This window comes from Oncorhynchus mykiss, chromosome 5 (genome assembly GCF_057628025.1).
Source record: "Oncorhynchus mykiss isolate SJ-2025 chromosome 5, ASM5762802v1, whole genome shotgun sequence".
Classification (NCBI taxonomy): Eukaryota; Metazoa; Chordata; class Actinopteri; order Salmoniformes; family Salmonidae; genus Oncorhynchus; species Oncorhynchus mykiss.
In genome coordinates this window covers 90,258,035-90,393,254 of record NC_143026.1, presented here as the reverse complement: position 1 = coordinate 90,393,254, position 135,220 = coordinate 90,258,035, and the positions used below count along the sequence as shown (strand labels likewise).

Sequence of the window (135,220 nt, the reverse complement as noted above, 5' to 3'; positions counted from 1 at the left end):
TGGTAAGTAGACATTCACTTTGGTCTTCTTCGTTCTGCCGTTAAACTGCTATGTAGGCCTACCACATACGGCCACTTGACATGATCGTCACACAATGAAAATAAAACTGTACAGTTGAACGCAATGCACTGCTCACGGGTGTGATCTGTAATCCATCTACTTACTATTCCCGGATCAATCGAGCACATATTAATCAATCAGGAAGCAGTCACACAAACGTAGCAAAATAGCGTGGAAGAATAACGGATTATTCGTATGATGTCTAGATGATTAAAGAATAATGGAAGTGACAGTACGACACAGGGAAACGTACTGTAGGCCTGATTGAGCATGCTCCCAACACATATGACTGAACTTTACACGATGCGTTTACATGAGGAAGCATTGTAGCAAATTTTCACGAGGAAACATTTTAGCGAATTTTTCAGGAGGAAACATTTTAGCGAATTTTTCACGACGAAACATTTTAGCGAATTTTCACATGAGGAAAAATGTTAACAAATGTTCACATGAGGAAACGTAGCAAATTGTATTTTGTGTGATAAAGGAGTAGTAAGCTATGCAACCATCACCTCTCAATGGTCACCTGTTGTTTGTTTACATGGCTGTGTGGTTTCAAGACAACCAGGGCCGGTCCCAGGGATAAGTGACATAAGCGGTTGCTTAGGGCCTCCGGAGAATTGGAGAATACACCAGGTGCAGTTTCTAAATTTGGACATTTAGAAAGTTAATAGATGCGACAATTGTCTGCTATGGTGCGTTTCCATTTAATTATCTTGTGGCGATTAAAACGGGTAGACGTAATGACATCACACCTACAAAATAAATTAAAAACTGCAGTGTATAATACGAATTTCTATTTGTATTTCTAATGGATCCCCAGTAGTTCCTGCCAAGGCAGCAGCTACTCTTCCTGGGGTTTATTATGGATCCCCATTAGTTCCTGCCAAGGCAGCAGCTACTCTTCCTGGGGTTTATTATGGATCCCCATTAGTTCCTGCCAAGGCAGCAGCTACTCTTCCTGGGGTTTATTATGGATCCCCATTAGTTCCTGCCAAGGCAGCAGCTACTCTTCCTGGGGTTTATTATGGATCCCCATTGGTTCCTGCCAAGGCAGCAGCTTCTCTTCCTGGGGTTTATTATGGATCCCCATTAGTTCCTGCCAAGGCAGCAGCTTCTCTTCCTGGGGTTTATTATGGATCCCCATTAGTTCCTGCCAAGGCAGCAGCTTCTCTTCCTGGGGTTTATTATGGATCCCCAGTAGTTCCTGCCAAGGCAGCAGCTACTCTTCCTGGGGTTTATTAGGGATCCCCATTAGTTCATGCCAAGGCAGCAGCTACTCTTCCTGGGGTTTATTATGGATCCCCATTAGTTCCTGCCAAGGCAGCAGCTACTCTTCCTGGGGTTTATTATGGATCCCCATTAGTTCCTGCCAAGGCAACAGCTACTCTTCCTGGGGTTTATTATGGATCCCCATAAGTTCCTGCCAAGGCAACAGCTATTCTTCCTGGGCTTTATTATGGATCCCCATTATTTCCTGACAAGGCAGCAGCTACTCTTCCTGGGGTTTATTATGGGTCCCCATTAGTTCCTGCCAAGGCAACAATTACTCTTCCTGGGGTTTATTATGGATCCCCATTAGTTCCTGCCAAGGCAACAGCTACTCTTCCTGGGGTTTATTATGGATCCCCATTAGTTCCTGCCAAGGCAACAGCTATTCTTCCTGGGGTTTATTATGGATCCCCATTAGTTCCTGCCAAGGCAGCAGCTATTCTTCCTGGGGTTTATTATGGATCCCCATTAGTTCCTGCCAAGGCAACAGCTATTCTTCCTGGGGTTTATTATGGATCCCCATTAGTTCCTGCCAAGGCAGCAGCTATTCTTCCTGGGGTTTATTATGGATCCCCATTAGTTCCTGCCAAGGCAATAGCTATTCTTCCTGGGGTTTATTATGGATCCCCATTAGTTCCTGCCAAGGCAGCAGCTATTCTTCCTGGGGTTTATTATGGATCCCCATTAGTTCCTGTCAAGGCAGCAGCTACTCTTCCTGGGGTTTATAATGGATCCTCATTAGTTCCTGCCAAGGCAGCAGCTATTCTTCCTGGGGTTTATTATGGATCCCCATTAGTTCCTGTCAAGGCAGCAGCTACTCTTCCTGGGGTTTATTATGGATCCTCATTAGTTCCTGCCAAGGCAGCAGCTATTCTTCCTGGGGTTTATTATGGATCCCCATTAGTTCCTGCCAAGGCAACAGCTACTCTTCCAGGGGTTTATTATGGATCACCATTAGTTCCTGCCAAGGCAGCAGCTTCTCTTCCTGGGGTCCATCAACATGAAGGCAGTTTATACAATTTTAAAAACATAACAATACATTCACAGATTTCACAACACACTGTGTGCCCTCGGGCCCCTACTCCACCACTAACATATATCTACAGTACAAAATGTGTGTGCATAGTGCATATGCTATCGTGTGTGTGTATTCATGTGTCTGTGCCTATGTTTGTGTTGCTTCACAGTCCCCGCTGTTCCATAAGGTGTTTTTGAATCTGTTTATTAAACCCGATTTTACTGATTGCATCAGTTACTTGATGTGGAGTAGATTTCCACGTAGTCATGACTCTCTGTAGTACTGTGGAATAGAGTTCCACGTAGTCATGACTCTCTGTAGTACTGTGGAATAGAGTTCCACGTAGTCATGACTCTCTGTAGTACTGTGGAATAGAGTTCCATGTAGTCATGGCTCTCTGTAGTACTGTGGAATAGAGTTCCATGTAGTCATGGCTCTCTGTAGTACTGTGGAATAGAGTTCCATGTAGTCATGGCTCTCTGTAGTACTGTGGAATAGAGTTCCATGTAGTCATGGCTCTCTGTAGTACTGTGGAATAGAGTTCCATGTAGTCATGGCTCTCTGTAGTACTGTGGAATAGAGTTCCATGTAGTCATGGCTCTCTGTAGTACTGTGCGCCTTCCATAGTCTGTTCTGGACTTGGGGACTGTGAAGAGACCTCTGGTGGCATGTCTTGTGTGGTATGCAGGGGTGTCCGAGCTGTGCGCCAGTAGTTCAAACAGACAGCTCTGTGCATTCAACATGTCAATACCTCTCATTAAAACAAGTAGTGATGAAGTCAATCTCTCCTCCACTTTCAGCCATGAGAGATTGACATGCATATTATTAATGTTAGCTCTCTGTGTACATCCAAACTGCAACTCTTTGTTAAGTGTTGCAGTCATTTCAGTTGCTGTAGTAGCTGACATGTATAGTTTTGCAGTCATTTCAGTTGCTGTAGTAGCTGGCATGAATAGGGAAAGGAAAAGGAAAGGGAGATACCTAGTCAGTTGTACAACTGAATGCATTCAACTGAAATGTGTCTTCCGCATTCAACCCAACCCCTCTGAATCAGAGAGGTGCGTGGGGCTGCCTTAATCGACATTCATGTCTTCGGCATAGAGTTGAGTCATCCGCTTACATAGAAACTCTGGCCTGGGGAATTCCTGATTCTACCTGGATTATGTAGGAGAGGCTTCCATTAAAGAACACCCTCTGTGTTATGTTAGACAAGTAACTCTTAATCCACAATATAGCAGGGGAGAGTAAAGCCATAACACATTAGAGCAAGGCGAAACAATTCAGCCATTTTTGAAAGAAACATAATTTTTTACAGTTGAAAAGGTAGATTTTGTAAGCAGTTAAGCGTTTAGAATTAAATGTGTTTTATGGTGATGACATCACGTATGTTCAAAATTATTCCAAAAACTATTTTTCGATCATCAAATTTTGTAGCAATAAAGAAAGTTTGACAAGAGACAAATCCGACGCTGTTGAACTAATAAAAATGTGGTCGATCTTTAGAAAATGTCTCTTATCTCTGCCGTTTCCATTAAATATGTTGCAATCATTTTTTGTTGTTGCGACATTGCTTTTGTGGAATTAACCTGGGTTAAAGGAGTACTACCTACTGACAGTCACTCAATTCACACTGTAAGCTAAAAACTTTTATCTTGGTATTTAGTCTAGTGAGCTATCTAAACTTGTAGTAATCATGGCCGAATACTGACTGGGCACGCAGGGTATTTACCCAGAGTCCCTGACCTCCAGTGGGGCCCCCATTGATTTTGTTAGTCATTCACACTCAGATATCATACTAACATGGCAGAAGTCATTATGAAATGTGTAGAATTGCAGGACATTAGCTGTAAACCTGCAAAAAAAAGATCTCTTCCCAAAAAAATATCTCTGCCCCATCTCTGCCCCAAAAATATCTCTGCCCCCATGGCAATATTTGTAGAATTGCATGACATTTGTTCATAAAATTACAGTATCCTCTCCGCCACATGGCAAAATGCGTAGAATTGTAGGAAATACAATTTAAAAATGTACATTTTTCTCTCCACATCGGTCTGGGTGAGTTTTTAGCTCTGGTCCAAGTCGTTAGTGCGCGTTGCGTGTTTCTAGACCAGAGCTAGGGAAGTGTGAGCCACTGACATTGGTGCAGGGTTGGGTGGGTTACTTTCTAAATGTAATCCGTTACAGTTACTAGTTACCTGTCCAAACATTGTAATCAGTAACGTAACTTTTGTAATCCATTACTCACCAACCCTGGCTGTAGGCATATGAGGAAGTTATTCTCTTAATTTGACCACTTGTTTTACATGTTGTTCGATGTTTGCACATAACTTAAATAACACTTAAATCACAATTTTATGCTTTAAAAGTTGATCGAATCTGAGACGTGTCCAGGCTGGACCTGACGTTGTATTGTAGTATCCTCACAGAAATCCCGAAGAGGAGACGGAATGCTGTCGATGCTGCCATGGCTGTAGCCGCGCCCTGGTCGTGACACAACCACACAGCAGCAGTATCGGTGGGGACAGCTTCTGTCTCTTCTGTGGCACAAGCACCGGACTGGAGGGCTGCTAAAGTCTCGTTCCTCCCCAGGCAGACATGTTGGCTCCCACATAGATACCCTAGACAGACATGTTGGCTCCGACATAGATACCCCAGGCAGACATGTTGGCTCCCACATAGATGCCCTAGGCAGACATGTTGGCTCCCACATAGATGCCCTAGGCAGACATGTTGGCTCCCACATAGATACCCTAGGCAGACATGTTAGCTCCCACATAGATACCCTAGGCAGACATGTTAGCTCCCACATAGATACCCTAGACAGACATGTTGGCTCCCATATAGATACCCTAGGCAGACATGTTATCTCCCACATAGATACCCTAGACAGACATGTTGGCTCCCACATAGTCAGACAAATGTTGGCTCCCTACAGTCTGACAAATATATGTGGTAACAGCCTTTTTATACAAGTGTTATTGTATCATGAAGGGTCAGGCTGGTGACACGCTCTAATGTAATCTCTGTGTTTGTTTTTGTTTGTTGTGAAAATAGCCAGTGTTCTGTATCGTGTACAATGACACTCTATTGACAATGGCAGTTTCCTGAATGACATCAGTCCTACGAATTCTAGGCAGCATAAACTGACACCCATTTTAACCAGTGGAGAAATGATTTTGCGTGTTTTACATTGTGTCATGTTTCATACGTCATGAAGCTTATTTTCCCTATTTGAACCAACCTCTAAACCCTTCCTTGATTTAGCCTGATTTAGCTAGTTTTGTAAACAAACTATAAACAGAGAAATAAAATAATCTCCAACAAATCAGTCAGCCAGCAATTAATACCTGCTGTTTCTTTATGAGTGCTATGGCCAGGTAACGGGTCAGTGGTTTAAGTATGTGTGTGTCTGTGTTGATTCAGTAATAAGCAGTGTTGTTCTTGGCTTTGTGTTTTATCAAGCCACTATTACCTTAAGCTTCCTGTTTAAGCCCAATGTGTTATACTTGACCACAGAGGAGTGAGTGGTTGCTTACTGGTTCCAGTCAATCTTACAGTAGGTTTCTTGATTTGTCCAAATCGCAAAACCCATTTGTGCGTGTTGTGTTAATAACCAGTGTGGCTTGCCATTGGATCCTCAAGGCCTCTGTTTTTTTTTTATTTTTACTTTATTTAACTAGGCAAGTCAGTTAAGAACAAATTTATTTACAATGACGGCCTAGGAACTGTGGATTAACTGCCTGTTCAGGGGCAGAGTGACAGATTTTTTACCTTGTCTGCTCTGGGATTCGATCTAGCAACCTTTTGGTTACTAGTCCAACGCTCTAACCACTAGGCTTCTGTCTGTCTGTCTTTCTCTCTCTCTGTCTCTCTCTCTCTCTGTCTGTCTGTCTGTCTGTCTGTCTGTGTCCTGTCCCAGTGACACCCCCCCCCCCCCCCCCCCCCCCAGAACACAGTCAGCGGATCTCCTGGAGGGGCGTCTAAGCCAATCCCATCCTTCCACGCCCTGAACGCCACCGTGCCGGGGGCCGTGACCTGCTGGTGTGACACTGTCCGCCTGTTTGGCAGTCAGAAGGTCATGTATAAAGTATAATGTATGGTTACATTATATTCTATTCTACTTTATTATTTTCTGTTCTACTCTATTCTATTGTACTCTATTCTATTCTATTCTACTCTATTCTGTTATTTTCTATTCTATTCTACTCTACTCTATTCTACTCTATTCTGTGAGGCCGTGTATTCATAGTGTACATTCATCTTAAAAAAGGCCTTGCACCTGAAACATCAAAAACATCTCCTTTCTAACCCTTTGTTTTTCCGTAGCTTGTCTGTAGCAACAACTGAACGAATCCTAACTCTCGCCGTCGTTTTCTGTGTAGTGATAGCGTTAAAAACATGGCCCCCACCCTCACACACTGCCTTCCTGTTATTTGTAGATCTCATTGGTTCGTTCCAGCCCTGTGTTTGGCCTGGGTCCAGCAGGTTCTTGAGCAGGCTCCTCTACTATGTTACCAGGCCTTCTTCAGAGGAGCTGTTGCTGTGATGGTCTGTATAGGACAGTGTTCTATTCAGACTTCATAGTCAGTCTGTTGCTGTGATGGTCTGTATAGGACAGTTTTATAGTAATACTTCATAGTCAGTCTGTTGCTGTGATGTTCTGTATAGGACAGTGTTATAGTAAGACTTCATAGTCAGTCTGTTGCTGTGAGGATCCGTATAGTTGTGTTCTATTCAGACTTCATAGTCAGTCTGTTGCTGTGAGGATCCGTATAGTTGTGTTCTATTCAGACTTCATAGTCACTCTGTTGCTGTGAGGATCCGTGTAGTACAGCGTCATATTAAGACTTCATAGTCACTCTCTCTCTCCATGGCAACCTTCTGCTTCCACTGTTATGACATCTGATATGTAAACATTAATAACCCAGAAATATTAACCAGATGTATTAACATCCCTCCCTACACCATTAATAATAGCATTTCCCTAAACAAGATCTGTTAACTAATTTAAAGTGGTAGCATTTCCCTAAACAAGATCTGTTAACTAATTTAAAGTGGTAGCACCTCTAAACAAGATCTGTTAACTAATTTAAAGTGGTAGCACCTCTAAACAAGATCTGTTAACTAATTTAAAGTGGTAGCACCTCTAAACATGATCTGTTAACTAATTTAAAGTGGTAGCACCTCTAAACAAGATCTGTTAACTTCTTTAAAGTGGTAGCACCTCAAAACATGATCTGTTAACTTCTTTAAAGTGGTAGTACCTCAAAACATGATCTGTTAACTTCTTGAAAGTGGTAGCACCTCTAAACATGATCTGTTAACTCATTTAAAGTGGTAGCACCTCTAAACAAGATCTGTTAACTTCTTTAAAGTGGTAGCACCTCTAAACAAGATCTGTTAACTTCTTTAAAGTGGTAGCACCTCTAAACAAGATCTGTTAACTTCTTTAAAGTGGTAGCACCTCTAAACAAGATCTGTTAACTTCTTTAAAGTGGTAGCACCTCTAAACATGATCTGTTAACTCATTTAAAGTGGTAGCACCTCTAAACAAGATCTGTTAACTTCTTTAAAGTGGTAGCACCTCTAAACAAGATCTGTTAACTTCTTTAAAGTGGTAGCACCTAGGGCTGTGGTGTTCATGACATTTTATCAGCCGGTGATTGTCATGCAAATAGCATGGTAATCGGCCGTTAATGAACATAAACACCTTTAGCATCGCCTAGCTTCCACGCATAGACTACAAGAACATCTACATTTAAAAAAAGTTTAATAAATCAATTTAATATAGCCTACACCCCTCAGACTCAACTCTGGACCTTGAAGCCAGCCCCACTGCATTTTGTCATTGTTCTCCTGTAATCAGGGACTGGTTGCAGGTTGCACACACATCATCAGTCTCTCATTCACAATTTGACAACCCCTTGATAATATTCTCACCCATCAGACTATTCTTCATTTAATCTGGTCTTTACATATAGTCTACTAATATATGTGGGTAATTATTTTTTTTAATTTAGAATGGCCCACACAAAGAAAACGGAATCCGTAGCCGGAGGTTCCGTTACGGAGGTTCCGGAGGTTCCGTTACGGAGGTTCCGTTACGGAGGTTCCGTTCCGTTTTTAATAACATGCAAGCATAGGTAGTGCGTCCACAAGGATTGGGTAAACTTTCCCTGAAGTAAATGGATTTAAATTGCCAAAATTATATCCTAATTAGCCTACTCCTGTCTATACAGAAATAAATAAAACCATTCAAAACAGTCTACTAAAGCATGATTTGGCCTCAGAGGATTGTTAAGCTTCTTTACAAAAAATTAATTGTGGATTGTTTTAAATGACATTGCCTGCAGTTAGAAGGAAAGGCAGCGCGCGCAATTTGAGCAGATTATTGTTGATTTGTAACTGTCTGTGAAAAAGCAACGAGTCCAAGGCATATCACAATATTTCAACATACAATCGCAGGAATACATCGTTTGGAAAGCAAATGACTTTTGCTGTAAAGTTTGTTATCAAAATTGAGTGAACAACAGTATAGCCTACCTAATTGGCACCCGCAGAGATCATTGGTAATATCCTTGGTGGGCGTGCACTGCGCCTATTCATTATCATTGGGTCAGTGCTACTTAAATTTGCTTTTGGACAATAATTGCCTCCTCCAGTTTAATTGGACATCAAATTCTATTTCTGTCTCCCCTTCTTGTAGGTCTATTATATGGGCAATTTCGTTTGTATTGACCTGTTAGTCAGTGACAGCGGAGAAGCTGTAAAGGATGTGAAACGGCTAGCTTAGTTAGCGGTGCGCGCTAAATAGCGTTTCAATCGGTGACGTCACTTGCTCTGAGACCTTGAAGTAGTAGTTCCCCTTGCTCTGCAAGGACCGCGGCTTTTGTGGAGCGATGGGTAATGATGCTTCATGGGTGACTGTTGTTGATGTGTGCAGAGGGTAACTGACTCGCGCCCGGGTATGGGCGAGGGAACGGTCTAAAGTTATACTGTTATACTGTTACATAGGCTATCATGTTATATTCTGCTAATGTCTCCAACTCCAGTCATATAAAGTGTAGTAGAATAGCATGACATGTGTTTATGAAAGGCCACATGTTTCCCATGCAAAGAAAGAAGAAACAGAGCCTATAGGCTACTCTATGCCATACTCTCTCAGCCATGCCTTGAAAGCTATTTTTTGGCCAACAGTGATTGAGTTATATTATTAGCCTAAATTATGACAATCCAATCTACTCATCACATTACGAATAGTAGGCTGTCTTTACATAACTCTGCAAATGCAATTATGTGTGGATGCTTTATTATAAAGGTGCATTTTTATGGTGAAAATTAGCTACCCACAAACTTGAAACTCACGCATCGTCTATGTATGTCAGGTTGGTTACACTAGTTGGAAAAGAGGATGAATGTAATTCATTGTAGGACACATCTTTCAGCCAGCGCTGGCTCTGAAGACAGATATATTGGTCCTCTAATACAGCACTATTAAAGGTCACCACAGGCACCACTTTTGTGAAAAAAATATTTTATTACATTTTTTTAATTCCGATTTTTCAGGGGGTGGTGCAACAACCTCAGCACCCCTACTTCCCGCAGCCATGATCATACACACTTAAATAGGAAATGGAGGACACTTTTCCGTGGCTCATTTTCATGTCAGCCAGGTAGGCTACTCCTATTGCAATGTGCTTCATATTAGGAAAGTTAAGAAATAAGTATAGTAGGCCTAGCATATAGAAAGCTGATGGGATCCTCCTCTTTTTAAGAGGACATACAAATGTTGCGCAACGTGAGCTCATAGTGTCTCATGAGCTCATTTTGTAGGGACAATAGAGTGCTGAGTACCCAGGCCATTAGCAAGTTTGGTAGGCTACTGTATCTCAGAGCTTCCATATCTTCATCCTGGGAGTAGTCAGTGGGGCAGTTGTGTGTGTGAATTTCCAGTACACTCTTAGAAAGAAATGTGCTATCTAAAGAACCTAAAATGGTTCTTCGGCTGTCCCCATAGATAGGAGAACCCTTTGGAGAACTCTTTTTGGTTCCATGTTTTGAGTTCCTTTTGAGTTCCATGTAGAACCCTTTCCACAGAGGAAACCTTTTCCCTTTCCATCTGGAACCAAAAAGGGTTCTCCTAAAGGGTTCTCTAAAACTGCCCTTAGGTAATGACTCTCTGTGTTTCCCGCTGAAGATGGTGGTGTGACTCTATGTTTCCTGTTAACTTCCCGTTACCGCTGACAAACTGAAACGTGCGTTTCCTGTTCCTCTGTGTCTGCAGATCTCCATCCAGGACATCCTGAGGCCCTCCTTTAGACCTTCCCTGTTGTTTCCGCCCACCACTGGGTCAAGTGGGTCCATAGCAGGTGGGATGCTGGGAGGGAGATGGAAAGAGACTTCCTGATTAAGAACGAGGGGCACAAACATGGACAGATGTTTTCCGAACCCCATCTGGCCCAAACCTTCCAGGTAACCCTGCCCTGGGCCTTGACTGAGCGAACCATCAGAGATGTCCAACATTACTCAGAGAGGAGTGTCTGTGTGTGCATTTCTCACTCCTGGGGCACGGGGCTCAACTCTATTGTGTACAGAATGGATCTCTAATGCCATGTCTAACAGACTTGGTCCTTTAACCTGTGAGTCCCTGAGTCACCAGTCTGGTTTTGTATAAGTAAATCCTATAGAAAACCCATGATGATGTATTGGTTAACCTTGCTAACTATAGCTAGGCTACTCATGATGATGTATTGGTTAACCTTGCTAACTATAGCTAGGCCACTCATGATGATGTATTGGTTAACCTTGCTAACTATAGCTAGGCTACTCATGATGATGTATTGGTTAACCTTGCTAACTATGATGTATTGGTTAACCTTGCTAACTATAGCTCGGCTACTCATGATGATGTATTGGTTAACCTTCTAACTATAGCTAGGCTACTCATGATGATGTATTGGTTAACCAGGCTAACTATAGCTAGGCTAGTAATGATGATATATTGGTTAACCTAGCTCGCTATAGCTAGGCTAGTAATGATGATATATTGGTTGACCTAGCTAGCTATAGCTAGGCTAGTAATGACAATATATTGGTTGACCTAGATAGCTATAGCTAGGCTAGTAATGACGATATATTGGTTGACCTAGATAGCTATAGCTAGGCTAGTAATGACGATATATTGGTTAACCTAGATAGCTATAGCTAGGCTAGTAATGACGATATATTGGTTAACCTAGATAGCTATAGCTAGGCTAGTAATGACGATATATTGGTTAACCTAGATAGCTATAGCTAGTAATGATGATATATTGGTTAACCTAGATAGCTATAGCTAGTAATGACGATATATTGGTTAACCTAGATAGCTATAGCTAGTAATGATGATATATTGGTTAACCTAGCTCGCTATAGCTAGGCTAGTAATGACGATATATTGGTTAACCTAGATAGCTATAGCTAGGCTAGTAATGACGATATATTGGTTAACCTAGATAGCTATAGCTAGGCTAGTAATGACGATATATTGGTTAACCTAGATAGCTATAGCTAGGCTAGTAATGACGATATATTGGTTAACCTAGATAGCTATAGCTAGGCTAGTAATGACGATATATTGGTTAACCTAGATAGCTATAGCTAGGCTAGTAAGGACGATATATTGGTTAACCTAGATAGCTATAGCTAGTAATGATGATATATTGGTTGACCTAGATATCTATAGCTAGGCTAGTAATGATGATATATTGGTTAACCTAGATAGCTATAGCTAGTAATGATGATATATTGGTTGACCTAGATAGCTATAGCTAGTAATGATGATATATTGGTTGACCTAGATATCTATAGCTAGGCTAGTAATGATGATATATTGGTTAACCTAGATAGCTATAGCTAGTAATGATGATATATTGGTTGACGTAGATAGCTATAGCTAGTAATGATGATATATTGGTTGACCTAGATATCTATAGCTAGGCTAGTAATGATGATATATTGGTTAACCTAGATAGCTATAGCTAGTAATGATGATATATTGGTTGACCTAGATAGCTATAGCTAGTAATGATGATATATTGGTTGACGTAGATAGCTATAGCTAGTAATGATGATATATTGGTTGACCTAGATAGCTATAGCTAGGCTAGTAATGATGATATATTGGTTAACCTAGATAGCTATAGCTAGTAATGATGATATATTGGTTAACCTAGATAGCTATAGCTAGTAATGATGATATATTGGTTGACCTAGATATCTATAGCTAGGCTAGTAATGATGATATATTGGTTAACCTAGATAGCTATAGCTAGTAATGATGATATATTGGTTAACCTAGATAGCTATAGCTAGTAATGATGATATATTGGTTAACCTAGATAGCTATAGCTAGTAATGATGATATATTGGTTGACCTAGATATCTATAGCTAGGCTAGTAATGATGATATATTGGTTAACCTAGATAGCTATAGCTAGTAATGATGATATATTGGTTAACCTAGATATCTATAGCTAGGCTAGTAATGATGATATATTGGTTAACCTAGATAGCTATAGCTAGTAATGATGATATATTGGTTAACCTAGATAGCTATAGCTAGGCTACTCATGACGATGGATGTATTGGTTATTTGTTTTTTGCTTTGGAAGTGCTTTCAGATTTCTTTATTTTATGAAAAGTGCTATAGAAGTTTAATAAATTATCATTATTATCCATTACTGAGTGCTGCCATGGATAGCATCATCCATCCACCATAACAGCCAGTTGATTATTATTTTCAGTTCGTTGATAAAGAAGACATCTCATTGTGCTTTTGTAGCTAATTTATGCCATTTAGCAGACGCTTTTATCCAAATCATACAGTTATGCGTGCAAACATTTATACGTATGGGTGGTCCCGGGAACCAAACCCACTATCATACCGATGCCAGCACCATGCTCTACCAACTGAGCTACAGAGGACCACATAGTTTCCATAGCATCTGCTGGTCCCAGTGGGCTGAGACAGAGATGCCTGGTCCCAGTGGGCTGACATAGAGATCCCTGGTCCCAGTGGGCTGAGACAGAGATGCCTGGTCCCAGTGGGCTGACATAGAGATCCCTGGTCCCAGTGGGCTGACATAGAGATCCCTGGTCCCAGTGGGCTGACATAGAGATCCCTTGTCCCAGCAGGCTGACATAGAGATGCCTGGTCCCAGTGGGCTGACAGAAAGATTGTTGGTCCCAGTGGGCTGAGACACTAAGATCGTTGGTCCCAGTGGGCTGAGACACTAAGATCGTTGGTCCCAGTGGGCTGAGACACTAAGATCGTTGGTCCCAGTGGGCTGAAACACTAAGATCGTTGGTCCCAGTGGGCTGAGACACTAAGATCGTTGGTCCCAGTGGGCTGAGACACTAAGATCGTTGGTCCCAGCGGGCTGACAGAAAGATCGTTGGTCCCAGTGGGCTGACAGAAAGATTGTTGGTCCCAGTGGGCTGAGACACTAAGATCGTTGGTCCCAGTGGGCTGAGACACTAAGATCGTTGGTCCCAGTGGGCTGAGACACTAAGATCCCTGGTCCCAGCGGGCTGAGACACTAAGATCGTTGGTCCCAGCGGGCTGAGACACTAAGATCGTTGGTCCCAGCGGGCTGAGACACTAAGATCGTTGGTCCCAGTGGGCTGAGACACTAAGATCGTTGGTCCCAGCGGGCTGAGACACTAAGATCGTTGGTCCCAGCGGGCTGAGACACTAAGATCGTTGGTCCCAGCGGGCTGACATGTCATGTGTACACAGAAACTGATCTCTGACTCATATTTCACTGGTGTCTACGTTCGGAGAATGTCAGTTGAATGAAATGAATGATTGACTGAATAGCTGGTGAATTGTTTTATTATGCTGTGTCACTCCTATATATTGATAGATAAAATATTTCCCAACTCAATGATTGATTCAGGTATTTTTTTTTAATGTAATAAATAAATAAATTAGGGGGTAGACCAGCTTTAATAGTGCAGATAGATTGTAGCTTCCATCAATGTAATAGTCTGTATCATTTCCAATCCCTCATATATTGTTTTGTAAATATATATACAGTTCCAGTCAAAAGTTTGGACACACCTACTGTACTCATTCCAGGTTTTTTCTGCATTGTAAAATAATAGTGAAGACATCAAAACTATGAAATAACACATATGGAATCATGTAGTAACCAAAAAAGCGTTAAACAAATCAAAATCTATTTTAGATATTACATTCTTCAAAGTAGCCACTCTTTGCCTTGATGACAGCTTTGCACTCTTGGCGCTCTCTCAACCAGCTTCATGAGGTAGTCACCTGGAATGCATTTCAAATCTTTTGTTTTTAATCCCATCCTTCAGCTACCATCAACCCCTCCCATCTACCATTCAGAACAGAGGCGTGATGAGTCTGAAGGATCTATGTGACCATGACAACGAGGAGTTCAAACAAATCCACACTGACTACAGGGTATGTTCAAGGACACACAACACAACCAACGAAGGAGGAGTTTGATGTGATGGATCACAGTGACACAATGTTCATGTTACTATCAGTCCCACTGTGGAGACTCTCTCTCTCTCTCCTCCCTCTGTTCTCTCTCCCACTCTCACTTTCCTGCTCGTCTCTCTCTTTCCCGCTCTTCTCTCTGTTTCTCTCTCTCCTCCTCTCTCTCTTTTTCATTCTCTCTCTCTTTTTCCCTCTCTCTATCAGGGGGTGAAGCTATGGAAAATCTCTCATGGCAGGACTCATGGCCCTCAATATACTGGAGAACTTTCCCATCAAAGGTACACTCCTCACCTTAGCTATGGCTCAACAATAAAGGACAACCCCAGCTATGTATTGATTTGTGGAGAAGAGCATGGCTACATTAAACTCCATTGAGAGAATGTGTTAATTACTTACAGCTTGATTGTTCCATTGTTGCTTTGATAGGAATCAAAAAAAATTACCACATAAGGCCACCTGTTACTCTCAGTGAGGATCTTGGGTTGAGCCGTCTCGGCGTTCCACAACAAACAGCCAACCCTGGGTCTGTTCCAGAACCGGTGGTGAGAAACACTGGCCTGTTCAATGCAACCCAAGAAGGTGCTACCTAGAACCATAAAGGGTTTTTCAATTGTCCCCCATAGGAGATCCTTCAGAAAATAACTATTTTTGGTTCCAAGTGGAACCCTTCCACTAATGCAAGGTTCTAAATGGAACCCTTTCGCTACTAAAGAGGTTCTGAGTAGAATAATGGAGACCACCAAAGGGTTCTATCTGTGGTATAAAAGATTTTACTCAGTTTCTTATCCTTTTGAGACAAACAAATAAAAAGTGTCTCTCTGTGTATCTGTGCTCTGGTTCATAACAGTGGAGTTATCTCTGTGTGGTGGCTGAGGCCCTGAGCCTGGCTGATACAGTCCATTACTGTGCCGACCCAGACCATGTTAAAATCCCTCTGGAGCAGTGAAGGCTCCTTGGAGGAGGAAGGGGAGGACCATCTTCCTCAGTGAATTTTATAAAAAAAATAAAAATAGTGAAATATTTTAAAAAGTTAAAACTTTACGAAATATATTCACGTCACCAAACAATTGATGAAAACACACTCTGTATAGTAGCAACATGGTGTATCCGGAGGCAGAGTATGTGAGTGGAGTGGAGCAAGGAGTGAAGCTGGAGCAAGTGGTTGAGCGAGGGGTGGAGCTGGAGCGGAGCGAGGGGTGGAGCTGGAGCGGAGCGAGGGGTGGAGCTGGAGCGGAGCAGGGACTGGAGAGGAGCAGGGACTGGAGAGGAGCAGGGACTGGAGAGGAGCAGGGACTGGAGAGGAGCAGGGACTGGAGCTGGAGCGGAGCAGGGACTGGAGCTGGAGCTGAGCGAGGAGTGGAGCTGGAGTGGAGCAGGGACTGGAGCTGGAGAGGAGCAGGGAATGGAGCTGGAGCGGAGCGAGGAGTGGAGCTGGAGTGGAGCAGGGACTGGAGCTGGAGCGGAGCTGGAGTGGAGCAGGGACTGGAGCAGGGACTGGAGAGGAGCAGGGACTGGAGCTGGAGCGGAGCGAGGAGTGGAGCTGGAGTGGAGCAGGGACTGGAGCTGGAGAGGAGCGAGGAGTGGAGCTGGAGCTGGAGCGAGGAGTGGAGTTGGAGCGGAGCGAGTTTCCAGAGGCTGGAGCATCGTCCTTCTCACCACTCCAGTTGAACTCTTCTGTAGCGCTCACTTCACGAGCTCAGGGCCCAGCATGCATTTATAGGCTACTTGTGTGCTGCTATAGCCCTTACTTTAGCTCATGTCATGGAGTTCTCTAAATATTTAAATTAATAAACAGATAAAACACATAGGTATCCTGAATGCTTGACGATGTACTTACTACGTGCACAAACTAAGTGTGTCACTGTAGCAAAGTATTTATAAATAAAAAATCTGATCTCTTAAACGTTTCATTAATTTTCCTTTGGCAAGAGTGGTCAGAAGGGTGTTTATGATCCCCAGTGGTTCTGAGAGGCTATTCTCCGCTGTTGGCCTGCTCTACAGGCACCATCGCAACAGCCTGAAGCCACAGACTGGCCAAACTCATGTTTCTAAAAATGAATTCAAAATTCAAGAAGGCCCTCATTTTTCATTTAATTTGTATTTAATTGTAAGTAAGTCACAGCCTATAATGATGATTATAATTATTAATTATTATTAATAATAATAATTATTAATTAATTATTATTATTATATTATTATTATAATTATAATTATAACTAATGATTTAATACAACAAAATGTTGTTTCAATTCTGAGCACTTAAATGTCCCTGCCAACCTATTGTGTTGCACTCGCAAATGCTTCACAATGTATTTCTTTGTAGGCTATAGCCTTGAAATAATTCATTTTCCTTCTTAGACTCCCTGTCTGGCTCCTGACCTATTTACAGTGTTTATATGCTGTTTAATATGACATGTAGCCTATTTGAAATGATAAGCACTTCCTACAGTCACCTTTTCATGTTGTTTATTATAATACTTTTCATTACAATCATATGGTTTGGTTTCAATACTTCAAAACCAAATGGTAGGTCCCAGTAGTCACAACAATAGATGGGTGTTGGTTAAATGGTAGGTCCCGGTAGTCACAACAATAGATGGGTGTTGGTTAAATGGTAGGTCCCGGTAGTCCACAACAATAGATGGGTGTTGGTTAAATGGTAGGTCCCAGTAGTCACAACAATAGATGGGTGTTGGTTAAATGGTAGGTCCCGGTAGTCACAACAATAGATGGGTGTTGGTTAAATGGTAGGTCCCGGTAGTCACAACAATAGATGGGTGTTGGTTAAATGGTAGGTCCCGGTAGTCACAACAATAGATGGGTGTTGGTTAAATGGTAGGTCCCGGTAGTCACAACAATAGATGGGTGTTGGTTAAATGGTAGGTCCCGGTAGTCACAACAATAGATGGGTGTTGGTTAAATGGTAGGTCCCGGTAGTCACAACAATAGATGGGTGTTGGTTAAATGGTAGGTCCCGGTAGTCACAACAATAGATGGGTGTTGGTTAAATGGTAGGTCCCGGTAGTCACAACAATAGATGGGTGTTGGTTAAATGGTAGGTCCCGGTAGTCACAACAATAGATGGGTGTTGGTTAAATGGTAGGTCCCGGTAGTCACAACAATAGATGGGTGTTGGTTAAGTGGTAGGTCCCGGTAGTCACAACAATAGATGGGTGTTGGTTAAATGGTAGGTCCCGGTAGTCACAACAATAGATGGGTGTTGGTTAAATGGTAGGTCCCGGTAGTCACAACAATAGATGGGTGTTGGTTAAATGGTAGGTCCCGGTAGTCACAACAATAGATGGGTGTTGGTTAAATGGTAGGTCCTGGTAGTCACAACAATAGATGGGTGTTGGTTAAATGGTAGGTCCCAGTAGTCACAACAATAGATGGGTGTTGGTTAAATGGTAGGTCCCGGTAGTCACAACAATAGATGGATGTTGGTTAAATGGTAGGTCCCAGTAGTCACAACAATAGATGGGTGTTGGTTAAATGGTAGGTCCCGGTAGTCACAACAATAGATGGGTGTTGGTTAAATGGTAGGTCCCGGTAGTCACAACAATAGATGGGTGTTGGTTAAATGGTAGGTCCCGGTAGTCACAACAATAGATGGGTGTTGGTTAAATGGTAGGTCCCGGTAGTCACAACAATAGATGGGTGTTGGTTAAATGGTAGGTCCCGGTAGTCACAACAATAGATGGGTGTTGGTTAAATTGTGATTTTAATAAATGAAGTGAATTTGGAGCACCCTTTTTTCTTACTGTGAGTGAGAAGCAGTTTTTAGCAGAATGGTTGGAAAGGACTTGGAGCATGGAGCGGTGCGCAAGACCAACCAACTCCGCGTGGAGGACAGCTAGCTTCTGTCCTCCTCTAGGTACATTGACTTCAATACAAAACCTAGGAGGCTCATGGTTCCCACCCCCTTCCATAGACTTACACAGTAATTACGACAACTTCCGGAGAACGTCCTCCAACCGATCAGAGCTCTTTCAGCATGAACTGACATGTTGTCCAGCTAGTTAGCACTGCAGTGCATAAAATGTGGTGAGTAGTTGACTCAAAGAGAGAGAAAAACAATAGTTTTGAACACATTTATTTATTCCAAAATGAAGGAGGCAAGAGAGAACGAGAACTAGAAGGAGAGAACTAGAGAGAGCTACCTAGCTATATTTCGTAATATATATATATACTGACTGCCACTGCTCTGGAGACTCTAGCATCGACTACAGCCTGTAACAGTCCCACACAACATACACAGGTCAGACCACACAGGTGTGTGTTATGAAAAAGTGTGTGAGTGAGTGAGTGAGTGAGTGAGTGAGTGAGTGAGTGAGTGAGTGAGTGAGTGAGAGAGAGAACGTCTGTATCCATGACAGGATCAGGGGTTTGAGGTGACACCACCCTTTCTATTTCCAGTTCAGTGGAGGCTGCTGAGGGGAGAACGGCTCATAATAATGGCTGGAACGAAGCAAATGGAATGGCTTCAAACACATGGAAACCATATGTTTTTGATACCGTTCTACTGATTCCAATCCATCCATTACCACGAGCCCGTCCTCCCCAATTAAGGTGCCACCAACCTCCTGTGTTACAGTTAGTGCATTCATCTGAAGGGAGTTAGGTGAGACAACCACATAGCTTAGTCATAGTAAGTAAAACAATTCCTCAATAAAGCTAGTTATCAGCAAAGCTGCCTCCTCCCTGTAAATAGTACCTGTATCTGCCAGGTACACTCTGCGTGCTGTAGATATTGCATGGCGACAGCACCGATCGATCGATCCTACCAGACTTTGATCTCTTGATTCACTAGATGAAAGACAAACAAAACAGGCCGGTTTCCCTGTCTGACACCGCTGCATAAATAACCCTTCAACAACCATCTGTCTGTCTTGTGGTGGACACTTCTAAATATTCAAATATGACCCACGTTCTCTCTCTCTCTCTCTCATGTTTACTAAACTATTGTAATACTTTCAGAATCAAATCAAATTAACGTGTGCACACATTTTGTTCGTTAATACAAGTGGAAGTGTGTGAAAATTCTATATTTTTTTTAATTCTTATCGCAAAGTGTATATTCCGATAAGCATCCCAAAATTGTTTCTCCTATAAAGGGTTTTGTTGTTTGCCCTGCCTAGCCTTGACGACATCCCTTTGGAATGAACAGCAGAGCGATGTGTCATGGCCGTTGAATTCTATTGAGTGAAAGGAAAAGGGCGATGGGGGGCACATCCTGGCTGAGTCACAGCCCTCCAAGCCCCTCTTTGTTTCTGCTTCTGTGAGAGGGAGGTTAGTGGGAAAGACCAGCCCAGCCCTAAAGCTTGAACTGAGCCACTAGGAAAATCAACTGAACACTCCTGATCCAAACAGAGAGTTGTGTTCAAACTGCACGATTCCCCCTGAACAAAACCCATATGGGACTTCACAGGGACTGCATCTCTCTCTCTCTCTCTCTCTCTCTCTCTCTCTCTCTCTCTCTCTCTCTCTCTCTCTCTCTCTCTCTCTCTCTCTCTCTCTCTCTCTCTCTCTCTCTCTCTCTCTCTCTCTCTCTCTCTCTCTCTCTCTCTCTCTCTCTCTCTCTCTCTCTCTCTCTCTCTCTCTCTCTCTCTCTCTCTCTCTCTCTCTCTCTCTCTCTCTCTCTCTCTCTCTCTCTCTCTCTCTCTCTCTCTCTCTCTCTCTCTCTCTCTCTCTCTCTCTCTCTCTCTCTCTCTCATTAATTAGATGGATTTTCTATTCTCTTCCTGATTTGTTTGAATAGAAAATGTCAGTCACCCTATAACCCTGTGAGAGACTTCTATTTTTATTTGTAGAGACCGGGGAAAATCCCCCAACTGCGGAAAAGAGGAACAAAGGCCGTCCTGGGGTTATGTGTGAATGTAATTATTGTCATTATTGTGTAGGTACAAGACCAGTTTGGTCTTCTTGTATTAATCCATACATGAGCTATAAATCTACCCACAAATCAAATCAAATCAAATGTATTTATAAAGCCCTTCGTACATCAGCTGATATCTCAAAGTGCTGTACAGAAACCCAGCCTAAAACCCCAAACAGCAAGCAATGCAGGTGTAGGATTAATACAGGGTGATATTACTAAACTACATTACACTTGATCCCATTCTTTCCATTTGAGTCATTTAGCAGACGTTCTTACCCTGAGCGACTTACGAGTGCATTCAATTTGATACTACACGGGACAAGTGTAGTATTGTATAGCCCCAGAGTGTACTTAGCTATTAAACACGTAAACGTGGTTAACTAAGTTGCTGTCCCAAATGAAGTACCCATTGACCTTCATATATTGTGTTGGGGGGGTTACTGTGATGAGGTTGTTGTGACTGAATAAAAGAACTGACTGGTGTCCCAGATAGAATGTGTCACTATAGGTCTGTCGGGATAGGTTGGTGTCGTCTTGTCTCATCTGTTTGGCCTATGTTTATTCTTCTCATGCCATCTCCTGTTGGTGGAGAGAATGACTGGCTCAGTTAGAGGGCTGTTCGCAGCCACCTGTCCTGTCAATAAACTCAAGGTCATATAACCTGATACCACAGAATTTCTGCCATGCCATGGGTTTACTTTGGATGAATAGTTCAGCTGTTTGTCTAAAACATTGCTGCATCTGTCTAGGGTTAGAAATAAACATATACATGTGTATTTGTACACTGAAGCTAAAACTTTTAATTTGGCTCTATATACGCCCACATTTTGGATTTGAGACAACAAAACAAAAAAAATTCATATGAGTCGACAGTACAGAAGTATATGTATATGCCTTATGATTAACGAGTCGTGGTGTGATCATAACAACATACAGGAACTCAAGTCCTTTTGTTCACCTGACCTAAAATTCCTTACAATCAAATGCCGACCGCATTAACTACCAGGAGAATTCTCTTTGATTATAATTTCATCCGTGTATATCCCCCCCAAGCAGACACCTTGACGGCCCTGAAAGAACTTCATTGGACTCTATATAAACTGGAAACCACATGTCCGTAGGCTGCATTTATTGTAGCTGGGGATTTAAACAAGGCTAATCTGAAAACAAGACTCCCTAAATTTGATAAAGCATATCGAATGCGCCACACGGGCTGGAAAAAATTCTGGATCATTATTACTCTAACTTCCCCGACGCATACAAAGCTATCCCTCGCCCTCCTTTCGGCAAATCTGACCACGACTACATTTTGTTGCTCCCAGCCTATAGACAGAAACTAAAACAGGAAACGCCCGTGCTCAGGTCTGTTCAATGCTGATCCGACCAATCTCATTCCACGCTTCAAGATTGGTTCGATCACGTGGAGTGGGATATGTCCCGGTTAGCGTCGAACAACAACATTGATGTATACGCTGATTCAGTGAGCGAGTTTATTAGCAAGTGCATCGGTAATGTTGTACCCACGGCGACTACTGAAACCTTCTTCAATCAGAAACCGTGGATTGATGGCAGCATTCGCGCAAAACTGAAAGCACGGACCACTGCTTTTAATCAGGGCAAGGCGACCGGAAACATGACCGAATACAAACAGTGTAGCTATTCCCTCCACAAGGCAATCAAACAAGCTAAGCTTCAGAATAGAGACAAAGTAGAGTCACAATTCAACGGCTCAGACACGAGAGGTATGTGGCAGGGTCTACTGTCGATCACGGACTACAAAAAGAAAACCAGCCCTGTCGCAGACCCCAATGTCTTGCTCCCAGGCAAACTAAACGACTTCTTTGCTCGCTACAACTGACTAGGTATACCCCTTTCCCTTTACTCAGTACTTTCTTGAAGCATCTTTGGCAGTGATTACAGCCTCGAGTCTTCTTGGGTATGACGCTACAAGCTTGGCACACCAGTACTTGAGGAGTTTCTCCCATTCTTCTCCGCAGATTCTCTCAAGTTCTGTCAGGTTGGACGGGGAGTGTTGCTGCACTGCCAATTTTGCATTGTCTTGGCTGTGTGCTTAGGGTTGTTGTCTGTTGAAAGGTGAACCTTCACCCCAGTCTGAGGTCCTGAGCGCTCTGGAGCAGGTTTTCATCAAGGATCTCTCTGTACTTTGCTCCGTTCATCTTTCCCTCGATCCTGACTAGTCTCCCAGTCCCTGCCGCTGAAAAACATCCCCACAGCATGATGCTGCCACCACCATGCTTCACGGTAGGGATGGTGCCAGGTTTCCTCCAGACGTGACACTTGGCATTCAGGCAAAATAGTTCAAACTTGGTTTCATCAGACCAGAGAATTTTGTTTCTCATGGTCTGAGAGTCTTTAGGTGCCTTTTGGCAAACTCTAAGCAGGCTGAGGAGGCTGAGGAGTGGCTTCCATCTGGCCACTCTACCATAAAGGCCTGATTGGTGCTGTTCTGCCGAGATGGTTGTCCTTCTGGAAGGTTCTCCCATCTCCACAGCTCTGTCAGAGTGACCATCGGGTTCTTGGTCACCTCCCCGACCAAGGCCCTTCTTCCCCGATTGCTCAGTTTGGCAGGGTGGCCAGCTCTAGGAAGAGTCTTGGTGGTTCCAAATTTCTTCCATTTAAGAATGATAGAGGCCACTTCAATGCTGCAGAAATGTTTTGGTACCCTTCCCCAGATCTGTGCCTCGACACAATCCTGTCGCCGAGCTCTACGTACAATTCCTTCACCCTCATAGCTTGGTTTTTGTTCTGACAAATCAAAATCATGTCCAATCAATTGAATTTACCACAGGTGAACTCCAATCAACTTGTAGAAACATCTCATGGATGATCAATGGAAACAGGATGCACCTGAGCTTATTATGAGTCTCATAGCAAAGGGTACTTTTTTAAACTTATGTAAATAAGGTATGTTTTTTCAAACATTTGCATAAATATTTAAAAAAAAACTGTTTTTGCTTTGTCATTATGGGATATTGTGTGTAGATTGGCGAGGATTATTAAAAAAGTCCATTTTAGAAAAAGGCTGTAATGTAACAAAATGTGGAACAAGTCAAGAGGTCTGAATACTTTCCAAATGCACTGTAGAATGGTAGAGGTTCTTGATGATCTTGGTCTTGGTCTCTCTGTGACACCAGGTGCTGTAGATGTCCTGGAGGGCAGCCATTGTTTTAGCTTCACTGTTCAAATAAATACGTAAAAGGGATTGTATCTGCTTTTACAAACCAAAATACTCTACTGTTCATACTGTATATTCTTTGTAGTGGTCTGTTGACCCGTTGGTTAACTTTGTCAGGGCGTTCACAGTTCACCGCCCCCTGGAGTATTGTGGAGTAGTGGAGGAGGTTCCATAAATATGAGTCAATTGTAATGTATTTTTAGTCATGTGTCAGACCCCAGTAAGACTAGCTGTCAATGGGGAATCACATCAAAACACATACTCCCTCTTTATCGCTCTCTGTCTCTCTTTTTCTCTCCCTCTGTCACTTTCTTTCTTACTCTCTGCCCCCCCCCTCGCTCGCTCTCTGAATTCCTAAGGGATTTTTCATAGTTTTTCGGACAGAATGCTTTCCGGCCCTGAGGGATTGGTCAGGGCTCAAGACTCTCACCCTTCTCTCTTCCTGTGGCGTCCGTTCCACTCAGCCCCTCGCCTTAAAATGGAGCTGGTTGCGTCATCAACCTCAGACTCTCAGGAGGTGGAGGGTTCAGTTAAAACCCATCCACACCAGGGAAACCATTCAGTTTCCTTCCTGGATTACAGCTGTGAACAGACCCCAGACCTTCCTCTCTCTCTCTCCATTCCTCTCTTCACGGATCCTCTAACCCTCTCTCTGCATTTCTCCACTCCTCTCTCCACTCGCTGGTCTCCTTGGTGATCCCCGCTCCACTCCTCCTCTCCATTCCTCTCCTCCTCGTCCTCCTGTGTGGTAGGGGCAATGTGCTCTACGGGTTTTGTGCGGTCGCTGGGCTTTGCCCTCCTGCCCCTGGCGGTGTGCTGTATTGTGGCTAACGTTCTGCTGTTCTTCCCCGGAGGAACGACCCAATACTTGCAAGAGGGGAAACTGTCCAGGCTGGTCTGGTTCATGATGGGCATCGGAGGGGGAGGCGCATTGGTGAGTAGTTTTCAACTCTCTAGAGACAGCAGGAGCGGTAGAGATACTCTTAATGATCAGCCAACTGACATTTACTCCTGAGGTGCTGACTTGCTGCACCCTCGACGACTACTGTGATTATTGTTATTTGACCATGCTGGTCATCTATGAACATTTGAACACCTTGGCCATGTTCTGTTATAATCTCCACCCGGCACAGCCTGAAGAGGAATGGCCACCCCTCATAGCCTGGTTCCTCTCTAGGTTTCTTCCTAGGTTTTGGCCTTTCTAGGGAGTTTTTCCTAGCCACCGTGCTTCTACACCTGCATTGCTTGCTGTTTGGGGTTTTAGGCTGTGTTTCTGTACAGCACTTTGAGATATCAGCTGATGTAAGAAGGGCTATATAAATAAATTAGATTTGATTTGAGTAGCTACAGTATATGTCATCTTGTTGTTACTACACCGGCTACAGTTGTAGTACTGTTGAGTTGACGGTTTATGGGTCAGGTTAACAAGCGGTCCAGGGAACAGAAGGTAAAATAAAAGATCAAGATAATTAGGAGAACTTTAGGGAAGTTATAATAGTTTCATATTTTGGTCTTGTATTTCCTTTCAGATAAAAGCACATGCTAATATGAAACAGGTATTAATCTGACAGGTGCTAATCTGACAGGTGCTAATCTGACAGGTGCTAATCTGACACGGGTATTCATCTGACACAGGTGCTAATCTGACAGGTGCTAATCTGACACGGGTATTCATCTGACACAGGTGCTAATCTGACAGGTGCTAATCTGACACGGGTATTCATCTGACACAGGTGCTAATCTGACAGGTGCTAATCTGACACGGGTATTCATCTGACACAGGTGCTAATCTGACACAGGTATTAATCTGACACAGGTGCTAATCTGACACGGGTATTAATCTGACACGGGTATTAATCTGACACAGGTGCTAATCTGATTTTAGTAAATCGATGTGTGTAAGGAATTGATCTTTTGCCTTTTTTTGTAAGAGTGGGGTTGAGGCTACATGGCTGTATCCTGGATGTTTTGACCTTCCCTCAGCTGTTTTCCTAACTGTGTAGATACAATAGGAGACAAAGGAAATGGTTGTCAGCTCTTCCTCCAACAAACCCTAGGAGTTTTATTTTACCAGACACCTACAATAGAGTGGGGAAATAGAACAGGTCCAATAAAAGGTGGCTAATGGAGCATATTTTTGTTGTTGTTGTGATTAGCGACAGTTGTACAGTACAGTTCAGTACAATACAGTACTACAACAACATAGCTCTTGAGGATACTGTCTATAGATGATGAATTGATGCGCTGAAATAATATACCGAGGCAGAACCTGAGATTTTCCCCCATTGTGTGTGTGTCTCTGTAGATGTTCCTGAGATTTTCCCCCGTTGTGTGAGTGTCTCGGTAGATGTTCCTGAGATTTTCCCCCGTTGTGTGTGTGTCTCTGTAGATGTTCCTGAGATTTTCCCCCGTTGTGTGAGTGTCTGTAGATGTTCCTGAGATTTCCCCCGTTGTGTGTGTGTCTGTAGATGTTCCTGAGATTTTCCCCCGTTGTGTGTGTGTCTGTAGATGTTCCTGAGATTTTCCCCCGTTGTGTGTGTCTCTGTAGATGTTCCTGAGATTTTCCCCCGTTGTGTATCTCTGTAGATGTTCCTGAGATTTTCCCCCGTTGTGTGTGTGTCTGTAGATGTTCCTGACATTTTCCCCCGTTGTGTGTGTGTCTCTGTAGATGTTCCTGAGATTTTCCCCCGTTGTGTGAGTGTCTGTAGATGTTCCTGAGATTTTCCCCCGTTGTGTGTGTGTCTCTGTAGATGTTCCTGAGATTTTCCCCCGTTGTGTGTGTGTCTCTGTAGATGTTCCTGAGATTTTCCCCCGTTGTGTGTGTGTCTCTGTAGATGTTCCTGAGATTTTCCCCCGTTGTGTGTGTGTCTCTGTAGATGTTCCTGAGATTTTCCCCCGTTGTGTGAGTGTCTGTAGATGTTCCTGAGATTTCCACCGTTGTGTGTGTGTCTGTAGATGTTCCTGAGATTTTCCCCCGTTGTGTGTGTCTCTGTAGATGTTCCTGAGATTTTCCCCCGTTGTGTGTCTCTGTAGATGTTCCTGAGATTTTCCCCCTGTTGTGTGTGTGTGTGTGTGTCTGTAGATGTTCCTGAGATTTTCCCCCGTTGTGTGTGTGTCTCTGTAGATGTTCCTGAGATTTTCCCCCGTTGTGTGAGTGTCTGTAGATGTTCCTGAGATTTCCCCCGTTGTGTGTGTGTCTGTAGATGTTCCTGAGATTTTCCCCCGTTGTGTGTGTCTCTGTAGATGTTCCTGAGATTTTCCCCCGTTGTGTGTCTCTGTAGATGTTCCTGAGATTTTCCCCCGTTGTGTGTGTGTCTGTAGATGTTCCTGAGATTTTCCCCCGTTGTGTGTGTCTCTGTAGATGTTCCTGACATTTTCCCCCGTTGTGTGTGTGTCTGTAGATGTTCCTGAGATTTTCCCCTGTTGTGTGTGTGTCTCTGTAGATGTTCCTGAGATTTTCCCCCGTTGTGTGTGTGTCTCTGTAGATGTTCCTGAGATTTTCCCCCATTGTGTGAGTGTCTCTGTAGATGTTCCTGAGATTTTCCCCCGTTGTGTGTGTGTGTGTCTCTGTAGATGTTCCTGAGATTTTCCCCCTGTTGTGTGTGTGTGTGTGTCTCTGTAGATGTTCCTGAGATTTTCCCCCGTTGTGTGTGTGTCTCTGTAGATGTTCCTGAGATTTTCCCCCGTTGTGTGTGTGTGTCTCTGTAGATGTTCCTGAGATTTTCCCCCGTTGTGTGTGTGTCTCTGTAGATGTTCCTGAGATTTTCCCCCATTGTGTGAGTGTCTGTAGATGTTCCTGAGATTTCCCCCGTTGTGTGTGTGTCTGTAGATGTTCCTGAGATTTTCCCCCGTTGTGTGAGTGTCTCTGTAGATGTTCCTGAGATTTCCCCCGTTGTGTGTGTGTCTGTAGATGTTCCTGAGATTTTCCCCCGTTGTGTGTGTCTCTGTAGATGTTCCTGAGATTTTCCCCCGTTGTGTGTCTCTGTAGATGTTCCTGAGATTTTCCCCCGTTGTGTGTGTGTCTGTAGATGTTCCTGACATTTTCCCCCGTTGTGTGTGTGTCTGTAGATGTTCCTGAGATTTTCCCCCGTTGTGTGTGTGTCTCTGTAGATGTTCCTGAGATTTTCCCCCGTTGTGTGTGTGTCTCTGTAGATGTTCCTGAGATTTCCCCCGTTGTGTGTGTGTCTCTGTAGATGTTCCTGAGATTTTCCCCCATTGTGTGAGTGTCTCTGTAGATGTTCCTGAGATTTTCCCCCGTTGTGTGTGTGTCTCTGTAGATGTTCCTGAGATTTTCCCCCATTGTGTGAGTGTCTCTGTAGATGTTCCTGAGATTTTCCCCCGTTGTGTGAGTGTCTGTAGATGTTCCTGAGATTTCCCCCGTTGTGTGTGTGTCTGTAGATGTTCCTGAGATTTTCCCCCGTTGTGTGTGTGTCTCTGTAGATGTTCCTGAGATTTTCCCCCGTTGTGTGTGTGTCTCTGTAGATGTTCCTGAGATTTTCCCCCGTTGTGTGTGTGTCTCTGTAGATGTTCCTGAGATTTTCCCCCGTTGTGTGTGTCTCTGTAGATGTTCCTGAGATTTTCCCCCGTTGTGTGTGTGTCTCTGTAGATGCTCCTGAGATTTTCCCCCGTTGTGTGTGTGTCTCTGTAGATGTTCCTGAGATTTTCCCCCGTTGTGTGTGTCTCTGTAGATGTTCCTGAGATTTTCCCCCGTTGTGTGTGTGTCTCTGTAGATGTTCCTGAGATTTTCCCCCGTTGTGTGTGTCTCTGTAGATGTTCCTGAGATTTTCCCCCGTTGTGTGTGTGTCTCTGTAGATGTTCCTGAGATTTTCCCCCGTTGTGTGTGTGTCTCTGTAGGTGTTCCTGAGATTTTCCCCCCGTTGTGTATGTGTGTGTCTCTGTAGATGTTCCTGAGATTTTCCCCCGTTGTGTGTGTGTCTCTGTAGATGTTCCTGAGATTTTCCCCCGTTGTGTGTGTGTGTCTCTGTAGATGTTCCTGAGATTTTCCCCCGTTGTGTGTGTGTGTCTCTGTAGATGTTCCTGAGATTTTCCCCCGTTGTGTGTGTGTCTGTAGATGTTCCTGCCTGCTGGTGTGTTCATCAGCCTCGGGAAATGTGCAGGCTGCTGTTGGAATGAAAGCCTCGTGGTGAGTACTGATGCTTTGGTTACGTCCCGTCATTAAGGGGCCTTGTGTATTGTGAGGTCATGTGACGTGGTCATGTGACGTGGTCATGTGACGTGCCTGGATTTTAAACTGTATTTCAAGCTTTTTCCATCAAACTGTCCATTTTTATTTTCTTTTATAGCTTTGATCCTATTAATATAAAATCACTGATATTACAAAAAGGTCAATTTTAACACTTGTGCTAAGCTAATGCAAAAACTAGGTAGGCTATGCTTAGCTAATTATACATAGGGCCATTGTAACACTATTAGCGGGTACACTAATGATATGAGGAGGAGACTTCACCATCAGGGAGTACAAAGCATCTGGGCCGGGAAGAGGAGCTGAACCTTATCTGTGTACAAGATGTTTTGTAACAGCCAACATTTCTCCTCACACACCCACACACTCCTCTCATGGGGATTGTTATGCAGCTGTTCTGGGTGTAGCAGGCAGGCCTGACCGCGTGCGTGTGTGAAAGACAGAGAAAGACTATATATATACTACCGTTCAAAAGTTTGGGGTCACTTAGAAATTTCCGTGTTTTCCATGAAAACTTACATGAAATTAATTGCAAAATTAATAGAAAATAGGGCCATTGTGGCCTCCCGGGTGGCACAGTGGTCTAGGGCACTGCATCGCAGTGCTAGCTGTGCCACCAGAGACTCTGGGATCGAGCCCAGGCTCTGTCGCAGCCGGCCGTGACCGGGAGGTCCATGGGGCGACGCACAATTGGCCCAGCGTCCTCCGGGTTAGGGAGGGTTTGGCCGGTAGGGATATCCTTGTCTCATCGCGCACTAGCGACTCCTGTGGCGGGCCGGGCGCAGTGCACGCTGACCAGGTTGCCAGGTGCACAGTGTTTCCTCTGACACATTGGTGCGGCTGGCTTCCGGGTTGGAAGCGCGCTGTGTTAAGAAGCAGTGCGGCTTGGTTGGGATGTGTTTCGGAGGACGCATGACTCTTCGTCTCTCCTGAGCCCGTACCGGAGTTGTAACGATGAGACAAGATAGTAACTACTAACAATTGGATACCACGAAATTGGGGAGAAAAGGGGGTAAAATTCCAATAAATAAATAAAAATGAGGGCCATTGTAACACTATTAGCGGGTACACTAATATGAGGAGGAGACTTCACCATCAGGGAGTACAAAGCATCTGGGCCGGGAAGAGGAGCTGAACCTTATCTGTGTACAAGATGTTTTGTAACAGCCAACATTTCTCCTCACACACCCACACACTCCTCTCATGGGGATTGTTATGCAGCTGTTCTGGGTGTAGCAGGCAGGCCTGACCGCGTGCGTGTGTGTGTGTGTGAGAAAGAGAGATATATATATATACAGTGCCTTGCGAAAGTATTCGGCCCCCTTGAACTTTGCGACCTTTTGCTACATTTCAGGCTTCAAACATAAAGATATAAAACTGTATTTTTTTGTGAAGAATCAACAACAAGTGGGACACAATCATGAAGTGGAACGACATTTATTGGATATTTCAAACTTTTTTAACAAATCAAAAACTGAAAAATTGGGCGTGCAAAATTATTCAGCCCCTTTACTTTCAGTGCAGCAAACTCTCTCCAGAAGTTCAGTGAGGATCTCTGAATGATCCAATGTTGACCTAAATGACTAATGATGATAAATACAATCCACCTGTGTGTAATCAAGTCTCCGTATAAATGCACCTGCACTGTGATAGTCTCAGAGGTCCGTCAAAAGCGCAGAGAGCATCATGAAGAACAAGGAACACACCAGGCAGGTCCGAGATACTGTTGTGAAGAAGTTTAAAGCCGGATTTGGATACAAAAACATTTCCCAAGCTTTAAACATCCCAAGGAGCACTGTGCAAGCGATTAATATTGAAATGGAAGGAGTATCAGACCACTGCAAATCTACCAAGACCTGGCCGTCCCTCTAAACTTTCAGCTCATACAAGGAGAAGACTGATCAGAGATGCAGCCAAGAGGCCCATGATCACTCTGGATGAACTGCAGAGATCTACAGCTGAGGTGGGAGACTCTGTCCATAGGACAACAATCAGTCGTATATTGCACAAATCTGGCCTTTATGGAAGAGTGGCAAGAAGAAAGCCATTTCTTAAAGATATCCATAAAAAGTGTTGTTTAAAGTTTGCCACAAGCCACCTGGGAGACACACCAAACATGTGGAAGAAGGTGCTCTGGTCAGATGAAACCAAAATTTAACTTTTTGGCAACAATGCAAAACGTTATGTTTGGTGTAAAAGCAACACAGCTCATCACCCTGAACACACCATCCCCACTGTCAAACATGGTGGTGGCAGCATCATGGTTTGGGCCTGCTTTTCTTCAGCAGGGACAGGGAAGATGGTTCAAATTGATGGGAAGATGGATGGGGCCAAATACAGGACCATTCTGGAAGAAAACCTGATGGAGTCTGCAAAAGACCTGAGACTGGGACGGAGATTTGTCTTCCAACAAGACAATGATCCAAAACATAAAGCAAAATCTACAATGGAATGGTTCAAAAATAAACATATCCAGGTGTTAGAATGGCCAAGTCAAAGTCCAGACCTGAATCCAATCGAGAATCTGTGGAAAGAACTGAAAACTGCTGTTCACAAATGCTCTCCATCCAACCTCACTGAGCTCGAGCTGTTTTACAAGGAGGAATGGGAAAAAATTTCAGTCTCTCGATGTGCAAAACTGATAGAGACATACCCCAAGCGACTTACAGCTGTAATCGCAGCAAAAGGTGGCGCTACAAAGTATTAACTTAAGGGGGCTGAATAATTTTGCACGCCCAATTTTTCAGTTTTTGATTTGTTAAAAATGTTTGAAATATCCAATAAATGTCGTTCCACTTCATGATTGTGTCCCACTTGTTGTTGATTCTTCACAAAAAAATACAGTTTTATATCTTTATGTTTGAAGCCTGAAATGTGGCAAAAGGTCGCAAAGTTCAAGGGGGCCGAATACTTTCGCAAGGCACTGTATATACACTACCGTTCGAAAGTTTGGGGTCACTTAGAAATGTCTGTGTTTTCCATGAAAACATACATGAAATTAATTGCAAAATGAATAGAAAATATAATGAAAACGTTGACAAGGTTATAAATAATGATTTTTAATTGAAATGATAATTGGGTCCTTCAAACTTTGCTCTCGTCAAAGAATCCTCCATTTGTAGCAATTACAGCCTTGCAGACCTTTGGCATTCTATTTGTCAATTTGTTGAGGTAATCTGAAGAGATTTCACCACATACTTCCTGAAGCACCTCCCACAAGTTGGATTGGCTTGATGGGCACTTCCTACATACCATACGGTCAAGCTCCTCCCACAACAGCTCAATAGGGTTGAGATCCAGTGACTGTGCTGGTCACTCCATTATAGACACAATACCAGCTGACTGCTTCTTCCCTAAATAGTTCTTGCATAGTTTGGAGCTGTACTTTGGATCATTGTCATGTTGTAGGAGGAAATTGGCTCTAATTAAGCGCCGTCCAGAGGGTATGGCATGGCGTTGCAAAATGGAGTGATAGCCTTCCTTCTTCAAGGTCCCTTTTACCCTGTACAAACTTGACCACCACCAAAGCACTCCCAGACCATCACATTGCCTCCACCATGCTTGACAGATTTTTCGGCGTCTCACAAATGTTATTTTTTGTGATCCGATCACCTCAAACTTATATTAGTCTGTCCAAATCTCTTTTTTCCAATCTTCCTCTGTCCGGTGTCTGTGTTCTTCTGCCCATCTTAATCTTTTCTTTTTATTGGCCAGTCTGAGATATGGCTTTTTCTTTTCAACTCTGCCTAGACGGCCAGCATCCCGGAGTCGCCTCTTCACTGTTGACGTTGAGACTGGTGTTTTGCAGGTACTATTTAATGAAGCTGTGAGTTGAGGACTTGTGAGGCGTCTGTTTCTCAAACTAGACACTAATGTACTTGTCCTCTTGCTCTTTTGTGCACCGTGGCCTCCCACTCCTCTTTCTATTCTGGTTAGAGCCAGTTTGCGCTGTTCTGTGAAGGGAGTAGTACACAGCGTTGTACGAAATCTTAAGTTTCTTGGCAATCTTGGCCTTCATTACTCAGAATAAGAATAGACCGACGAGTTTCAGAAGAAAGTACTTTGTTTCTGGCCATTTTGAGCCTGTAATTGAACCCACAAATGCTGATGCTCCAGATACTCAACTAGCCTAAAGAGGGACAGTTGTATTGCTTCTTTAATCAGCACAACAGTTTTCAGCTGTGCTAACATAATTGCAAAAGGGTTTTCTAATGATCAATTAACCTTTTAAAATTAACTTTGATTAGCTAACACAACGTGCCATTGGAACACAGGAGTGATGGTTGCTGAAATTGGACCTCTGTACGCCTATGTAGATTATTCCATAACAAATCAGCCGTTTCCAGCTACAATAGTCATTTACAACATTAACCATGTCTACACAGTTTTCTGATCAATTTGATGTTATTTTAATGGACAAAAAAAAAAAATGTTTTTCTTTAAAAAAACAAGGACATTCCCAAGTGACCCCAAACTTTTGAACGGTAGTGTATGTGTGTACAGTATATACTAATGTATTATATATATATATATATATATATATATATATATATGTGTATTATAGATGTGTATTACATATGTTTATTATACGTGTGTATTATATGTGTGTATATATATATATGTGTATTATATAAGTGTGTATATTATGATGTGTATTACATGTGTGTTTTACAAGTATGCGTGTATTATAGATGTATATAATACACATATATAATACATGTGTATTATATACATGTATATTATATGTGTATTATAATGTGTATTATAGATGTGTATTATATATGTGTATTATATATGTGCATTATATATATATATATAAATATGTGTGTGTATATTATAGATGTGTGTGTGTATTATAGATGTGTGTGTGTGTATTATAGATGTGTGTATTATAGATGTGTGTGTGTGTATTAAAGATGTGTGTGTGTGTATTATAGATGTGTGTGTGTATTATAGATGTGTGTGTGTGTATTATAGATGTGTGTGTGTATTATAGATGTGTGTGTGTATTATAGATGTGTGTGTGTGTGTGTGTGTATTATAGATGTGTGTGTGTGTGTGTATTATAGATGTGTGTGTGTGTGTGTGTGTGTGTATTATAGATGTGTGTGTGTGTGTGTATTATAGATGTGTGTGTGTATTATAGATGTGTGTGTGTGTGTGTATTAAAGATGTGTGTGTGTGTGTATTAAAGATGTGTGTGTGTGTGTATTATAGATGTGTGTGTGTGTATTAAAGATGTGTGTGTGTGTGTATTAAAGATGTGTGTGTGTGTGAATTAAAGATGTGTGTGTGTGTGTGTATTATAGATGTGTGTGTGTGTGTGTATTATAGATGTGTGTGTGTGTGTATTATAGATGTGTGTGTGTGTGTATTATAGATGTGTGTGTGTGTGTGTGTGTGTGTGTGTGTGTGTGTGTGTGTGTATTATAGATGTTTGTGTGTGTGTATTATAGATGTGTGTGTGTGTATTATAGATGTGTGTGTGTGTGTATTATAGATGTGTGTGTGTGTATTATAGATGTGTGTGTATTATAGATGTGTGTGTGTATTATAGATGTGTGTATTATAGATGTGTGTGTGTATTATAGATGTGTGTGTGTGTATTATAGATGTGTGTGTGTGTATTATAGATGTGTGTGTGTATTATAGATGTGTGTGTGTATTATAGATGTGTGTGTGTGTATTATAGATGTGTGTGTGTGTATTATAGATGTGTGTGTGTATTATAGATGTGTGTGTGTATTACAGATGTGTGTGTGTGTGTTTATTCCAGATGTGTGGATCAGTCACGGCAGCGTTAGTTGGGTTGGCCGGGTCGGGGTACTGTTTTGTCATCTCTGCCATGGCCATGTTGGAGGGACCTCAGTGTGACACCGGTCTGGGATGGTCCTATCCCTTCGCCAACAAGGGAGGAAGGTTAGGCCTAATATATAATAATATATAACAATATATAATAATGTATAATAATATATAATAATTTATAATAATATATAATAATTCATTCTGGAAATATTCTAGATATTAAAGCTTCGTTTAGTTTCTGAATTAGAAACAAATGTCTGTTTTTCTGTTGTGTTTGGATCGAATCCCCGAGCAAGGTAAGAATCTGTTCTTCTGCCCCTGAGCAAGGTAGTTAACCCACAGTTCCCCGGGCGTGGAAGACGTGGATGTTGATTAAGGCAGCCCCCCCCCCCCCCCCATCTGATTCAGAGGGGTTGGGTTAAATGCGGAAGACGCATTTCAGTTGAATAAATTCAGTTGGAATTTAGGTACTAGGTATCACCTTTCCTCCAATGAGGGTGGGTCCAGGGTGTCTACGAGTAACAATAACTTGACTACAGTGCGTTTAGAAAGTATTCAGACCCCTTGACTTTTTACACATTTTGTTACGTCACAGACATATTATAAAATGGATGAAATTAATAAAAAAAAATCCTCATCAATCTACACACAATAGCCCATAATGACAAAGCGAAAACAGGTTTTTATACATAAATACCTTATTTACAAAAGGTATTTCAGACCCTCGGCTTTGAGACTCGAAATTGAGATCAGGTGCGTCCTGTTTCCATTGATCCTCCTTGAGATGTTTCTACAACTTGAATTGAGTCCACTTGTGGACTCGGTACTGGTACTTGTGTATACAGTGCATTCGGAAATTGCTCACTTGGCATTTAGGCCAAAGAGTTCAATTTGGTTTCATCAGACCAGAAAATCTTATTTCTCATGGCCTGAGATTCTTTAGGTACCTTTTTGGCAAACTCCAAGTGGGCTGTCGTGTGCTTTTTACTGAGGAGTAGCTTGCGTCAGGCCACTCTACCATAAAGGCCTGATTGGTGGAATGCTGCAGGGATGGTTGTTCTTCTGGAAGGTTCTTCCATCTCCACAGAAGAACTCTGGAGCTCTGTCAGAGTGACCAAGGCCCTTCTCCCCCGATTGCTCAGTTTGGCCGGGCAGCCAACTCTAGGAAGAGTCTTGGTGGTTCCAAACTTCTTCCACTTAAGAATGATGGAGGCCACTGTGTTCTTGGGGACCTTCAATCCTGCAGACATTGGAACCCGTCCCCATATCTGTGCCTCGACACGATCTTGTCTTGGAGCTCTACAGACAATTCCTTCGACCTCATGGCTTGGTTTTTGCTCTCACATGCACTGTCAACTGTTGGACCTTATATAGACTGGTTTCAGAAACATCTCAAGGATGATCAATGGAAACAGAATGCACCCGACCTCAATTTTGAGTCTCGTAGCAAATGGCCTACTTATGTAAATTGAGTATTTCTGTTTTTATTTTTTAAACGTATACATTTGCAAAAATGCCTAAAAACCTGTTTTTGCTTTGTCTTCATGTGGTATTTTGTGTAGATCGATGAGGAACAAAAAGTCAATGGGTCTGAATACTTTCCGAATGCCCTGTGTAGTGTATTTTACGATCTGTATGGCACAGCTGTCAATTTTTTTTATCCTTAAATGAAACTGGTATACTTTTTTTATTTATCACAATTTTCTTTAACCAATTTTGGTCTTTAATTCAGGGTCAACAGACAAGTTCCTAATTTTCTCCCCATACCACTTGTCTCTTCCATTTTTGCGGTAATGCTGCAATTAGTTGGTTGTAATTTCGGATAGAGCAGATATTTCCATATACAGGTGTCCTGGCTAAATTCCCAATCTGGCCCTCAAACCATCACGGTCACCTAATAACCCCCAGTTTACAATTGGCTCATTCATCCCCCTCCTCTCCCCTGTAACTATTCCCCAGGTCGTTGCTGCAAATGAGAATGTGTTCTCAGTCAATTTACCTGCTAAAATAAATACATGATCAACAAATACAGTGGGGAGAACAAGTATTTGATACACTGCCGATTTTGCAGGTTTTCCTACTTACAAAGCATGTAGAGGTCTGTCATTTTTTTTAGGTACACTTCAACTGTGAGAGACAGAATCTAAAACCAAAATCCAGAAAATCACATTGTATGCTGTTGACTTGTCAGCTCAGGGATTCGATCCAGCAACCTTTTGGTTACTGGTCCAACGCTCTAACCACTATGCTACCTGCCACCCCTCAATCAATTAGTATATTAGTCAATCAATTAGTATATTAATCAATCAATTAGTATATTAATCAATCAATTAGTATATTCGAGTTTAACCGTAATATTTGTTTGGTCTTTTCTGGTGGATTAAAATGCAATTGCAACCAACTTTCTATGGCTTGTTTTAAAAATAGTGACATTTTGGAGATTATTTAATTTTCAAATAACTGAAAGTGAGAGGTTGTAATCTGAATAAAGGGGAAAAGGCCATTCTTACTAATCTGTTAGAGAACGAGTTCAGATTTAAGCGTATATTTTGTATGACTGAAGCCTTTAGTGAGCGGTCTAATGATATTAATATTAAATCATTTCTGCCCTTCAAATGTATATTCATTATATAAATAGGCATGTTTCATTTTGTCTGGCTTGCCATTCCCCCAAAAAATGGAATAAAAACATCACTTTAGTAAATACTATCCACACAAAAAAAGCACTCTAGTAAATACTACAGTATTATCCACAAAAAAAAGCGGTACTTAATTTACATGTACCCTGTCCATTCACCTCCCACATATCGTAATTTGTGGCAACCATAAGTGAAAAACCTACATGCCAAGTATAGACCATATATCGTGTTCCCTGCAGGATGTAGAAAAGAACAGGATCTCTGAACTACCTGTTCAGATCCCAGTCCTAACTCCCTGCAGGTGGTAGAAAATGTGTTATTTTAGTATTTCTCCAGTAGGTCTCCTGAAGGACAAAGACTTCTATTTCAAATATAATAAAACACAAACACTTTAGTAAATACTACAGTAATGTCTGTAAAAACACTACAGCAAATACACCATTATACTACAATCCACAAAAAAACAAACATTAATTACTATAGTTTATACTACAGTTCTCTTTTACTACAGTATTTATATTATAGTTAACTTGAAATACTACAATATACTACTAGTAACTACTACAGTATCCACTGTAGTGTCTCTACAGAATTTAGTCCACAAAAACACAACAGGAAATACTACAGTAAAGTCTGCAACAACACTACAGAAAATAGTATAGTATTTCTACCATATTATACTATAGTATTTTTCATGTGGGTATTGTCTTTTCTTTTTTGCAAAAAAAAAAAGTAGTGTGTAGTGCCAATAGTTAGCTACAATGCTACAATGGCAGGAAAGTATTTCACTACCGAAAACACTACGTAGGTTTAAATGTAGTTTAAGTAGCAGCAAAGCTACTGCAAAATGGTGTTAAATGTTTAACTACGCGTAGTTTAGTACTCCAACACTGGTATGAAAATAACAGCCTGTTCTTAACACCTCGCAACGTCTAAACTTAATATCAACAATACTACCCAATAGTATAGAATATATACACAACACTACAATACTACCCAATATGTATAGAATATATACACAACACTACAGAATATATACACAACACTACAATACTACCCAATACTACCCAATATGTATAGAATATATACACAACACTACAATACTACCCAATACTACCCAATATGTATAGAATATATACACAACACTACAATACTACCCAATACTACCCAATATGTATAGAATATATACACACCACTACAATACTACCCAATAGTATAGAATATATACACACCACTACAATACTACCCAATAGTATAGAATATATACACACCACTACAGAATATATACACAACACTACAATACTACCCAATACTACCCAATATGTATAGAATATATACACAACACTACAATACTACCCAATACTACCCAATACTACCCAATAGTATAGAATATATACACACCACTACAATACTACCCAATATGTATAGAATATATACACAACACTACAGAATATATACACAACACTACAATACTACCCAATATGTATAGAATATATACACAACACTACAGAATATATACACAACACTACAATACTACCCAATATGTATAGAATATATACACAACACTACAATACTACCCAATACTACCCAATATGTATAGAATATATACACAACACTACAGAATATATACACAACATTACAACTTTCCCCCTGTGTTTGTCTACAGGTACCTGTTTGAGCAGGAGACGTGGTCTAACTGTTCATATCCTGTCAGCATTGTGGAGTGGAACGTGACTCTGCTGTCCATCCTGCTGGGTCTCAGTGGGTTGGAGTTTATCATCTGTTTCCTACAGGTCATCAACGGGCTGGTGACAGCCGTCTGCAGACCCTGCTGCTACAAACAGGACTATACCCTCAACGCCTGAACACACACACACACACCACACACACAAAAATACGACACACACACACACACAAATGTGACACACACACAAATGTGACACACACACACACAAATGTGACACACACACACAAATGTGACACACACACACACACACACACACACAAATGTGACACACACACACACACACACACACACGTGTACATGATACATACACACGCATGCATATAACAACATAAGATCCAGTGGCATACCCATGAAATGACACATAAAACAGGAGAGTGTACATTACCAGCCGGGGGAACATTGCTTTCCTAGACACTCGTTATTATCTCCTTATTGGTTTATAAATCAGGAAGTGTGATTCAGGAAGTGTGATTTTTTCCAAGCGAATGCTGCCTCATCTCTGTATGAGGGAGAGATACCTGTTTGAATGTTCAGTTAATTTATGGTATTCATTACAAAACACTGTATAATAAAAACACCGGATGAAAGTTTGTAGACCGCAACAATAGCCTTTTTTCATGTCTGTATTTTTTTTATATCATGTTTAACACACTGGGCACAGATGTCAGTTCAACGTCTAGTTTTGATTTACGTTTGGTTGAGTTGTCAACTAATGGTGAATTTTACATGAAATCAACAAAAAGTCTTAATGGGTCATAATTAATAAACACTATTTTTTTTAAACTGCAAAAAAAAATAAAAAATTGGGTGTTTCTCTGTCAAACAGTTTTGTTATATTTTAGTCTTCTGTGATATATCTAAAGTGTAGTATTGGGATGCAAACTCAAAATGTAATACATTTAAACTCTATATCTGACATGGTACATGTGTCGTCTTAAACCCATAACCATGCGTTTGAGGTGTATACTTTTGTTTCAAAGTAGATTTGTTTAAGACTACCAAGAAACGCCAACCTTGTGACCTTGATTTAGCCCACTGCAGTAAAATGTTTTAAGTTTGGTGGATAAAAATATTTTTGCGAATCCAAATCAGTTTTTCACGTAGATTTTTTGTTGTTGAAATGATGTCAATGGAGAGTTTTGTCTTTTGTATTAATGTTTTCATTTTAAGTGTATTGTAAATGATTGTCTCACAGATTCTAGATGTTAAGATAAATCAATTTGATATATTTAGTGCATTTGTAATATTTTTATAACGTTTGTGCTGCCTCAAATAAAAGTATTTTCCATTTCAATTGTTCTGATTATTCCTATTTTGTTTTATAGTAAACATGCTATATTTGTCAAAGTTGTATACTTTGATACCTATTTACCAATGGACAGCTATTAAAGTCATAGGCGTAATCTCAAATCAACCCCTAAATCCTTCACTCAACTTCTAATCAATATGTTGAAACTTCCACCTAGCCTATCAGAAGGAAAGGTGGAGCTGTTACAATATGCTATCCTCTCATATCTCCACAAGTGCATAGGGCATAGGGTTTAGGGGTCGATTTGGTATAGGACCATACTGTCACATCATTCCATAGACTTCCATAGTTCTGATGTTATACTCCCACTATCTGGCTCAAATGTAGAACTACAATATTTTAACACCACCTTGGAATACGCTGGGCTACAACCATTGGTCAAGAGCAAAAAGTAGATTTGGTTATTGTCATTGACTAGTTAGATTGGGCCGGACCCATTTTAGACTGGGGAAGTGGTTAGTCATTGACTAATATGGATGATTTTTTTTGCATGACCTTAGATTACTGAGAGGGGGCATTGTTGTCCCCTCACGTCACTGGTTGACCCTCAGTAGCCCATGGTGAGGACATGTTGGATTTCCCGTAGGGGAGATGTGGGGTAAGTTGAGCCAAAAGGGTAAGTTGAGCCACCATTGTTCTAGGAAACACAAAATTAATCAGGTGACCAAATATTTAGGAAGAGGTCATCATTTCATGGCGTCTGTGAAGGAAGAAGCCACATTGGAAAAAGTAGCAAGCAAGTTAGGTCCAGAAAACACATTTTCAACAAGTCAAATTAATTGATTGTGTTCGAGGTTTCATGATGCTTGTATCCAAACCAAAGTAGATCAATTTAAGATTGTTCTATACATCAGTTGGGGTCTCTATAACCTTCAATATGAGCTCCTAAACCTAGCATGAAAGTGCTTCCTTGTTCCTGTGTTGGCAAATATAGTCAAATTGTTTGCCTTGGGGTAAGCTGAGCCAATGGCCTTGGGGTAAGCTGAGCCAATGGCCTTGGGGTAAGCTGAGCCAATGGCCTTGGGGTAAGCTGAGCCAATGGCTGAGCCAATGGCAAGTTAAGCAAATTGAAGTGTTTTCTTCCCAGGCATAACGCAAATCATTATTGCTGTGAAATCAGGGCCTATGTTAAAAGTGTTTAAAAAGTACATAGTGTTTGTTAGGTGTTAAGCCCGTGTTAAAAGATGCTTCAAATTATTAAAAGACAAAAACAGCGATTGTGATTGTGTTGAACTGTGTTTGAGAAATAAAGATAGACATGTTTTAAAAAGGAAGTGGTCAAATTAAATTTAGTACAGAAATTTGTAGGCGGCTTAACTCATCCTGTCCTCTGGCGTAACTCAGCCCATACCTGGGGTAAATTGTGCTAAGAGACAAGCTATGTTAAAAAAAAATATATTTCCAGAGTTACCCAACATCCTAAAATATATGTAGATATCTTTGTTAGAAAGAATACTACATTTCCCTTGACTATTCCCGTCAAACCATGTTGATTTTCGCTCAGAGTTAGGAAACCACATCGTCATGCTCTGTGTTCTTTTGGGCCTTATGTAAATAGTGTCTGTTTACCGGTGATTGACTGAAGCAACTCATTGTCCTACGATGTGATTGGCCATTGTTGTCAGAAATAAAGCTCTCTTTGTGGATTTGGTAGACAAAGTAACAATGGGTAGAATCATGTACACAGTGGCCAGTGTTTGTTGTCTAACTTTACTATCCTTTAAAGTTCCAAAAGTCCTCACAAGGATAGTAAAACAAGAAAAAACACAGAAATTAGGACATTTTGCCTGACCCCAAAAGGAAAAAATTATATTTTAGGCTCAGGAGTTAGGTTTAGGGTTAGTATTAGGGGTTCAGTTTAGGGTTAGGGGTTTAGGGTTAGTATTAGGGGTTCAGTTTAGGGTTAGGGGTTTTAGGGTTAGTATTAGGGGTTCAGTTTAGGGTTAGGTTTAGGGTTAGTATTAGGGGTTCAGTTTAGGGTTAGGGGTTAGTATTAGGGGTTCAGTTTAGGGTTAGGTTTAGGGTTAGTATTAGGGGTTCAGTTTAGGGTTAGGGGTTTGGGGTTAAGGTTCAGTTAGTGAAAATAGGATTTTGAATGAGAATACGTTTATTTGGTTAGGTTTAGGGTTAGTATTAGGGGTTCAGTTTAGGGTTAGGGGTTTGGGGTTAAGGTTCAGTTAGTGAAAATAGGATTTTGAATGAGAATATGTTTATTTGGTCTCCACTTGGAGAGTAAAACCAATGTTAGTGTGTGTAGGTGAAAATAAGTGATGGTCTTCTCCAGGTCAAAGGTCTGGAAATGCTGCATCTGTGTGTGTTTGTGTGAGGTCACATTGCCTGTTTGTGATTGGCCGTGTGGACCCATCACCCCAGTATCTATAAAAGGCTGTGAGTTCTGTAACAAAAAAAAGTCATCTGACGGTCTGGAGCCAAAATGGGGAGTTCTACAGCGATCCTGTTCCTTCTGCTGGGCTGCTTCACCACTGTGTTCTGTATCACACGGGAATATTTTATCGGGATTCAGGAGATTCAGTGGGATTACGCTCCCGCTGGGAAAAACATAATCCTCAACAAACTGCTGAAGGAAGATGAGTGAGTAATTCAGTACAACTGTCATGAAGAAGTAATAAAATATAATATAATATATTTAGGGCCTACTATATATACACACACACACACACACAGACTGTATATGTAGAAGTTTAGGGAAGTTATGATAGGAGTGTTTTAGGAATTCGTTGAACACAGTATTTCCTGTATAATATACTACAGTGAAATCTACATTATACAGAGTCTTCAGTAAGTATTCACACCTCTTGACTAGTTCAACATTTTGTTGTGTGACAAAGTGAGATTAAAACTGATTTAATTGTAAAAAAAAAAAATTGTCGTCGATCTACACAAAATCCTGTCAAAAGTGGAAGAATATTTAGATTATTATATATATATATATATATATATATATTTTAAAAGTAATATAGATTGTAAACTATGTATACTTTTTTTTTTGCGATGAATCCATTCAATAGTCCCTTGCGTGTGTATAAATGTTAATTATGTCTCATCTAACCCCACTCTCTCTCCACGACAGACACGCTGCTACGTTCCTGGAGCGCGGGCCCCAGAGAATCGGCAGTGTGTACAAGAAAGCAGTTTACCTGCAGTACACGGACGCCACCTACACAAAGGAGATAACCAAGCCCAAGTGGCTGGGCTTCCTGGGCCCTGTGATGTCGGCTGAGGAAGGGGACGTGATCAAGGTCCACCTGAAGAACATGGCCACTAGGGCCTACTCCATCCACTCCCATGGAATCATGTACAACAAGACCAGTGAGGGTGAGTGGATGTGGATAGGTGTCTAGAATAGTAGAATAGAGGAAAGAATATCCTATTTAATTATCAACGCAAAACCTCCAAGACAAAATGGACATTTGCCATAACTGCAGGCAACAGAGATGATGGATTGTGTTGCCCTATTAATTATGGAGTGGAGAGCCGTCTGTAGATCATGGAATGTGAATCTTATGAATGTAGTGAGTGAAGTGACACCCTCTAATGTGAATCCTGTAGTGAGTGGGGGTGACACCCTCTAATGTGAATCCTGTAGTGAGTAGGAGTGACACCCTCTAATGTGAATCCTGTAGTGAGTGGGGGTGACACCCTCTAATGTGAATCCTGTAGTGAGTGGGAGTGACACCCTCTAATGTGAATCCTGTAGTGAGTGAAGTGACACCCTCTAATGTGAATCCTGTAGTGAGTGGGGGTGACACCCTCTAATGTGAATCCTGTAGTGAGTGGGGGTGACACCCTCTAATGTGAATCCTGTAGTGAGTGGGAGTGACACCCTCTAATGTGAAACCTGTAGTGAGTGGGGTGGGGTGGGTAATACTCCTGGCACAAGTCACATGATGGGGACCGGGATTCAATCCCTGCGTCCACCTTTCCCACCTGCCTGTATCCCCATCGTATTTACATACTATCTCAATAAAGTGTCAAAATACACCACCCCCCCCCCCCCTCCCCCCCCCAAGACATATTGAAGTCAGTCACTGATCCAGATAACTCCCATATTGAAGTCAGTCACTGATCCAGATAACTCCCAAATTGAAGTCAGTCACTGATCCAGATAACTCCTATATTGCCAGGTGCTTTGTACCCGGACGAGACGACGGATGCGGAGAAACATGACGACCGGGTGGATCCTGGGAAGAGCTACACTTACGTGTGGGTCCTGAGCGACACCCACGCCCCCACCAAGGATGACACCAACTGCCTGGCACGCGCCTATCACTCCCACCTCCACGCACCTCAAGACATCGCCTCAGGACTTGTTGGACCCCTCATCATCTGTAAAAAAGGTACAGGCTTCTTATCAGGCACCTAAACGCTGGTTGTGTACAGTAGGAGGTCTGATCTGGTTTTGAACAACAACATGTTGCACCACTGGAGCCCCCGAGTGGCACAGCGATCTATGGGACTGTATCTCAGTGCTTGAGGCGTCACTACAGACACCCTGGTTAGATTCAAGGCTGTATCACAACCGGCCGTGATTAAAAGTCCCATAGGCCCAGCGTCGTCCAGGTTTGGCCGGCGTAGGCCGTCATTGTAAATAAGAATTTGTTCTTAACTGACTTGCCTAGTTAAATAAAGGTTAAATAAAAATACAAAATTTTTTAAAAAAAATTAAAAAAACTATTTGAGTTTTATGTATAGTGTTATTAGCCCATTGTGTCGACAGTGATCCTGAGATTACAGAAGAGAGAACACACACCATCTCCCTGTGTCATAAAGGCCATAGTATGTAATCATGTACATGGATGTTTATTTCTGAGATGCGCAGGTACCCTGGATGTCTATGGTGACAAGGCAGCAGACTACTCGTACGTCCTGATGTTCACTGTGTCGGACGAGAACATGAGCTGGTACCTGGACGACAACATCAAGACCTACTGCACTCAGCCATCAACAGCAGCCAACAGCCCACAACAGCCATCAACAGCAGCCAACAGCCCACAACAGCCATCAACAGCAGCCAACAGCCCACAACAGCCATCAACAGCAGCCAACAGCCCACAACAACCCACAACTAAAGTAGACAAAGATGATGAAGCCTTCCAGGAGAGCAACCTGATGCACTGTGAGATTATTAACGTAAATAACACTTACACACACACACACACACACACACACACACACACACACACACACAAACGCTAAACAACGCACAAAGCCTATGAGATCATAGGCCACTAACACAGTGTGTCCACTGTTTTGCAGCGATCAATGGCTTTGTCTACGGCAACCTGCCTGACCTGAGCATGTGTGTCGGAAACAAGATCCACTGGCACCTGATTGGCATGGGCAATGAGGTGGACATCCATTCAGTGTTCTTTCATGGCCAGATCCTGACCAACCTTGGTCACCACACTGACGCGGTCAGCTTGTTCCCAGCCACATTCACCAATGTGGAGATGACCGCTGACAACCCTGGTCACTGGCTGCTGAGCTGCCAGGTCAACGACCACCTAATGGGTATGTATGTATTTCACAAGCCAGGGACTGTATCCAATAAGCATCTCAGAGAATAGGCTTCTGATCCATTGTAGGACCAGGTGTTCCCTTGCCATATGCTATTAATAATAAAGATCTAGAAGGTTAAAATGAATCACCTACTCCGAGATTCTTAGGGCCCAGATAGACAGCCAATCAGAGGGTAGTACAACAACTCCCCAACAAGTTACAAGACATGCCACAGAGTGAACATTCCGAGTCCGAGTTAATGTAACATCCCGCTGGACACAAACCGGTTGAATCAACGCCGTTTCCACATGACTTCAAACAAACAATTCAATGCAATGACGTTGAATCAACGAGGAAAACGGATTGGATTTGCAAAACGTTCCTCAGTGTAAAGGAATATCCTTTCTTCGCCCAACTCTGAACCGAAATCCAATGACATGGTGACATTTTTGGTTGATTTCACGTTAGTTGACAATTCAGTCAAATGTAAATCAAAAACTAGACGTTAAACTGACGTCTGTGTCCAATAGGATAAAGTGATTGTCTTCCTCTGATTTTCCTCCACCTCAGCGGGCATGCAGGCCCTCTTCGAGGTCAAGAAGTGTTTCCCCGCCGTCCACAAGCCGCGGCCCAACGGGGAGGTGAGGGAGTACTTCATCGCTGCCGAGGAGGTGCTGTGGGACTATGCCCCCTCACAGGTCAACCACGGCACAGGGAAACCTCTGAACACAGACGGGTCAGTAACACCACTGTCGTCTGTGGTTCGGGCGCATTTGGTTTGAGTTGAAAAGGGATTTTTGAGTGCGTAACTATTGCCCATTACCAATTTAAACCTGGTCCCCAAAAAATATAGAAATGGACAGAAGGTTTTGTTTTCTGGTCTTGTATTGGTGCTGATCTGACTGGTACCATGTTCTTTGTCCCTCCTGAATGTCCTCAGTGATTCAGAGACGTTTTTCCAGAGGGGTAACGATCGTATTGGCGGGAAATATAAGAAGGTCCAGTACAAGGAGTACACAGACAACACCTTCACCGTGCAAAAGGAGAGAACACCTGAGGAGTTGCACCTAGGGATTCTGGGTAATGTACTACACACCCCTTGCACTGTCTTCACATTATGCTGCCTTGAAATTAAATCTAAAAAGGGATTACATTTTTAAAAATTCCTATCGATCTACACAACCTACTCCACATTTACAAAGTGAAAGAAAAATTATATAAAACTGTCCAAATGAATAAAAAAACAAAATAGGATGTATTGATTGATTGATCATTCAAATCGACGGGCTCTAGTGGAGCGGGTCGAGAGCTTCAAGTTCCTCAGTGTTGAAATCACTAAGGATCTATCATGGTTGACACACACCAACACAGTCGTGAAGAAGGCACGGCAATGCCTCTTTCCCCTCAGGACGCTGAAAAGATTGAGAATGGGTCCTCAGATCCTCAAAAAGTTATACAGCTGCACCATTGAGAGCATCTTGACTGGCTGCATCACCGCCTGGTATGGTGGCTACTTGGCAAGGCGCTACAGAGGGTAGTGCGTACGGCCCAGTACATCACTGGGGCAGAGCTCCCTGCCATCCAGGATCTATATACCAGGCGGTGTAAAAATGGTCAAATACTCCTGCCACCCACAAGTCGTAGTCTGTTCTCTCTGCAACCGCACGGCAAGTGGTACCAATGCAGGACCAACAGGACCCTGAACAGCTTCAAACCCCAAGCCATAAGCCTGCTAAACAGTTAGTTAAATAGCTAACCAGACGATCTGCATTGACCGTTTTTGCACTAACTTTTTTAAAACTCATCACATCTGCTGCTGCTACTGTTTATCATCTGTCATTATACTCCTAGTTATATGTACATACAGTATTACTCCTAGTTATATGTACATACAGTATTACTCCTAGTTATATGTGTGTATACAGTATTACTCCTAGTTATATGTGTATACAGTATTACTCCTAGTTATATGTACATACAGTATTACTCCTAGTTATATATGTGCATACAGTATTACTCCTAGTTATATGTGCATACAGTATTACTCCTAGTTATATGTGTGCATACAGTATTACTCCTAGTTATATATGTGCATACAGTATTACTCCTAGTTATATGTGCATACAGTATTACTCCTAGTTATATATGTGCATACAGTATTACTCCTAGTTATATATGTGTATACAGTATTACTCCTAGTTATATGTGTGCATACAGTATTACTCCTAGTTATATGTGTGTATACAGTATTACTCCTAGTTATATGTGTGCATACAGTATTACTCCTAGTTATATATGTGCATACAGTATTACTCCTAGTTATATATGTGCATACAGTATTACTCCTAGTTATATATGTGCATACAGTATTACTCCTAGTTATATATGTGCATACAGTATTACTCCTAGTTATATATGTGTATACAGTATTACTCCTAGTTATATATGTGCATACAGTATTACTCCTAGTTATATATGTGCATACAGTATTACTCCTAGTTATATATGTGTATACAGTATTACTCCTAGTTATATGTGTGCATACAGTATTACTCCTAGTTATATATGTGCATACAGTATTACTCCTAGTTATATATGTGCATACAGTATTACTCCTAGTTATATATGTGCATACAGTATTACTCCTAGTTATATATGTACATACAGTATTACTCCTAGTTATATATGTGTATACAGTATTACTCCTAGTTATATATGTACATACAGTATTACTCCTAGTTATATGTACATACAGTATTACTCCTAGTTATATGTGCATACAGTATTACTCCTAGTTATATATGTGCATACAGTATTACTCCTAGTTATATATGTACATACAGTATTACTCCTAGTTATATGTACATACAGTATTACTCCTAGTTATATATGTGCATACAGTATTACTCCTAGTTATATGTGTGCATACAGTATTACTCCTAGTTATATATGTGCATACAGTATTACTCCTAGTTATATATGTGCATACAGTATTACTCCTAGTTATATATGTACATACAGTATTACTCCTAGTTATATATGTACATACAGTGTCTACCTCAAATCACCTCGTACCCCTGCACTTCGACTCTGTACTGGTACCCCATGTAATAGAGCCATTGTGTATTTATTATTACGAATTATTACTTTTCTTTTTCTATTTTCTTTCTCTCTGTATTGTTGGGAAAGGGTATGTAAGTCAGCATGTGACATGTGAATATGTGAATAACATTTTATTTGATGTCTCCACACCCCTGAGTTAATACTTGGTGGATGCACTGTTGACAGCCATTATGGCTGTGAATCATTTTGAATAATGTTCGAAAAACTCTTAGGGAAACCTATATTCATTGATTTTTTTCAAAATCAAAAGACTGAGACAAGTTTGAACTTTTTACCTGGGCTTTGCTCCTTTCATATTTATTTTTATCCTAACAAACTCCCCTGTTGGTGACAAGCATACCCATAACATGATAAATGCCGCAAGCCTGTGTTAAAAATTCCACTCCAAATCATCCATTCTGTGTGCAACAAGGCCGTTAAGAAGTACTGCAAGACAACATGGCAAAGACATTAACGACAGGTTTGGGTCAAATCCAATACAACACAGTGTGAAACCCTCTGTATTTTCAAGTATTGGGGTGGCAGCATTATGTTATGGGTATGCTTGTCATTTGCAAGGACTTGGGAGTTTGTCAGGATCAGAAGAAATATGAAAGGAGCAAAGCCCAGGGACAATTACACCAATTTTTATGCCAAAGACACACCAGAAGGGCTTTCCAAAAGGTGTAAATCAGCCGTAGCGGTGCGTGGGTAAAATCACTGAGGAAGCCAAGCCAAGCCAGTAAAAATTCCATATTAAATCTGTTGCGATATTTGCGGCGTTTGCTCTTCAACCCATTCATTCACACGCCACCATGATATACAATAAGGCCGTGACAACAAAAAGACAACAGTCACGCAGTGGTAGAATCAATTCAACTACACATTTGTTTGTTTCATCACAAAACCCGGAGCGCAACATCTGTGGTGAAGTCCACAAAGCAAATATTGCATGTAACAAACAGTTATATGACCTGCAGCGTGGTCACGCAAGTTAATATTTTCAACAGTTTACTGAACAACTACTGATTTACAACCTCAGAGTTACCCACAAGTCAGCACAAAGACAACAGGAGCACTGCCTCCACTATTTCGGCACCATTTCAACTTAAACATCATCAAATCAACAAAGTTTAGTTTAGTACACTGAAAACAAACTTAAAGATACCAAAAACAATTTAGTCCAGTCAATTATTATGCTCTTGTCAATTATTATGCTCTTGTCAATTATTATGCTCTTGTCAATTATTATGCTCTTGTTTAAGTCAGTCCTGACTTAAATCTGCTTGAAAATTACAGACAAGGTTTTAATATTTCTGTCCATCAATAATTCCCAACCAAATGTATTATTATTATTATTTTTAGCCCAATTTCGTGGTATCCAATTGTTTAGTAGTTACTATCTTATCTCATTGCTACAACTCCCGTATGGGCTCAGGAGAGACAAAGGTCGAAAGTCTTCCGATACACAACCCAACCAAGCCGCACTGCTTCTTAACACAGCGCGCATCCAACCCGGAAGCCAGCCGCACCAATGTGTCGGAGGAAACACCGTGCACCTGGCGACTTGGTCAGCGTGCACTTCCTCTATTGTAATCGCTCCTCTTTCACCGCAGCAGCCAAACTAACCCTGATTCAGATGACCATCCTACCCATGCTAGATTACGGAGACATCATTTATTGATCGGCAGGTAAGGGTGCTCTCGAGCGGCTAGATGTTCTTCACCATTCGGCCATCAGATTTGCCACCAATGCTCCTTATAGGACACATCACTGCACTCTATACTCCTCCGTAAACTGGTCATCTCTGTGTACCCATCACAAGACCCACTGGTTGATGCTTATTTATAAAACCCTCTTAGGCCTCACTCCCCATATCTGAGATATCTACTGCAGCCCTCATCCTCCACATACAACACCTGTTCTGCCAGTCATATTCTGTTAAAAATCCCCAAAGCACACACATCCCTGGGTCGCTCGTCTTTTCAGTTCGCTACAGCTAGCGACTGGAACGAGCTGCAACAAACACTCAAACTGGACAGTTTTGTCTCAATCTCTTCATTCAAAGACTCAATCATGGACACTCTTACTGACAGTTGTGGCTGCTTTGCGTGATGTATTGTTGTGTCTACCTTCTTGCCCTTTGTGCTGTTGACTGTCCCCAATAATGTTTGTACCCTGTTTTGTGTTGCTACCATGTTGTTGTCATGTTGTGTTGCTACCATGCTGTGTTGTCATGTGTTGCTGCCTTGCTATTTTGTTGTCTTTAGGTAATGTTGTCTCTCTTGTTGTGATGTGTGTTTTGTCCTATATTTATATTGTACTTTTTAAATATTTAATCCCAGGCCCCTGTCCCCGCAGGAGGCCTTTTGGTAGGCCATCATTGCAAATAAGAATTTGTTCTTAACTGACTTGCTTAGTTAAATAAAGGTTAAATCCAAAAAAATAAATAAATTGGGTAATAATGAATTGTGTCATTTTGAAGTCACTTTTTATTGTAAATAAGAACAGAATATGTCTCTGAACGCTTTCACATTAATGTGGATGCCTCCCTGACTACAGATAATCATAAATTAATCATGAATAATGATGAGAGAGAAAGTTACAGAGGCACAAAGATCATGCCCCGAAAACATGCTAACCTCTCACCAATAACATGGGTGGTTAGCATTTTTGGTGATATTTATGCCTCTAACTCTGTAAATCCAATTGAATCCCTTTTTAGAGGTAATTTATAAAATGTGAAGACTATGCAATGGATGTGTAGACTTTCACTAGTCACTGTAGTTCCCTCATACTGCAGGTTGATTCTGTTGCTCCGGGAGTAGGAGAACTATCCCTTAAGTCTTGTAGTGGGTCCTCTGTAGATTTAAGCAATTGCACCCCGGAGGTTTGTGGTATATGGCAAATATACCAGAGCTGTGGGCTGTTCTTTTAAGCATGACGCAACGCGGAGTGCCTGGATACAGCCCTTAGCCGTGGTATATTGGCCATATACCACAAACCTCCGAGGTGCCTTATTGCTATTATAAAACTGGTTACCAATGTAATTAGAGCAGTAAAAAATACATGTTTTGTCATGCCCGTGGCATACAGTCTGATATACCACGGCTGTCAGCCAATCAGCATTCAGGGCTTGAACCACCCAGTTTATAATACATGGTAGATCATGGCAACACCTGGATAGTGGGATCGATACCCGGGACCACCCAAATGTCATTTATTTATTTTCTATGCATGCATACTTTTTGTTACTTTGGATAAAAGCGACTGCTAAATTGCATATTTCTACAAATGTATTAATGACTGAATGGCTGCCGTGTGTGTTGCAGGTCCTGTGATCAGGGCCGAGGAGGAAGACACCATCAAGGTGGTGTTTAAGAACAAGGCCAGCCGTCCTTTCTCCATGCAGCCACATGGCGTGCAGTACAGCGTCGAGCAGTCAGGGACTCTCTACTATAACGAACTGGAAGGTTAGAGGCTGTAAAACACGAGTGATGATTATTAATTATATGTTAAGTCAACACCCTGATGAAGACAGCTGGTGTCTGTCGAAACGTTGGTTATACAATTATTTACATCTGAGCTCCTAGAGTGTGCGACTCTCCTTTTTTTTTTCAAGACAACACCGTTTAACGTTATTTTTGTTGTAAAAAAAAAAAGTTTCCTTTCAGTGACAAATGTCTCATTACCATCAATTAACGCTCGTAATGCTTTCACAGAATCCTACACTGCCAAAAAACTCAGAGAACTCAAGAAGGAGACGAGTAAGTACGCTCATTTATGCCTATTTTTTATATATTTTTTTTATAGAACTACAGTATCCAGCAAGGGTCAATTTCATTTCAATGCCAGTCAATTGGAGTTCCAACTTTATTCAATGCTTTTCAACGGGCCCGATTCAATCCGTAGCACTAACGATCGGCGCTACAGCGTGATGTAAATGTAAAGGCAGTGTGCCATCGTTCGCGGAGACTGCATTCATTGTAAACGCTGCATATGTCAGAAAATGACCTTTAAATGGAAATGATGCTACAGCACAGATCTTCAGCACTACGGATTGAATCGAGCCCTTACTTTCTGAATTGAAATAGAATTGACCCCAAAACCTGGTCTCCAGTTCCTGCAGGTGTTCAGCCACACTGAGGAAGAGGTGGGGACCCGGCCAGCTGGCCAGGGATGTTTTATGTTTGGTCACCAGGAGCTTTCTCTCACCAAACTCGGTCCAAATAAAACTAAACAATGTCACTTCGTTTGCTCTTGCTAGGTAGTGATGCTAGACATCCACAGTGTAAAGTCTAAGACAGTGGAACCTAGGACATTAGCTACAGTAGTGGCTGGTTAGTTACTGAGTCCTGCTGGCAGTGTACACACATTTACACCTGCCCAGAATAAGCACAGAATCTATTATGACCGTAGGCCCAATTTTACATTTACATGTTAGTCATTTAGCAGACACTCTTATCCAGAGTGACTTACAGTAAGTGAAGTTAAGATGCTGTAGCTGGGTTGGACAACCACATATCACAGTCATAGTAAGGACATTTTTCCTCAAAAAAGTAGATATCAGCAAAGTCAGAGCTAGTAAGACGAAAAACTAAAGCGTTAGTTCACGAAAGGTATTCCTCCCCATGTGAAGATATGATAGGGCCGAGTTACTTGGTGTATAGAGGCAATAGGAGAGGGCCTAGAACCCGAGCCTTGGGGAATACCACATGTGAGAGTACGTGGTGCAGACACAGATCCTCTCCACGTCATCTGCTAGGAGAGGTCTGCCAAGTAGGATGCAATCCAGGAGTGTGCAGAGCCTGAGACGTCCAGCCCTGAGGAGAGGAGGAACTGATGGTTCACGGTGTCAAAGGCAGCAGATCTAGGAGGATGAGAACAGACGAGAGAGAGTCGCTCTGGCAGAGAGCCTCCGTAACACAGAGAAGAGCAGTCTTGACACAGAGAAGGGCAGTATCAGAGAAAGATACCCAGAAAACATGACCCCATTGGCCCTGTGTGGCTATTTGGTGGGCAAGATGGGCATGGGCTAGCCCACACCAAGCCCACAGCAGCCCAATATTGGGCTAGCCCACAACAAGCTCAACACAGGCTAGCTTACACCAATCCCACATCAGCCCAACACGGGATCGCCTACACCAACCTTTCACACAGACTAGCCAACACCACCTCAACATGGGCCAGCCTAATCCAAGCCCAACACGGCTAGCCTACAACTTCCCAGCACAGGCTAGCCCACACCAAGCCCAGCACATGCTAGCCCACACCAAGCCCAGCACATGCTAGCCCACACCAAGCCCAGCACATGCTAGCCCACACCAAGCCCAGCACATGCTAGCCCACACCAAGCCCAGCACATGCTAGCCCACACCAAGTCCAGCTCAGGCTAGCCCACACCAGGCCCAGCCCAGGCTATCCCACACCAGGCCCAGCCCACACCAAGCCCAGGCCAGGCTAGCCCACACCAGGCCCAGCCCAGACCAAGCGCAGCACGTGTTAGCCCACACCAGCCGAATAGAGGCTAGCCCACACCAAGTCCAGCTAAAGGCGGGGGCTCATTCGAATATTTTGGGGTGTGGTTAGCACACAGTTCTCACAATCTCGTTTTTTTTACTGAGTGTCTGTGTTCTGATGTGTGATGGCCAATGTTCTTCGATCTTGTACACTGTCAATGATGCAGTCTTTAAAAAGTTCCTAAAGGGGCAATCTGTAGTTACTACCTCAATGTTTGGACTTATAAATGAACGCTACTGTAGGTTCTCATTGATTCTTCAAGAACATAACTTATAAATGCCTCATGAGCTTAGTTCAACTGTCACACCCCATCAGAACCCAAAATATAAGATTGTTTTACTCCTTTGTTTGTAAACAAAGGAGTAAAACAAAGTAAATATAAACAAACACTGTATAGCCTCACAACATGGTTAAAACTATAATGTTGATGTCATGGATGGTCAGTCCTTGAATCCATAGCTCTGTCCATGAATTTGAGAATGTTCACATTTCTCCAGCCCCATCCCTTGGATTTACTATTGTTGGACTTTGTTATTGTTTCAACTGTTGATTGCCTCTTTAAATAAGTGCATGTCACATCTTGTTAAAAAAAAAAACAGTGTACAAAACATTAGGAACATCTGCTGTTTCCATGACATAGACTGATCAAGTGAATCAAGGTGAAATCTATGATCCCTTATTGATGTCACCTGTTAAATCCACTTCAAATCAGTGGAGATGAAGGGGAGGAGACAGGTTAAAGAAAGATTTTTAAGCCTTGAGACAATTGAGGCATGGATTGTGTACGTGTGCCATTCAGAGGGTGAATGGGAAAGACAACATATTGAAGTGCCTTTGAACGGGGTCTGGTAGTACAGTAGGTGCCAGGCGCACACGGTTTGAGTCTGTCAAGAACTGCAACGCTGTGGGGGTTTAAAAAGATCAACAGATTCCCATGTGTATCAAGAATGGGCCGCCACTCAAAGTACATCCAGCCAACATGGGCCAGCGTCCCTGTGGAACGCTTTCAACACCTTGTAGAGTCCATGACCTGACAAATTGAGGCTGTTCTGAGGGCAAAAAGAGGGTGCAACTCAATATTAGGAATGTATATGTGTATATGCAGTGTATATGCAGTGTGTGTGTATATGCAGTGTATATGCAGTGTGTGTGTATATGCAGTGTATATGCAGTGTGTGTGTATATGCAGTGTATATGCAGTGTATATGCAGTGTATATGCAGTGTATATGCAGTGTATATGCAGTGTATATGCAGTGTATATGTGTATATATGTGTATATGTGTATATGCAGTGTATATGCAGTGTATATGTGTATATGCAGTGTGTATGCAGTGCAGTGTATATGCAGTGTATATGCAGTGTATATGCAGTGTATATGTGTATATGCAGTGTATATGTGTATATGCAGTGTATATGCAGTGTATATGCGTATATGTAGTGTATATGCAGTGTATGTGTATATGCAGTGTATATGTGTATATGCAGTGTATGTGTATATGCAGTGTATATGTGTATATGCAGTGTATGTGTATATGCAGTGTATATGTGTATATGCAGTGTATATGTGTATATGCAGTGTATATGTGTATATGCAGTGTATATGCAGTGTATGTGTATATGCAGTGTATATGTGTATATGCAGTGTATATGTGTATATGCAGTGTATATGTGTATATGCAGTGTATATGCAGTGTATGTGTATATGCAGTGTATGTGTATATGCAGTGTATATGCAGTGTATATGTGTATATGCAGTGTATATGCAGTGTATATGTGTATATGCAGTGTATATGCAGTGTATGTGTATATGCAGTGTATATGTGTATATGCAGTGTATATGCGTATATGCAGTGTATATGCAGTGTATATGCAGTGTATATGCGTATATGCAGTGTATATGCAGTGTGTGTATATGCAGTGTATATGTGTATATGCAGTGTATATGCAGTGTGTATGTGTATATGCAGTGTATGTGTATATGCTGTGTATATGTGTATATGCAGTGTATATGTGTATATGCAGTGTGTATGTGTATATGCAGTGTATATGTGTATATGCAGTGTGTATGTGTATATGCAGTGTATATGCAGTGTATATGTGTGTATGCAGTGTGTATGTGTATATGCAGTGTGTATGTGTATATGCAGTGTATATGTGTATATGCAGTGTGCATGTGTATATGCAGTGTATATGTGTATATGCAGTGTGTATGTGTATATGCAGTGTATATGCAGTGTATATGTGTGTATGCAGTGTGTATGTTTATATGCAGTGTATATGTGTATATGCAGTGTATATGTGTATATGCAGTGTATATGCAGTGTATGCAGTGTGTATGTGTGTATGCAGTGTGTATGTGTATATGCAGTGTGTATGTGTATATGCAGTGTGTATGTGTATATGCAGTGTGTATGTGTATATGCAGTGTGTATGCATGATAGATTTGGTTGTCTTTCTGATACAATATAACACGTTCCCTAAACACCTTGAAGGCTTGTAAAATGATGAAATTTATGCATTGAATTAAATTGTAATAAATATATTATAAATAAATTCCTATTAAAATAGAAAAGGCGCATCGGCCCAATGTAGACAGCCTAGATGGGGCCAATATTTTAGCCCGCATTGGGCCCACGTGGCTGGCAATGTGGGCATGTTTTCTGGGACAGCTCAAATCCTGGTCCTTCTGTTTTTGCCGTAACACAGACCGTTTATTCAACTAATCACCAAGCCATGGAATCTTTATCTTATTAACCTCTAAACCCCTACCCTCCAGGAACTGTAACCCCTCCCCCTGCAGCCCTGGTCAAACCAGGCACCACCCACACCTATGAGTGGGTGGTCCCTAAGGGTGGCGGGCCGGTGGCGGACGATGCAGACTGCATTACATACTTCTACTACTCAGCCGTGGACCCTGTGAAAGACACCAGCTCCGGCCTTGTTGGACCCCTCCTGGTCTGCAAAAAAAAGACCCTCAAGAAAGGGAAACAGGTAAAGAAATGGAATTGGATTGGATTGAATACCTTTATTGTCAGTGTGTTGAAATATTGAATCGGTAATGTGTTCATCAGCTGACTTGGCATTAGAAAAACGTCAAATACAGACAAGAGCGCTCACATCAAATATTTTCACGTCTATTTCCCATTTCAGAAAAACGTCAACAAGGAGTTCCACATGCTGGCTACAGTGTTTGATGAGAACCTGAGCTGGTTCCTGGATGACAACATTAACCAGTTTACCAAGGCTCCCAAAACTGTCAACAAGGAGGACGAGGACTTCCAGGAATCTAACAAAATGCACTGTGAGTCTTTTAGGCTTTGTTTACACACGCAGCCCAGTTCTGGTCTTTTACTCAACTATTTGTAAAACAGCTGATCTGATTGGTCAAAAGACCAAATTAGTGGAAATAGTTCAGAATTGGGCTGCTTGTGTAAACCCAGCCTTAGAACACTGATCTATCATGGAAACTTGTTAAACTGTGATGCTAATTCAGCTACAAAACATATACATCTTTGGCAAAGTTGTAATTAAACTCATTCCTTCTCAGTTACTTTCAAAAAGCCTATATTGTAATGGGATTTCCCTATGGATAAAAAAAAAGTAAACACCAAAACACAGAGCAGTTACTAACAACCTAACACGTTTCAACCTCTCACTGGTCTTCTGTAGGGCACTAACTTTTCCATTTCCTGTTCCCACAGCGATCAATGGCTACATGTATGGGAACCTTCCAGGGCTGACCATGTGTAAGGGGGACAAGGTGTCTTGGCACCTGTCTGGCCTGGGCTCGGAGGCTGATATCCACGGCCTATACTTTGAAGGGAACAGGTTCATCTACAGAGAGACACGCAAAGACGTCATGAACGTGTTCCCTCACATCTCCCACACTGTCATGATGGAGCCAGACAGCATGGGTAAGACACATTATGCATGGAGGGATGAGTGGGTGGATGAATAGAGGGATGGACAGATGGGTGGATGGACTAATGGAGAGATGGAGGGATGCATGAAGGAATGAATGGAAGGAAGGAGGGATGGCTGAGTGGATGGATGAATAGAGGGATGGGCGGATGGACTAATGGAGAGATGGATGGAAGGAGGGGCAGACAGAAAGACAGAATTGTAAATGTTCACTTCTGTTCTAATTGCAAATCAATTAAAATGAATTATAATGACAGACAATGCATTTGTTTACCCCCCCTCCAGGTCAGTTTGAGGTGGTGTGCAAGACGACGGACCATTACCAGGGAGGTATGAGGGCCAACTACACTGTGCAGAAGTGTAGTATGTTCAACAGGCAGTCAGAGATCATGCTCCACTCGAAGACCTACTACATTGCTGCCATGGAGATAGACTGGGACTACTCCCCCAACCGGACCTGGGAACAGGAGATGTACCATGGCCTCACACAGAGGTAATCTAACCGTAGCTTCATGTCCACAACCCCAGCCATAACCCTAACCCCAGCTCAACCCTAACCCCGGCTCAACCCTAACCCCGGCTCAACCCTAACCCCGGCTCAACCCTAACCCCGGCCCAACCTTAACCCCGGCCCAACCCTAACCCCGGCTCAACCCTAACCCCGGCTCAACCCTAACCCCAGCCATAACCCTAACCCCAGCCATAACCCTAACCGCAGCCATAACCCTAACCCCAGCCATAACCCTAACCATAACCCTAACCATAACCCTAACCATAACCCTAACCCCAGCCATAACCCTAACCCCAGCCATAACCCTAACCCCGGCCCAACCTTAACCCCGGCCCAACCCTAACCCCGGCTCAACCCTAACCCCAGCCATAACCCTAACCGCAGCCATAACCCTAACCGCAGCCATAACCCTAACCGCAGCCATAACCCTAACCCCAGCCATAACCCTAACCCCAGCCATAACCCTAACCGCAGCCATAACCCTAACCGCAGCCATAACCCTAACCCCAGCCATAACACTAACCCCAGCCATAACCCTAACCGCAGCCATAACCCTAACCCCAGCCATAACCCTAACCCCAGCCATAACCCTAACCCCAGCCATAACCCTAACCCCAGCCATAACCCTAACCCCAGCCATAACCCTAACCCCAGCCATTACCCTAACCCCAGCCATAACCCTAACCCCAGCCATAACCCTAACCCCAGCCATAACCCTAACCCCAGCCATAACCCTAACCCCAGCCATTACCCTAACCCCAGCCATAACCCTAACCCCAGCCATAACCCTAACCCCAGCCATAACCCTAACCCCAGCCATAACCCTAACCCCAGCCATAACCCTAACCCCAGCCATAACCCTAACCCCAGCCATAACCCTAACCCCAGCCATTACCCTAACCGCAGCCATAACCCTAGAAACATTTGTGTTCCATGTTTGAGACATTGATCTACAATACATCAGTGTCAGTATGTTTTCTTTGTCTCCAGTCCAGGAAATGATTTCATTGATAAACAGGGTAAGTTCATCGGCTCCATGTACAAGAAGGTCGTGTACAGGGAGTTCACCAACAATAAATTCACCAAACAGAAGGAGAGATCAGCAGACATGCAACACCTGGGGATCCTGGGTAAGTGGTAGTATAAAGGGTCTGGTTCTGGGTAAGTTGTAGTATAAAGGGTTTGGTTCTGGGTAAGTTGTAGTATAAAGGGTTTGGTTCTGGGTAAGTTGTAGTATAAAGGGTTTGGTTCTGGGTAAGTTGTAGAATAAAGGGTTTGGTTCTGGGTAAGTTGTAGTATAAAGGCTTTGGTTCTGGGTAAGTTGTAGTATAAAGGGTTTGGTTCTGGGTAAGTTGTAGAATAAAGGGTTTGGTTCTGGGTAAGTTGTAGTATAAAGGCTTTGGTTCTGGGTAAGTTGTAGTATAAAGGGTTTGGTTCTGGGTAAGTTGTAGAATAAAGGGTTTGGTTCTGGGTAAGTTGTAGTATAAAGGGTCTGGTTCTGGGTAAGTTGTAGTATAAAGGGTTTGGTTCTGGGTAAGTTGTAGTATAAAGGGTCTGGTTCTGGGTAAGTTGTAGTATAAAGGGTCTGGTTCTGGGTAAGTTGTAGTATAAAGGGTCTGGTTCTGGGTAAGTGGTAGTATAAAGGGTCTGGTTCTGGGTAAGTTGTAGAATAAAGGGTTTGGTTCTGGGTAAGTTGTAGTATAAAGGCTTTGGTTCTGGGTAAGTTGTAGTATAAAGGGTTTGGTTCTGGGTAAGTTGTAGAATAAAGGGTTTGGTTCTGGGTAAGTTGTAGAATAAAGGGTTTGGTTCTGGGTAAGTTGTAGTATAAAGGCTTTGGTTCTGGGTAAGTGGTAGTATAAAGGGTCTGGTTCTGGCTAAGTTGTAGAATAAAGGGTTTGGTTCTGGGTAAGTTGTAGTATAAAGGGTTTGGTTCTGGGTAAGTTGTAGAATAAAGGGTTTGGTTCTGGGTAAGTTGTAGTATAAAGGGTCTGGTTCTGGGTAAGTTGTAGTATAAAGGCTTTGGTTCTGGGTAAGTTGTAGTATAAAGGGTTTGGTTCTGGGTAAGTTGTAGAATAAAGGGTTTGGTTCTGGGTAAGTTGTAGTATAAAGGGTCTGGTTCTGGGTAAGTTGTAGTATAAAGGGTTTGGTTCTGGGTAAGTTGTAGTATAAAGGGTCTGGTTCTGGGTAAGTTGTAGTATAAAGGGTCTGGTTCTGGGTAAGTTGTAGTATAAAGGGTCTGGTTCTGGGTAAGTGGTAGTATAAAGGGTCTGGTTCTGGGTAAGTTGTAGAATAAAGGGTTTGGTTCTGGGTAAGTTGTAGTATAAAGGCTTTGGTTCTGGGTAAGTTGTAGTATAAAGGGTTTGGTTCTGGGTAAGTTGTAGAATAAAGGGTTTGGTTCTGGGTAAGTTGTAGAATAAAGGGTTTGGTTCTGGGTAAGTTGTAGTATAAAGGCCTTGGTTCTGGGTAAGTGGTAGTATAAAGGGTCTGGTTCTGGCTAAGTTGTAGAATAAAGGGTTTGGTTCTGGGTAAGTTGTAGTATAAAGGGTTTGGTTCTGGGTAAGTTGTAGAATAAAGGGTTTGGTTCTGGGTAAGTTGTAGTATAAAGGGTCTGGTTCTGGGTAAGTGGTAGTATAAAGGGTCTGGTTCTGGGTAAGTTGTAGTATAAAGGGTCTGGTTCTGGGTAAGTTGTAGTATAAAGGGTCTGGTTCTGGGTAAGTGGTAGTATAAAGGGTCTGGTTCTGGGTAAGTTGTAGAATAAAGGGTTTGGTTCTGGGTAAGTTGTAGTATAAAGGCTTTGGTTCTGGGTAAGTTGTAGTATAAAGGGTTTGGTTCTGGGTAAGTTGTAGAATAAAGGGTTTGGTTCTGGGTAAGTGGTAGTATAAAGGGTCTGGTTCTGGGTAAGTTGTAGAATAAAGGGTTTGGTTCTGGGTAAGTTGTAGTATAAAGGGTTTGGTTCTGGGTAAGTTGTAGAATAAAGGGTTTGGTTCTGGGTAAGTTGTAGTATAAAGGGTTTGGTTCTGGGTAAGTTGTAGTATAATGGGTTTGGTTCTGGGTAAGTTGTAGTATAAAGGGTCTGGTTCTGGGTAAGTTGTAGTAGAAAGGGTTTGGTTCTGGGTAAGTTGTAGTAGAAAGGGTCTGGTTCTGGGTAAGTTGTAGTATAAAGGGTCTGGTTCTGGGTAAGTTGTAGTATAAAGGGTTTGGTTCTGGGTAAGTTGTAGTATAAAGGGTCTGGTTCTGGGTAAGTTGTAGTATAAAGGGTCTGGTTCTGGGTAAGTTGTAGTAGAAAGGGTCTGGTTCTGGGTAAGTTGTAGTAGAAAGGGTCTGGTTCTGGGTAAGTTGTAGTATAAAGGGTTTGGTTCTGGGTAAGTTGTAGTATAAAGGGTCTGGTTCTGGGTAAGTTGTAGTATAATGGGTTTGGTTCTGGGTAAGTTGTAGTATAAAGGGTCTGGTTCTGGGTAAGTTGTAGTAGAAAGGGTTTGGTTCTGGGTAAGTTGTAGTAGAAAGGGTCTGGTTCTGGGTAAGTTGTAGTATAAAGGGTCTGGTTCTGGGTAAGTTGTAGTATAAAGGGTTTGGTTCTGGGTAAGTTGTAGTATAAAGGGTCTGGTTCTGGGTAAGTTGTAGTATAAAGGGTCTGGTTCTGGGTAAGTTGTAGTAGAAAGGGTCTGGTTCTGGGTAAGTTGTAGTAGAAAGGGTCTGGTTCTGGGTAAGTTGTAGTATAAAGGGTTTGGTTCTGGGTAAGTTGTAGTATAAAGGGTCTGGTTCTGGGTAAGTTGTAGTATAAAGGTTTGGTTCTGGGTAAGTTGTAGTATAAAGGCTTTGGCGGTACAGTAGGCTTATATGTACATAACATATGGAATTTAATTGCCATTCTTTACTTTCCAGGGACCAAACCATGACTTGACATTATTTGCATTATCAAACTGACCTGTTATGAATCCTGATTGATGACCCCTCTTGTTTCGTTCCCCAGGCCCTATGATCCATGCAGACATTGGTGACAAAGTCAATATAGTCTTCAAGAACATGGCCACAAGAACTTACTCTATTCACGCACACGGGGTGAAGACAGACGTTCCACAAGTCAAAGAAACTAAGCCAGGTAAAATAAACAGCACCCATAATCCATTGGATTTGACCAGCTAGTGATATAGACATTGGATTTGACCAGCTAGTTTTATAGACATTGGATTTGACCAGCTAGTGATGTAGACATTGGATTTGACCAGCTAGTTTTTATTGACATTGGATTTGACCAGCTAGTTTTTATAGACATTGGATTTGACCAGCTAGTGATATAAACATTGGATTTGACCAGCTAGTTTTATAGACATTGGATTTGACCAGCTAGTGATATAGACATTGGATTTGACCAGCTAGTGATGTAGACATTGGATTTGACCAGCTAGTTTTTATAGACATTGGATTTGACCAGCTAGTGATATAGACATTGGATTTGACCAGCTAGTTTTATAAACATTGGATTTGACCAGCTAGTGATGTAGACATTGGATTTGACCAGCTAGTTTTTATAGACATTGGATTTGACCAGCTAGTTTTATTGACATTGGATTTGACCAGCTAGTTTTATTGACATTGGATTTGACCAGCTAGTTTTATTGACATTGGATTTGACCAGCTAGTTTTTATAGATATTGGATTTGACCAGCTAGTTTTATTGACATTGGATTTGACCAGCTAGTTTTTATAGATATTGGATTTGACCAGCTAGTTTTATTGACATTGGATTTGACCAGCTAGTTTTATTGACATTGGATTTGACCAGCTAGTTTTTATAGACATTGGATTTGACCAGCTAGTTTTATTGACATTGGATTTGACCAGCTAGTTTTTATAGACATTGGATTTGACCAGCTAGTTTTATTGACATTGGATTTGACCAGCTAGTTTTTATAGACATTGGATTTGACCAGCTAGTGATGTAGACATTGGATTTGACCAGCTAGTTTTTATAGACATTGGATTTGACCAGCTAGTTTTTATAGACATTGGATTTGACCAGCTAGTTTTATTGACATTGGATTTGTGATAGTGATACGTAGTAGTTTCAATAGCAGAAAGTACTTTGGATGGCAACAAAAACCTATATGTGTCATTGATCTTTTATTACTATGGTTACTCATATATATTTCATGACCCTGTTCTACACAATAACAACTTTGTCGTGAGTGAGAGTTAGTTTCCTAAAGCAGAGTTGTCCCATACAGGTGAGACCCAGACATACACATGGTATGTCCCCAAGACAGCTGGGCCTACAGACAAACAGGAGACATGCAGTGTGGGAGCTTATTACTCGACAGTCGACGTCAACAAGGTAAATGAGATAACACAAACTGAGCCACAAACTCAATCTCTAGATCAGGGTCTTGTTTCCCAAAGCCTTTAGTAGCGTTGAGATCATTGTTAGATTGTAAGAAGGTTCTGTCTTTAGTAGCCAAGGTGTTTCCCCAGACTTACACACATAAAAACATCTACGAGTGATCCAGACCACACGTACAGCAGCTAAAGTTTTTTTTACCCATTCCGAGTCACTTTAGTCACAGAAGATCTCCGCTAAACATAGAATCAAGATGTCTGACTCGGCCCCCAGTGTCCGGTCTGGAGCGTGAAGTCACGAGCGCCGTTGGTCGGCTACGGCATAGCAACATAGCGTTGCCAAAAGCCCTGGTCTGCCCTGGAAAGCCTATGTAAATTACGATTAGCAGAACTGTCAAACAAAAAACTTTCTAGTCACGGTCTCTATGATCTTTAACTATTTCTTGGTGCCATTAAGCCCAAGGGGCCAGGGTTCCGGTCTAAAAACACGGTTTTGACTGCTCCTACAGTTTTGACCTGGTATTGCAGTTTAACTGATGCCCAGCCCAGAAAGACAATTTCAATAGATAGCCACATAGAGAAGTCAAGACTTGAAATTTCCTAATAAGACAATTTAGTCATCACCTTTATGCACAAAACAGCCAAATTACTGTCGCTGAGGCCGATCTTTTTTCAAATCACTTACAGCGGAAGATATTAACATTTTATATTCATCAAATGTCATGTTTTTGGATGACATGACGACGTTGTCGCTGCTCGCGCTGCACATACTGCTAGCGCGCATGTGATGATGGTCGCATAAATCGCATACAACCTGGATAGAGAATCGTGTATGTGAAAGTGAATAGATTACTTTGAAAACAACGGTCGTACATCTTGGATCCAGTTATTATCATCAGTAGTGGTTCATGGGTAAAGTCACTGGGGAAGCCAAAACATGTCAAAACAAAAAAACATATTACAACATACGGTGCCTTTGGAAAATATTCAGACCCTTCCCTTTTTCCACATTTCATTACGTTACAGCCATATTTTTTTAAATGTAACCTTAATTTAACTAGGCAAGTCAGTTAAGAACAAATTCTTATTTACAATGGCGGACTACCCCGGCCAAACCCGGACGACGCTGGGCCAATTGTGCGCTGCCCTATGGGACTCCCAATCCCGGCCAGAGGTGATACAGCCTGGATTTGAACCAGGGCCTGCCTCTTATACTGAGATGAAGTGCCTTACACTGCTGTGCTACTCAGGAGCCTTATTATAAAATGGATTAAATTCATGTTTATCCTCATCAATCTACATACAATACCCCATAATGACAAAGCGAAAACAGGTTTTTAGATATGTTTGTAAATGTATTAAAAATAAAAGCAAAAAAAACTACATATTTAAATAAGTATTCAGACCCTTTTCTATGAGACTCGAAATTGAGCTCTGGTGCATCCTGTTTCCATTGATCATCCTTGAAATGTTTCTACAACTTGATTGGAGTCCACCTGTGGTAAATTCAATTGATTGGACATGATTTGGAAAGGCACACACCTGTCTATATAAGGTCCCACAGTTGACAGTGAATGTCAAAAACCAAGCCACGAGGTCAAAGGAATTGTCCGTAGAGCTCCGAGACAGGTTTGTGTCAAGGCATAGATCTGGGGATGGGTAGCATTGAAGGTACCCAAGAACACAGTGGCCTCCATCATTCTTAAATGGAAGAAGCCACTCCTCAGTAAAAGGCACATGACAGCCTGCTTGGCGTTTTCCAAAAGGCAATTTACTCTCAGACCATGAGAAACCAAATTCTCTGGTCTGATGAAACCAAGATTGAACTCTTTGGCTTGAATACCAAGCGTCACGTCTGGAGGAAACCTGGCACCATCCCTACAGTGAAGCATGGTGGTGGCAGCATCATGCTGTGGGGATGTTTTTCAGCGGCAGGGACTGGGAGACTAGTCACGATCAAGGGAAAGATTAACGGAGCAAAGTACAGACAGATCCTTGATGAAAACCTGCTCCAGAGTATTCAGGACCTCAGACTGAGGTGAAGGTTCAACTTCCAACAGGACAATGACCCTTAGCACACAGCCCAGAGAATGCAGGAGTGGCTTCGGGACATGTCTCCGAATGCCCTTGAATAGCCCAGCCAGAGCCCGGACACCGATCTAACATCTCTGGAGAGACCTGAAAATAGCTGTGCAGCGATGCTCCCCATCCAACCTGACAGAGCTTGACATGATATGCAGAGAATAATGAGAGAAACTCCCCAAATACAGGTGTTCCAAGCTTGCAGCGTCATACCCAAGAAGACTTGAGTCTGTAATCGCTACTAAAGGATCTTCAACAAAGTACTGAGTAAAGGGTCTGAACACTTATGTAAATGTGACATTTCAGATTTTTTCATTTAATACATTTGTAAAAGTGCTAATAAAAACAGTTTTTGCTTTGTAATTAATGGGTATTGTGATGTCATTATGGGGTATTGTGATGTCATTATGGAGTATTGTGATGTCATTATGGAGTATTGTGTGTACATTGATTAAGGGGAAAAACAAATTAATCCATTTCAGAATAAGGCTGTAACGTAACAAAATGTGTAAAAATGCAAGGGGTCTGAATACTTTCCCAATGCACTAAATGCAATAAATTCAACCACACCTTTGTTTCATCACAAATCTGGACCTTAACCTTTGTTCTGTGAAGTCCACAAAGCATAATGCATGTAACAAACAGCTACGTGACCTACAGCATGGTCAGGCGAGGTAATGTTTCTGACCTTTCCTAAAACTATTGATTTAGAACCACGGAGAGTTACATCAGGTCTCAAAGAAAACAGGAGCTGCCTCCACTATTCCAGAAACATTTACACTTCAACATTATCAAAATCACCCAGGAGTAGTCTCATACAGTGACAACTAAAAGATACCAAAAACAATTTAGTCCAATCAACGTAAGGTAAATATGATGTCGTTTTCAGTAGTTCTGATTTCTCTCTCTCTCTGTGTGTGTCTGTGTGTGTCACAGGAGGTTGGTGGCACCTTAGTTGGTGAGGACAGGCTCATTGGAAAGGCTGGAACGGAATCAGTGGAATGGTATCAAACACATAGTTTCTATGTGTCACATGGTTTCTATGTGTTTGATGCCATTCCATTGGCTCTGTTCCAGCCATTATTATGAGCCTTTCTCCCCTGAGCAGCCTCCACTGGTGTGTGTGTGTGTGTGTGTGTGTGTGTGTGTGTGTGTGTGCATAGAAAATACATTTAAATCACCCTACTTGTAGAGAAATGCCAATGCCATCCTCCTCTCTTTCATGTTGATGAAATGGTCTATGACTGTCATACAATACACGCTTTTAGTGTTTGTTGTCCTGGGCAACCTGGCTAAAAAGCTTGCTCGCTAGCCTAACTGCCTTTCATGGGCAACGATGAGCCAGCTAGTTAACATTAGCCTACTATATCTAGCTACATATTGAACTTCCATCCTCTCAGGCCAGGGAAACAATGTATTCATTTATGGTTGGATCAGAATCACCGTTATAATCATTGACCAGTACAGACAATTAAGTAAAACCCCAAGTTCAAATCCCTATCTCCATCCATGACTAACTTAGGAATGGGCCACTTTTAGCTAGCTAGCCACCGGAAGACAACGACAACTAAATGCAACAATTCAAGTTATTTTCTGTCAATAACGTTTTGCTTTTGATGTGAAGCCAAACCCAAACTGATTTCTCTTGACATTTATTTTTGTTGGTGCGCCAGGACCATTCACAGTGGCGCTCACTCAGTTTAGCTCAACGCAGATTGCCCATTATTTAATACCTTTTTGAAAGAAAAGGCCAAATGCTCTCTGGCTTGCCTTACATTCAATGCTACGGGCGGCAATGTCATACTCTTTTTGACCAGACAGCTTAAAATAGATGGGCTACACGTGATGAGAAAGATTCAGCTTCTTGCAAATTGAAGAAAACTTATGAAACACAAAAATGTGTTTAATTAGTTCCCTTGGCATCCGCTAATACAGACTACTGCTTATTATACTTCAGCCTATTCAGCAATATGGCGAGCTTCAAATTCAAATTCTTCAGGCTTCACACAACATCAGAAGTTGTCTGTAGGAATAAAGGAGTTAGAACAATGAGCCAGGTGTTTCACCGGATGTATGAACCCGAAGCATCCAGTTGGCGTTTCCAGGCCAGTAGCTGGCAGCGGGAGAAGAAGGAACGAGATGGATTTTGGCCGACATTCGGCAAAATGTTCTCATCGATTAAACATTTGATCTCAATACAGCTTTCTGTTCCCAAAACTACAATCTGTTATGAACAGAGTGGACAACGTTTTCTAGACTTACCCTTTGCCAAAGTAAAACAATTCAAAAATTATAATAGTAAAACAAATTTATTTTTTATTTTTAGTTGGAGTGCAAAGGCGAATTGAGTTATTTCACAAACGCACTTCAGAAATATGCAAATACTTGCTATAACGCACCAATAGGGTTTCACTAGCTCGTGCTTGGCTCTGCCATACCTCCTTGCTTGTTCTGCGCGCTATGGTTAATTTGCTCCAATTGGAAACGACAGGCTCTGGTCAATTTTTTTGGATGATGTCAGCGCTATCACCCTCTACTGATTTTAAAGTCTATGGTCTGACGGTGACCGCCATTAAATGAAAACCGAGATGACAGCATACAAATATTCATAGGATAGGCTTCATGGGCCTATATAGGCTATTTCAATCATATTTAAATAAAGGTAAAGTTCAATAAATTGAGTTTTATTTTGCTACTAGGCTACTGTCTATTTTTTTTTGCCTCAATGTGTTTCATGATGTGCGCAATGATGTACAGTACCTAACCCTCAATAGCCCACTTACAGTCATAGGTGATAATATCTCTCTAGGTGCTAATCCGTCATCAATATTGTGTAATAATACTAATGTTAAGGTAAAATTTGAATGGAGGAAGCTGATCCGAGAGCAGCGATGTTTTTCTTTCGGTATCAAGACACGATCTAACGATGAATTTAACTAACGTTATCTCTACGTGCTTGTTTGGGAAACACTTAAAATGTTGACTCGTAAATAACGGTGCATCTGATAATTGTTAATGCTTAAATTACATCGTACATCCGTAGGTAAACATGTCACTGTTACAGGCTGACTACACCGCAGGCGTTGCAAAATAAATGTAGAAATCTATATTGCTCGCGCACGCCAATGAGCGTCTGCGTTGCCAAGGGCTAAATTAGAAGTCAGTTCTATTTCTGACGCAGATCGCGCTGCAAGTCCTGCCTCCCCCATCTCCTCATTGGTTTATAGAAGTAGGTACCCACGTGAACAAGGTCAGTGGCGGTAATGCACCTAATTTATGAAAGATGCCAATCGCAAGAGAAAATAAAAAGCCTGGAAGGAGGAGAGATGACTAGAAACAATTTGGTTGATCATTTTATATGTGGATTAATTGGCGGAGTAGAGGACCTTGTGCATTTCAGGTAAAATAACAACTCAATGTTTATATCCCAGGACAAATTAGCCAGCAACAGCAAGCTAGCTAAATAGGACAAATTAGCTAGCAAGTGTAAGCTAGCTAAATTTCCATAAATGTTTAATGCTTTTCGACCTGTCCCCAAATTAATATAATTGGTTCAAGTTTGAGTTTGGTATGTGGGGACAAAATCCATCTATGCACGATGGCGCACGCGCACAGCCGGTTTGGGTTCCATGTTAGTCTACACCTGTTGTTTGCGAAGCATGTGACAAATACATTTGATTTGACATCGCAACTAGAAAAAGAGGCCCAGTTCTGCGTTTGTCTACAATCCCCCACATCACATATACAATTGAAGTTTTAATGACTGCAAACTAAGTGTTTCAAACACTCCACAAATTTCTTGTTGACAAACTATAATTTTGGCAAGTCGGTTAGGACATCTACTTTATGCATGACAAAAGTCATTTTTCCAACAATTGTTTACAGACAGATTATTTCAGTTATAATTCACTGTATTCCAGTGTGTCAGAAGTTTACATACACTAACTTGACTGTGCCTTTAAACAGCTTGGAATATTCCAGAAAATTATGTAATGGCTTTAGAAGCTTCTGTTAGACTAATTAACATAATTTGAGTCAATTGGAGGTGTACCTGTGGATGTATTTCAAGGCCTACCTTCAAACTCGGTGCCTCTTTGCCTGAGGGCACCACGTTCATCTGTACAAACAATAGTACGCAAGTATAAACACCATGGGACCACACAGCCGTCATACCGCTCAGGAAGGAGACGCGTTGTATCTCCTAGAGATGAATGTACTTTGGTGCGAAAAGTGCAAATCAATCGCAGATCAACAGCAAAGGTCCTTGTGAAGATGCTGGAGGAAATAGGTACAAAAGTATCTATATCCACAGTAAAACGAGTCCTATAAATCGACATAACCTGAAAGGCCGCTCAGCAAGAAAGAAGCCATTGCTCCAAAACTGCCATAAAAAAGCCAGACTACGGTTTGCAACTGCACATGGGGACAAAGATCGTACTTTTTGGAGACATGTCCTCTGGTCTGATGAAACAAAAATAGAACGGTTTGGCCATAATGACCATCGTTATGTTTGGAGGAAAAAGAGGCTTGGACGCCGAGGAACACCATCCCAATCGTGAAGCACGGGGGTGGCAGCATCATGTTGTGGGGGTGCTTTGCTGCAGGAGGGACTGGTGCACTTCAAAAAATAGATGGCATCATGAGGACGGAAAATTACGTGGATATATCAAAGCAATATCTCAAGACATCAGTCAGGAAGTTAAAGCTTGGTCGCAAATGAGTCTTACAAATGGACAATGACCCCAAGCATACTTCCAAAGTTGTGGCAAAATGGCTTAAGGATAATAAAGTCGAGGTATTGGAGTGGCCATCACAAAGCCCTGACCTCAATCCTATAGAAAATGTGTGGGCAGAACTGAAAAAGCGTGTGCGAGCAAGGAGGCCTACAAACCTGACTCAGTTACACCAGCTCTGTCAGGAGGAATGGGCCAAAATTCACCCAACTTATTGTGGGAAGCTTGTGGAAGGCTACCCGAAACGTTTGACCCAAGTTAAACTATTTAAAGGCAATGCTACCAAATACTAATTGAGTGTATGCAAACTTCTGACCCACTGGGAATGTGATGAAAGGAATAAAACCTGAAATAAACCATTTTCTCAACTATTATTCTGACATTTCACATTCGTAAAATAAAGTGGTTATCCTAACTGACTTAAGACAGGGAATTTTTACTAGGATTAAATGTCAGGAATTGTGGAAAACTGAGTTTAAATGTATTTGACTGAGGTTTATGTAAAACTTCCGACTTCACCTGTACACTACATGACCAGAAGTATGTGGACACCTGCTCGTCCAACATCTCATTCCAAAATCATGGGCATTAATATAGAGTTGTTCCCTCCTTTGCTGCAATAACAGCTTCCACTCTTCTGGGAAGGCTTTCCACTAGATGTTGGAACACTGCTGTGGGGACTTGATCCATTCAGCCACAAGAGCATTATTGAGGTTGGGTATTGATGTTGGGCGATTAGGCCTGGCGTTCCAATTCATCCAAAAGGTGTTTCATGGGGTTGAGGTCAGGGCTTTCTGCAGGCCAGTCAAGTTCATCCACACCGATCTCAACAAACCATTTCAGTATGGACCTCGATTTGTGCACAGGGGCATTGTTACACTGAAATAGAAAAGCACAGAATCGTCAAGAATGTCATTGTATGGTGTAGCATTAAGATTTCCCATCACTGGAACTAAGGGGCCTAGCACAAACCATGACAAACAGCCCCAGACCACTATTCCTCCTCCACCAAACTTTACAGTTTACACTATGCATTGGGGCATGTAGCGTTCTCCTGGCATCCGCCAAACTCAGATTCATCTCTTGTACTGCCAGATGGTGAAACGTTTCCACTACTCCAGAGACGGCAAGATTTACACCACTCCCTCCAATGCTCGGCGTTGCGTATGCTGATCTTAGGCTTGTGTGCAGCTGCTCAGCCATGGACATTTCATGAAGCTCCCGACGAACATTTCTTGTGCTGATGTTGCTTCCAGAGGCTGTTTGAAACTTGGTAATAAGTGTTGCAACCGAGGACAGAATATTTTTTACGTGCAATGCGCATCAGCACTCGGCAGTCCCGTTCGGTGAGCTTGTGTGACCTACCACGTCGCGGCTGAGCCGTTGTTGCTCCTAGACCGGGGCTGCCCAACCCTCTTCCTGGAGATCTACCGTCCTGTGGGTTCAGTCCAACCCTAATTTAACACACCTGGTTCTACTTATTAGCTGCTCAACAAGACCTTAACTAGCTGAATCAGATATGCTAAATTAGGGTAGGACTGAAAACCTACAGGACAGTAGATCTCCAGGAAGAGGGTTGGGCAGTTCTGTTCTAGATGTTTCCACTTCACAATAACAACATTTACAGTTGGCCAGGGCAGCTATACCAGTGCAGAAATTTGACAAACTGACTTGTTGGAAAGGTGGCATCCTATGACAGTGCCACGTTGAAAGTCACTGAGCTCATCAATAAGGCCATTCAACTGCCAATATTTGTCTATGGGGATGGCTGTATGCTCGATTTTATACACCTGTCAGCAACAGGTGTGGCTGAAATAGCTGAATCCACTAATTTGAAGGGGTGTCCACATACTTTTGTATATATAGTGTACATATAAATACCTACACGTTAAAACACATATTTACATACTATTTGGTCTCTACCCCCCAGGACCTGTACAGCGGTCTAATTGGTCCCTTAGTGATATGTAGGCGGAGCTATGCGAGATCATTTGGACTGAAGAAGGAAGTGGAAGAGTTTGCTCTCCTTTTCATGGTGTTTGATGAGAACGAGTCCTGGTACCTGGACGACAACATCAAAACAAACATCAAGACCCCCACCAGGAACATCAAAGAGGACGAGGACTTCATCGAGAGCAACAAAATGCATGGTGAGTCTGGAGAAAGAAAGGGTGTGTGTTCTTCATCCAGCGTTAATAGGAAAGCCTTTGCTTAATGATTTCTGAACCATTTATAAAAGAAAGGCCTTATAAAAAGGGGATTTATTAAGACTTCATTACTAGGCCTTATTAAAAAGCTATTGTTTGTTTAAAGTGGGACATGGGCCCATTCACAAAGCCTTTAAAAAAAAAAAAAAAAATAGGAGTGATCTAGGATCAGTTTTTGCCTTTTATAGATCAGATCCTAGATCAGCACTCCTACTCTGAGACACTTGATAAATACTGCCCCGGGTAAAATTGATGTTTTTGTCACTGACGTGTCTCTGCTGTAGGCATCAACGGGCAGCTGTATGGAAACCTGCTGGGACTGAACATGGAAGTGGGGGACAAGGTGTACTGGTACCTGATGGGGATGGGCAACGAGATAGACATCCACACTGCCCACTTCCACGGGCACAGCTTTGACTATAAGGTAAGATCCCATTTGACCATATTAAAAAAAAAAAGTCACAAAAAAAACATTAAGTGTACATTTCCTCAAAACCTTTCCTGGAAACTTTCAAAGCAGCATAACTTTCCTCCAATTTAAGTGTATGAAGCTCTAAATCATCAGAACTTTTATTAAAAAAACAAAAACAGAACAGAGAGGTCACATTGAAGACCACATTGAATTTTGGACCATAAGCCCAGATGTAGGCGGTCAGTCAAGTATGCATACACTTTTATCTAAAATGTTCTTCAAGGTTGTCTTGGGAACACACAGGATGTGGCTGCATTCAATCTGCGCTACAGCCTTATAGAAATTTAAAGGCAAATGTTCTCGTATTAGCCGGAGACTGCATTCACAGTAAATGCTGCATAGGATGGCTCAAATCAGAAATTACCTTTAAATTCCACATCACACTATTAAAAAAAAAACTTAAAAAAAAACTCTTGAATCGAGCCCTTGATCTTCTAGCCTAGAACTAATACATCTGAATCAACTAAATGGTTACATACATTCTCTGGTCCTGTGTTCCCCAGCTGAGTGGAGGGTCCCACCGTGCAGATGTGTTTGGCCTGTTCCCAGGCACCTTCCAGACAGTGAAGATGAAACCAAAGTACCCTGGCTCCTGGCTGCTGCACTGCCACGTGGCAGACCACATCAAGGCCGGCATGGTAACGGTCTACAAAGTCACTGAGAAGGGTAAGGAGTGTGTAGGTTTGGTTCACTGTGTGTGAAGTGTGGGTTACCGTGTGTGTGTGTGTGTTTACACTCTATAATTTAGCTGTTACTCCCCACTTGTGAATGTTTATACAACTAACCTCTCTTGTGTTTTTGTGTCTTCAGAAAAGAAGGGCTTTTTTGGATGAACGTGGAGCATTAACACAAACAGCGAATACAAGCTACGTACATCTCTTCAGTAATTACACATTGACCTCGTATTCCACACGAGGAGCACAGTGACCACTGACAATGCATGAACTAACTAAAACGGCTTTAATACAGGGTTTGAGCCTACCTGGTTAAATAAAGGTGAAATAATAAAATAAAATAAAGCAATGAGCAATGTCTAATGTCAATGCTCTAAAATACATTTTGAATAAAGAAAATATAAAATCCTTCCTGATGTTGTTTCTGATGTCGTTCCTGATGTTGTCCACCATTGGCATGAAAGACAGTGTCTTAAAAGGTTTACAGAGAACGGCGCGACAAACTAAAAAAACATCCAGTCAGCGGCAGTCCTGTGGACGAGAGGTCGAAGGAGAATGGAAAGAATCGCGAAGGCGAACTGGCGGGCCAAACAGACAAAATAACGGCGCAGTACGACAGTAGTATGGAGAACAGCATCTCGGTCCTTCTCACGGATGGGCTATTGCAGCAGACGACCACACCGGGTTCCACTCCTATCAGCTAAGAACAAGAAGAAGCGGCTCCAGTGGGCATGCCATCACCAACACTGGACAATAGACGAGTGGAAAAACATTGCCTTGTCCGACAAATCTCTGATGGCAGAGTCAGGATTTAACATAAGCAGCATGAGTCCACGGACCCGTCCTGCCTGGTGTCAACGGTACAGGCTGGAGGCGGTGGTGTACCTCCGTCCAATCTGCAGCAACATGCCTGATTCCATGGTGTCAGCATGGACCAACATCCCTGTGGAACATTTCCGACATGTAGAATCAATTCCCCGAATAATTCAGGCTGTTCTGGAAGCAAAGGGGAATCCGACCCGGTACTAGATGGGTTGAAATAATAAACGGGCCCGGTGGGTGTACACTTCAATATATTGCTAATGTGTTTGTGAAAGGAGCAGAACCAACATAAAATGTTTTTAGAGAGCGTTTATTAAACACAGCGAACCAAAAAAACAAACAAAAAAAAACTGATAAAAGCAAACACTGGGAATAGATTATATACGGGGTTTCATAGTGAGGTTATACCTCTCAGAGAAGCTTCCTTCCACGTTAATCAACCACCTTTTCTTATCTCTTCTTCCAATGAACACCAGAAAGACTAGTCCAGTGTATAACTCAACATCCAGTTCCTAATACTCAGTAATAAAAAGGTCTCAGGGGTATCCGCATGTCCACACAGAAGAGGTACTGTACCACTGCAGGGCATGACTAGCGACGTGACAATACTAAACAGTCATAGAAAAATTGAGGTCAGAAAAAAAAAAGAAAAAAAAAGTTTAAAATAATTCAGGATTTCCTTATTCAAAAATCAGAAAATAGTCATATCTCTGCACAGCAAAATTCTCTGTTCATATTAATTTGACTAATAGGACTACAAACGGTGTTTTTTGTATGGGTACCATTTCCATAAGGCTCTACAGTAGTAGCGTTTTGAGAGGCTCACTCCACACTAAGTGGTTGATTGTCCAGCGCCTTCCAGGTTTAGGATCCTCCATAGAAATAGAATCAGCAGAAGGGACATTTCCATTCAAACCAGCGGTCCGTTGCATCAGTTGCTGTACTGGGCGTACCACTTGGAATGTATGCTTAAAATGGACACTAACCTGTTCTACTTAGGCAGAAATGTCAAATTCAACTAATCTGCCATATTGGATGGACCATGAAATAAAACAATGGCTTTTAGAGCAACTGTATATGTCTGTTCTACTAGTTGTAGTTCTACTAGTTGTAATTCTACGGCTCCTCCTCCTCACATCATGAGGTTTCTCTGGCTGCACTCCAGCAGGTGAGGCAGGAAGAAGTGGACCGTCCCGTCGTCAGGCAACAGGTCCAGCAACTCCAGGGGGTTCAGCTCCATGGCAACCACCACCAGCGTTTCTGTTGTCAGGGAAAATGCAGATGTTATGGCCCAACTCTGAATATGAAAAGGGGCAATCTGCAATTCATACATTTTTTTGACTTTTAAATTAATTATATTCATCCACTGATTCTTGAAGAATTTATACTGAACAAAAAACGCAACATGTAACAATTTCAACGATTTTAGTGAGTTATACAGTTCATGTCAAATAAATCACTCAATTGAAATAAATTCATTAGGACCTAATATATGGGTTTCACATGACTGGGCAGGGACGCAGCCCTGGGTGGGTATATGCCCACCCACTTGGGAGGCAGGCCCACCCACCGGGAAGCCAGGCACAGTCAATCAGAATGAGTTTCTCCCCACAAAAGGACAGAAATACTCCTCAGTTTCATCAGCTGTCCGGTGTGACTGGTCTCAAACGATCCTACCGGTGAAGAAGCTAGATGTGAAGGTCCTGAGCTGGCGTGGTTACATATGGTCTGCGGATGTTAGGCCAGTTGGACGTACTGACAAATTAACATTCAATTATCTGGCAACAGCTCTGGTGGACATTCCTGGAGTCAGCATGCCAATTGGACGCTCCCTCAAAACTTGAGACATCTGTGGCATTGTGTTGTGTGACAAAACTTCACATTTTAGAGTGGCCTTTTATTGTCCCCAGCACAAGGTGCACCTGTGTAATGATCATGCTGTTTAAATCAGCTTCTTGATATGCCACACCTGTCAGGTAGGTGGATTATCTTGAGAAATGCACACTAACAGGGATGTAAACAAATTTGTGTACAACATTTTAGAGAAATAAGCTTTTTTGTGTGTGTATGTCACATTTCTGGGATCTTTCATTTCAGCTCATTAAACACGTTGCATGTATTTTTTTTTGATCGGTGTAAAACATCTATACGCCACATGATCTTAGGTCAACTGTCGTAACCCATCAGAAACCAAAATAGAAGCACTCCACTGTTTGTAAACAATGTAATTGTTCACACACACACACACACACACACACACACAGTATACCCTCAAAACATGTTTAAAACTATACATTTTGATAGCATGGGTGGTCAGTCCTTGCATCCATAACTCTATAATCACTTGAGACTGGTTATACTTATCCAGCCCCATCCCTAAGCTGTTACCCAAAACAGTGGTGGGGTGACCTTTGTTATTGTTTAAACTGCAAATTGCCCCTTTAACCACAGAAAAGGTGGTGACATTCTGGAGTAAACCCTATGCTTGAAAACACAGGCTAGAGTCTAACTGGTGAAACTAGACTGACACCGTGATGAGAGTGTACCGTCATTTCTCCCTCAACATGGTTTTCATGGTGCTGCTCTGGGAGCGTGACGAGATGCGTGGCTACAAAATTAGCTTCTTGTGATATGCAGATAGAATGGAAGCGCACCGCCTGCACGTCGACCACGCTTCACAACGGGAGGATATTAGAGCACCGCCTGCACGTCGACCACCCTTCACAACGGGAGGATATTAGAGCACCGCCTGCACGTCGGCCACGCTTCACAACGGGAGGATATTAGAGCACCGCCTGCACGTCGACCACCCTTCACAACGGGAGGATATTAGAGCACCGCCTGCACGTCGACCACCCTTCACAACGGGAGGATATTAGAGCACCGCCTGCACGTTGACCACCCTTCACAACGGGAGGATATTAGAGCACCGCCTGCACGTTGACCACCCTTCACAATGGGAGGATATTAGAGCACCGCCTGCACGTCGGCCACGCTTCACAACGGGAGGATATTCTTGCTACTTCAGCAACAAAATGTGCATGTTTGTTGTAATTAAAATGATTTGAAGTAGTTATGTATATACATATTTAGATTTTTCAACACCTAAAATGCAATACCAAACCTTTCAATGTATGCAGGGTTATTTTTGTTATTTTCCTACTTAGGTTTTAGGATTATTGCGATTATTTGTGAATTTATATATCTGATATTATGTGTTTATTTCTGTGCAGCTGCATCTTTGCAACGCTGCCGAGGAAAATAAACTGGAAGCGTAAAAACGACACTGCTTCAAGAGAGACTCGCGTCACAGACGACGTACTGCTTTCCCCGTGCGATACGTTTTACAGAGACGTGGCGATGACGGTGTAGTTAAGGCTGTGAGTGTACCTTTGAGTGCAGCCAGCAGGATGGTGTTCTCTCCCTGTGTTGCTCTGGTTCTCTCACACAGCTCGGGGAACAGCTTCTGCCACCACAGAGCCTGAGCAAAAAAAAACACACGGATCCATTAGAAAGAAATGCACTATAGAACCATTGAAATATATATGAAAAAAAAGGGCAATATTCCTGTGTTCACAGAGACCGAATTCACTATAAAAAGCGGAAATTACCTTAATTTACGCTATTATGTGGGCCTTCTGCGGTACTGATTGAATCTAGCCCTCTCAGAGCATAGGACTGAGGTTAGAGCTTATGAGGATTTAAGGTTGTGTAAGTACGCATAGGGTAAGATCCACAGTAGGGTCAAAGGAGTTGGGGCAACAGTTCCATAGTACCCACCATGTTGTTGTTCTGCAGCTCATGATTAGCATAAGGGATGATGGCCTGAGGACAGCGGTCTAGCAACCTCTCGATGGAGCTCTCGTAGTGACCCAGCTTGGTGGCACAGAGCACGTGCACACTGAGCCCGGCGTTGTCCTCGTCAGGCAGCTGCTCCAACAGGGGCAGGATGGATGACACGTCCAGGGTGGGACCGCACAGCAGGGACTGGATGATTCATTGTTTGTACACCATAGTGGTACATTTACAGTGGGGCAAAAAAGTATTTAGTCAGCCACCAATTGTGCAAGTTCTCCCACTTAAAAAGATGAGAGAGGCCTGTAATTTTCATCATAGATACACTTCAACTATGACAGACAAAATGAGAAAAAAAATACAGAAAATCACATGTAGGATTTTTAATGAATTTATTTGCAAATTATGGTGGAAAATAAGTATTTGGTCAATAACAAAAGTTTCTCAATACTTTGTTATATACCCTTTGTTGGCAATGACAGAGGTCAAACGTTTTCTGTAAGTCTTCACAAGGTTTTCACACACTGTTGCTGGTATTTTGGCCCATTCCTCCATGCAGATCTCCTCTAGAGCAGTGATGTTTTGGGGCTGTTGCTGGGCAACACGGACTTTCAACTCCCTCCAAAGATTTTCTATGGGGTTGAGATCTGGAGACCACTCCAGGACCACTCCTGGCCACTCCAGGACCTTGAAATGCTTCTTACGAAGCCACTCCTTTGTTGCCCGGGCGGTGTGTTTGGGATCATTGTCATGCTGAAAGACCCAGCCACGTTTCATCTTCAATGCCCTTGCTGATGGATGGAGGTTTTCACTCAAAATCTCACGATACATGGCCCCATTCATTCTTTCCTTTACACAGATCAGTGGTCCTGGTCCCTTTGCAGAAAAACAGCCCCAAAGCATGATGTTTCCACACCCATGCTTCACAGTAGGTATGGTGTTCTTTGGATGCAACTCAGCATTCTTTGTCCTCCAAACACGACGAGTTGAGTTTTTACCAAAAAGTTATATTTTGGTTTCATCTGACCATATGACATTCTCCCAATCTTCTTCTGGGTCATCCAAATGCTCTCTAGCAAACTTCAGACGGGCCTGGACATGTACTGGCTTAAGCAGGGGGACACGTCTGGCACTGCAGGATTTGAGTCCCTGGCGGCGTAGTGTGTTACTGATGGTAGGCTTTGTTACTTTGGTCCCAGCTCTCTGCAGGTCATTCACTAGGTCCCCCCGTGTGGTTCTGGGATTTTTGCTCACCGTTCTTGTGATCATTTTGACCCCACGGGGTGAGATCTTGCGTGGAGCCCCATATCAAGGGAGATTATCAGTGGTCTTGTATGTCTTCCATTTCCTAATAATTGCTCCCACAGTTGATTTCTTCAAACCAAGCTGCTTACCTATTGCAGATTCAGTCTTCCCAGCCTGGTGCAGGTCTACAATTTTGTTTCTGGTGTCCTTTGACAGCTCTTTGGTCTTGGCCATAGTGGAGTTTGGAGTGTGACTGTTTGAGGTTGTGGACAGTTGTCTTTTATACTGATAACAAGTTCAAACAGGTGCCATTAATACAGGTAATAAGTGGAGGACAGAAGAGCCTCTTAAAGAAGAAGTTACAGGTCTATGAGAGCCAGAAATCTTGCTTGTTTGTAGGTGACCAAATACTTATTTTCCACCATCATTTACAAATAAATTCATAAAAAAATCCTACAATGTGATTTTCTGGATTTTTCTTATTATTTTGTCTGTCATAGTTGAAGTGTACCAATGATGAAAATTACAGGCCTCTCATATTTTTAAGTGGGAGAACTTGCACAATTGGTGGCTGACTAAATTATTTTTTGCCCAACTGTACATGTAAGGGTTAAAAAAACAACTTCATTTTACAAGTTGATTGGTTGGTTGATTGATTCCATGTCTGACTGATAAATTGATAAATAGCACAGACATGATGCAGAGAGACTGACCTGTAGTTTGTGGAGGTCCTCTGGAATGATGTTGAAGTGAGCTGGAGTCAGGATGCTGACCCAGGGATACAACACGCCGTAGTGTGAACACCAGTTAATCTGTAACACAGAAACAGTCACCCAGGGGTACAACACACCATAGTGGGAACACCAGTTAATCTGTAACACAGAAACAGTCACCCAGGGTTACAACACACCGTAGTGGGAACACCAGTTAATCTGTAACACAGAAACCGTTACCCAGGGATACAACACGCCGTAGTGTGAACACCAGTTAATCTGTAACACAGAAACCGTTACCCAGGGTTACAACACGCCGTAGTGTGAACACCAGTTAATCTGTAACACAGAAACCGTTACCCAGGGTTACAACACGCCGTAGTGGGAACACCAGTTAATCTGTAACACAGAAACAGTCACCCAGGGTTACAACACACCGTAGTGGGAACACCAGTTAATCTGTAACACAGAAACAGTCACCCAGGGTTACAACACACCGTAGTGGGAACACCAGTTAATCTGTAACACAGAAACCGTCACCCAGGGTTACAACACACCGTAGTGGGAACACCAGTTAATCTGTAACACAGAAACCGTTACCCAGGGATACAACACACCGTAGTGTGAACACCAGTTAATCTGTAACACAGAAACAGTCGCCCAGGGTTACAACACACCGTAGTGGGAACACCAGTTAATCTGTAACACAGAAACAGTCACCCAGGGTTACAACACACCGTAGTGTCGTAGTGGGAACACCAGTTAATCTGTAACACAGAAACAGTCACCCAGGGTTACAACACACCGTAGTGTGAACACCAGTTAATCTGTAACACAGAAACCGTCACCCAGGGTTACAACACACCGTAGTGTGAACACCAGTTAATCTGTAACACAGAAACAGTCACCCAGGGTTACAACACACCGTAGTGGGAACACCAGTTCATCTGTAACACAGAAACAGTCACCCAGGGTTACAACACACCATAGTGGGAACACCAGTTAATCTGTAACACAGAAACAGTCACCCAGGGTTACAACACACCGTAGTGTGAACACCAGTTAATCTGTAACACAGAAACCGTTACCCAGGGATACAACACGCCGTAGTGTGAACACCAGTTAATCTGTAACACAGAAACCGTTACCCAGGGATACAACACACCGTAGTGTGAACACCAGTTAATCTGTAACACAGAAACAGTCACCCAGGGATACAACACACCGTAGTGGGAACACCAGTTCATCTGTAACACAGAAACAGTCACCCAGGGTTACAACACACCATAGTGGGAACACCAGTTCATCTGTAACACAGAAACAGTCACCCAGGGTTACAACACACCGTAGTGTGAACACCAGTTAATCTGTAACACAGAAACAGTCACCCAGGGTTACAACACACCGTAGTGTGAACACCAGTTAATCTGTAACACAGAAACAGTCGCCCAGGGTTACAACACACCGTAGTGGGAACACCAGTTAATCTGTAACACAGAAACCGTTACCCAGGGTTACAACACACCGTAGTGTGAACACCAGTTAATCTGTAACACAGAAACAGTCACCCAGGGTTACAACACACCGTAGTGGGAACACCAGTTAATCTGTAACACAGAAACAGTCACCCAGGGTTACAACACACCGTAGTGTGAACACCAGTTAATCTGTAACACAGAAACCGTTACCCAGGGATACAACACGCCGTAGTGTGAACACCAGTTAATCTGTAACACAGAAACCGTTACCCAGGGATACAACACACCGTAGTGTGAACACCAGTTAATCTGTAACACAGAAACCGTTACCCAGGGATACAACACACCGTAGTGGGAACACCAGTTCATCTGTAACACAGAAACAGTCGCCCAGGGTTACAACACACCGTAGTGGGAACACCAGTTCATCTGTAACACAGAAACAGTCACCCAGGGTTACAACACACCGTAGTGGGAACACCAGTTAATCTGTAACACAGAAACAGTCACCCAGGGATACAACACACCGTAGTGGGAACACCAGTTAATCTGTAACACAGAAACAGTCACCCAGGGTTACAACACACCGTAGTGGGAACACCAGTTAATCTGTAACACAGAAACCGTCACCCAGGGTTACAACACACCGTAGTGGGAACACCAGTTCATCTGTAACACAGAAACCGTTACCCAGGGTTACAACACACCGTAGTGTGAACACCAGTTAATCTGTAACACAGAAACCGTCACCCAGGGTTACAACACACCGTAGTGGGAACACCAGTTCATCTGTAACACAGAAACAGTCACCCAGGGTTACAACACACCGTAGTGGGAACACCAGTTCATCTGTAACACAGAAACAGTCACCCAGGGATACAACACACCGTAGTGGGAACACCAGTTCATCTGTAACACAGAAACAGTCACCCAGGGTTACAACACACCATAGTGGGAACACCAGTTCATCTGTAACACAGAAACAGTCACCCAGGGTTACAACACACCATAGTGGGAACACCAGTTCATCTGTAACACAGAAACAGTCACCCAGGGTTACAACACACCGTAGTGGGAACACCAGTTCATCTGTAACACAGAAACAGTCACCCAGGGTTACAACACACCATAGTGGGAACACCAGTTAATCTGTAACACAGAAACAGTCACCCAGGGTTACAACACACCGTAGTGGGAACACCAGTTCATCTGTAACACAGAAACAGTCACCCAGGGATACAACACACCGTAGTGGGAACACCAGTTAATCTGTAACACAGAAACAGTCACCCAGGGTTACAACACACCGTAGTGGGAACACCAGTTCATCTGTAACACAGAAACAGTCACCCAGGGTTACAACACACCATAGTGGGAACACCAGTTCATCTGTAACACAGAAACAGTCACCCAGGGTTACAACACACCGTAGTGGGAACACCAGTTCATCTGTAACACAGAAACAGTCACCCAGGGTTACAACACACCATAGTGGGAACACCAGTTAATCTGTAACACAGAAACAGTCACCCAGGGTTACAACACACCGTAGTGGGAACACCAGTTCATCTGTAACACAGAAACAGTCACCCAGGGATACAACACACCGTAGTGGGAACACCAGTTCATCTGTAACACAGAAACAGTCACCCAGGGTTACAACACACCGTAGTGGGAACACCAGTTCATCTGTAACACAGAAACAGTCACCCAGGGTTACAACACACCATAGTGGGAACACCAGTTCATCTGTAACACAGAAACAGTCACCCAGGGTTACAACACACCGTAGTGGGAACACCAGTTAATCTGTAACACAGAAACAGTCGCCCAGGGATCTCCACTACCTCCTAGACTCAAGCCTTGGGGGACATCACACCTTAGTGCGAAGAACACGCTACAGGCACACAGAAAAACACACCAGGTCGTCTGCGCTCTTGAGCGGTTTGAATCCGCGGCCGTCTCGGCGTGTGACGCGATCGATGTAGACAGTGGTGAGGCGGAACAGCAGCTCCTGGATGACGGCTTCCTGTGACGAGGCCATCAGCAAGGCTTCCCAGAAGTCAACCAGCAGCTGAGGGCCTCCCTGGGGCCCTGACACATCCCCACACAGCTCCTACAGGAAACACACACGCACAATGAAACGCATTACATATGGTCACATTTTGGAATCGAATACTTGAGGAATGACACACACACACAGTAACCCTGACCTGGAAGAAGAGGTCAGCCTCGTCCAGTTTGACCTTGTCGTTCTCGTGCAGCGCCACCATGGCTGCCACCAGCAGGCCGTCCTGGTTGTCCCTGAGGTGACGAGCCAGGAGAGTAGGTACCACCGTATCCCCTCTGCCGTGCAGCAGCAGCTTGGCTTCCTCGATGAACCCATACACCTGCAGCATCTGGGACGGGGCGTAGAGCAGATACACTGTTCACACACACACACACACTCCTCTTCCCCCACCACCATACACTAACATGAGCTGACCTCTGTGTGTCGGTCCATGTGTTGCCTGTAGAGCTGCAGGTCTGCCATACGCAGGGCCAGGGCAGCCTTGGACAGGGTGAGGGGTACGGAGGGGGCTCCGATGGACTCCAGCCGCTCTAGGTGGGCCAGGCCACAGTCAGGGCTAGCTCTGGCCATGGAAGGGCTGGCTATAACATGGGGAAGCTGGGACGGCTCGGCCACACCGAAGATATCCAGCACCTCGTTGGCCGTCTCCTACAACACACACACACAGACACCAACCACTGAATCTCAACAGTGTGGCTATTAAATCAGAAGAGCTTGTATTGGAATGGCTGGAGGTGTCCAGGGACTGGTGAAAGTTACCTCAGTGAGCAGCTCCAGGGTCTCCTCATAGAGGGAGTGTTTGAGGAAGAAGAGAAAGCCCTTCCCGTAGCCACAGAGGCTGTTAGACAGACCCCTGTTCCTGGAGATCACCTCTGTCAGAGACAGGCCTGACATCTTATAGTAGGGCAGGGCCAGGTGGCAGTCCCGCTTATCAAACCTACACATCGGTGGAAGGGATGGTCGCACTTTACATTCAGTAAACCAACCAACACATCAATCAGTCCACCAACACATCAACCAATCCACCAACACATCAACCAATCCACCAACACATCAATCAGTCCACCAACACATCAACCAATCCACCAACACATCAACCAATCCACCAACACATCAACCAGTCAACCAACACATCAACCAGTCAACCAACACATCAACCAGTCAACCAACACATCAACCAGTCAACCAACACATCAACCAGTCAACCAACACATCAACCAGTCAACCAACACATCAACCAGTCCACATCAACCAACCAGTCCACCAACACATCAACCAACCAATCCACCAACACATCAACCAATCCACCAACACATCAATCAGTCAACCAACACATCAACCAGTCAACCAACACATCAACCAGTCCACATCAACCAACCAGTCCACCAACACATCAACCAACCAATCCACCAACACATCAACCAATCCACCAACACATCAACCAGTCAACCAACACATCAACCAGTCCACATCAACCAACCAGTCCACCAACACATCAACCAACCAGTCCACCAACACATCAACCAACCAGTCCACCAACACATCAACCAACCAGTCCACCAACCAACCAGTCCACTAATCAGTCCACCAACACGTCAACCAACACATCAACCAACCAACTTATCAACCTTGATGTTAATGTGATCCGACCCCACTGACCTGCTGAAGCAGTCTCCTAACTGGGCACAGCTCTCCTGGAAGGCCTGCTGCAGCTCCTGTCTGTCTGCGGTGCGGGTTGTATTATATCCCAGGGCCTGGGCTAGGTTCTGACCAGTGGTCTGAGGCCGTTCTACAGGGTTTCCAACCCGGGGGTCCAGGAGCGTGGCTCTCAGGAGGAGGTGGGCTTCACTGAGCAGGTGCAGACGGCTGTGAGACAGAGGGTTGGTCTCCTCATACGTCTTACTGTACTCCACCTAGCCCAGAGAAACGGTTCATTGTTGAACGCCAAGGTTAAACAGTATAAATGATTGTTGAACGCCATGGTTAAACAGTATAAATGATTGTTGAACGCCATGGTTAAACAGTATAAATGATTGTTGAACGCCATGGTTAAACAGTATAAATGATTGTTGAACGCCATGGTTAAACAGTATAAATGATTGTTGAACGCCATGGTTAAACAGTATAAATGATTGTTGAACGCCATGGTTAAACAGTATAAATGATTGTTGAACGCCATGGTTAAACAGTATAAATGATTGTTGAACGCCATGGTTAAACAGTATAAATGATTGTTGAACGCCATGGTTAAACAGTATAAATGATTGTTGAACGCCATGGTTAAACAGTATAAATGATTGTTGAACGCCATGGTTAAACAGTATAAATGATTGTTGAACGCCATGGTTAAACAGTATAAATGATTGTTGAACGCCAAGGTTAAACAGTATAAATGATTGTTGAACGCCAAGGTTAAACAGCATAAATGATTGTTGAACGCCATGGTTAAACAGCATAAATGATTGTTGAACGCCATGGTTAAACAGCATAAATGATTGTTGAACGCCATGGTTAAACAGCATAAATGATTGTTGAACGCCATGGTTAAACAGCATAAATGATTGTTGAACGCCATGGTTAAACAGCATAAATGATTGTTGAACGCCATGGTTAAACAGTATAAATGATTGTTGAACGCCATGGTTAAACAGCATAAATGATTGTTGAACGCCATGGTTCAACAGTATAAATGATTGTTGAACGCCATGGTTAAACAGCATAAATGATTGTTGAACGCCATGGTTCAACAGTATAAATGATTGTTGAACGCCATGGTTAAACAGTATAAATGATTGTTGAACGCCATGGTTAAACAGTATAAATGATTGTTGAACGCCATGGTTAAACAGCATAAATGATTGTTGAACGCCATGGTTAAACAGTATAAATGATTGTTGAACGCCATGGTTAAACAGTATAAATGATTGTTGAACGCCATGGTTAAACAGTATAAATGATTGTTGAACGCCATGGTTCAACAGTATAAATGATTGTTGAACGCCATGGTTAAACAGTATAAATGATTGTTGAACGCCATGGTTAAACAGTATAAATGATTGTTGAACGCAAGGTTAAACAGTATAAATGATTGTTGAACGCAAGGTTAAACAGTATAAATGATTGTTGAACGCCATGGTTAAACAGTATAAATGATTGTTGAACGCCATGGTTCAACAGTATAAATGATTGTTGAACGCCATGGTTAAACAGTATAAATGATTGTTGAACGCCATGGTTAAACAGTATAAATGATTGTTGAACGCCAAGGTTAAACAGTATAAATGATTGTTGAACGCCAAGGTTAAACAGTATAAATGATTGTTGAACGCCATGGTTAAACAGCATAAATGATTGTTGAACGCCATGGTTAAACAGTATAAATGATTGTTGAACGCCAAGGTTAAACAGTATAAATGATTGTTGAACGCCAAGGTTAAACAGTATAAATGATTGTTGAACGCCATGGTTAAACAGTATAAATGATTGTTGAACGCCATGGTTAAACAGTATAAATGATTGTTGAACGCCATGGTTAAACAGTATAAATGATTGTTGAACGCCAAGGTTAAACAGTATAAATGATTGTTGAACGCCAAGGTTAAACAGTATAAATGATTGTTGAACGCCATGGTTAAACAGTATAAATGATTGTTGAACGCCAAGGTTAAACAGTATAAATGATTGTTGAACGCCATGGTTAAACAGTATAAATGATTGTTGAACGCCATGGTTAAACAGTATAAATGATTGTTGAACGCCAAGGTTAAACAGTATAAATGATTGTTGAACGCCATGGTTAAACAGTATAAAGGATTGTTGAACGCCAAGGTTAAACAGTATAAATGATTGTTGAACGCCATGGTTAAACAGTATAAATGATTGTTGAACGCCAAGGTTAAACAGTATAAATGATTGTTGAACGCAAGGTTAAACAGTATAAATGATTGTTGAACGCCAAGGTTAAACAGTATAAATGATTGTTGAACGCCATGGTTCAACAGTATAAATGATTGTTGAACGCCAAGGTTAAACAGTATAAATGATTGTTGAACGCCAAGGTTAAACAGTATAAATGATTGTTGAACGCCAAGGTTAAACAGTATAAATGATTGTTGAACGCCATGGTTAAACAGTATAAATGATTGTTGAACGCCATGGTTAAACAGTATAAATGATTGTTGAACGCCATGGTTAAACAGTATAAATGATTGTTGAACGCCAAGGTTAAACAGTATAAATGATTGTTGAACGCCATGGTTAAACAGTATAAAGGATTGTTGAACGCCAAGGTTAAACAGTATAAATGATTGTTGAACGCCATGGTTAAACAGCATAAATGATTGTTGAACGCCATGGTTAAACAGTATAAATGATTGTTGAACGCCATGGTTAAACAGTATAAATGATTGTTGAACGCCATGGTTAAACAGTATAAATGATTGTTGAACGCCAAGGTTAAACAGTATAAATGATTGTTGAACGCCATGGTTAAACAGTATAAATGATTGTTGAACGCCATGGTTAAACAGTATAAATGATTGTTGAACGCCATGGTTAAACAGTATAAATGATTGTTGAACGCCATGGTTAAACAGTATAAATGATTGTTGAATGCCATGGTTAAACAGTATAAATGATTGTTGAACGCCAAGGTTAAACAGTATAAATGATTGTTGAACGCCATGGTTAAACAGTATAAATGATTGTTGAACGCCAAGGTTAAACAGTATAAATGATTGTTGAACGCCATGGTTAAACAGTATAAATGATTGTTGAACGCCAAGGTTAAACAGTATAAATGATTGTTGAACGCCATGGTTCAGCACAACCGACAAAGGTCAAAGAAAAAAAAAATAATGATAAAATGGAGGTAAGGTGTCATAACATTAAGGCTTTTGTTGACATGTTCTCATGGTGCGTTACCATCTCGTTGTAGAGCTGGAGGGGGGGGACGGTGTTGACCACGTACAGGTTCCAGCCGTGACCCATCTCACTGGGATTCTGGGGCTTGGTGAAGGGTGACTTCTTGTTCCTGGGTCAGAGAAGCAGGAAGTACAAGTCAGCTCATCTCTATAATAAAAAAATACAAAATGGCCACAGATGGCTGACATTACAGCTTCTATCTAGGTGGTCAGGAACTACAGCTCAGCTGCCATAAATAACATCAAGCACATGAAGGAAACAATAGCCCCTGGGCTGGACCAGAATGCGAAAGCGTGTAGCTCAATTGGGAGTTCGCATGAATGACATAAACCTATGAGCTAAAAAAAACCCACCAAACATTTAGTTTTAGATCCCGTTTACACGTTAGTCATTTAGCAGACGCTCTTATCCAGAGGGACTTACAGTTAAGTGAAGGGAGCGAGGTGAGACAACCACATAACATAGTCAGCAAAAACAATTCCTAAACAAAGCAGCTATTAGCAAAGTGAGTAGTAGCACTTCTCCCTAGAGATTAGTTTGACTACCTACCAATGCAAACCAATCAACAGAGGATGTTATTGAGGGCAAGGGGTTTTGGGCGTTAATGGGAATCAGACACGTTGCATGCTTTTCTTCACGACTCATCATGTTAACACACAAGGCCTACTGACCCGTGTGCTGAACACTGTGTGTGTGTGTTCTATCGGCTTCCCTGTCCAGTACAGCCTGTAGCAGCGATAGCTAACAGACCTGATGCTCTTAGCCAGTGAAACACGCGGCAGTGTCAAGCAGTCTCATGTGATAACAAAGCCCCTGTGTGTGAGATTTGGATTTTTTTTAAAAGGTCAGCTTGGTGGAGGAATGGTATTTTCTGCACGTTTCCCTACTTCTCGTCTGTGAATGCATGGTCTCACTTCCTGATTCTACATGCAGCGGTCTCCACTGGCCATGCGGCGGTCTCCACTGGCCACGCGCCGGTCTCCACTGGCCACGCGCCGGTCTCCACTAAGACCGGTCTCCACTGGCCACGCGGCAGTCTCTACTGGCCACGCGGCGGTCTCTACTGGCCACGCGGCGGTCTCTACTGGCCACGCGGCGGTCTCTACTGGCCACGCGGCGGTCTCTACTGGCCACGCGGCGGTCTCTACTGGCCACACGGCGGTCTCTACTGGCCACACGGCGGTCTCTACTGGCCACACGGCGGTCTCTACTGGCCACACGGCAGTCTCTACTGGCCACACGGCAGTCTCTACTGGCCACACGGCAGTCTCTACTGGCCACACGGCAGTCTCTACTGGCCACACGGCAGTCTCTACTGGCCACACGGCAGTCTCTACTGGCCACACGGCAGTCTCTACTGGCCACACGGCAGTCTCTACTGGCCACACGGCCTTCCAACCTCTGGATCCATCATGCTTTAGTCTAATCAGGCGTACTGGGTTTTCAGACGTTAATGCTCACAGTACATCATATATGCCTTTTAGCCAACGCTTTTATTCAAACGCGCCTTAAGAGTCATCCTTTCATACATTTTACATACTGGTGGTCCCGGGAATCGAACCGCCACGCTCTAACAACTGAGCTACATACAGACCACTACACGAATGACATGATATTATGTCCAGTAGGTGATATCATCACACTGATACGATGTTCTGTTTAGTCCATCAGTTAGTGACGAGACACACAGGGGGATGTTGTTTTAGTAGGGTTGGTGGGGTGGGGGGGGGGGGTTTATTCCAGGTGGACTACAGAGGGACACACCATCAAGGAGGTCAAGAGACTTACAGGAAGGAGTGGGCCAGAAAATGCTTCAGAGCCGGCGTGGTGGAAGGCTCTATACCTACTGCTAGGAAAATCCCCCTAAGGGTTTTGTGATCTTTGTATTCTCTACAATAAGAGTTTACAGGTACAATTGAAGGACAGAGAGAAGGGAGATTTCAGATATTTAAAATCCTATAAATTAACAAATGAAATCTTTTAAACACAAATGTGAAGTAATAAAAGTGTATTTTCAGTGCTTAATAAAAGTGTATTTTCAGTGCTTAATAAATGATGAGTGTGTCTATTGTCTGAATGCTGCTTTACTTGTGCTCCACAGTAAGATGCTCTGACCATGGGTATAGGATTAGATAAGGGCTGGGTGATTTTCTACATTTGATGGTATGCCTGCATTTTATGCTTCGGGAATAACACAAGTTCTTCATATGTTTTTCTGTGTAACCCACGACCCTAGGATGGCAACAAATTAATTCTATGTGGTTTTAAAACGGGCTTTCCCCCATTCTGATTGCTTTATACTAAACCAAAACTGACAGTAAAGTAGTCCAATTTGTAGAACTTTTCATTTGTTTATCACTGTATCAAAAAATGTAATTATAGAATATAGATGGTATCAAAATATAATTATAGAGAAAAATCCTTTGCCATACGTGGTTCGACACTGGCATACCTTAAAATACAATATCATCACCCAGCCCTAGATCGGATGTCTTACCATAAATCTATAGCATCACCCAGCCCTAGATCGGATGTCTTACCATAAATCTATAGCATCACCCAGCCCTAGATCGGATGTCTTACCATAAATCTATAGCATCACCCAGCCCTAGATCGGATGTCTTGCCATAAATCTATACCATCACCCAGCCCTAGATCGGATGTCTTACCATAAATCTATAGCATCACCCAGCCCTAGATCGGATGTCTTGCCATAAATCTATAGCATCACCCAGCCCTAGATCGGATGTCTTACCATAAATCTATACCATCACCCAGCCCTAGATCGGATGTCTTGCCATAAATCTATACCATCACCCAGCCCTAGATCGGATGTCTTACCATAAATCTATAGCATCACCCAGCCCTAGATCGGATGTCTTACCATATATCTATACCATCACCCAGCCCTAGATCGGATGTCTTACCATAAATCTATAGCATCACCCAGCCCTAGATCGGATGTCTTACCATATATCTATACCATCACCCAGCCCTAGATCGGATGTCTTGCCATAAATCTATACCATCACCCAGCCCTAGATCGGATGTCTTACCATAAATCTATAGCATCACCCAGCCCTAGATCGGATGTCTTACCATAAATCTATATCATCACCCAGCCCTAGATCGGATGTCTTACCATAAATCTATACCATCACCCAGCCCTAGATCGGATGTCTTACCATAAATCTATAGCATCACCCAGCCCTAGATCGGATGTCTTACCATAAATCTATACCATCACCCAGCCCTAGATCGGATGTCTTACCATAAATCTATACCATCCCCCAGCCCTAGATCGGATGTCTTACCATAAATCTATACCATCACCCAGCCCTAGATCGGATGTCTTACCATAAATCTATACCATCCCCCAGCCCTAGATCGGATGTCTTACCATATATCTATACCATTGCCTACATTTGAATTGGTCCTATTTCTAAGTAGTATGTACTTTACCGTGAGACAATTGCAAAATGTATATTTCCTTTCTAAATCATGTGTGGCTCTAGCTATGACTACAGTGTCTAAGTGTGTGACCTACATGACTCTGCGTGCGGTCCTCTCTGTGTCCTCCCTGGTCTCCACATCTGCAGTGGTCAGCAGGACGACGTGGTGTCGGTAGTGACACAGAGCCTTCAGACCAATGAACTGCTGAATACGCAGAGCACACAACTCCATGGTGACGGGAGGACAGGCCTGCACGCGCGCACACACACACACACACAATTTTTTATTATCTGGTGGTTATTAAGTTGGTGAAATTGTAATTACATTGTTATTAACTCACAATTACACTTTTGTATCTTTGGGATTTATTAAAATAATCATATTGCTGCTACATGTCAAGTAGATATTCATTGAAAACTGTTTCTTGCCGATATTATGGCCTTACTCTGGGAACCTGACGGGAGGAATATGGGCCCTAGGGGCGGTAAGTAGCCACTCACAATGAAGATTCCACTTTAAATAAAAATTGGGCTTCCCAGCATGTGCAGACCAATCACATTTAGGCTCTAAATTACCATTCCTGAGAGACACTGCAGCCCTGCCTTACACGATGCTAGTCAGATTCCACTGTGTCACTGTTGGACAATGCACGCATGCACACACTGCACAAAACAACGACACGCTTGTCACCAGATGCAACTGTGTAAGTGGTGGTTGCCACTATGAGCCCTTTCCAGCTCCACCATCTTTGTGAACGTAACGCAGTGATCTGAGCCAAGCAGACAGCTACCTGTATTTCTGGAGAAGCTGTGATCCAATCTAATAATGACTTCCTGTCTTATTGTGTAGCAGGGCCAAATCAGAGCACAACCAACCGAGGCACAACCAATCACACACGAGGGGAAGCCTCTGGTCAAAGCATCCTTAAGACCAATAATGAAGATGTCCAAGGCATGGGGGTAGATATGGTGAATATTCCACCAAGCCTGACGGATAACTAAAAGCTTTTCCGGTCCTCAGATCTATAAAGAGCTCCCTAGGGGTCCGGCCGTGGGTCGATCTGTCTTCCATTAGCTAAGGAAAATAGGGTGATCCTCACCTTCATGGTGGTATCAATGTAAGGGTCCTCAGATCTATAAAGAGCTCCCTAGGGGTCCGGCCGTGGGTCGATCTGTCTTCCATTAGCTAAGGAAAATAGGGTGATCCTCACCTTCATGGTGGTATCGATGTAAGGGTCCTCAGCTCTGGCTGCCACTGCTGCACACCTCACTGAGAAGCACTGGAGAGCATTCCTGAGAAACACAGGTATAAATTAGGGCCCTGGGTTTTGTGAGATTATGTGACAAACCTTTTTTTAATTAAAATGTTCTTATGTCACATGGTCCAACAACCATCCCCCAGACAATTGCTTTCATTTTTGGTATTCAGGATAAAATCTTGCCATTTCTTTTTTTATTTTACTAGGCAAGTCAGTTAAGAACAAATTCTTATTTTCAATGATTGCCTAGGAACAGTGCGTTAATAACTGCCTGTTCAGGGGCAGAACGACTTGTCAGCTCGGGGATTTGAACTTGCAACCTTTCGGTTACTAGTCCAACGCTCTAACCACTAGGCTACCCTGCCGCTATGTCACATGATTGCGCCAACACTGTAGGGTCGTGTCCAGATGTATCCAGATGTTTCTGTACCATATCAGGGTATTACCAACCCTCCAAAAAGTATAGATTTATTACTGTATTGAAAATCACACCGTCAGTTAAAAAAAATAATACTGTTTATACCATATACCGGGGTATCACCGAAGTCAGAGACTAGTCTCATGGACTTCCTTTACCGTCGAGAGGCCCAGCCCAGTACTTACTTTGTGATGATGTGGAGGAAGAGGTCAGAGAGGACGGCCTGCTGGGCCTTCTCTGGATACTGATAGGCTGAGACCATCTGAACCCCGCCCCTCACGCTGTACAAATAGCCCGTCTTGGGCAGCGAGAAGAAACAGAACAAACACGTCGGCTCCACCCCTCTACCCCCCTCCACACATACTTCCTGGTTGCCTGGTTGTCAGGGAGAGGAGAGCAATGGAAGAGAAAGGGATGAGATGTGAAGCAGATGGGAATGTAGAAAATATAGGTGCTCCTACTTTAAGTGTCCCTCATACATATGTATTTACACTACATGTTAATTCCATAGGTAGGGAAAGAGCCAAGTACTTAGAGAGTTGGAACATTGAGGTTTCTACATTATGGTGCATTTAACAGGACACTACAACATTCTATGGCTACATTGTCTCGCGTCAGATGGCGTCACTCCTCCGCGACACTCATCCCAAAACCGATCGTTCTTGTAGGACGTGAAACTTCAAATTTGAATAATGAGCATCCGCTATTCAAAAAATTAAAACATAGTCCCTAATTTTGTATATCACTGTGCTCTCATAGGACTCCATGAAATAGGCAGAATAACTAGCTAGCTAAATTACTACACACATTATGAGTGATTTCATAGTTTGCCATTGTGAAAAAAATGTGGGGAAAAAACGGTGGTCTCCTGTCCAAATTCTGTGCCAGGATGTTGGTCGCCAGTGTAGTGACTTGATCAGCTGTGTAAATGTTGTAGCTAGCTTACTGACACAGTTAGCTAGCGCTTCCTTCACTAACTAGCTAACATAAAAAGCTTGCTTAGCCTGTTTAAATTACCCTGAAGTTGTAGACATGTAGCCCCACAATTAAGTAGTAACTTAACAGAAAATTGGTCCATAGATCAGCATGTTTCTCCGCAATTGTATCGTTGAGGTCAGCTGAGCATAGCAGCTAACTCAGGAGGCTGGTGGAATGACTCGAACAAGTGCTTCATGAAAACTCATAACAATGTGAGCATAATTAGCACTACTAGCTAACTACAGTAGCTTGCTAGCCAGCTTTTGTTGTAAGTTTTAACATTGTGTGTGCAGCACTAGGTAGGTAGATGATTTCAGCTAACGTTAGCAAGCTATTGTTAATGTTGGACAAATTTATGCTAGCTTTCGTGCCCATTGTCAAACTTTAGAGATACTGTTCATTGAAGCAAAATAATCCTCACCAACATAACGTGATTTACATACAGTGCATTTGGAAAATATTCAGTACCCTTGACTTTTTCCACTTTGTTACGTTAGAACCTTATCCTAAAATCGATAAAAAAAAAATTAAAAAATCCTCAATATAAGCACAATATCCCATAATGGCAAAGCCATTATTGATGAAACCAATATTGAACCGGTGGCCTGAATGCCAAGCGTCACGTCTGGAGGAAAACTTGCACCATCCCTACGGTGAAGCATGGCGGTGACAGAATCATGCTATGTTTTTCAGTGGCAGGGACTAGATGACCAGTCAGGATCGAGGGTAAGATGAAAGGAGCAAAGTACAGAGAGATCCTTGTTGAAAACCTGCCCCAGAGCACTCGGGGCCTCAGACTGGAAAACGACCCTAAGCACACAGCCAAGACAACACAAGAGTGGCTTTGGGACAAGTCTGAATGTCCGAGTGGCCCAGCCAGAGCCCGTACTTGAACCCGATAAAAACATCTCTGGAGAGACCTGAAAACACCTGTGTAGCGACGCACCCCATCCAACCTGACAGAGTTTCAGAGAATCTGCAGAGAAGAATGGGGAGAAACTCCCCAAATACAGGTGTGCCAAGCTTGTAGCGTCATACCCAAGAAGACTCGAGGCTGTAATCGATGACAAAGGTGTTTCAACAAAGTACTGAGTAAAGAGTCTGAATACTTAAACATATGTAATTTTAGTTTTATTTGATACCTTTGGTGAAATTTAAAAAAAAAACATGTTTTTGCTTTGTCATTATTGTTTGTAGATTGAAGGGGGAAAGAAAGTAATGAATTTAAAATAAGGCTGTACCGTAAACAAAAATGTGGGGGAAAAAAAAAACTGTCTGAATACTTTCCGAATGCATTGTATTTATTGTTTTAGATTCATTCAGACAGTTTTGACGCAAAAATGGGGTTCAGCAATGTCAATGTCACCTAGGTAATACTGCTAAAAATGTTAGACAGCACAAACTACTTTTACACGATAGGATGACTGATCGGTGCAGGTGGAACAGGTGTGCTATCTGAAGTAAGACAATGTGTTAGCTCCCCATTAACATTACACGGGGAATATTTCAACAGCGCTATTTAAAACTGCATGTCTAGAATGAGAATAATTCAATTTTAAAAGTTGGCCCAACTCTATACGGTTCTTGGGAAGGCACAGTGTAATGAGGTTCTGACTCACTGGTGAACACTGGGTGAAACTGCAGGGAGTGCAGGTGGGTCTCCTCAACACTACAGTCCTGGAAGAAGTCTGGAGCAAAACGCCTGGACAGGGGAGACTCAATATGATGAGACCACACACAGAGAGACACACACACAGAGAGACAGAGACACACACACACAGAGACACACACACACAGAGACACACACACACACACACAGAGACACACACACACACACAGAGACACACACACACACAGAGACACACACACACACACACACACACAGAGACACACACACACACACACACACACACAGAGACACACACACACACACACACACAGAGACACACAGAGACACACCTGTATAAGATATAGGTGATGATGAGGTTGCCCCTGGCCTCACTCTCCATGCCTGTCCACTCCAGGGAGATCTTGACCCCACAGTCCTTAGCCCTGTCCCCCAGGAGCTCTTGGTGCTTGGGGAAAATGAAGAAGTCATCATGGTCACGGTGACCAGCCAGACCCTCTCTCCTCCCCTCTGGCGAATACAACACAGTGTAAACACAACCTAGTCAGACACAGAACATGCAAATCACACCATGTCCTGTGAAGTAATAGTATGTGGTATCTGAAGCATCGGTTTTCATGTGTAGAGTGTTACCCGTCTCGTTGTCGTGTTCTGCTCCAGTGATCATATCTTGGGGGACCAGACTGTGGTCCTGGGGCTTCTTGTCAGCTGACTTCTGGGTAAAAGCAGCACCAGGAAGTCTCTCCAGTTTGACCACCAGCACCTCCAGCTCTGTCTGCAGGGCAATGTACCCTGCACAGATCGCCACCTGCAGGCAGGGAGGGCATACATATTCTATGAAAAGGTTGCATGACAGAATAACCTTCTCTAAGTTAGGAGTGGCAGGTAGCCTAGCGGTTAGAGAGGTGAGCCAGCAACCGGAGGGCTGCAAGAAAAACTCAGGAAGTGAGCTGGCAACAGGAGGGTATCAAATCCTAGATGCCATTACCTTTGTGCACGAACCCCCCCCACCTGTATTTGGTATTTTATTAGGATCCCCATTAGCGGTTGTGAAAACCGTAGCTACTCTTCCTGGGGTCCAACACAGAACATGAAACATGACATAATACAGAACATTAATAGACAAAAACTACATACATTTAAAGAGGGCACACATAGCCAACATACACAAACGATCTAGGCTCTACATAAAACTTTAAGCTTTCTTGAATTTGATCTGGATTTGGGGACTGTGAAAAGACCCCTGGTGGCATGTCTGGTGGGGTAAGTGTGTGTGTGTCAGAGTAAGTTAAATTCCAAATGGTTTGCATAGTCAACACATTAATGTTTCTTATAAAAAGAAGAAGTGATGCAGTCAGTCTCTCCTCATCTATCAACCAAGAGAGACTGGCATTCATAGTATTTATATCAGCCCTCTGATGACAATGAAGAGCAAGACGAGCTGCTCTGTTCTGGACCAGCTGCAGCTTAGCTAGGTCTTTTTTTTTGCAGCACTTGATTATTGTCCAGACATGTGGTCAACATAAGATCAAATTAGAGACTGCAGGACTTATTTTTTGACACCACACACCACAAAGTAAGAACATCTATTACGGACAGACCTCTCCCCATCTTTACAACCATTAAATCTTAACTCAGCAAAAAAAGAAAACGTCCCCTTTTTCAGGACCTTGTCTTTCAAAGAGAATTCGTAAAAATCCAAATAACTTCACAGATCTTCAATGTAAAGGGTTTAAACACGGTTTCCCATGCTTGTTCAATGAACCATAAACAATGAATGAACATGCACCTGTGGAACGGTCGTTAAGACATTAACAGCTTACAGACGGTAGGCAATTAAGGTCACAGTTATGAAAACTCAGGACACTAAAGAGGCCTTTCTACTTACTCTGAAAAACACCAAAAGAAAGATGTCCAGGGTCCCTGCTCATCTGCGTGAACGTGCCTTAGGCATGCTGCAAGGAGGCATGATGAGTGCAGATGTGGCCAGGGTCCCTTGCTCATCTGCGTGAACGCGCCTTAGGCATGCTGCAAGGAGGCATGAGGACTGCAGATGTGGCCAGGGTCCCTGCTCATCTGCGTGAACGTGCCTTAGGGATGCTGTAAGGAGGCATGAGGACTGCAGATGTGGCCAGGGTCCCTGCTCATCTGCGTGAACGTGCCTTAGGCATGCTGTAAGGAGGCATGAGGACTGCAGATGTGGCCAGGGTCCCTGCTCATCTGCGTGAACGTGCCTTAGGCATGCTGCAAGGAGGCATGATGACTGCACATGTGGCCAGGGCAATACATTGCAATGTCCATACTGTGAGATGCCTAAGACAGCGCTACAGGGAGACATGACGGACAGCTGATCGTCCTCGCAGTGGCAGAACAAATGTAACAACACCTGCACAGGATCGGTACATCTGAACATCACACCTGCGGGACAGGTACAGGATGGCAACAACTGCCTGTCTGATCGCCGGATCAGGCAGGACTGGCAAAAAGTTATCTTCACTAACGAATCGCAGTTGTCTCACCAGGGGCGATGGACGGATCCATGTTTATCATCGAATGGAATGAGCGTTACACCGAGGCCTGTACTCTGGAGCGGGATCGATTTGTAGGTGGAGGGTCCGTCATAGTCTGGGGCAGTGAGCCTGCATCATCAAACTGAGCTTGTTGTCATTGCAGGCAATCTCAACGTTGTGCGTTACAGAGAAGACATCCTTCTCCCTCATGTGGTACTCTTCCTGCAGGCTCATCCTGACATGACCCTCCAGCATGACAATGCCACCAGCCATACTGCTCATGAGCGCATCTGGGACCTGTTGGATCGGAGGGTGAGGGATAGGGCCATTCCCCCCAGGAATGTCCAGGAACTTGCAGGTGCCTTGGCGGAAGAGTGGGGTAACATCTCTCACAGCAAGAACTGAGCAAATATGGTGCAGTCCATGAGGAGGAGATGCACTGCAGTACTTAATGCAGCTGGTGACCACACCAGATACTGACTGTTACTTTTGATTTTGACCCCCCCTTTGTTCAGGGACACATTATTCCATTTCTGTTAGTTACATGTCTGTGGAACTTGTTCAGTTTATGTCTCAGTTGTTGAATCTTGTTTTGTTCATTGAAATATTTACACATGTTAATAAGTTTGCTGAAAATAAATGCAGTTGACAGTGAGAGGACGTTTCTTTTGTGCTGAGTTTATATGGTTTGACTATGACAGTTTACAATCTAAGGGAACACCAAGTAATTTAGTCTCCTCAACTTGTTCAACAGGCACACCATTCATTACCAGATTCAGCTGAGGTCTAGAACTTAGGGAATGATTTGTACCAAATACGATGCTCTTAGTTTTAGAGATGTTCAGGACCAGTTTATTACTGGCCACCCATTCCAAAACTGACTGCAACTCCTTGTTAAGGGTTTCAGTGACTTCATGAGTTGCTGACAAGTACGGTGCACCCGTAAAGTATTTAGACCCCTTGACTTATTCCACATTTGTTACGTTACAGCCTTATTCTAAAATGGATTAAACAGTTTCTCCCCCCCCTCATCAATCTACACACCCCATAACCCATAATGACAAATCAAAAACCGTTTAGAGATTTTTGCAAATGTATTAAAAATAAAAAACTGAAATATCATATAAGTATTCAGACCCTTTACTCAGTACTTTGTTGAAGCACCTTTGGCAGCGATTACAGCCTCGAGTCTTCTTGGGTATGACGATACAAGCTTGGCACACCTGTATTTGGGGAGTTTCTCCCATTCCGCTCTGCAGATCCTCTCAAGCCCTATCAGGTTGGATAGGGAGCGTCGATGCACAGCTATTTTCAGGTTTCTCCAGAGTCGTTCGATCAGGTTCAAGTCCGGGCTCTGGCTGGGCCACTCAAGGACATTCAGAGACTTGTCCCGAAGTGTGTTCTTGGGGTCCTTCAATGCTGCAGACATTTTTTGGTACCCTTCCCCAGATCTGTGCCTCGACACAATCCTGTCTCAGAGCTCTACGGACAATTCCTTGAACCTCATATGGTTTGGTTTCTGCTCTGACATGCACTGTCAACTGTGGGACCTTATATAGACAGGTTTGAGCCTTTCCAAATCATGTCCAATCAATTGAATTGACCACAGGTGGACACCAATCAATATGTCAAGGATGATCAATGGAAACAGGATGCACCCGAGCTTCAATTTCACATAGCAAAGGGTCTGAATACCTATGTAAATAAGGTACCTGTTTTTTAATATTTAATACTTTAAAAAAAAATTTAAGTTCTCGCTTTTTTATTATCAGGTATTGTGTGTATATTGATGAGGCAAAAAATGTATTTAATCAATTTCAGAATATGGCTGTTAACCTAACAAAATGTTGAAAAAGTCAAGGGGTCTGAATACTTTCTGAATGCACTGTATGTATTTCAGTGTCCACGCAGGGAATAAAAAAAAAGTTTTACTTTCAATATCTGGGTGGTAAAAAGAGACTACGGAAATCCCAATCCCTAACTTACATCCATCCCTACCTGTTGGGGCGACAGTCCCGGGAGGTGGATGATGAGACAGCGCTCAAAGTCCAGGATGGAGAGCTTGTCGTTGAGGGCCTGTCTCTTTAGACTGAACAGCACCAGGCTCTTAGGACACCCCACCAGCAGGTCTCCGGTCACCCCACAGCACGCCACACACAGCGGACGCTCAAACAGTGGAATCTCAATGATCTCCATCTGCTCCTTGGGAGCCCCGCGCATGGACGAGCCGCGCAGGAAATGACCGAGCAGACGCACGCCAACGCGGGTCTTCTCAGCCGCTTGGTAGCGCCAGTTGGTGTAGGCGCGTAGGTAGGGGGCGTTGTTCTTCTCCTCGATGGTCACCAGGTAGTCCCCTGTGGAGGGAGGGGCGGACAAGGGGAGGAGGGTCAGAAACCATTTTATTTGTCACATACTTCCTAAACAAACAACAGGTGTAGACCAACAGTGAAATGCTTACTTATGAGGACAATGAGGAGAATGTCATGAGTTATAGGTAGTTTTCCAAGCCAATACTAACTTCCTTCATACTGGACACAGAGACATAAAAATGGTATCCACTAGATCATCTGACTCTGGGGGATGTAGACAAAGAGCCTCGTTGTTCATTTGACTATTGGGGATGTAGATAAAGAGCCTCGTTGCTAAAATCACGACATATCCCTTTGACACTAGAGGTCCAAATTAGCCTCGTATTGTTTTGTTGATTGCATTTCAACTAACTCCATTATACAGTTGAAGTCAGAAGTTTACATACACCTTAGCCAAACACATTTAAACACAGTTTTTCACAATTCCTGACATTTAATCCAAGAGTAGATTATTTCCCTGTCTTAGGTCATTTAGGATCACCACTTTATTTTAAGAATGTGACATGTCAGAATAATAGTAGAGAGAATGATTTATTTCAGCTTTTAATCTCTTTCATCACCTTCCCAGTGGGTCAGAAGTTTACATACACTCAATTAGTATTTGGTAGCACAGCCTTTAAAATTGTTTAACTTGGGTCAAACGTTTCAGGTAGTCTTCCACAAGCTTCCCAAGAGACTAAGTTGGGTGAATTTTGGCGGAATGGCTTTTTTATGGCGGTTTGGAGCAGTGGCTTCTTCCTTGCTGAGCAGCCTTTCAGGTTATGTTGATACAGGACTTGTTTTACTGTGGATATAGATACCTTTGTACCCGTTTCCTCCAGCATCTTCACAAGAACCTTTGCTGTTGTTCTGGGATTGATTTGCACTTTTCGCACCAAAGTACATTTATCTCTAGAAGACAGAACGCATCTCCTTCCTGAGCGGTATGACGGCTGTGTGGTCCCATGGTGTTTATACTTGCATACTATTGTTTGTACAGATGAACGTGGTACCTTCAGGCGTTTGGAAATTGCTCCCAAGGATGAACCAGACTTGTGGATGTCTACAATTTCTTTTCTGAGGTCTTGGCTGATTTCTTTTGATTTTCCCATGATGTCAAGCAAAGAGGCACCGAGTTTGAAGGTAGGCCTTGAAATACATCCACATGTACACCTCCAATTGACTCAAATTATGTAAATTACCCTAACAGAAGCTTCTGGAGCCATCACGTAATTTTCTGGAATTTTCCAAGCTGTTTAAAGGCACAGTCAAATTAGTGTATGTAAACTTCTGACCCACTGGAATTGTGATAGACAGATTATTTCACTTATAATTCACTCTAAACAATTGTTGGAAAAATTACTTGTGTCATGCACAAAGTAGATGTCCTAACAGACTTGCCAAAACTATAGTTTGTTAACAAGACATTTCTGGAGTGGTTGAAAAACGAGTTTTAATGACTCCAACCTAAGTGTATGTAAACTTCCAACTTCAACTGCAGCTACAGTGGGGAGAACAAGTATTTTATACACTGCCGATTTTGCAGGTTTTCCTACTTAAAGCATGTAGAGGTCTGTAATTTTTATCATAGGTACACTTCAACTGTGAGAGACGGAATCTAAAACAAAAATCCAGAAAATCACATTGTATGATTTTTAAGTAATTAATTTGCATTTTATTCCATGACATAAGTATTTGATACATCAGAAAAGCAGAACTTAATATTTGGTACAGAAACCTTTGTTTGCAATTACAGAGATCATACGTTTCCTGTAGTTCTTGACCAGGTTTGCACACACTGCAGCAGGGATTTTGGCCCACTCCTCCATACAGACCTTCTCCAGATCCTTCAGGTTTTGGGGCTGTCGCTGGGCAATACAGACTTTCAGCTCCCTCCAAAGATTTTCTATTTGGTTCAGGTCTGAAGACTGGCTAGGCCACTCCAGGACCTTGAGATGCTTCTTACAGAGCCACTCCTTAGTTGCCCTGGCTGTGTGTTTTGGGTCGTTGTCATGCTGGAAGACCAAGCCACAACCCATCTTCAATGCTCTTACTGAGGGAAGGAGGTTGTTGGCCAAGATCTCGCGATACATGGCCCCATCCATCCTCCCCTCAATACGGTGCAGTCTTCCTGTCCCGTTTGCAGAAAAGCATCCCCAAAGAATGATGTTTCCACCTCCGTGCTTCATGGTTGGGATGGTGTTCATGGGGTTGTACTCCCACCAGGGAGTACTCCTCCTTCCTCCTTGTACTCCTTCTTTCTCCAAACACGGAGAGTGGAGTTTAGACCAAAAAGCTCTATTTTTGTCTCATCAGACCACATGACCTTCTCCCATTCCTCCTCTGGATCATCCAGATGGTCATTGGCAAACTTCAGACGGGCCTGGACATGCGCTGGCTTGAGCAGGGGGACCTTGCGTGCGCTGCAGGATTTTAATCCATGGCGGCGTAGTGTGTTACTAATGCTTTTCGTTGAGACTGTCGTGTAGATCTGGGCTGATCCCTCACCTTCCTCATGATCATTGATGCCCCACGAGGTGAGGTCTTGCATGGAGCCCCAGACCGAGGGTGATTGACTGTCATCTTGAACTTCGTCCATTTTATAATAATTGCGCCAACAGTTGTTGCCTTCTCACCAAGCTGCTTGCCTATTGTCCTGTAGCCCATCCCAGCCTTGTGCAAGTCTCCAATTTTATCCCTGATGTCCTTACACAGCTCCCTGGTCTTGGCCATTGTGGGGAGGTTGGAGTCTGTTTGATTGAGTGTGTGGACAGGTGTCTTTTATACAGGTAACGAGTTCAAACAGGTGCAGTTACAACTGGTCAAGCATTTCGCTACACTCGCATTAACATCTGCTAACCATGTGTATGTGACAAATAAAATTTGATTTGGTAATGAGTGGAGAACAGGAGGACTTCTTAAAGAAAAACTAACAGGTTTGTGAGAGCTGGAATTCTTACTGGTTGGTAGGTGATCAAATACTTATGTCATGCAATAAAAAGCTAATTAATTACTTAAAAATCATACAATGTGATTTTCTGGATTTTTGTTTTAGATTCCGTCTCTCACAGTTGAAGTGTACCTATGATAAAAAATTACAGACCTCTACATGCTTTGTAAGTGGGAAAACCTGTAAAATCGGCAGTGTATCAAGTACTTGTTCTCCCCACTGTATGTAGACCAAATAAAAATGTTTCCAGATATTTCCAACCCCCCCCCCTCCCCCCATTTTTATTTTTACTGTATTGAAAATCATACTGTTTTGTATTTCAAAAACCCCAGTATACGTTATATTGCCCAAGCCTAGTAGCTAAGTTGCGTTGTTCATGTAGGAAATGCTAGTTAGCTACAAAGCTACAGTGTATTGGTTACAGCAGACCTGTATGCTAGCCAACCAGTCTGCTAACTAATTGCAATGTTGGATAGATAGCTAATCTGTTCCATTTATGGAAAGTATTTCAATTTATCCAATCTTATATTCTAATGTTAGCTCATCTGTAGCCCCCAACTACCTAGCTAAGTTCCAGCTCTTGTTTCGTTATTTTTCAGGCATCTTGTTTGAACACCGAATGACCACATGCTGCCTGCGGTAGCTAGCTAGATATCCCGGCCTCAGCCATTGCATATCTTGCCAGTACACATGAATGAATGCAGATGAGTCAGTCATGTATCGTTAGCAAGGAGGGACCCTCGTTTTCAATGAATAAATTGGCTTGGTAGCTACATCAGCACACATACAGTGCCTTGCGAAAGTATTCGGCCCCCTTGAACTTTGCGACCTTTTGCCACATTTCAGGCTTCAAACAAAGATATAAAACTGTATTTTTTTGTGAAGAATCAACAACAAGTGGGACACAATCATGAAGTGGAACGACATTTATTGGATATTTCAAACTTTTTTAACAAATCAAAAACTTAAAAATTGGGCGTGCTAAATTATTCAGCCCCTTTACTTTCAGTGCAGCAAACTCTCTCCAGAAGTTCAGTGAGGATCTCTGAATGATCCAATGTTGACCTAAATGACTAACGATGATAAATACAATCCACCTGTGTGTAATCAAGTCTCCGTATAAATGCACCTGCACTGTGATAGTCTCAGAGGTCCGTTAAAAGCGCAGAGAGCATCATGAAGAACAAGGAACACACCAGGCAGGTCCAAGATACTGTTGTGAAGAAATTTAAAGCCAGATTTGGATACAAAAAGATTTCCCAAGCTTTAAACATCCCAAGGAGCACTGTGCAAGCGATAATATTGAAATGGAAGGAGTATCAGACCACTGCAAATCTACCAAGACCTGGCCGTCCCTCTAAACTTTCAGCTCATACAAGGAGAAGACTGATCAGAGATGCAGCCAAGAGGCCCATGATCACTCTGGATGAACTGCAGAGATCTACAGCTGAGGTGGGAGACTCTGTCCATAGGACAACAATCAGTCGTATATTGCACAAATCTGGCCTTTATGGAAGAGTGGCAAGAAGAAAGCCATTTCTTAAAGATATCCATAAAAAGTGTTGTTTAAAGTTTGCCACAAGCCACCTGGGAGACACACCAAACATGTGGAAGAAGGTGCTCTGGTTAGATGAAACCAAAATGGAACTTTTTGGCAACAATGCAAAATGTTATGTTTGGCGTAAAAGCAACACAGCTGAACACACCATCCCCACTGTCAAACATGGTGGTGGCAGCATCATGATTTGGGCCTGCTTTTCTTCAGCAGGGACAGGGAAGATGGTTAAAATTGATGGGAATATGGATGGAGCCAAATACAGGACCATTCTGGAAGAAAACCTGATGGAGTCTGCAAAAGACCTGAGACTGGGACGGAGATTTGTCTTCCAACAAGACAATGATCCAAAACATAAAGCAAAATCTACAATGGAATGGTTCAAAAATAAACATATCCAGGTGTTAGAATGGCCAAGTCCAGACCTGAATCCAATCGAGAATCTGTGGAAAGAACTGAAAACTGCTGTTCACAAATGCTCTCCATCCAACCTCACTGAGCTCGAGCTGTTTTGCAAGGAGGAATGGGAAAAAATGTCAGTCTCTCGATGTGCAAAACTGATAGAGACATACCCCAAGCGACTTACAGCTGTAATCGCAGCAAAAGGTGGCGCTACAAAGTATTAACTTAATTGAATCATTTTGCACGCCCAATTTTTCAGTTTTTGATTTGTTAAAAAAGTTTGAAATATCCAATAAATGTCGTTCCACTTCATGATTGTGTCCCACTTGTTGTTGATTCTTCACAAAAAAATACAGTTTTATATCTTTATGTTTGAAGCCTGAAATGTGGCAAAAGGTCGCAAAGTTCAAGGGGGCCGAATACTTTCGCAAGGCACTGTATTTCCTTAACCGATGCAGACGATGGTTTCATAGCCTGCCATACGTGAGTTACTGAGCTGCGGCTACGAGGTTATCAGAAAGTGTACTAGCTAGCCTACTTGTCTGGAAAGCAGCATAACCTACATGTCAAAATATAATTTGAGCGTCGTTTTCCTCTGCTAGCCAACCGGCTACCACGTTTGGACTTGGAGTTAGCTGCTTGCTAGTAGAAAATGTTACACACAGAAAATGATTATATACTGTATGTTTTTTGACTTGAGGAGGATGAGAATGACAAACTATACAGTAGGATTGTAGTTATCATACATACTACAGAAGGCAGTATTGCAGTTCTTTTAAAATAAGTTGATCGTGAGTCCGGAGAACTCAAAATGGACAGTCAGTGTAGGAAGACACTTGGCTGTCACTAGTATATTCGTATGTAGGCCTCCATGTAAGTGTAACCTGTTTTTATAGGCTATGCATTATTATAATCATTTACTTTGTCACGTGCATTTTGAATCGAACAACAAGGACCGTCATTTAAACGTCCCCCCCAAAAAAGCTTGTTATGCAAAGGGGCTCAAAGTTAAAAGTGCACTATCCATTATGAGTCAACCATGTGCCTCTTAAAAGCAATGATAATAACAATAGCTTACACGACTGCTATTTGACAAATCCATAAGGCTCTTCAATAAACCATATGTAATGACCAGATTTATCTTTTTCCATAAAAGCACATGGATGTGTGTGAAACAGAAACATGGGGTTTTGTCATATGTAAAAAATGTTGTCCAACGTTAGTAGTAAACTAGTCAAGGATTTATTTAACTAACCAAGTCAGTTAAGAACAAATTCTTATTTACAATGGACGGCCTAGCCTGGCCAAACCCGGACGACGCTGAGCCAATTGTGCGCCGCCTAATGGGACGCCTAAGCACGGCCGGATGAGATACAGCTTGGATTCGAACCAGGGACTGTAGTGACGCCTCTTGCACTGAGATGCAGTGCCTTAGACGGGAGGATGCATATTTTTGCAATATTGGCACACAACAAACGTAAACTTTGAATTTGTAAGTTTCAAATATCCCTCTAGTGGCCAGGGTTGACCTAGACCTATTTTAAAGAACTGCCATTGGTTGGTGGATATATAGTCTAAGATCTTTGATAGGCTGATGAAGTACTTGTGACAGGATATAGTCAGTGCCACCTGTTGAGGCTAGCATAGGGCTAACGTGTGCCATGTAATCTGATGGGACCAGCTACAATTTAGTGTTCGGTCAGAGCTCGCTCTCACGTGAACGAGCGTCACGAGCTCAAGGCATTCTGGCAGACCGCTGATTCATTCCCCTCTCATTCGGCCCCACTTCACAGTAGAAGCATCAAACACGGTTCTAAAGACTGTTGACATCTAGTGGAAGCCGTAGGAAGTGCAACATGACCAATATCCCACTGTGTCTTCAATAGGGAATGAGTTGAAAAACAACCAACCTCAGATTTCCCACTTCCTGGTTGGATTTTTTCTCAGGTTTTTTCCTGCCATATGAGTTCTGTTATACTCACAGACATCATTCAAACAGTTTTAGAAACTTCTGTGATTTCTATCCAAATATACTAATAATATGCATATATTAGCAACTGGAACTGAGTAGTAGGCAGTTTACTCTGGGCACCTCTGGGCATCTTATTCATCCAAGCTACTCAATACTGCCCCCAGCCATAAGAAGTTAACAACTTCCTTCACAATAGCTCTCCTCTGCTCCGCTAAGCACATGAAGTATGAAAGCCCTGATGTCTGCAGAGGCTGCTTCGCAGTAAACACTGTACAGCCACTTCAGAAGTTAGATTGACCATGCAGAGCCTTTAAATATACCATGGCATTGTTGAATACTCATTTCTGATTGGCTTGAAGGGCGTTCTAGAGTGCATTATTTCCCTATAACGCGCAGTATATTTGCACGGTATAATTCAATGTCTATGATTCGTTCTTATATGTTCGAGCTGCTTTTGAAATCAAAAGTTGAATTGAAAACATTACTGGCATTGTTGAATTCAATTTTGATAATAGCAAGCTAAGACTAAAGGCGTCGGCATGCTTCAGTTCGGCTGGCAGCTAGCCACAGTCGGCTAGGCGAACCAAACGAGTGTGCTCGTATACTTCCTCAAAAGACCTTAGCTTGAAAAACAAGGGGAAAAAAGTGGCAATAGTACTGTTTGTCCATTTTGAGATGCCGTAGCCACTCAAAATAGTCCGAATTAATCTAACCGAAATCTGTCACTCATTTTGAAAAGGCGCATAAAAACTATTAGTAGTCTCGCATTGAAAGACAAAGACTTTACTTTCCAAAATCATGGGCATTAATATGGAGCTGGTCCCCCCCTTTGCTGCTGTAACAGTCTCCACTCTTCTGGGAAGGCTTTCCACTAGATGTTGGAACATTGCTGCAGGGACTTGTTTCCATTCAGCCACGAGCATTATGGAGATCGGGCACTGATGTTTGTCGATTAGGCCTGGCTCGCAGTCGGCGTTCCAATTCATCCCAAAGGTGTTCGATGGGGTTGAGGTCAGGGCTCTGAACAGGCCAGTGAAGTTCTTCCACACCGATCTCGACAAATCATTTCTGTATGGGTGTCGCTTTCTGCATGGGGTCATGCTGACGTTGCTTCCATAGGCATTGGAAGTCGGTAGTGAGTGTTGCAACCAAGGCTAGACGATTTTTACATTCTACATGGTTCAGCGGTCCCATTCTGTGAGGTTGTGTGGCCTACCACTGCGGCTGAACCGTTGTTGCTCATAGACATCTTCACTTCACTATAACAGCACATACAGTTGAACGGGCAGCTCTAGCAGGGCAGAAATTTTACAAACTGACTTGTTGGAAAGGTGGCATCCTATGACTGTGCCACGTTGAAAGTCACTAAGCTCTTCAGTAAGGTCATTCTACTGCCGGTCTATAGAGATTGCTCGATTTTCTGTGGCTGTATCCAGGCACTCAGGAGACGACACCAGCGAGGGTAAAAAAACCCCACAAAAAACACACCCTGTTTAAAAGAAAAATTGTATATTGACTTTCAATTGAAATAGCAGAATCCACTCATTTGAAGGGGTGTCCACCTACTTTTGGCCATGTAGTGTACTTCAGTGGATGTTGAAAACATTTTTAGCCATGGTATAAATGGGATAATCAACTCCTGGCTCTATCCGTTCTCTGGAAAATAATGCAACTCAAAGGAAGGTTAGGATAATGCCTCTACTGCCATTCATTTCAATTCGACTTGCTTGGATTTCTCCCTGACCAATATGGTTGCCATTTTCACACCATTCTGGAACTTCATGACAAATCCCTTCTAGTAATTAGATGCACCTCAATCACTCAGCAGTAAACAACTCAGCAAATAGGGAAAGAAGAAGTGAGAGAAAGAAAGAAAATGACATACCTATCTCACTGTGTAGGATGCTCTGCACAGTCCCCATAGTGGCGAAGCGGCAGATGAGAGGACACCCCTCTTCTCCCAGTTGAAAAGCCTCGATCTTGCATCCTCCAGCGGACACCACGAATAGGGCACCCCCGCCACAGCACACCAACCCCGGTTCCTGCTCGGTTGGCACGATTTGCTGGGACGCGAAGGGGTGGCAGTTGTATACGTGAACCATCTTTGCTTGTTTTCGTAAATTACGTCGAGGCAAAACAAAGTATACACCAAGCTAACTACATTGTCCCTGTGCGGGGCTTGTGTTACCAAATATAATGTGGTCTCTATCGCGGTTAGTGAGCTCCAGCCCGAGGCTAGCTTACTTAATCTATATCACATGCCCCACAGTCTTGTGATGAGCAGGCTGAATCCGTTGAACTCGAAAATAATTTTTTTCTACCCAGTCTATGGTAAATTTACTTCACTTCCTCTGCCATTCGAAGTCCCCTTTCTGCACAGAAATCATAAAGTAATGTGAAAGAGAAAGTCTGAAGAGTTACGCTGTGAAAGTGACAACTAGAAATAACAACCCCACCTCCAGCGTTGATTGGCTGAGTTCCCTGTCAATAGCGTTTGAAAGTCCCGCCTGTCTGCCTGCCTCTCTGCTTAGTCGGTGGCATTATTTCAACATAAATTGGATAAAAACTGCTGTTAAAACTCAGAAGAAGAAGAAGAAGAAGAAGAAGGCAGGCACCTTCTTCTTCTTCCTCTTATGTTTCTTCTTCTTTGGTGAGTTTTAACAGCAGTTTTTATCCAATTTATGTTGAAATAATGCCACCGACTAGACTGGAATATAAATCCATTATACTTTGATCCACAAAATTGATAATAAAAAAAAAAAGAATTAATACAAATAAAACCCTACATTCATTCATCCTTCAGAGTCTATGAGTGCGTCAATCTAAGTAACATAATAAAAAAATCCACATCAAAATCTGTCAGTTTAAGATTTTTGGGGGCATTGGCTGCGTCTCAAACAGAAAGCATCCGCCTATGTCGGCCTTAGTATCTGTGGTGGAGTGTGGCTAAACTACAGTGGTGTTTGTCACACCATGAGACATCCCGAAAATCGGTCTTCGCAGAAAAACATATGTAGCGTCCGAACGGTTTGGCCTTCAAATTAATGTGACCACTCTAGGAAAGAGGAGACTCCCACAAGTGTCACAGGACTTGTCTGAAAGTAACCCATACAAATGAATAGAACTATGGAGATTTTTTTGTGCCCCAAAAATATAATGGGTTAAATCCTTCGCTTTCTTATATCTCCTAGATATAGGACAGACTCTTCAAAACCTTATTCCTTATGATTTACTTTTTGACTGTCTTTTTTTGCCATTTATGAATTTGTCATTTAATGTGTTTCTATGGGCTGTACTAGTAAAGACCCAATTCAATATTTTATCAAATCATTTTGTAATACTTTTTTAATATTCACCTAAAGGGGTCCTAAAATGTCAAATGAAATAGGACACCACCACTCAACACGACCTGTAAACTCTTCTAAAGTCAAATCTCGTACCCCCAAATACTTCTCTTTTTCTGTGACTTGACGTTCCATCTCTGCTGTACACCCTAGCTATGAACGCTAAGAATCCAACCTTACTAAAAAAGCATATATCCCTCACTCACCTAACCCTCTTGTGCTGGTACAGATCTACTACTCACGGGTGAATTTACTTACCAAATGCTGGTGTTCAATTCATTTGACAGGCCAAGAAGAGGCACGAAGCCTGAACAAAAAGTTATAACCATTTCATTAGAACGACAAACACGAACTACAACTCCAACCAGCTGTATATGTCCAACGTTCGACAGCTTGGCGGTCTGCGTTTAAAAAAAATGTACTGGCTGGCAACATTGAATAAAAAAAGCCCCACTGTAATCTAATATAAAACACATTCAGCCATTAGACTGCTGAACACTTGAACTGGACTGAACACCTGCTCTAATTCTCCGCACCGTAGCACACGTCACAACTGCGACTACCAGATTCTTATTATACGGCTCAATTTAAACACTTGAACTGGACTGAACACCTGCTCTAATTCTCCGCACCGTAGCACACGTCACAACTGCGACTACCAGATTCTTATTATACGGCTCAATTTAAACACTTGCCCCCCATCCCCCTCTTCCCCATTACACATGTAAATATTGTACTATAAATTGTGCCTTCCTGTATTATACTGACGCTAAAATATTCCTTCTATTCTACTGCCATTTACTTTAAGTTCGTATTCTTATCTTGTTTTATTTCTTATTGTTGTTTCATTATCGAGAAGGAACCTGCAAGTAAGCATTTCTTTGGATGGTGAATACAATGCGAATACATGTGACTAATAAAACTAGAAACATCAAACGAACTGTAACTAACAGGTTTTTACCATCCTGTGAGTCCTCAACTCGAGCAGGCTAACAAGGCTCCAGGAGTTGTAGTTCAAATGCGTTCTTATTGTCAATCACAACATTCTTATTGGCAGACTCGACAGCCTTGGTTCCTAAAATGATTGCCTCGCCTGGTTTACCAACTACTTCTCTGATAGAGTTCAGAGTGTCAAATCGGAGGGCCTGATGTCCGGACCTCTGATAGTCTCTATGGGTGTGCCACAGGGTTCAATTCTCGGGCCGACTCTCTTTTCTGTATACATCAATGATGTTGCTCTTGCTGCTGGGGATTCTCTGATCCACCTCTATGCAGACGACACTATTCTGTATACCTCTGGCCCCTCCTTGGACACTGTGTTAACTAACCTCCAGACAAGCTTCAATGCCATACAACTCTCCTTCCGTGGCCTCCAACTGCTCTTAAACGCAAGTAAAACTAAATGCATGCTATTCAATCGATCACTGCCCGCACCTGCTCGCTGGTCCAGCATCTCTACTCTGGACGGCTCTGACTTAGAATACATGGACAACTACAAATACCTGGGTGTCTGGTTAGACTGTAAACTCTCCTTCCAGACTCGCATTAAGCATCTCCAATCCAAAATTAAATCTAGAATCGGCTTCCTATATCGCAACAAAGCATCCTTCACTCATGCTGCCAAACATACCCTCGTAAAACTGACCATCCTACCGATCCTCGACTTCGGTGATGTCATCTATAAAATAACCTCAAACACTCTTCTCAACAAACTGGATGCAGTCTATCACAGTGCCATCCGTTTTGTCACCAAAGCCCCATACACTACCCACCATTGCGACCTGTACGCTCTCATTGGTTGGCCCTCGATTCATACTCGTCGCCAAACCCACTGGCTACAGGTTATCTACAAGTCTCTGCTAGGTACAGCCCCGCCTTATCTCAGCACACTGGTCACCATACCCACTCGTAGCACGCGCTCCAGCAGGTATATCTCACTGGTCACCCCCAAGCCAATTCCTCCTTTGGTCATCTTTCCTTCTAGTTCTCTGCTGCCCATGACTGGAACGAATTGCAAAAATCTCTGAAGTTGGAGACTCACATCTCCCTTGCTAGCTTTAAGCACCAGCTGTCAGAGCAGTTCACAGATCACTGCACCTGTACATAGCCCATCTGTAAACAGCCCATCTATCTACCTACCTCATCCCCATACTGGTATTTATTTATTTATTTTTGCTCCTTTGCACCCCAGTATCTCAACCTGCACATTCATCTTCTGCCGATCTACCATTCCAGTGTTTAATTGCTATATTGTAATTACTTCGCCACCATGGCCTATTTATTTCCTTAACTTACCTCATTTGCACTCACTGTATATAGACTTTTTGTTTTCTTTTGTTCTACTGTATTATTGACTGTATGTTTTGTTTATTCCATGTGTAACTCTGTGTTGTTGTATGTGTTGAATTGCTATGCTTAATCTTGGCCAGGTCGCAGTTGTAAATGAGAACTTGTTCTCAACTAGCCTACCTGGTTAAATAAAGGTGTTCTCAACTAGCCTACCTGGTTAAATAAAGGTGTTCTCAACTGGCCTACCTGATTAAATAAAGGTGAAATACACTTTTGTAACTTCCGCCGATGTGTTTTGCTTCTTGAGCGTCAATTATTTTGATAAATGGCATCGGGTATGAGCAAGTTGATACATAAATATAATAATAGATATATATAGTAATATACAGTTGATGTCGGAAGTTTACATACACTTAGGTTGGAGTCGTTAAAACTCGTTCTTCAACCACTCCACAAATTTCTTCTTAACAAACTATAGTTTTGGCAAGTCGGTTAGGACATCTACTTTAAGCATGACAAAAGTAATTTTTCCAACAATTGTTTACAGACAGATTATTTAACTTATAATTCAACTGTTTCACAATTACAGTGGGTCAGAAGTTTACATACACTAAGTTAACTGTGCCTTTAAACAGCTTGGAAAATTCCAGAAAATGATGTCATGGCTTCAGAAGCTTCTGATAGACTAATTGACATCATTTGAGTCAATTGGAGGTGTACCTGTGGATGTATTTCAAGGCCTACTTTCAAACTCAGTGCCTCTTTGCTTGACATCATGGGAAAATCAAAAGAAATCAGCCAAAACCTCCACAAGTCTGGTTCTTCCTTGGGAGCAATTTCCAAATGCCTGAAGGTACCACGTTCATCTGTACAAACAATAGTACACAAGTATAAACACCATAGGACCACGCAGCCATCATACCACTCAGGAAGGAGACGTGTTCTGTCTCCTAGAGATGAATGTACTTTGGTGCGAAAAGTGCAAATCAATCCCAGAACAACAGCAAAGGACCTTGTGAAGATGCTGGAGGACACCGGTACAAAAGTATCTATATCCACAGTAAAACAGTAAAACGAGTCCTATATCGACATAACCTGAAAGGCCGCTCAGCAAGGAAGAAGCCACTGCTCCAAACCGTCATAAAAAAGCCAGACTACGGTTTGCAACTGCACATGGGGACAAAGATAATTCTTTTTGGAGAAATGTCCTCTGGTCTGATGACACAAAAATATAACTGTTTGGCCATAATGACCATCGTTATGTTTGGAGGAAAAACGGAGAGGCTTGCAAGCCGAAGAACACCATCCCAACCGTGAAGCACAGTGGTAGCAGCATCATGTTGTGGGGGTGCTTTCCTGCAGGAGGGGCTGGTGCACTTCACAAAATAGATGGCATCATGAGGGCAGAAAATTATGTGGATATATTGAAGCAACATCTCAAGACATCAGTCTGGAAGTTGAAGCTTGGTCGCAAATGGGTCTTCCCAATGGACAATGACCCCAAGGGTACTTCCAACGTTGTGGCAAAATGGCTTAAGAACAACAAAGTCGAGGTATTGGAGTGGCCATCACAAAGCCCTGACCTCAATCCTATAGAACATTTGTGGGCAGAACTGAAAAAGCGTGTGCGAGCAAGAAGGCCTACAAACCTAACTTGGTCACACCAGCTCTGTCAAGAGGAATGGGCCAAAATTCACCCAACTTATTGTGGGAAGCTTGTGGAAGGCTACCCGAAACGTTCGACCCAAGTTAAACAATTTAAAGGCAATGCTACCAAATACTAATTGAGTGTATGTAAACTTCTGACTCACTGGAAATGTGATGAAAGAAATAAAAGCTGAAATAAATAATTACCTCTACTATTATATATACATTATATATTTATATATATATATATATATATATATATATATATATATATATATATTTTTTTTTTTTTTTTTTTTTTTTTTTTTTTTCATGAATTTGATGATATAAGCTTGAAGCCCATAAAAAACCATATGGTACAGGAACCAGGAACTTGCAAGGACTTTCATAGGGAATTACGAGTTGGAGAGGCGTTCAAGTTCATTTTTTCTAGTCGTGTGTGGTAAACACCACCTTCCCACCTGGTTATGAAGTCCCATTCAGTTTTTAATGGACTTCAAGCTTATATCATCACATTCCTGAAAACGTGGCAATTTAAGAATGATGTATAATTGTATTTGCAGATGAATTTACCTTTACCCAATGCCTTTAAGTAAGGTTTTTGATTACAAAAAAAAAATGCAATTGAAAATATTCATGAAAGGCATCAGGTAGAAGTACATAAATCCCAAAATATGAACATAATTTTACACATATCTTAAATGACCACATTTTCAGGATGTTGATGATATAAGCTTGAAGCTCATTTAAAAACAGTACGGGACTTGAACCAGGAAGTTAGGCAGGACGTTCATAGCATATTGGTCAATGTTGACGCATAGCTCCCTTCACCACAACATCCCATCTGCTGTACTACACTGGCAGGTTCTGATATATTTTTGAGAGTAATTTGGTTAACATCTTGCTTTTGAAACACACACAGTTGCTCTTCACATCAGATGAAAACATTTTTAATGGTAAATACAATTGGCTACAATCACACAATACATTATTATAACCACTGAAAATATACTGTATACATTGTAGGCTAAACTATACATTTATTGCTCTGATAAATGTACTAACTATCATAGTTATTATCATACAGTACAATGTTGTGGAATTCTTTACGTATGTGATCTTGAGATAGCAGCAACGACAACAACAAAAAGGTGAACATTGTCCAGCTAGGGTAAAATAGGGGAAGTGTTTTGAGTCATCGTTCTTTCAGTTTTCCTTTGTTACCAAAGTAGCTTTGTATCTCAAGAAAGTGTTAATAAGCTGTTATTGCAGTAGCGGAAGATGTTAATCAATCAAATTGGAAACCTATCCAGTCCCAGGTTAGTTTTCCTCTTGGCTGGACAGTTGCTTGCTGCTGCTGAGGCTCTTGGAGGCGGTGGCACATGAGGGGGAGGTAGAACCACCACTATACCCAACGAGCCCTTCAGTCTGGGGGAAGCCTGATTGGAGTGTGTGTGTGCGTGTGTTTTATGGTCCTCATCTTCACTCTGATGCCCACTGTCTCCTCTGACATGGGCCTCCTCCTCTGCCTTGGCAGCCTGAGAGATGGACATAATAATGATCACTTTATTTGTAAAATCCAATTGAAATGGTATGCCCACTCCCACATCAACCCCTTTCCCCCAGACCTAGACATAGTCTTGGGCTTGAGTTTAGACCACAATTTAGTCAGATCTGGATGGAACAAAAGCCTACATTGCAGAGGTCTCCCCTCAGTCACTGAGGTTACTATGACTACTATTCTGGTCTCTCAGTTACTGAGGTTACTATGACTACTATGTTGGTCTCTCAGTTACTGAGGTTACTATGACTACTATGTTGGTCTCTCAGTTACTGAGGTTTCTATGACTACTATGTTGGTCTCTCAGTTACTGAGGTTTCTATGACTACTATGTTGGTCTCTCAGTTACTGAGGTTACTATGACTACAATGCTGGTCTCTCAGTTACTGAGGTTTCTATGATTACAATGCTGGTCTCTCAGTTACTGAGGTTACTATGACTACTATGTTGGTCTCTCAGTTACTGAGGTTTCTATGATTACAATGCTGGTCTCTCAGTTACTGAGGTTACTATGACTACTATGTTGGTCTCTCAGTTACTGAGGTTACTATGTGGCATGGCAGTGATGGCACTGTTGTGGAAGATTCCTACCTCTGGTTCAAAGATTTCACACTTCACCTCGATGGGGAGTTTGGTCTGAAACGTGCCATCATCCAGAGTGGTGTGAGAGCCTGTGCAGAAGGTCTTGTGCTAGGCGACAGAAAACGGAATTGGATTGCTCAAATAGAGAAACACGATATGATGCTAGTGATCTCACTGAGACTAATGTGGTTCTACAGTAGTCTGCTTTCCTCTGCTGAATAGCTGTCAGCTTGCCACATACAAATCATGATTTTTGTTCCCTTTTCCCTATTTCAAAACATGTGATAGACAGTGTGTAGATGTAGCGTGGTACTGTACTCACTGCAAATTCACAGTCCATCATTTTACACTGGGTCAAATCGACATCAGGAGTGTCCTTAGCACAGACCGTCTCTCTGATGGTGAACTCTACAAAATAGACCGGACCCACCACCCACTGTGAAGACGAAGCAGTATACTTTGAACTTGAAATCTACTGAAGAAAAATATAAACGCAACAGATAAAGTGTTGGTCCCATATTTCATGAGCTGAAATAAAACATCCCAGAAATATTCCATAAGTTCAAAAAATGCTTATTTAGCTCAAATTTTGTACACAAATTTGTTTACATCCTTGTCAGGTAAGATTTCTCCTTTGCCAAGATAATCCATCTACCTGACAGGTGTGGCATATCAAGAAGCTGATTAAGCGACATGATCAATACACAGGTGCACCTTGTGCTGGGGACAATAAAAGGCCACTCTATACGGTGCAGTTTTATCACACAACACAATGCTACAGATGTCTCAAATTGGCATACTGGCTGCAGGAATGTCCACCAGGACTGTTGCCAGAGAATGTAATGCTCATTTCTCTACCATAAGCCGTCTCCAATGTCGTTTTAGAGAATTTGGCAGTATGTTCAACCGGCCTCACAACCGCAGACCACGTGTAACCACGCCAGCCAAGGACCTCCACATCCGGCTTCTTCACCTGTAGGATCGTCTGAGACCAGCCACCCAGGCAGCTGACTGAACTGTTGGTTTGCACAACCAAATAATTTTTGCACAAACTGCCAGAAACCGTCTCAGGGAAGCTCATCTGCATGCTCATCGTCCTCACTAGGGTCTTGACCTGACTGCAGTTTGGCGTCGTAACCGACTTCAGGCATGCTGGAGAAGTGTGCTCTTCCCGGATGAATCCCGGTTTCAACTGTACCGGGCAGATGGCAGACAACGTGTATGGCGTCGTGTGGGTGAGCGGTTAACTAATGTCAACATTGTGAAAAGAGATCCCTATGGTGGTGGTGGGGTTATGGTATGGGCAGGCATAAGCTATGGACAACGAGCGCAGTTGCATTTTATCGATGGCAGTTTGATTGCCATCGAGGTCCATTGTCGTGCCATTCATCCGTCACCATCACCTCATGTTTCAGCATGATAATGCACGGCCCCATGTCACAAGGATCTGTACACAAATCCTGGAAGTTAAATGTCCCAGTTCTTCCCTGGCCTGCAAAGTCACCATACATGTCACCCATTGAGCATGTTTGGGATGCTCCGGATCGACGTGTGTTCCAATTCCCGCCAATATCCAGCAACTTCGCACAGCCATTGAAGAGGAGTGGAACAACATTCCACAGGTCACAATCAACAGCCTGATCAACTCCATGCGAAGGAGATGTGTCACGCTGCATGAGGTAAATGATGGTCACACCAGATACTGGCTTGTTTTGATCCAAGCCCCTACCTTTTTTTCTAAGGTTTCTGTGACCAACAGATTCCCAGTCATGTGAAATCCATAAATTAGGGCCTAATGCATTGATTTTAATTGACTGATTTCCTTTATATGAACTGTAACTCAGTAAAATCTTTGAAATTGTTTCATGTTGCATTTTATATTTTTGTTCAGTGTAGTTTTAGACAACATCAAGTTTTTAATTGTGAACGACACATCTATTCCCTTCAAATGACTCTTCTGATTTTTGTTTCTCCGTCTCATGATGGTGGATTACATTCTACTCCTCTCCAATAGCAAAACATTTCATATCTGACATACAGTTGAAGTCGGAAGTTTACATACACTTAAGTTGGAGTCATTAAAACTCGTTTTTCAACCACTTCACAAATTTCTTGTTAACAAACTATAGTTTTGGCAAGTGGGTTAGGAGACCTACTTTGTGCATGACATAAGTAATTTTTCAACTCACTGTATCACAATTCCAGTGGGTCAGAAATTTGACTGTGCCTTTAAACAGCTTGGAAAATTTCAGAAAATGATGTCATGGCTTTAGAAGCTTCTGATAGGCTAATTGACATCAATCATTTGAGTCAAATGGATGTGTACCTGTGGATGTATTTCAAGGCCTACCTTCAAACTCAGTGCCTCTTTGCTTGACATCATGGGAAAATCAAAATAAATCAGCCAAGACCTTTTGTAGACCTCCACAAGTCTGGTTCATCCTTGGGAGCAATTTCCAAACGCCTGAAGATACCACATTAATCTGTACAAACAATAGTACGCAAGTACAAACACCATGGGACCACGCAGCCGTCACACTGCTCAGGAAGGAGATGTGTTCTCTCTCCTAGAGATGAATGTACTTTGGTGCGAAAAGTGCAAATCAATCCCAGAACAGCAAAGGACCTTGTGAAGATGCTGGAAAAACAGGTACAAAAGTATCGATATCCACAGTAAAATGAGTCCTATATCGACATAACCTGAACGGCCGCTCAGCAAGGAAGAAGCCACTGCTCCAAACCACCATAAAAAAGCCAGACTACGGTTTGCAACTGCACATGGGGACAAAGATTGTACTTTTTGAGAAATTACCATAATGACCATTGTTATGTTTGGAGGAAAAAGGGGGAGGCTTGCAAGCTGAAGAACACCATCCCAACCGTGAAGCTCGGGGGTGGCAGCATCATGTTGTGGGGGTGCTTTTGATTCAGGAGGGACTTCACAAAATAGATGGAATCATGAGGACGGAAAATTATGTGGATGTATTGAAGCAACATCTGAAGTGATCAGTCAGGAAGTTAAAGCTTGGTCGCAAATGGGTCTTACAAATGGACAATGACCCCAAGCATACTCCCAAAGTTGTGGCAAAATGGCTTAAGGATAATAAAGTTGAGGTATTGGAGTGGCCATCACAAAGCCCTGACCTCAATCCTATCGAAAATATGCGGGCAGAACTGAAAAAGCGTGTGCGAGCAAGGAGGCCTACAAACCTGACTCAGTTACACCAGCTCTGTCAGGAGGAATGGGCCAAAATTCACCCAACTTATTGTGGGAAGCTTGTGGAAGGCTACCTGAAATGTTTGACCCAAGTTAAACAATTTAAAGGCAATGCTACCAAATACAAATTGAGTGTATGTAAACTTCTGAACCATTGGGAATGTGATGAAAGAAATACAAGCTGAAATTAATATTTCTCTCTACTATTATTCTGACATTTCACATTCTTAAAATAATGTGGTGATCCTAACTGACCTAAGACAGATAATTTTTACCAGGACTATCAGGAATTGTGAAAAACTGAGTTTAAATGTATTTGGCTAAGGTGTATTTACACTTCCGACTTCAGCTGTAGGTCTACAACAGGACGGTCTCACAGACCTGCATTCTAGCTCCTGTTACGTTGAGGAGGGTGAAGTAGTTTGGCAGACGATTCATTCTATTGTATTTCTGGAGGATCAGATTGGTCGTCTCCGCTAGGATGGGGTCATCCAGCTGCACTACTGTTGGACAGTCTGGACACGTGTCGACAATGACCGTGGCAGGCACTGAACACAAGGTCAAAGGTTAGGGGTTACAGTTCACTACAGGTCATCGCTACACGTTGGTGAAACCAAAGGTTCAATGCACCAGTAAGTCATTGAACTGAAAGGTTTTTGTGGTTACAGTAGCTACTGTATATTGTTCCTGACCTCATGACCTGACCAGTGAGCCCTACTGAGTCTATATAAACAGACTCTACCTTGTTGGATGACACATTTATAGCTGCGCATTTCCACACTCTTCCCAACAGAGATAGACGCCACACAATGCCCATACACCTGTGGAGTGGTAAGAGTTGTTTAATTCACAGATCCCACTCTCCACTAGGCTGGTGCCAGATGGTGCCTACTCCGTTGTCAAGTTTAGCATGACAACTCCATGACTGGCATTGTCTAACTCCCTACTCCCTATAAGCCTAACACCCCACTCCCTATAAGCCTAACTCCCCATTCCCTATAAGCCTAACTCCCCACTCCCTATAAGCCTAACTCCCCACTCCCTATAAGCCTAACTCCCCACTCCCTATAAGCCTAACTCCCCATTCCCTATAAGCCTAACTCCCCACTCCCTATAAGCCTAACTCCCCACTCCCTATAAGCCTAACTCCCCACTCCCTATAAACCCATACATCCATATATGGTAGACTGCTTACTGGTACGTTAGCTACATCCTTTACTTCACATTTCTTCCACGGCTTCTTGCTGATCACATGACACTTTGTCTCCAGCACGTCTATGGTCAGGTTGAACAGCACGCCTGCTCCTTCTTGGGGAGAGAGGTGGAAAGTGGAAAGCTCACCAATGCGTGCAATAGCAATTTAACAGCTCAAATACTCTCATTACTGACCGATTTACATGTATGTACTTTAGGGGGTATAGAGGATTTCGCAAACACAACTCTAGAACTTACCTCTCTTGGACACCAGAGGGCAGTATCAATTACTAATAGAGAACCATACAAGCTGTTGTGATTTGTAAAAACAGAAATTATACAACTGTACACAGCACCTTTACTCACCTTTTATCTTTTCTGTAAAATGTGTGCTCAAAAGACAGGAAAATAAAACCTCTTGCATTGTTTCATTAACTATAAAAACCCTTTTATTAGACAGGGAAGAGTAGTACAGTTCAATACAGTAGCTAGTTGACTAGCCTCACCCCTGTCTACTGGCTGACATCATAGACTCTGTTGAGGCTGAGGATGAATCCTTCGGTGAGGTCAGAATTTATCTGGTCCAGGCCTTCCTCTGGACCTCTGGGCCCTGGCACCCCATCACGGGGGTCACCGGGGAGGGGCTACCCCCATGCCAACACACACACACACACACAGGGCCACCAGCCACACACAGACTCACATCCTTACTGTACACAGCACCCCGTGTTAGCCTGGTCGCTAATGCTAATGAGGAAACGAGGCTAAAGAAGCTTGGGCTGCGTCCCGGGGGGCGTACTATACGCAGACTGAGAGGGGTAGGAGGCGAGGTAGTCCAAGGCCCCTACTGGGACTCAGCTAGTCAACTTTGCCCTCTTCCCCAGAGCACATGCAAATACAGCTTTATCTGCAGTTGACCAATTACTTTTCGTACATTTAAACATTGAGTGAGGGGTTTGGGCCCGGTGTGGAAATAGACAAATATTTGCCCTCACTCAATGGGGGGGGGGGCAGTAGCCTCGAGCTGCCTGTTGGGAAATCTGCAGGAATACTACCTACCGCCATTGTGACCTTAAGCAAAGAAACCTATGTACTCAACAGCCCCATGCTCTGCCACAGTCCCATGCTCTGCCACTGCCCATGCTCTGCCACAGTCCCATGCTCTGCCACAGTCCCATGCTCTGCCAGTCTTTTAACGAAACATATAGCCTGGGTGCCAGTCCTTTTAATGAAACATGTAGCCTGGGTGCCAGTCTTTTAATGAAACATATAGCCTGGGTGCCAGTCTTTTAATGAAACATATAGCCTGGGTGCCAGTCTTTTAATGAAACATATAGCCTGGGTGCCAGTCCTTTTAATGAAACATGTAGCCTGGGTGCCAGTCTTTTAATGAAACATATAGCCTGGGTGCCAGTCCTTTTAATGAAACATGTAGCCTGGGTGCCAGTCTTTTAATGAAACATATAGCCTGGGTGCCAGTCTTTTAATGAAACATGTAGCCCGGGTGCCAGTCTTTTTCTGTTTAAGTAGTGAACTTGTCATTGACAAACAATGCCATGCAGTGATTTATCTTTTGTTAACTGGCTGTTAAATGCAGAAAAGGCTTAATGGCAGAGGGATGTTCCCTGAACAGCACAGTGTAATTGCTCTGCTCTGGTGCAGTTTCAGCAAGGCTGTCTAAATTTCGAAGCTGCATCCTGTCCATATCAAAGGTTTATGAAGTGGATTAGGCATGTCCATCACATGTACTATCTTCATCACTCCTATGCTCATCTTCATACAAAACCACTCAAATCAAATCAAATCAAATCAAATCAAATCAAATGTTATTTGTCACATACACATGGTTAGCAGATGTTAATGCGAGTGTAGCGAAATGTATGTGCTTCTAGTTCCGACAATGCAGTAATAACAAGTAATCTAACTAACAATTCCAAAACTACTGTCTTGTACACAGTGTAAGGGGATAAAGAATATGTACATAAGGATATATGAATGAGTGATGGTACAGAGCAGCATAGGCAAGATACAGTAGATGGTATCGATTACAGTATGTACAAATGAGATGAGTATGTAAACAAAGTGGCATAGTTTAAAGTGGCTAGTGATACATGTATTACATAAGGATACAGTCGATGATATAGCCCACCTCTACGTCACTGTCTCAAACCCACCTCTACGTCACTGTCTCAAACCCACCCCAACATCACTGTCTCAAACCCACCTCAACAATGCTGTCTCAAACCCACCTCAACAACACTGTCTCAAACCCACCTCAACAACGCTGTCTCAAACCCACCTCAACAACGCTGTCTCAAACCCACCTCAACATCACTGTCTCAAACCCACCTCCAACAACACTGTCTCAAACCCACCCAAACAACGCTGTCTCAAACCCACCTCAACATCACTGTCTCAAACCTACCTCAACAACACTGTCTCAAACCCACCTCAACAGCACTGTCTCAAACCCACCACAACATCACTGTCTCAAACCAACCTCAACAACACTGTCTCAAACCCTCCTCAACATCACTGTCTCAAACCCACCTCAACAACACTGTCTCAAACCCACCACAACATTACTGTCTCAAACCCACCTCAACAACACTGTCTCAAACCCACCTCAACAACACTGTCTCAAACCCACCTCAACATCACTGTCTCAAACCCACCTCAACAACACTGTCTCAAACGCACCTCAACAACGCTGTCTCAAACCCACCTCAACAACACTGTCTCAAACCCACCTCAACAACACAGTCTCAAACCCACCTCAACAACACTGTCTCAAACCCACCTCAACAACGCTGTCTCAAACCCACCTCAACAACACTGCCTCAAACCCACCTCAACAACATTGTCTCAAACCCACCTCAACAACGCTGTCTCAAACCCACCTCAACAACACTGTCTCAAACCCACCTCAACAACACTGTCTCAAACCCACCTCAACAACACTGTCTCAAACCCACCTCAACAACACTGTCTCAAACCCACCTCAACAACACTGTCTCAAACCCACCTCAACATCACTGTCTCAAACCCACCTCAACAACACTGTCTCAAACCCACCCAAACAACGCTGTCTCAAACCCACCTCAACATCACTGTCTCAAACCCACCTCAACAACACTGTCTCAAACCCACCCAAACAACGCTGTCTCAAACCTACCTCAACAACACTGTCTCAAACCCACCTCAACAGCACTGTCTCAAACCCACCACAACATCACTGTCTCAAACCAACCTCAACAACACTGTCTCAAACCCTCCTCAACATCACTGTCTCAAACCCACCTCAACAACACTGTCTCAAACCCACCACAACATTACTGTCTCAAACCCACCTCAACAACACTGTCTCAAACCCACCTCAACAACACTGTCTCAAACCCACCTCAACATCACTGTCTCAAACCCACCTCAACAACACTGTCTCAAACCCACCTCAACAACGCTGTCTCAAACCCACCTCAACAACACTGTCTCAAACCCACCTCAACAACACTGTCTCAAACCCACCACAACATTACTGTCTCAAACCCACCTCAACAACACTGTCTCAAACCCACCTCAACAACACTGTCTCAAACCCACCTCAACAACACTGTCTCAAACCCACCTCAACAACACTGTCTCAAACCCACCTCAACAACACTGTCTCAAACCCACCTCAACATCACTGTCTCAAACCCACCTCAACAACACTGTCTCAAACCCACCCAAACAACGCTGTCTCAAACCCACCTCAACATCACTGTCTCAAACCCACCTCAACAACACTGTCTCAAACCCACCCAAACAACGCTGTCTCAAACCTACCTCAACAACACTGTCTCAAACCCACCTCAACAGCACTGTCTCAAACCCACCACAACATCACTGTCTCAAACCAACCTCAACAACACTGTCTCAAACCCTCCTCAACATCACTGTCTCAAACCCACCTCAACAACACTGTCTCAAACCCACCACAACATTACTGTCTCAAACCCACCTCAACAACACTGTCTCAAACCCACCTCAACAACACTGTCTCAAACCCACCTCAACATCACTGTCTCAAACCCACCTCAACAACACTGTCTCAAACCCACCTCAACAACGCTGTCTCAAACCCACCTCAACAACACTGTCTCAAACCCACCTCAACAACGCTGTCTCAAACCCACCTCAACAACACTGTCTCAAACCCACCTCAACAACACTGTCTCAAACCCACCTCAACAACGCTGTCTCAAACCCACCTCAACAACACTGCCTCAAACCCACCTCAACAACGCTGTCTCAAACCCACCTCAACAACACTGTCTCAAACCCACCTCAACAACACTGCCTCAAACCCACCTCAACAACATTGTCTCAAACCCACCTCAACAACGCTGTCTCAAACCCACCTCAACAACACTGTCTCAAACCCACCTCAACAACACTGTCTCAAACCCACCTCAACATCACTGTCTCAAACCCACCTCAACAACACTGTCTCAAACCCACCTCAACAACACTGTCTCAAACCCACCTCAACATCACTGTCTCAAACCCACCTCAACAACACTGTCTCAAACCCACCTCAACAACACTGTCTCAAACCCACCTGAACAACACTGTCTCAAACCCACCTCAACATCACTGTCTCAAACCCACCTCAACATCACTGTCTCAAACCCACCTCAACATCACTGTCTCAAACCCACCTCAACAACACTGTCTCAAACCCACCTCAACATCACTGTCTCAAACCCACCTCAACAACACTGTCTCAAACCCACCTCAACATCACTGTCTCAAACCCACCTCAACATCACTGTCTCAAACCCACCTCAACAACACTGTCTCAAACCCACCTCAACAACACTGTCTCAAACCCACCTGAACAACACTGTCTCAAACCCACCTCAACATCACTGTCTCAAACCCACCTCAACATCACTGTCTCAAACCCACCTCAACATCACTGTCTCAAACCCACCTCAACAACACTGTCTCAAACCCACCTCAACATCACTGTCTCAAACCCACCTCAACAACACTGTCTCAAACCCACCTCAACAACACTGTCTCAAACCCACCTCAACAACACTGTCTCAAACCCACCTCAACAACACTGTCTCAAACCTACCTCAACAACACTGTCTCAAACCCACCCAAACAACGCTGTCTCAAACCCACCTCAACAACACTGTCTCAAACCCACCTCAACAACACTGTCTCAAACCCACCTCAACAACACTGTCTCAAACCCTCCTCAACAACACTGTCTCAAACCCACCTCAACAACACTGTCTCAAACCCACCTCAACAACACTGTCTCAAACCCACCTCAACATCACTGTCTCAAACCCACCTCAACAACACTGTCTCAAACCCACCTCAACAACACTGTCTCAAACCCACCTGAACAACACTGTCTCAAACCCACCTCAACATCACTGTCTCAAACCCACCTCAACATCACTGTCTCAAACCCACCTCAACATCACTGTCTCAAACCCACCTCAACAACACTGTCTCAAACCCACCTCAACATCACTGTCTCAAACCCACCTCAACAACACTGTCTCAAACCCACCTCAACAACACTGTCTCAAACCCACCTCAACATCACTGTCTCAAACCCACCTCAACAACACTGTCTCAAACCCACCTCAACAACACTGTCTCAAACCTACCTCAACAACACTGTCTCAAACCCACCCAAACAACGCTGTCTCAAACCCACCTCAACAACACTGTCTCAAACCCACCTCAACAACACTGTCTCAAACCCACCTCAACAACACTGTCTCAAACCCACCTCAACATCACTGTCTCAAACCCACCTCAACAACACTGTCTCAAACCCACCTCAACAACACTGTCTCAAACCCACCTCAACAACACTGTCTCAAACCCACCTCAACATCACTGTCTCAAACCCACCTCAACAACACTGTCTCAAACCCACCTCAACATCACTGTCTCAAACCCTGAATGGGCCTTTATACCTCCACCATCGTCGGCTGTCACTCACAGACACATCTCCCCTTTTGGGTGTATTGGTACAGCTGTGATGTAATCAGGGTGGTTGTTATGGTGATGGCTCTAGATGTGTCTCCGATCCTCCTGTTGCTCTTCTCTGACGTGCCATGGTGAAGATAACAGGTCTTATCTATACAGATACACATGCAGTGGCTTGGACCAGATTACTGTTTTCTTTTCACAGTCACATCTGACGCAATGTTTTCCTGGCATTGGGAGAACAGTAATGTGTATCTTCAGGTCAGAGTTTCACAACCTTTAAAAATAAAAGTTTAACCTGCACCCACTTATACCACCCCAACCCACTTCTAGGTACTTTAGCCAGGGGTATGCGTTTTGCCTTATTCTAGGCAATACAAGCATTACTATCCTTATATAGGTATTGCATAGCCTACTGTACATCTTGTTGAATGAGATAGGCGATGCTCTGCTGCCAACATAGTCAGAACTATTTACGTACATGGGCTCTGATTACTGTAGCACCATTATACGTTACTTCGGTATCCTTTTCCCCCCGGGCACTGTCACTATGTTACTGTCACTATGTTACTGTCACTATGTTACTGTCACTATGTTACTGTCACTATGTTACTGTCACTATGCTACTGTCACTATGTTACTGTCACTATGTTACTGTCACTATGTTACTGTCACTATGTTACTGTCACTATGTTACTGTCACTATGCTACTGTCACTATGTTACTGTCACTATGTTACTGGTTACTGACACTATGTTACTGCTATGTTACTGTCACTATGTTACTGTCACTATGTTACTGTCACTATGTTACTGTCACTATGCTACTGTCACTATGTTACTGTCACTATGTTACTGTCACTATGTTACTGTCACTATGTTACTGTCACTATGTTACTGTCACTATGCTACTGTCACTATGTTACTGTCACTATGTTACTGGTTACTGACACTATGTTACTGCTATGTTACTGTCACTATGTTACTGTCACTATGTTACTGTCACTATGGTACTGTCACTATGTTACTGTCACTATGTTACTGTCACTATGTTACTGTCACTATGTTACTGTCACTATGTTACTGTCACTATGTTACTGTCACTATGTTACTGTCACTATGCTACTGTCACTATGTTACTGTCACTATGTTACTGTCACTATGTTACTGTCACTATGTTACTGTCACTATGTTACTGTCACTATGTTACTGTCACTATGTTACTGTCACTATGTTACTGTCACTATGTTACTGTCACTATGTTACTGTCACTATGTTACTGTCACTATGTTACTGTCACTATGTTACTGTCACTATGTTACTGTCACTATGTTACTGTCACTATGTTACTGTCACTATGTTACTGTCACTATGTTACTGTCACTATGTTACTGTCACTATGTTACTGGTTACTGACACTATGTTACTGCTATGTTACTGTCACTATGTTACTGTCACTATGTTACTGTCACTATGTTACTGTCACTATGTTACTGGTTACTGACACTATGTTACTGTCACTATGTTACTGTCACTATGTTACTGTCACTATGTTACTGGTTACTGACACTATGTTACTGTCACTATGTTACTGTCACTATGTTACTGTCACTATGTTACTGGTTACTGACACAATGTTACTGTCACTATGTTACTGTCACTATGTTACTGTCACTATGTTACTGTCCCTATGTTACTGGTTACTGACACTATGTTACTGTCACTATGTTACTGTCACTATGTTACTGGTTACTGACACTATGTTACTGTCACTATATTACTGTCACTATGTTACTGTCACTATGCTACTGTCACTATGTTACTGTCACTATGTTACTGTCACTATGTTACTGTCACTATGCTACTGTCACTATGTTACTGTCACTATGTTACTGTCACTATGTTACTGTCACTATGCTACTGTCACTATGTTACTGTCACTATGTTACTGTCACTATGTTACTGGTTACTGACACTATGTTACTGTCACTATGTTACTGTCACTATGTTACTGTCACTATGCTACTGTCACTATGTTACTGTCACTATGTTACTGTCACTATGTTACTGTCACTATGCTACTGTCACTATGTTACTGTCACTATGTTACTGTCACTGTGCTACTGTCACTATGTTACTGTCACTATGTTACTCTCACTATGTTACTGTCACGATGTTACTGTCACTATGTTACTGTCACTATGTTACTGTCACTATGTTACTGGTTACTGTCACTATGTTACTGTCACTATGTTACTGTCACTATGTTACTGTCACTATGTTACTGTTACTATGCTACTGTCACTATGTTACTGTCACTATGCTACTGTCACTATGCTACTGTCACTATGTTACTGTCACTATGCTACTGTCACTATGTTACTGTCACTATGTTACTGGTTACTCTCACTATGTTACTGTCACTATGTTACTGTCACTATGCTACTGTCACTATGTTACTGTCACTATGTTACTGTCACTATGTTACTGTCACTATGCTACTGTCACTATGTTACTGTCACTATGTTACTGTCACTATGTTACTGTCACTATGCTACTGTCACTATGTTACTGTCACTATGCTACTGTCACTATGTTACTGGTTACTGTCACTATGTTACTGTCACTATGTTACTGGTTACTGTCACTATGTTACTGTCACTATGTTACTGGTTACTGTCACTATGTTACTGTCACTATGTTACTGGTTACTGTCACTATGTTACTGTCACTATGTTACTGTCACTATGTTACTGTCACTATGTTACTGTCACTATGTTACTGTCACTATGTTACTCTCACTATGTTACTCTCACTATGTTACTGTCACTATGTTACTGTCACTATGTTACTGTCACTATGTTTTTATGAGTGCGGGGTTTCATGTAGAGGTCAGGTTTATAGAAACATTTATCCTCAATACTGTTGCGTCTGGATGTGGATTTGTATTGTTAGGTATAAAGCTTGTTTTCTTTTAATCTTGTATTCTTTGAAGAAAAATAGGAGTCTATTGATGCATTAGTGATGTTTATTTTATTTGTTTGTTTTATTTGTTTGAGGCTAAGAACAACACCCACCTCAAAAACTATCTTCCGTCAGGGCAAAGATAGAGTATTAGAAACATACAAAACAATGCTGTCAATCCCTTTCTTTCTGAGGAACACAGTCAGGTCTCAAACATAATGCTTACAGACAGACAGAGAGAGAGAGAGGCAAAGAGAGGCAGACAGACCGAGAAAGAGAGAGAGGCAGACAGACAGAGAAAGAGAGAGAGGCAGACAGACAGACAGACAGACAAAGAGAGAGAGAGAGAAAGAGGCAGAAAGACAGAGAGGCAGACAGGTGAATGTGAAAATGGTTTAGAGGTAGCTAAATATCTGACATGCAGAAACCTGTCCCTGTGAATTCCAAAGAACAACATCATAACTAGCTTTGTGCTCTTGTTTGTTCTTCTTGCCAGTGTCAGTGGGTCATTAGTAGGTATTGAGAATAATCAGTTCTGTGTTTCAGCTCCATGGAGACAAGGGACTGGTTACGCAGCTGCTTTGAAGAGGGGGTCCTCAGCAAAGAGCTCCTTCACAAAGTTGTCCTCATCCTTGACCTCAGCAGGGCACTGAGCAGACACAGTGGTGGGGAAGGGCAGGATGGTGGGCTGGCTCATCCCAGGGATCTTTGGGTCTTGGACCATGGGCAGAGTGGCGCCCTTCTCACCCACAGGCTGTTCAGGGAAGGAGGGCAGGGTCATGGGCAGGCCCAGGGCGGGGAGGACGGTCACGGTTCCCTGGGGAGGGTGGCGGGACTCGGTCCCGTGTGGGTGCTCGTGGTGATGGTGGTGGTGCTCGTGCTCGTGCAGGTGAGCGTGCTTGTGGTCGTGATCCAAGGATAGCTCATGGTCATGCTCGTGAGTGTGGCCCTCGCCGTCGTGCTTGTAGTTGTGATGCTGGTGCGGTCCGGTGTCAGTGCTGTGGTTATGGGCCTTGGCGTGGTGGGCGTGAGCGTGGTCGTGACCGTGACCGTGGTCATGAGAGTGGTCGTGACCGCCAGCAGCTCCATCACCATGAGAGTGACCATGGGCACCATCTTTATGATCATGGGCGTGGGCGCCGTCGTGTTTGTGGTCTTTGGTGTGGTCGTGAGCGTGGTCGTGAGCGTGGTCGTGAGCGCCGGAGGCATTATGGGTGTGGTCTTTGCCGTGTTTTCCAGACTGAAGGGTGTGGCTGTGGTCTGTCTCTCCTCCCAACAGGTGAGCTGCCTTCTCCTTCTTTGAGTTCTGCAGGACAACAACCAACCAGGGGATCATTCACAGCATCATCAATCAATCAATACACATGATCAGTAACCTCATTAGTAATTTAACACCGAAAGACATAAACCCAGATGAAGACCTAATGACTGAAATGGTGGTTTGAACCATTAAACACACTGTGGAGCATACAAGAACACTGTGGAGCATACAAGAACACTGTGGAGCATACAAGAACACTGTGGAGCATACAAGAACACTGTGGAGCATACAAGAACACTGTGGAGCATACAAGAACACTGTGGAGCATACAAGAACACTGTGGAGCATACAAGAACACTGTGAAGCATACAAGAACACTGTGGAGCATACAAGAACACTGTGGAGCATACAAGAACACTGTGGAGCATACAAGAACACTGTGGTGCATACAAGAACACTGTGGAGCATACAAGAACACTGTGGAGCATACAAGAACACTGTGGTGCATACAAGAACACTGTGGAGCATACAAGAACACTGTGGAGCATACAAGAACACTGTGGTGCATACAAGAATGTCAGCTACTAGAGTTTTCCTCTATGCACCTGAAATTACGTTTCAACCCTTGTTTCAAATGGAGAGTGGAGAGTGGAGAGAGGAGAGAGGAGAGTGGAGAGTGGAGAGTGGAGAGTGGAGAGTGGAGAGTGGAGAGAGGAGAGAGGAGAGTGGAGAGAGGAGAGTGGAGAGAGGAGAGAGGAGAGAGGAGAGAGGAGAGTGGAGAGAGGAGAGTGGAGAGAGGAGAGTGGAGAGTGGAGAGTGGAGAGTGCCTGACCTCATTCTCAAAGACCTCACAGTTGACCGTGACAAACTCCTGGCCTCCCATGTCGTGAGAGTGGGAGCCCTTGCAGTGTCCTTTGTGCTGTAGAGAAGAGACAGGGATAAATTAAAATGCTGGTTCTTACATAGTTATTACATAGTTATTACACCGTTATTACAGTTTTTACAACGTTAAACACTATCTAGGCTATAATTCAGATGTAATAATGCTGCTACTACATAGTTTATGCTGTTTGACAAAAATATCAATGGTCCTGTCATTCACTTACTGCAAACTCGCAGGCCATCAGAGGACACTTGGAGGCTGCGGAAGGGTCGGTGGTGTTGGCACAAGTCGTCTCCTGGATGGTGAACTCGGCAAAGTAGAAGGTTGCCATGCCCATCTGGAATACCAAGCAACAGAGGTCAGTGAGTAACGACAACAAGATAATTACACCCCAATATGAAACCAGTTCATTTGCTGCTGTGAGGTGGATTCATCGTTTTGTTGAATTGTTATGTTATGTTGTGGTGTTGATTTTGTATTTTGCTATAGTGGAATGTGTTGTGTTCTGACCGATGTCCGTGCACGGGTGATGTTGAGGATGGCGAAGTGATTGGCCAAGCCGCTGTCCTTGTTGAACTTCTCCATGGACAGCGTGGCCGTCTTCAGGATCTCCGGGTGGTCCTTGGGCATGGCAGAGGGACAGTCCGGGCACTGCTTAGCCACTTTTGCCGCAGCCGCTGGGACAGGACATACAAATAGGTACGCTGTTTATAAAAAGGCACTTTCATTGGGTCAAACATGGAGCATGGTTCAAATCCCCGAGCTGACACGGTACAAATCTGTCGTTCTGCCCCTGAACAAGGCAGTTAACCCACTGTTCCTAGGCCGTCATTGGAAATAATAATTTATTCTTAACTGACTTGCCTAGTTAAATAAAGGTTAAAAAATAAATAATAATTAGCAGATGCTTTGAAACGCAGGCAACCGTGCTTCTACACCTGCATTGCTTGCTGTTTGGGGTTTTAGGCTGGGGGTTTCTGTACAGCACTTTGAGATATCAGCTGATGTACGAAGGGCTATATAAATACATTTGATTTGATTTG

General features: G+C 42.8%; 5 protein-coding genes across 17 annotated transcripts in view; 2 read left to right on the top strand and 3 right to left on the bottom strand.

Moving 5' to 3' along the window:
* The first annotated feature begins 21,492 nt into the window (after nt 1-21,492).
* Nucleotides 21,493-40,623, top strand: tm4sf1 (transmembrane 4 L six family member 1). The gene is made up of 4 exons (XM_036978837.2): nt 21,493-24,869; nt 29,007-29,078; nt 34,915-35,057; nt 39,249-40,623. Exons 1-4 carry the CDS (start codon nt 24,693-24,695, stop codon nt 39,445-39,447), a joined length of 591 nt encoding a protein of 196 aa, XP_036834732.1. The 5' UTR covers nt 21,493-24,692; the 3' UTR covers nt 39,448-40,623.
* A 2,264-nt stretch (nt 40,624-42,887) lies between these two features.
* cp (ceruloplasmin) lies at nt 42,888-75,126 on the top strand. The gene is made up of 20 exons (XM_090236329.1): nt 42,888-43,230; nt 43,730-43,974; nt 44,784-44,996; nt 45,479-45,775; nt 45,916-46,170; nt 46,729-46,894; nt 47,099-47,238; nt 52,593-52,733; nt 52,983-53,027; nt 57,558-57,772; nt 57,932-58,082; nt 58,483-58,695; nt 58,988-59,195; nt 60,204-60,343; nt 63,184-63,312; nt 64,439-64,545; nt 73,293-73,512; nt 73,854-73,993; nt 74,545-74,707; nt 74,852-75,126. Exons 1-20 carry the CDS (start codon nt 43,073-43,075, stop codon nt 74,872-74,874), a joined length of 3,369 nt encoding a protein of 1,122 aa, XP_090092455.1. The 5' UTR covers nt 42,888-43,072; the 3' UTR covers nt 74,875-75,126.
* A 705-nt stretch (nt 75,127-75,831) lies between these two features.
* Nucleotides 75,832-111,830, bottom strand: hps3 (HPS3 biogenesis of lysosomal organelles complex 2 subunit 1). 13 transcript variants are annotated; one of them, XM_090236317.1, is made up of 20 exons: nt 111,119-111,744; nt 101,993-102,360; nt 98,130-98,304; nt 97,829-98,036; nt 97,489-97,571; nt 95,077-95,266; nt 94,426-94,507; nt 93,310-93,464; nt 91,551-91,652; nt 89,763-89,871; nt 86,499-86,752; nt 85,599-85,776; nt 85,254-85,487; nt 84,982-85,167; nt 84,690-84,884; nt 81,417-81,449; nt 81,291-81,356; nt 79,318-79,524; nt 78,928-79,018; nt 75,832-76,797 (listed from the first exon to the last, which is right to left on the bottom strand). In XM_090236317.1, exons 1-20 carry the CDS (start codon nt 111,333-111,335, stop codon nt 76,670-76,672), a joined length of 3,261 nt encoding a protein of 1,086 aa, XP_090092443.1. In that variant the 5' UTR covers nt 111,336-111,744; the 3' UTR covers nt 75,832-76,669. The 13 variants fall into 13 exon arrangements, with proteins under 13 accessions (XP_090092443.1, XP_090092446.1, XP_090092452.1 ...); XM_090236320.1 differs by lacking the exon at nt 81,417-81,449 and having other exon boundaries at nt 81,291-81,389; nt 97,829-98,006; nt 102,005-102,360; nt 111,119-111,830; XM_090236326.1 differs by lacking the exon at nt 91,551-91,652 and having other exon boundaries at nt 97,829-98,006; nt 102,005-102,360; nt 111,119-111,830.
* A 5,617-nt stretch (nt 111,831-117,447) lies between these two features.
* si:ch211-284e20.8 (CY domain-containing protein) lies at nt 117,448-123,772 on the bottom strand. The gene is given in 10 exon segments (XM_090236315.1): nt 117,448-118,051; nt 118,666-118,764; nt 118,979-119,092; nt 122,255-122,421; nt 122,616-122,694; nt 123,069-123,181; nt 123,513; nt 123,574-123,665; nt 123,668-123,740; nt 123,743-123,772. Coding segments are annotated over 10 exon segments (1,014 nt in total). The 3' UTR covers nt 117,448-117,805.
* An 8,307-nt stretch (nt 123,773-132,079) lies between these two features.
* fetub (fetuin B) overlaps nt 132,080-135,220 on the bottom strand; it is a 4,597-nt gene continuing 1,456 nt past the window's right edge. Inside the window, exons 4-7 of the mRNA XM_021604736.3 lie at nt 134,688-134,854; nt 134,401-134,514; nt 134,127-134,213; nt 132,080-133,339 (exon numbers count right to left, since the gene is read on the bottom strand). Coding sequence (XP_021460411.3) covers nt 132,602-133,339; nt 134,127-134,213; nt 134,401-134,514; nt 134,688-134,854 — 1,106 coding nt within the window. The 3' untranslated portion in view covers nt 132,080-132,601. The remainder of the gene's footprint in view (nt 133,340-134,126; nt 134,214-134,400; nt 134,515-134,687; nt 134,855-135,220) is intronic.

What these genes read in the sequence shown, in the direction of transcription:
- tm4sf1 (XM_036978837.2), top strand. Translation starts at nt 24,693, where the DNA reads ATGTGCTCTACGGGTTTTGTGCGGTCGCTGGGCTTTGCCCTCCTGCCC. An exon ending in TCGGAGGGGGAGGCGCATTG is followed by an intron (nt 24,870 to 29,006) that starts GTGAGTAGTTTT and finishes GTGTGTCTGTAG; the next exon opens with ATGTTCCTGCCTGCTGGTGT. An exon ending in TTCGCCAACAAGGGAGGAAG is followed by an intron (nt 35,058 to 39,248) that starts GTTAGGCCTAAT and finishes GTTTGTCTACAG; the next exon opens with GTACCTGTTTGAGCAGGAGA.
- cp (XM_090236329.1), top strand. Translation starts at nt 43,073, where the DNA reads ATGGGGAGTTCTACAGCGATCCTGTTCCTTCTGCTGGGCTGCTTCACC. An exon ending in GATGGAGCCAGACAGCATGG is followed by an intron (nt 58,696 to 58,987) that starts GTAAGACACATT and finishes CCCCCCCTCCAG; the next exon opens with GTCAGTTTGAGGTGGTGTGC. An exon ending in GGCACAGCTTTGACTATAAG is followed by an intron (nt 73,994 to 74,544) that starts GTAAGATCCCAT and finishes TGTGTTCCCCAG; the next exon opens with CTGAGTGGAGGGTCCCACCG.
- hps3 (XM_090236317.1), bottom strand. Translation starts at nt 111,335, where the DNA reads ATGGTTCACGTATACAACTGCCACCCCTTCGCGTCCCAGCAAATCGTG. An exon ending in ATCACCTATATCTTATACAG is followed by an intron (nt 97,572 to 97,828) that starts GTGTGTCTCTGT and finishes TCCCCTGTCCAG; the next exon opens with GCGTTTTGCTCCAGACTTCT. An exon ending in ACATCGATACCACCATGAAG is followed by an intron (nt 93,465 to 94,425) that starts GTGAGGATCACC and finishes GCGCGCGTGCAG; the next exon opens with GCCTGTCCTCCCGTCACCAT.